Raw genomic sequence first — 140,595 nt, 5'->3', positions numbered from 1 at the left:
GGGGTCGAGAAGAGTTGGACACGACTGAGCGACTGAACTGAACTGAACTGAATGGTGAGCTAAAAAGAATCCAATTCTTCCCCTCTTATTTGGGGGAAAATAATAAGATTTAACAAAACACTGATTTTCTTAAGGAGGAGTAAAAGCAAACACACACCCACATGCACACACATACACTTGCAAACACACAGAGTCTTTGAAAAGATTCTGTATCATGAAGGGAAAGAACAAGTCCTTCAAAGGGCAGAGAAAAACCATTCCTTTGAAGATGATTTATCGCAGATACACAAATAACTTTCAGACCACATCTGCTTTGTATGCACTTCATGTAATCAAAACACAAACTCTAAGAAAGGACAGCTGAAATACAAATGGGAAGAATGAAATGCGATGGCTGCTGGCTGAGAGGCAGGTGGGAGTCATAGGCAAACCATACAGGAGAGAGAGAAAGAATGAAAAGAAAAGGCTGTAAAGAGACTACAAAGGCAGCAGCCGATTTAAAATTATATTATGATGGTAATGGACAGAACCGAAACTACAGAAGACTGAATCTGTAAATGCGGAGACAGACCTAAGTCCTCTGAGAAGGCTGAGGAAAAGCCCAAAGGAATAAAAACAAAGGGGGAGACCACAGTAGACATAGAGGTCCAAAGAAGAAACCGAGCAAATGAAATAAAAGCAAGAATCAAAAAAGAAGATGATACTCCTGATGGGAAGCCTGAGCTTAAACATTTAAAAGATTCCTTTTGATATAAGTCAAATAATTAAAAAAAAAAAAAACTTAGAAATACCATGCAGGATCTTGTCCATTTTAAGGGTAAAGAAATAATTCTATGGGGCTTCCCTGGTGGCTCAGCAGTAAAGAATCTGCCTGTCAATGCAGGTGACGCGGTTCGACAGGACGCAGATTCGATCCCTGGGTCAAGAAGATCCCCCAGGGAAGGAAATGGCAACCAACTCCAGGATTCTTGCCTGGAGAACATCATGGAGCCTGGCAGGCTACAGTCCATGGGATCACAAAGAGTTGGACACAACTTAGCAGCTGAACAACAGCAACAAAGCAATCTTGTAAGCACCCATACAGAGGGGAATGCGGGAGAAACATCTGTAACACTCGGGAAACACGTTTAACTGGAAGAGGAACTCCATTCCATGGAATGTTGAGAAGTACATATGCTACCAACCAGGGTTCTTGGCCTTCCCCAGTCAACAGAAACTGACTAGAGGCCAGACAAGAAATTCAGACAAAGCTTTTTGGGGGCCCTGGCTGCAACAAATGAGATCAAGAACAAACAAGTAAAAAAAAAAAAAAAGAACAAACAAGTGTCCCTTGTTCGCTTGCTCCATAAAGCAGGGTGCGGATTTGTTCCTTATACAGAATGAGGGTGGGGTCAGGCCAGAGGCGTGGCTTAGGTGTTTCACCCACTCCTTTGATGATGGCGAGTGCAGTGGGCATGCGCAATACCCTATTTTTCCTCCTGACACACCGTTTTTGCTCCAGGTTCTTCAAAGATGGCAGTTGGGTTTTTGGTCTCTTTGTATCTTTCGTCCAGAATTTGTCCCAACTGCATATGCATGCAGTTATTTTTAGTTCCGTACAGTTTCTTCATATTGTGTTGCTTGAGGATGTGTGTCCAGCTGCAAGCACTGAAGCACTGCAGCAGACGGTCCCGTGCCCCAGCTATGCTGCAGAAAAAAGCTTCTGCCATAAAATTGACTTGGGAGATGCAGAGAGAAGTGCAGCAAGATCCTATACTGAGGCTTTCTCAGGGCTTCGAAAGCATTTGTGAAATCAGTAATGTTAGCGAGCACAGTTTTCCAAGTTTATTTAGCAATGAAACCCTTTTCCACTGACTGAGTGGAAAGACGGGTGCTCCATGGAACACACTTTGGAAACCATGCTTCTACAGAATTTTGCGAGATTGCAGCTGTGACCTAAAATTCCCATCATCTGCCAGGGGCCCTCATGCATGAAGACAACAGAAAGAAACTTTCCTGTACTCCAGAACTTAGGATATGTGCCATGTGTAATGTTTCATGGGGAAAAATATTCAGGGGTGCACTCTTAGCAGGCAAAGATGAATCAAAATAAGCAAGATCATAGTAAACAACAAAAATCAGTACTAGGAAGTTGTTGTATAGAGGTGGAAGTGAATATTAAAACCCTGTCAGGCTTATGATTATGTTAGTCTCCGTCAGAGTCTGGTCACGAGACAGAAACCGCAGCAGAAACCACATCCTTGCCTGTCTGGTCCCAAGCCTCAGGGGGCTGACCCCACAAACTGCCCGGGCAGTAGCAGTGTCTCCAACCTCAGCACTTGCCTGGACCTGTTCTCCCAGGTGTCAGCTCTAGGTTCCTCCCTCGTCCCTGCAGCCCTGGGACTGGTCTCCGGGTGCCTCACTGTCCCTCGTTTGTCCCCTTCGCCTTATCCACACGTCCACAGGGACTCCTTTCATTAAAGTCTCTCTATTTAGGGATTCTCCGGTGGTCCAGGAGCTCAGCGTCTGCATTCCCGATGCAGGGGGCCCAGGTCTGACCCCCGGCTGGGGAACTAGATCTTACAAGCTGCAACTAACGCATGCGGCAACGAGGGTCGAAGATCCTGAGTGTCACCACTAAGACCTGGGGCAGACAAATGAATAAATATTTTAAAAGTAAAAAAAAATAATAATAATAAAGACTCTCTGTTTAAACCATTTGGCAGTGGGGAGAATGTTTCTTGCCAGGACCCTGACTCACACACTTCCCAACTCTTTATAAAGCTGGAATAACCCTAACACTAAAACCTGACCAATGGCACAAAGAAAAACACAACGAACGAATGAGCCATTCACGAGTCTCTTTCATATAGATGTAAAGTCCTAATAAAAATTTAATCAGATTAAAGTCCAAACCCAGTCCAACAACATATTAAAACAATGTGTCCAGTGTTTTTACCTTAAGCATCTTTGCCACAGAAATCTTTGCCAAAAGCGTTTTCTGCTGCAAACATTTTTGCCCTGTAACTAAAGGGCTGTGAGGCAATTTTGTGAGAAAGATCAAATAACTGGTTTGACAGTTTGGGGTTTGACAGCTTGGTTTCCGCTGGCTGAAGTGTGTTAGTGTTTCTTCCAGTTAGCAATGTTATTGATGGCTTTATGGAGCTGACAGCAGACAATGATTTCCCCAAGAGTTGGTTTCTTATTTTGAAACACACTACCCTGGAGGAGAAAGAGGCCTTCCAGGCACAGTTGAGCCCACTCTTCCCACACACATCTGGAGTGACAATCAATGGACACGTGGCGTTACACCAAGAATTAATGACAGTGCAGAGGCCTTCACAGCTCACCACAGAGCTCATCCCAGGATTGGGGACCAGATGCCTCATCCAGCGAAGGAAGAAATTCTAGCCTGAAAGAAAAAGAGTGATGCCAGCTGAGAAGACAAGTCACCAAGTAAACGCATAAAATACTATGAATGGAAGACCTGGAAGACAGCTGCAGATAGGTCCAATCCACAAGATAAAATCAGTTCTTTGTGTAGCATGTCTATGAATCTACACATATTTTAAATGTCTTCAAATATTTTGTATTTTAAAATAAAGTCTTTCAGATTTCATTCTTCATGTTTCTGTCCTTCTTAATGTTCCTCTTAAACTTTTATGGCAAAACTGTCCTATGGCCAGCTAGTTATGTGATGTAAATGTTTGTGTCAAAGATGTCTTGGCAAAGATACTTACAGTGAAAGTATCTAGAGCTATGAAAAGAATACACCATGAGCAAACACTCCTGGAATGCACGGATAACGCTATATCAAAACTGCAGGAAACTTATTAACTATGGCGATAGGTCAAAGGAGGAAAAAAAATCATTTTACACACTGAATAGATACTTGGTAAATTTCAATATCCATTCCTGGTTTTCTTTCAAAAAACTCTAGTGAACTAGAGATGGAAGTATATTTGTTTCACATGGTAAAAAATACTAGCTCTCAAACCCACAGCCAACACCAAATCAGTGAAATACAAAAAGCATTCTCATCAAATATGTGAACAAGATAAAGATTTCTACTGTCTCGTTATTCAACACTAAGTATTATAAAAATTCTAGCTACTGCAATTTGAAAAAATAAGATTAAATTATAATTATTTGCAAATAGTACTCAGAAAAACTAGGAAAAGGAATACAAAATTATCAGAATAGAAGAGTTTAGTAAAGTAGCCAGTTATAAAATAACTACAGAAAAGTTAATATTTTTTCTACTTCCTGATACTTACCAGAAAACATTAAGCAAAAATTAAATAAATAAAGATGTTGCATTAGTTATCCATTGCTGCATGACAACTTACCCCCAAAGCACAGTGGTTTAAAACAACAGAATTTATTATCTCAAGTTTCTGTGGGCCAGGAATCTGTGGGTGGCTGAGCTGAGTTCTCTGCCTCTGAGTGCCTCACAAAGCTATAATCAAGTAGTTAGCCAAGGCTGCGGTCTCATCTGAAGGTTCAAGTAGGTATGCTCACTCACATGGCTGTTGGGCTGAGGGTCTCAGGCCCTTGCCACATGGGCTTCCCATAAGGCAGCTCGAAACGTAGCAGCTGGTTTTGTTAGAGAAGGCAAGTGAGAGAGCCTGAGAGGGAAAGAGAGCTCCAGCAAGACAGAAGTCACAATTCTCCACAATCTAATCTCAGAAGTAACATCCCATCACTTTTCCAGATTCTAGTCACTAGAAGCAAGTCATTAGGTCCAATCCACACATAAAGGGTGGGGATTATACAAGGAAGTGACTACCAGGGATCATTGAGAACCATTTCAGAAGCTGCCAACTACAGATGTCATTGCCACGTTTCATTAAAGATGCACCAGACACATATATTCATCTATAAAACTTAACTGTAGAACAACAATTTAAAAAGACCTTAATAATAGAAAGATGCACCATCTTCCTGAATGGAAACACTCAGTGTTGCAAAGAAGTTATTTACCACTACATTAATCTATAAATTTAATCCAATTCCAATTTCCAGAGGGACATTTTGTTTTATATTTAACTTGGAAAAAAAAATCTAGAGTTCACCTAAATGACAAGCACTAAGAATAATTTTTGGCAGTCCAGTGGTAAAATACCCATGCTTCCATTACAGGGGCTATGGGTTCAATCCCTGGTCAGGAAACTAAGATACTGCACTCTACAAGCCATGGCCAATAAATAAATAAATGAGATTTGTATTCTCAGTTAATAACCATTATTTAAAAGTTACAACTATTAAAATAAGGTAATCTCAATGTAAAAATGATCTGATAAGTCAATGGTACAGAATAAAAAGCACAATCAAACAGAAAACTATTCAGTATATGATAAAATGGCCTTTCAGATCACTAGGAATTCATTTATGGATTAATTTATCATTCATATTAAAATGATAGTGGCTTAATTTGTTTTAAAGTTGTTTCCTTACCTCTCACCAGATACAAAAATAAAATAGAGTTAAATATAAAGGTGAAATTAAAGTATAAAATCTTGAAATTTAATTGAAAATGTATGCATTCTTGGTGAAAGCAAAGGTCATATAACAATAAAGTCTGGGATCATAACAGAAAAATCGAATAATTTGACAGCTTAAAACTGAACCACTTCAATATATCAGGAAAGTATAAAAACTACAGATGCAAATGACAAACTTCAAAAATTACCTGCACCCTATATGACAAAAAAAGTAATATATGAAAAGATGCTAAATATACTACATCTTATAAATCAATACTAAGCAGATGAATGTTACAACAGAAAATAGTCAAAGAATATAGAAATTCACCATTCATTCATTTGTTCAACTAATATTTATTGGGTGACTCAAAGGTCACAGAGTCAGCCCAAAGATGCACCCCTCCTCAGGACTAGCCACTCCCACTAGAGCGTGAGCTCTTTGGGGATCCCCCAGCCAATACAAGCTGGGGATCCCCCAGCTTCCATTCAGCAGGCACCCAGGGAACACGCTGACTGAATGAGTGGACACATAAGGGAATAATTCAGAGAAACAGGTGAGGTGGAGTAAGGGAGATATAAAAGAATAGAAACAATGAGTAGAGACTGTAAGCCACTGAAATGGAGGGAGACAGAGAAAGTGAATGAATGAATGAAAACAGGGATATTCTGAAAAAAGGAAAAAAAAATACAGGTAAAGAAACCCAGAAAGACCCAAATGGAAGTTAAAGATATAGAGGCAGGAAAACAAAAGCAGAGAGAGAGACAGAGAGAGAAAAAGCTTTCCCTTAGCCTTGTTTAGTGGTCATGTTCGACTCTTTGGGACTCCACAGACTGTAGCAGCAGGCTCCTCTGTCCATGGGATTTCCCCCCGCAAGAACACTGGAGTGGGTTGCCATTTCCTACTCCTGGAGGATCTTCCCTTAGCCTTGCCAGGCTGCTATTAGAACCCCTGGGTTCCTGCCTCAGGAACCTCCCTGTTTCCTCCCACTTCTCCAGGGTTTGCCAGGCTGCAGCCCAAGGGACTGGCCTCCTGCTTGGTCTTGCCAGTTCTCGCCTTTGGGCAGGGAACTTTGTGACCTCCTCCTCCCCACAGCATGCTGGCTGAGAGCCACCCCAACTCGAACCTTAACACCAGGGGCTGTCCTATCCAACAGGCTCCAACCAACAACTTCAGCAAAATCCTTCCACCCAAGGACGGCCTCAGGGAGGAGACCCCTCTCCATCCCTGTGATCATGATATTCCCTGACCCTGCCAGCTCTGGACCCTGGGATGGAGTGGGGGCCGGGGTGGGGGGCAACGTGGGCAGGGAATGTTGCCATTTAGCCAGACCCAGAGCCCTGCCCACCCCTCAGGACGGGGAGAAAGTCTGGAAGTGGAGAAGCTGGCTGGGCTGGGGGCCGAGGGGATCCGGGGATCGCGGAGGCTTCCTGCCTCACAGAGCTTTGCCTGGATGACCAGACCCATGTATCTGCGCTGGTATTTCCAATTCCCTGGGGAGCATGCAGGCAGGAGCCCCAGAGAGCTAGGAGGAAAAGCAGAGTGGGAGGTGGCCAGAGCCACTGAATTCCCCTGGGTCCTAGAGAAGGGTGGGTTCCTTCCCTCCCCACCCCCCCACCTCCCCATTTGTCCTTCCAAAAGGCTCTGACCTCACCTCCCCCATTTCTGGGCTTCTCCAGAGTTCCAGCGATGAAGAGAGGCACTTCCAAACCAAAGGGCCCCGGCCCCTCCTGCGGGCCCCTCCACGGCTACCTTGGCTCTGGGGACCTCCGAAGCCCCCCTGCCTCCCCAACCATTGCACCAGATGTGGCTGCAGGGGAAAGGTGGGTGCAGGGCCCAGCTAGCAGTGGTCACTTGGTGGTCCTCTTGCTGCAGAGTCAGCACATTCTATGCCAGCTTGCCAGGCCTCCTCACTCAGCACTTCCTCGGCCCAATTTCTAGAAGCAGCAGCAGGGGCCTGCGCAGTTCACTGCCAGCTGGGCTGGGGCTTCCACCCCCAGGTCCGCACAAACCCCATCAAGAGCCTTTGCCAGGGGCCTAGGCTCAGCAGCCAGGGATCTCAGTGGGTGGATAAGGACCAGTCCCATTCCAGGTGGGGGACAGAAGGCAGGGACACCCGGAGTTTGCCTCATCCTTTCCCCACAACCATAGAAACATTCTGACCCACAGTGGGCCTCCTGGTCCTTTCCTCTGCAAAGCAGTAAGGCATCCCACGGCTCATATCCTTTCTCGGCTTCCCAAACCCTCTGTGGTTGGGTCTGAGGCCTCCTCACTCCCTCCAGATTTTCCAGAGCCTGGAGTTCCAGCACAGGATCAAAAGACACTGGCTGTGTCCCATGGGAAGCCCAGGGGAGGAGCAGCCCCGTCCAGAACATTAGATTCTTAACAAAGTCACACACTACCAGCAAGCTCTTGCAGCCCTATACCCCAGCCCTCCAAGAACACTTGTGCCTGGTTCCTATTGCCAGGGACTGGCAACAAGCCTCAACCACAGGGCTAGGTCTTAAAACTGTGGGTGTGAACCCAGCCCCTAGGAACAGGGCCTGGTGAGGAGCTGCCTGCCACCCGCCCCTCACCTCCAGATGGCTCAGGCCCAGCCTGGTGACTCGAAGCCCTCATTTGACCCCAGCTCTGCATCCTTTGCTGCCTGTCGGGGGTCTCTCTCAGACCCCGGCTCTGCTGCTTCCAAAGGATGTCAGGATACCTCCAGCTACTCAGGCAAGGCCTTGTCCTGTGTGTGCAGAGGGGGAACCAGCTAGGCTCCTCTGGGCTCAGAGATCCAAGAGGGTCTTATCAGCCACTTTGGGAGACACAGATTGGAAGAGAGAAGGAGGGCAAGGAAGGGAGTGGAGAGGAGGAGAGGACCGGCCCCAGGAGTGTGCCCTGGGCTGGGTATAAGAAAAGGATGCAGAAGACAGATGAAAAAGATGAAAGGGACAGAGAAAATGGGGAAGGGGGGAACACCCTGGGGGTGAAGCCCTCCCTTCTCTCATCAGTCCAGAGGGAAAAAAAAAAATAGTGGCCACATGCCTGGCACTGTGCTGGGTAGGTACTCTTCATAATCCTTTTATTTCATCCTCCCAAATATACCACGAGAAAGGTATTATTACTCCCAAGTTATAGCTGAAGACTTTGAAGCTCTGAGAGCTTAACGGGCTTCCCTGGGGAGTGTCTGGGGGCCAGGCCAGGACCCCAGGTCTCCAGTCTCAGCAGAGATGGCTGGCAGGGCTACAATCCTGGCCCCAGGAGCTTGTGCAGAGGCCCAAGCTATGTTCAGAGCAGAGTTTATTCAAACAGAGCCTAACAGGAAACTTGGCTCCTCTGACTCACTCTGATTCGACCTTATTAAGAAAAAAGAAAGAGGAGCAGGAGCCAGCACTGGGTAGGGTTTCACGCCAAAAGCTGGCTCCCAGGCAGAGGCCGGCTGAGCACAATGGCCTGTGCCCCGAACTCCCCACAGCTCCAAAGTCCCGAGGCAGCCCTGTCCCCCTGCCTGGCTCAAGAAGAAGGGTCTGGCCTTCTCCGCTCTGCCAATGGGGCTCCCGTACCATACAGCCATCCTCTCTCCTCCCTCTGTTCCTCTCTTCCCTTCCCCTCCCTGCCCGAGGGTACCCTGGGGCCTGTTTCCACTGCTCCTCCTCCTCCTCTCCTGGCGCTGCTGCCCATCTGGCTGTCGGGAGGGCCCTACAGGACCCCAGGGATTCCAAGCAGCTGAGGCCAGCACTGCAGGGGGGCAGGCTGGAGGGAGGGAAGGCTTAACCCTCCCAGTCCCGGCCCTCAGCATCTGGCTCGTGGTCCTGCACCAAATGGGTTGCCCTTTGCAGGAGTCCTGTTTTAGAGACTGAGATCAAACCCCACATGAGGGAGCAGAGGGGCTTGTGTTGAGCAGTCGCTGGCTGGACTAGGAGGGCAGATGGATGCCCTGAGTCACCAGAACCAAGCCTCATCTTGAACCACAGCGTGATGGGGGAACACATGCAGGCTGGATGAGGAAGCAGGGGCCCAGGGTCTCTGAGGAATGTCCACTCTGGCTGTCTCCTACCAAAGTGGTCTCCGTGCGTTTCCAAAGTAGGACGGGAATCTGGAGAGACCAAGTTAAGGGCAGGTTCTTCCTCCTGGATGTATAGGCCCAAGAAGGGGATTTCTGCCCTCCAGTTCCCACGACCAAGGTTGGAGAAGGCAGCCTGGGGGAGGCATTCAGAGACATTTCTTAGACTCCAAAGTGTTCAAACTTCTAAGGCCCCTCCTATTTCTGCCGAGAGAACAGAGAACCTGCCAAAGCCCTCTTGGAGACCATCTGGTCTAAACCTCCACTGATCGGATGTGGTGACTGAATCAGAACAGGGGAAAGACTTGCCCAAGTTCATCCAGCAACTTAACCACAGCAACTGGAGTAGGCCCATTCTCTCAAATCCTCTTTTCTGTTGCTCTATGCAAACAGCTCATGGTGCCTCCCAATGACTCCTAGCCCACATCAAAGACAGCCCCTGAATTTCACTTTATCCAGGTGCTCACTCAGGCTTAGGCCATGTGGACTTCAGAGATGCATGACAGAAGCCACACATGACGGGCAGGAAATTGATCTCTCCCATGTTTTCACAAGTTCTGTTCAGCAGGAAGGCAAACTTCCATTCTACAGACCAGGAGAGTAAGGCCCAGGGCTGTGCCAAGAGGGAAAAGGCAGAAGCTGCATCTTCTTTGTGCTCAGACCCAATGAAGGAAGATGCACCTGATGACCTGAATTAGAGTGGCTCAGCCTCTCCCCACAGGAGGGTGGGATTCAGCATATCCCCCTAGAAGGCCCACCAACAAAGAGGAAGTCTCAGTACTGCTTTGGAGACTAGCAGCCCAGGTGTCCTGGGCAGAGGCTGGAGTGGACAAGAGTCAGGGGCTCATTAAAGCCTAGATAAGAAACCAGGATGCTGGGACCAAAGCAAAAAGAAACGGCCAGAGTGGTGCTGACACCTCTGCCCTGTTATGCCTGCCAGGACCCCACTCACCAGACCTGAGTCCCCAGAGGCCTCCTTCCTACTCCCTATTTCATTCCCTTGCTCAGAGGCAGGTCTGCGGCTTGGCTGGGAGCTCCAGGGACTGAGGGAGCGAGCGCAGCAGCTGTGGGACAGACCACATAGCTAAAACCCGGCGGGCCATAGGGCCCCGCGGAGGAGGCCCCAGCAGGCGGACCAGGCTGCCCGAAAAGCCTCCCGAAGCTCCCAGCCTGTTGCTTATTCATTCAGAGTGGGAAAGCGCCAGCCCAGCGCGGCCAGCCACAGCCGGGCTGGCCATGTAAGGCCCCCAGGCGGCCCTGCCTGCCCGGTGCCCTACAGAGAGCCTCGTGCAGCCCTGGGCACCGCCCCTGCCCTGCCCTGACCCCCTTGGCCTCGAAATGCTGTCATCGGAGGAGCCGTCCCGCTCGGGACAAGGCCAGGATGGACAAAGCTAGAGCTGGGGCGGGAAAGGAGCCGTCCTGTCCTCGAGGCCGTGGGAAGAGAAGCACGCACGGGGGGCCACTCCTGAGAGCCTCTCGGTCCACCAGGCCTCAGCAGAGGGGCCACCATGGCTCTGGCCCTAACTGGCTGGCAGCTGGTGTGGGGCGCCTGCGTCTGCGTCCTGGTGCACGGGCAGCAGGCGCCGCCAGGGCAGGGCTCGGACCCGGGCCGTTGGCGGCAGCTGATCCAGTGGGAGAACAACGGGCAGGTGTACAGCCTGCTCAACTCGGGCGCGGAGTACGTGCCGCCGGGGCCTCAGGGCTCCGAGGCTAATTCCCGGGTGCTGCTGGCGGGCGCGCCCCAGGCCCCTCCGCGGCGCAGCCAGGGGGGCCTCCGGCGTCGGCAGGCCCCGTCCCTGCCCCTGCCCGGGCGCGTCGGCTCGGACACCGTGCGCGGCCAGGCGCGGCACCCCTTCGGCTTCGGCCAGGTGCCCGACAACTGGCGCGAGGTGGCCGTCGGGGACAGCACGGGCATGGCCCGGGCCCGCACCTCCGTCTCCCAGCAACGGCACGGGGGCTCCGCCTCCTCGGTCTCGGCCTCTGCCTCTGCCTTCGCCAGCACCTACCGCCAGCCGTCCTCCTTCCCGCAGCAGCAGTTCCCCTACCCGCAGGCGCCCTTCGTCAGCCAGTACGAGACGTACGACCCCTCGACGCGGACCTACGACCAGGGCTACGTGTACTACCGCAGCGCGAGCGGCGGCCTGGGCGCGGCGGCCGTGGCCTCGGCTGGGGTCGTCTACCCCTTCCAGCCGCGGGCGCGCTACGAGGAGTACGGAGGTGGCGGCGGCGAGGAGCAGCCCGAGTACCCGCCGCAGGGCTTCTATCCGGCCGCCCCGGAGAGGCCATACGCGCCGCAGCCCGCCGACGGCCTGGACCGGCGCTACTCGCACAGCCTGTACCACGAGGGCACCGCGGGCCTCGAGCCGGCCTACCCCGACCCGGGCCCCGACGCTGCGCAGCCCAACGGCGGCGGGGGCGGCGGCACGTACGGCGGCGGCGGGGGCGACCCCCGCCTCGGCTGGTACCCACCCTATGGCAACATGCCGCCCGAGGCCTACAGCCCGCCGCGGGTCGTGGAGCCGCAGCCCCCCTTCCGCGTGCTGGAGCCTCCCTACCTGCCGGTGCGCAGCTCCGACGCGCCCCCGCCGGGCTCCGAGCGCAACGGCGCGCAGCAGGGCCGCCTGAGCGTGGGCAGCGTGTACCGGCCCAACCAGAACGGTCGAGGTGAGTCCGTCCAGGCGCCCGGGGCTTCGTCCATCCTTTACAGAATGCCTCCCCCGCCTGCTAAGTCAAGACCCCCACCCTGGCCCCCATCGGCAGCCCAAGTGCTTCCCAGGCCTTCGCCACCGTCCACACATCCCCATGGCGCCAGGATTTGGCCAGGCAGGCCAAGGCTCTGACCTGGGGGGTAGGGGACGGAGGGGCTGGATAGGCTTTGGAAAGAGACGCTTGGGTCATCTGAGGACACATAAAGGAGCCCCTCTCCCCGCCTCTCCCTTGTTCCCACTGGGGCACGTCCTCCCCTCTTGGAGGTGCCCCTCTGCCAGCCTCACAGGGTGAAACACGGAGCATCCGGGTTAGAAAGGCCTCGGGAACACCTCCGGAGGTGTGACAAGTTCCCGGTCACTGGGCATAGGTGGGCTTGGCGTGAACGAACAAGAGGTTAGAAGAGACGGTCTGGCCTGACAGGAGAGCAGATTGGACCTCCCGGGGTTCCTTCGCGGGACACTGCCAGGCCCGGACTAGAGAGGCACTGGCCTGGGCACCAGAAAACTTAGTAATCTACTTAAGTAATATTTCAGTGCATTTTTAGATCAAAAGTCATGCCAAAAAAAGATGAACAAAATATCAAATTTTGAAATAGAATCAGTAATGGTGCCATGCCAAACTGTATTCAAGCCAGGGAAAAACTGAAAATTAGCAATAGCAATCTGTCTTTATATGAAATTTTGATATTTTCTTCATCAGATTTCTTTTTTTTGCAGTACTGCTGATTTTTTTAAAATATTGCCTCAAATATTACTTCCCTTAGTTACTGAGATCTTAGATGCCCTCTTAAGTTTTGCACCCCAGGCTGGGATGCAAAAGTCCCTGGAGGCAGTTGTGGACAGGGATGGGGGGGAGGTTGAAGATATGACCTAGTCTCGGGAAAGCTGTCTGCACACTGGAAGAGGCGGCCTTCCTTCTTCAGATGAGCAGCTCCACACATGCTCTTCTAAGGCAGGCTACCTTGGCTAGGGCCCATGAGTGGTCTGGCCAGGGCTGAACGGCCATTGACCTAACCTCTGCCCTCCTAGAACTCCCTTTCCTGCTTCTGTCTCTGCAAGTCTGCAGTCAGCTCTGGTCAAGGTTTTCCATTCAAACTCCAATGTGTGTGCATTCCACGTCAGCCTTGCCTCTTTCAGGTTGCAATTAATATTCCTGATTCTTTACTTCTGCTTCTCTGCTCCACACCAGGGTGGCTGTGCCAGGCCCACCAGGTGAGGGCTAAGCCCTGAGGGGCTTAGGGACACAGATACTGCATCTCCAGCCTTTGTTCCTCTGCCTCTGTCCACATGGGGATGCATCCTTGTCTCCAGCCATACTGACCTTGGGTGAGAGGCTGCTGCTGGGTTGCAGGGGTGGGGACTCTTGTCTCTCTGTGGGCTGCTGGAGCCCAAGGCTAGGGGAGGGACGTGTCCCCAATGGTAGTACTCGCTCCCTCACATTCAGGGGCTTCCCGGGTGGTAGTAGTGGTAAAGAACCTGCCTGCCAATGCAGTAGACGTAAGAGATGCGGGTTCAGTCCTTGGGTCGGGAAGGTCCCCTGGAGGAGGGCATGGCAACCCACTCCAGTATTCTTGCCTGGAGAATCCCATGGACACAGAGCCTGGTGGGCTACAGTCCATAGCGTTGCAGAGTCAGACACGACTAAATCGACTTAGCTTCAGCTCTCCCTCACATTCAAAGCATAGCCTTCAACTTGGGATGCTGAATCCCACTTTGAGAACCTTCAGGTGCTCCAGACAGGAGCTAGAGGGAGGGCCCTTCTATGATGTGATGAAGGATTTCTCGGCCTCACCTGCATCTGATTCTCAGCAGGACTCGCAGCAGGCCTGCAGTGGTGTGTGGTACCACCCTGCATCAGCCCCTGCTAGAGCTCCGTGGAGGAGAGCACGTTTTATCTATAGGCTAAACTGTTGTGGTGAATTTTCTTCGAATGCAAGACCGCGGAGTGGGGCTCAGCCAGAAGCGCTCCACCTCTGGGCGGAGGAGAAAACCCAGGCCTCAAATAGCAGTACTGGCAGAGCCAGGCCTTGGACTCATCGTCTGTGCCCCGAGCCAGTGGCTTTTTCTAAGGCCCTTCTGTGGCTTGTTAGATCTTAAGGTTCAGAGGGAGACTGACCAGGGCAAGGCTGTGTCTGGAGTGGAGGTGCTTGGTGCTCAGGAGGGCCTCTGGCCATTGCCCCTGATCCCCAGTGTTCATTTGAGATTAAAGACAATTCTGCCCTGAAGGAGATGCCAAGCTGAATCCAGGCCCTGCCCTGAGGGAGGCATAGAGGAGGGGGCATCTCAGGGCTGTGATCAGGCAGGCATTGGGCGGGTGGGGAGAGGGTGGTGGTGTAGGGGAGCCAGAGGAGGGGCCTCCCCAGTCAGGGACTAGGAACCAGGGAGGACTTCTAGGAGGAGTAGGTACCCAAGTATTGCTGCAAGTTGTCAGCACCCTCCAGGTGCCCCTTCCCTAATCCTGGAGGGGATGGTGTGTGGGTGGGGGATACAGGCAAAATCCGGGCTCACAGAGAGGCCAGAGAGGGAGCAGTACCTTCTCCCCCATCATTTGTTCCCCTTCCCACCCTGCTAGGCTGGGACCATGGAAAATCCCGGCTCGGGGAAGGCCAAGCTTTGTGCTTGAGATCAGACCCCCAGGCCTGGTGTGGGAGTCCAGGGCGGATTCTCCGAGGCTGACCTCATTCCTCCTGGCCGCACACCCAGGGGTCTGAGGCTGGGCGCTGGCAGCCCGCGCGTGTACGGGCGTGGACATGTCCTCACAATACCAAACACATGTGCGCACCGCCCACGGCCTCCACGTTTGGGCGGTTTCCAAGCGCCTGTCCGGAGCCTGGTTTCTTCCTTGGGTGCCTGTACCCGCTTCCCTCCCACCCTGGAGGGGGGACCCAAGGGTTCCTGCAATACCATTGTCTCTGAAACATGTAGCTGGACGGAAGGCAAGGAAACAGGGGCCCAGGTCACATACCTGGCCTGACTGTCCCAGCAAATCCAGGCAGAGGCCTGGGGATGGGCTGCCTGCTTCCCAGGCCCTGCTGAGACCCCTGAGCTGTGCCCCTCCCTCTCCCACGGCCAGGCTGTCTCCTCCTAGCCTCCTTGTCCCTGTTCCTGCCTCCCCACAGCCTCAGCTCCTCTGATCTGCTGATATTTGTGCGGACTAAGATGACTCCAGGCCCTGGAAAACCATGCCTCTTCTCCCAGGGCTCCCCCTTACACCCCTGGCCTGTTTCACTGGTTCTGGCCACCCTGTGAAAATAAGGTGGAGCAGCTGCCCTGGGAGGATGGCCAGTTGGAGGGCATCCTCCCAGGGCACCTCTGATGGCTGTGCCAGCCCTGCCTGGCACGGTTCCTCCAGCTCTATCCTCACACAGCCAGTTGGAGCTGTGACTGCCCCCTCCCTGGTTTCTTCCAGTCCGTCCTACATGTGAGGTAGATACACCCTTGCATTGCTGACCACATTACTCTCCTGCTCAATGAGGTTCTGGGGCTCCCAAGGCCTTCAGGACAGAATCACAAATGCCTTAGCCTATCGCTCCAGAACCTGAGGCACCTCCTCCCGTCCCCTCCTTCTCCATCTCTCAGGCCTCCACAGCCCCCAGGGATGGTCTGGGCCTAGATATTTCTAGGGTCCGCTCCTCTCCATCCAGCCTCCTGCGCCCAACAGTCCAGATGGGACCCCTTAGTCCCTGAGAGCAGCCTAGGCTCCCTGCTGCCTGCCCTTCTCCCCACCAGGACCTGCCTGCCTGACTCAGGTCACGCACCCACCTCCACAAGGCTTGAAGGAGATGCAAGGGCAGACAGAGCAGGCCTCCACCCAGCAAGCATCCGGAGTCAGAGCCCCCCGGCAGGAATGATGATCACAACTCCAACCATTTGCAGAGGAGCACCTGCTGAGCTTAGTGGCCTCGATGTGCAATTTCATTCACCCCACAGCCTCCTAGAGAGGTGGGGATTACAGGCCAGTGGTGCAGATGAGAAAATTGAGACCCGGGAAGGTCTCACAGCTGGATGCGGCAGAGCCAAGACTTCACACTGAGCCTGTCATGTCTTCATGACTCTGAGAGGACCCCACCCTCAAGCCACCTGTGAGCCAGGCCCCAGTTCTCCCAGCCACGTCCAGGGGGAATAATTCTGCTAGCATATGTTGGACACTTTATATTTATACATCACCTCTCTTTATTCCCATAGCAACCCCACCAGCCAGATGCTGATAATCCATCCCATTTCATAGATAAGGTGGTGGGTTCACTTGCTGATTATCATATGACCTGTTAGTAGTGAAACCAGAATTTGGGTCTGTATGACTCCCCATCCTGGGTTCTTAACCCCCACGCATTATTTTTTTCCTAAATCTTCATGTATGGAGGCTTACCTCTCACATCCATTTGGTCATTTAGCAGATACTTGACTCCTACTGTGTTCTGGGCAGTGAGCACTGGTTGTGACAAAGTGAGATGAAACAGAATGTGCACAGATTTAGAAGCAAAGAACACCTTCCCAGTGTGGTGTTAGCATGAAGCCCTATCATTTCCACTCCAGACTCCAGAATATTTAACAAGCACATGGACAGCACCTGACACTGTTCTTGGAAATTTACAGTTAGAGTCGTTTAATCCTCCTAACAGGCTTCCCAGGTGGCACTAGTAGTAAAGAATCCACCTGCCAATGCAGGAGACGTAAGAGACGTGGGTTCGATCCCTGGGTCAGGAAGATCCCCTGGCGTAGGAAATGGCAACTCACTCCAGTGTTCTCACCTGGAGAATTCCATGGACAGAGGAGGCTGGCGGGCTACAGTCCACGGGGTTGCAAAGAGTAGGACACGACTAAGCACACATACCATCCTCATAACAACCTTTGTTGTTACTATTACTCCCATTTTGCAGATGAGGAAACTGAGGCCCTCGGAGGTTAAGCAACTTGCCCATGACTGCTTCAACTGGTGACTGGTGGAGGCAGAATCGCAGCTCAGCACTCCTTCTTCCTTCCCTGAAGTTGTCCCAAGTTGCTCCTTTAGAAAGAAATGGAGTCTCAGGCCTAGGAAGTTGGAGTAAAGGGTCAGACAGCTATGGAGACAGAGGGGCCTGGGTCCTCTCGCTGCTCCCCTGTTTGGCAATCGGAGGTCACTGGTGTCAGAACAAACAAGTTGTGTCGGGGACAGCCTCCTTGCAGGCAGACTTCCTGTCTCCTCTCATATCTGCCAGTTGAGGGCCACAACCTCTCCCCCTGCTCTCAAACTGGACTGTCCCTGCAGGAAGAGACAGCTCCTGTTTTAAATAATTATAATTGCAACTGATATTACTGAACCCTTAATGTGTATCAAGGACTTCCCTGGTGGCTAGGACAATAAAGAATCCTCCTGCAATGCAAGAGACCCAGGTTCGATCCCTGGGTGGGGAAGATCCCCTGGAAGAGGGCATGGCAACCCACTCCAGTATTCTTGCCTGGAGAATCCCATGCACAGAGGAGCCTGGCGGGCTACAGTCCATGGGGTCACAAAAAAGTCAGACACGAATGAAGCGACTGAGCACCCACAGTATGCCCCAGACACTATGCCAAGCATTTTATTTTTGTTTCTTCCTTTAGTCCTCCCGGCAAGCTTGTGAGGTATTATCACCCCCATTTTACAAAGGAGGCAGCTGAGGCTAGAGAAGTTCGGTAACTCATCCAGGGTCCCAGAATTCATCAGCAGCCAAGCTCAGATCCAGGCTGACTCCCCTCACCAAACCTCATCCTCCCCTTCTGCTCCTGCCCCTCAAGGAAGGGTATGTCTCCACCTTCATTGTTTCTCTCAGATCTAAACCCCATTAAGACACACAAAGTTGGATTTTTTTGCCTTGAGTTCACAGGCCCCACAGAGCTTGTTGGGGTGGTGGCCCAGCAGGGCGCTTCAGGCCCTATAAGTGCCAGTCTGCTGCCACACTTGGCTGGGGCAGGGGGGTTGGTGTTCTGGCCTTTGGCCCCCTCTCCTCCTCTCTTCCACTCTAGGTGCTCCCATCTCAATGCCCTCTCACCTCCGAAGGGGCATTTCACCTCCAAAGGGGCACTTCTCCCCAGTAGTCCCAGCCCAAGTCCACGCGACTCCTGTCCAAGCCAAGAACACATGGAAAACTCCCCAGGGCAGTGGCTGGAAAGGCAGGAGAGGAAGGGCGGGGGAGGAGCCGGTGGCCGGCCCCAGCAGCCCACACCTGCTTCCAATTCTGTGCCCGGCATTCCTGCGGAGCAGCAGCCCGCTCGGGAGGGAGGGAGGCCGGAAGGAGAGGCTGCTCCCATCCCTCCCCTTCCCCAACCTAACAGCCTCCTCCCCACAGGCGGCTGGAGCCAGAGGGCCTTGCTGTCTGGGTTCTGGAGTGCAGGGCCAGGCTGCACCTGGGTCCCTCTCCCCCTTACTGATGGGCACCCAGAAACCGGGCATCTCAGCATCACCTGAAAATGGAGCAAGGGCATCAGGACACCAGAGCAGGAAGGTGCCCAGAGGGGGAAGTCGAGGCCTGAGGAGCGTCAGCCACCCGAGTCTCAGGAGACAAGCCGCCCTTCCTCCCTGTCGTGGGCTGATGGGAACCATGGTTTTCCAGCCCCAAAGCTAATCCTTTCTGAAAAGAAAGGGCTTTTGGAGTCAGTCCTAGCCTCTACGTGATAACGAAGGCTGTGCTCCCGTAGGTAGTGCCAGCAGACCCTTTGTGGGATACCAGTGTTTGTCCTCAGGCTCGCTGAGGGCATGCAGGTGCCAGGCCCCGAGCTGGGGTACAGGGAACTCAGGGGCACCCTGAACCCATCCCTGTTCTCGCCGGGGCCTTAACCCCGGCAGGCAGGATGCCATGGTCCAGGTCCACTTCCTTCTCTTGCCAACTCGCCAGCTCTCAGAACACTCCGTGCACAGACCTGGGCCACAGCGGGGTGGCAGCAGACAGGTGGTGGAAGAGGGAAGAGGGAGGGGCACCGGGCGGTGGCAGAGGAGGGCTAACAAGGTAGGCCTTGGGACCTCAAGACTGTACCCCGATGAAGGGGGGGTGTGCGTGTGCCTGCACAGCAAGGAATTCCAGGGCAAGGGCACTATGGGATCAGAGATCAGTGGCAGAAAAGGTCAGTTGTGCTAGGAGCTGCCTCCTGCTCCTTGGGGTTAAGAAATCTGGAAGGCCAGGTTAAGGCCAGACCACAGAAGGCTGGCTGAGGAGAGCAGATACCATCTCGAGGAAATGCAGCCATTCCACAAATATTCATGGAGTGCCTTTCTCTGTGCTGGTCTAGCGCTGGGTATTCATGAGTTTAAGAAAAGAGACAAAGTCCCTGTCCTTGTAGATCTTGTATCTTCATGGGTGAACATGATAAGTAAATAATAGAAGGTGGTAAGTACTGTGGAGAAAGCAGAGAGAAATCAGGGAGCTCTGAAGTGTTGGGAGAGCTTGCAAAGGCGTCAGGGTGGGCTTCATGAAGGTGACTTTTGAGCAAAGAGTCAAGTAAGTGAGCCAAGCAGCTATCTGCCAGTAGAGCATTCCAGACAGAAGAGCCAGCCAGTGCAAAGGCCCTGAGGCAGGAATTCCCTGAGCTTTCAGGTGTGTTCCAGCGTGGTGGGAACAGCACAGCATGGGTGTGGGGGCCTTATAGGAGACAGGTAAGAGAGGTAACGGGGTCCAGACCATGGAGGTCCTGTAGGCTACTGTGAGGACTTTGACTCTCCACTCATGGGGGAGCCACTGCTGCTGCTGCTGCTAAGTCGCTTCAGTCGTGTCCGACTCTGTGCGACCCCATAGACCGAAGCCCACTAGGCTTCTCTGTCCCTGGGATTCTCCAGGCAAGAACACTGGAGTGGGTTGCCATTTCCCTCTTCAATGCATGAAAGTGAAAAGTGAAAGTGAAGTCGCTTAGTCGTGCCCGACTCTTAGCGACCCCATGGACCCTACCAGGCTTCTCCGTCCGTGGGATTTTCCAGGCAAGAGTACTGGAGTGGGGTGCCATTGCCTTCTCCGGGGGGAGCCACTACAGTGACATTTAAGCCGGGTCTCTTTCTGCTATGCTGGGAGTGGACTGTGTGGAGGCAGACAGCAGGAGTTTGAGAGGAGGCTGGTACAGAGATCGAAGCTGAGGTATCAGCAGCCGAGCCAGGGGGATAACAACGAGGTGGGGGGCAGTCAGTTTCAGCATATATTTTGGAGATAGAGCCAATGAGCTTTTCCTGATGAATTGGATGTGGGGTGTAAGAGAAAGAGAGGGGTCGGGCATGATAGAAAAGGGCTATGTCCTGTGCAGCTGAAAGGGTGAAGTCACCATAAGCTGAGATGGGCAGTTTTGTAAGAAAGATAAAAAGTTCAGGTCACTGAGAAGGGTCTGAGGGGCAGCAAGGGAACCTAGGAGACCACGGGATCTGTAGAGCCTTCTAGAGGTGGGGGCAGGGCACTAGGCAGGGCCTGCAAGAGGGGAACCGTGGGTGGGAGGGTGGGCATGCTCACACTGGGAAGAGTGTGAGTGATGGAGGGGTGTGAGGAGGCAGCAGGAGGCAGAGGTAGCTCACCTCCCTGGCGGCCTCCTCCAGCTCTGCCCCGGCTATTTCTGGGTGGTTTGCTCAATTGAACAAACACTTACCCTCCTCTGGGTCTGCAGCTGTCACCCAGAGTAGCGAGGCCATCGCTGCCCTTGGACTGCCTCTCCCCGTCTGGTGGGGGCAGCAGTCTGTAGGTGATGGGGAGCCACCAAAGGTTCTGGGCTAGGCTCAGTGACCATCCTAGCTCCTTTGCCTGGACTGTATTGCCCTTCACGGTGGGCCACAGTGGATCCTGCAGAACCTTGCCTGCCTTCTGGTCACCCAGGTGTGGCACCGACAGTTTAATGTCCTGATTATTAGACGATCATTTCCTAGGACCCAGAGCTGCCAGCTCCCGCCCCCGAGGCCCTCCCGGCCCATCCTTATTCCAGGCCATGCTCTCTGAGCTTCCTGCTCTCCCCACCGAGGGGCTGCTCTGGAGTCAGGCCACTCGGGCCAAAACATCCCTCTCTCTACATATTTCACAACCCACTGACCGGTTCCTGCCGGACATTGTTTATCCTCCAGCTCCAGGCTCGAGAGATTAGGGCTCTTTGGCATTCCATTTGCCTTCAGCTGCTTCGTGTGAGCAGGAGGCTGGGGAGAAGGATTTCAAAGGAGACGAGGTTTATGGAACTCACAGGAAAGAGGAAGCCAAGAGGAAAACAGGTGAGGTGTAGGCACGCGGAGGGAATGTAACCTCAGACCCTCCGCTCTGGGCGGCCGCCAGGAACCGCTGAGCAGGAGGGAACAGATTCCTTCTAAAGCAGGAAGGATTTAGGTCAGACGGTGGGAGAATTTCCTGGCAGCTAGAGTATTGTCTGCAGAGGTTGTGAGAGGTCCTGGGCTCTTGCCCAAAGCTGGGGAATGGCCTGAATAGCTCCTGAAAAATATTTTAATCTCCAAGTGTTTATGGAGCCATCAAACCTGCTCTCACGGGACGGTTACTCTAATCTCCCCGTCATCCACATGGGGAAACTGAGCCTAAAGAAGGGCCGGGACCTGGAACATGAGGCGCAGGGCGAGATGGCAGATATCGCCTGCTGGACTCTCTCCCACCAGAAGGCCCCAGCTGTGTCCTGCCAGGGAGCAGGAAGACAGTCCTCAGCCTTCCACAGGCTGGTGTGGGGGCCAGCCGGCAGCTCCAGGCCCAGCCCAGGTGAGGCGGGAGGACATCAGACCCCCAAGAGGCAGTGTGCAGGGGCCCTGGGTCCCACTGAGAGGAAGCCCCAGAGGCAGAGCAGGAATGCTGAGTGGTGGCGCTTGGCCCCCACTCTGTGTCCTCCCAGCCCTGGAGGGTTTAATGGGGCCCCCGAGGCTGAGGGACTTCCTCCAGACCAGAGGCTGCCTGCAGAGTGGCCTTGGGACTGGTTCACTCACACCCAGCCCCTCCCCAGCCGAGCAGCCTAGCTTCAGTCATCCCCAGGGCCCTTGCCCTCTGACTCAGTGTCCTCCCAACCCTAGTCCAAAGTGTGCAGCCTGACCCCGTGTGGCCAGCACACTGTCTCTGGGGAAGAGTGTTCACCGGGGGTCAGCCCCAGGCTCCCAGCCCTCAGTCCGTGTTAATGGAAGCAGTGAGGCATAGACAGGGGCCAGACCCACCCAGGGCCTCACAAAAGGCCTGTGACAGAAGGGTAAGAAGCCAGGCTCCTGCCTACCCCCTGGGCAAGGACGGCAGGCCGCTGAAGGTGACCAGGCCTCCCTGGGTAGCCTGAGCATGCCCATCGCCCAGCCTTTGAGGGGGCAACCCCATCCCCAGGAGACTGGCTAGATCGGGCATGGAGGGTATAAACTGTGGAATCGTACTCACAATGACAAGCAATGAACGACATATCTTAAAAGTTAATATTGACCGGAAGTCAAGAAATGGAATGAGACCCATAAGACAATATCATTCATATACCTCACGGATACATAGCCACTTCCAATTTTATACAGAGACACAGACGTTCAAAGACATGTCTAAGGGTCAGGGTAAGGATGAAAAGTTAAAAAAACGTAATTATGAGAATGGCCTTGCACAAACCAGTGATAATGGTTGCTCTGAAATGATAATTCATTTCTCTGCATTTATAAAAGTTCTCTGCGTTTATAAAAACAAGTGTCTCCAGAAAAACTTCCCACTACACTACTTTATAATGTCTCCAGTGTGAGGTCCACAAGCTGGCTGACTACATACATTCTGCATAAGACATCCCAGCCCCGGCCCCCCCACAAAATTACATCCCATGACTGATGGTTCTCCCTGCCTTCTGATGACCTGATGACCAGGATCTTCCTTTTAAAATGCACATTTCTTGGGATGGTAGGGAAGAGAGGTGAGCACAGGTCTTGTTGGAACTGAACTTTAACCAACATTGGCCACTCTGTCTGGAGGGCCTGGATGTGCCTCCACAAGCCAGAGGTAACAAACCGGCACCCCTACCCCTACATCCACAAGTGCCCACTCAAGCTTTCCCTCAGCCCCCTTCCAACACCACACAGCCCACCCACACACCCAGGCCCCTGTGGAGAGGCTGAAGCCCAAGCCTGCAGGCCTGGCTGCTGATGGAATGCCTCCTGGGAGAGCAGCAGAGAAGGAGGCATTGTTCTCCCTGGGAAAACATACCAGCTGAGGGAGGGGGCCTGCTGTTCCCAGAGACCTCAGTGGGGGATTTTAAGGGGGGTTGAGGGGACCCAGCCTAGACTCTGTCATTTCCAGTAGCTTACCCCATGGCAGTGAAGGTGGGGAGTCACAGGACCCCCGCGCTGGTCAGAGATGCAGAACAAAGAACATAAAATAATGATCAGGGTGATTCCATTTAAGTTCTAGAAAAGGCGTAACCAATCTAAAGTGATTAAAAAGCAGATCAGTGGTTACCTGGGGAGGAGGGAGGGAGGATTTACCGAGAAGGGCCAGGGAGGAGCTTTGAGGAATGATGGGAACAGACCACAGCAGGACTGTGGTGGCTCTAACACCCTGTGTCCATTTGTCAAAGCTTATCAAACTGTATGCCTAAAATCTGTGCATTTGACTGTGTAAATTGTAACTTTAAAAAAATCGTCTTTATACAAAGAAGAAATAACACGTAAGGTCCTAGAAGGAGAGGTTGGGACCTGGAAGCTCTTCCTGGGGCTTCCTTGACTTGCTGTGTGACTGTGGGCAAATTCATTGCCGTCTCTGAGCCTGCTTCCCTCCAGCACCACTGTGTGCCGTGGTTTCCTAAGGGAGACAGGCTGAGGAGCACGCTTGTGGATGAGTGGAACAGTAAAGTGTGAAGCCACAGATCAGTAAAGAAGCTTGCCTGACAGAGACTGAGAGCGTAACAGTCAGCCCTGAAGCATGCTGAGGGGGTGAGTGGGGCGTGAGCCCTGCCCTCAGGGAGTACAGACTGGAGGGGAGCAGACACAGGTGACTATGATGAAATCTAGTAGTGAGGCAGAAGTGTGAGCAGCTTGGAATGTCACTGCCAATCAGAGAAGCCTTCCTGGAGCAGGAGGCACCTGCCTGAACCTGAGGTTCCTCAACAGTAAGAGGAAAAGGGTCATCTTTGGCTCAGCCTAGGACCAGGAGCAAGCTTCAGTGTGTGGCCAGGATCAGAATCCAGTATGTGATCAGAGTCAAGGCGCAGTCAGAGGCCGGGAGCACACCCGCCCCGAGTACCCGCAGCCTCTTAGCTGGCTCTTTCAGCTTCTCTGGACTGAGAGGAAGGGTCGGGCCAGAAAGCTTTGTAGAGTCATCTGTACAGTGTTTATTGAAACCGAGCCTGGAGTGGGGGTGGCAGGCTGCCTCGTGCCAAATGTGGGTCTCATGCAGCTTCAGGCCCAGCTGACCCACCACCACATGTTGCTGAGGGAAAGGCTCTTTGATAATGGGAAGGGAGCCATTCCTGGCCATTCACCCCCTTCTCCCCCACCCACAAGCTTCTATGGACCAGAGAGTGAGAAACAGCTTGATTCGGAGGTGGCCCTTGCTTTCAGGGCCTGACGCTCCCTGGGGAAATGACTGCAAGCATTCCTAGGGGCTTGAGTAACGGGGCCGAGGCTGGCCAAGACAGCCCCCATCAGCCAGGAGCCACCTCATCCTCACCCACCCTTGTGCTCCGTGCTTCCTCTTCATTCCTAGCAGGTGAGATCACACTGGCTGCTCCCGCCTGAGGCCTGGGCCCCAGGCAGGCAGGGGTGAGGTCTGGGAGCCCCAGAGATGAATTTGTGAGGGGTGACAGGCAGGCAGAAACCTCTGGGAAAAGCTCAGAAGCCAGTGTCCCCCTCTTCTGACTCGTCTTCTGGACCTGCAAGCTGACAAGAGGATTTTGGCAGCAAGAAGAAGGGGCTAGAAGCCTGTCCGTATGACTCAAGCCCCCTCACTGTGCCTGCCCCCCAAAAAACAGAGGGCTTGAAAGAAGCTAAGAAGAGCTTACAGCTTCATTTTATCATTTATCTGCCAGAAGCCCGGCAGCATGAGAGAGGAGGGGACATGGAGACCCAAGCCCATTCCCCTTTAAGCTGGTGGCTGAGCTGGGATGGAACCCAGGGCTCTGGAGGCCCCCCAGCCACCTCCAACCCTACCCCTTCCACATACCCAACATCAAGATCTTTCCTTCTTTATTCCGGGTGGCTAGGGTCTGGACACCTGAGTTCAGCTTCTGCTTAGTCCTAATAACTTACTGGGATGAAGTTATGTACGGGATGGGGAGCAGAGTGGACAGACCCTTGGCTGCAGCCTGACCGGAGGAACAAGTGATCCAGGGACTGGACCAGGCTCCAGACTTCCCCTGGGCACTGGGCCCCAGGCCCTCCTCAGACTGGAGGCCAGAGGCTGCAGACGGGAAGGTGTGGTCCACTCTGGGGGCCAATGACAGGATGAAAGGAATCCTGAGCGAGGCGGGCTGGGCGCCCAAGCCGAGAATCCTGCCCTGTCAGCAGCCTGCTCCGGGGACGTGTTTTCTTGTGAGCCCCTCCCTTCCTGGCCACCCTCACTTTCGCCAACCGCCACTCACCTGGCTCTGCCCAGGAGCCTCTGGTACCCGCTGAGGGCTGGAAGCCTAGGGTTCGCTCTTGGCAGTTCACGAAGAATGCCAGCTGCAGGGGAGAGACGAGCAGAGAGTGTCTGGGGGCTGGTGCCCTGGGAAATAAGGATACCAATGGGAGTGTCTGAGTCAGGAAATTGCTTGGTTCATTCGATCCTGCCCACAGGCCCTTGTTCATGCTATGCCCCCTGCCGAGAGCACTCTTTTGTCTTCTCCAGTTCTCCAAATCCACCCCCCAAGTCTCCCAGGAGGCTCAGTGATCCCCACAGCATGGAGTTCCAGAGGTTAGCCCCTACTCCCTGACGTCCCTGACCCCACACCCGAGCCTAGAGAGAATGATTCATGTCACACACCTCGCTTACACACATACTGGGAGGCTTCCAAGAGGAAGTGACAGCCAGTGTAGAGAACTGAGAACGACCAAGGACATTTGGGGTTGGGGAGGTCTCTGAGCTGTAAATTTAACTCTGGTCCTCCTCAATGCCAAGCTATTGCTCCCTCCTCTCTCTCCTTCCCACTCCTCACTCCAGGTCTCCCTGACTTGGTCCCAGACCCCAACTACGTGCAAGCGTCCACTTACGTCCAGAGAGCCCACCTGTACTCCCTGCGCTGTGCTGCGGAGGAGAAGTGCCTGGCCAGGTAAGGAGATGACGTGTGGACAGTCACTGGGAGTCACCCAGAACCTGCCTGCAGGCTGCACCACCCTGGCCTTCTCATTGGTGAGCCTTGTCTGCCCCCAGGGTTTCAGGTGGGGAAGGGAATGGGGAGATCCAGCTTTTATGTATACATCACCCTGCAAGGAACTTAATGACATTTCATCTTCACACCCGCTAGTGATAAAGAACCTGCCTGCCAATGCAAGAGACATAAGAGATAAGGGTTCTATCCCTGGGTGGGGAAGATCCCCTGGAGAAGGAAATGGCAACTCACTCCAGTATTCTTGCCTGGAGAATCCCTTGGACAGAGGAGCCTGATGGGCTACAGTCCATGGGGTTGCAGAGTCAGACACGACTGAGCAATTTAGCACGCCACTTCACATCAGTAACTGAGGAGCAGTGAGAAGAACTGAAACCCTCAGATCTGAACTGCGTCATGAGAAGGTTCCAGGAAAGTCTTCTAGCTGCCGTCAGGACAGAGGGCAGGATTGTGGAGCCATCTCCACAGAGGACAGGTGGAGGCTGGCCAGAAGGGGCCAAGGGCACAGGCAGCAGTGAGGCCTCCATCGCGTGTTGCCCCCAAGAGCGGGGAAGGCCATCAGCACTGGAGCCCAGGAGGCCAGCACAGGGACTCTCCATTACACCTGGGTAATTCTGCCTCTCGCAGAGCTTGCTTCTCAGTTTGACGGCGAATGTTCTGGTCAAATATGTATGCGTTGAGGACATCTCCCCGCGCCAAAACAACTAGTTAAAGATTACATTGACTTACTTCTTTTGTTTACATCTCTCTATGTTGAAAGCACCTTAATTATTTGCTTTCTTAAAGCAGTTGAACTCTTGTTTCACTTTCGAGTATCTGGGAAGTGCTTGGGGATCTCACTGATCAGCATTTTCTCACTGATGGAAAATGTGAGAAATTTTCATTCTCTGCCTCTCATTCACTGCCATTCAGAGTAGCTGACCGCAGACCGTTATCTGTCTGTAGCAGGATGAGGGTGCTTGCAGTGAATGTCACTCAATTCACCACTTCCTTCATCGAGAAAGTCTTGCTTCAAAAAAAGAAGTATCAGCTGAACTAGTGTGATCAGTGATGTAGCTGATTTACATGTTGGTGGAAGTTCCTTATCTCCTTACAGACTGGCCACAGACAGTGTGAGAGCTGGCAGAGGTCCAGGGACCACATGTGAGTCCCCTCAGCGGGCCTGCCCACTCAGGTCTTGTACCTGGGAACAGAGCATCATAGTACTGCTCTTACTACAGTGGCTTCAGAGAATAGGAATTCAGTCTCCATGGCTGTCCGTTGAGGCTGAGTTTTGAAGAGTCTTGAGTCAAAAACCAAACTGTTACTCCATCTTCATGGAACATCCCGTGTGCTCACACCTGGGCCCCCAGGGGGGCTGGGGAGGAGGCGACCAGGGCTCTGTCCAAGGGCTCTTTTGATCTAGCTGGAGAACCTTGGTAGCCGCTCACCCAGATCCAAGCGACAGGGAGTGGAGGAGAGCTGGAAGGGGTGGTTGGCAGGCTGGAGCTGCGCGAGGCCAGAGGAGGGGGCGGTTGGCAGGGGCTGAGGCATCCGCGGAGGCTGGCTGTGGGATTCAGACCTAGAAAATGCAGCAGGACCAGCGCCCTGGAGCGGCAGGGCCTGCAGAGATGGCCGAAATCGCGGCCGCAGACCAGTGCCAGCCCACAGACGGCAGGCGGGCCTCAGACGAGGGAAGGGACTTGCGCCAAGCCTCACTGCGGGCTTGTGGCCAAGCTAGGCCTAGAACCCAGACCCTAATGGGTTCCCACGGTGTGCCGAGCCCAACAGAAGGGCAGGATTTAGCTGAACAGAGGGAAGGAGGATGTTCTGTTCCAGCGCAGACAGAGACAAATTCCAAGCCTCCCTCAGACAAGGCCAAGGGACTTACGTCCTGGCAGACAGAAGCCTGCAGCGCCTGGTGTCCAGACATCTTCTCACAGAGAGCTAATCCCCATGACTGGCCATCTCCTGCCTCTGGCCTCAGGGCCCAACCCTTAATGATTGCTAGGGAAGTGCCCCTGAGGCTGGCCAAGACAGCTGTCCGCAGTCAGCTGAAGGGGGGACGCCTGCAGTCAGCCCTTTTTCCTACCTACGGGGGGTGTGGACATGTCCCCTCACTGCCGCCCCCCCCAGCTTTCTCTCTTTTCCCTTCCCTCCTCACAAGGCCCATCTCAGTTGGCAACCGGGGGACAGCAAGTGAATTGTGAGCAGGCAGTTTGCAACCAGTGCTCCCTCAAACAGGTCAAGTAGCTGGCCCTGAAGCCACACAATCAGGGAGAGGTGGCCTACTCACACAGGCCCAGCTCGGGGTGTGTGTGGTATCAGGGTGTGTTGGAGGCAGTGCTGTTAGATCTCCCAGGCAGTTAATATCCCCGTAAGTGGGGCAATCCCAGCAGACTTCTTGGAGGAGGGGACCTGAGTTGGGGCTAAGAGGCTGGTTGGGTTCTGGGTCAAGTGAACAGAACAGACAAAAGTACAGTGAACGAGTTAAGTCTGTTTGGGAAACAGTATTTGAAGCTAGAACCCAGGGTGTAGGGGGAAGGGAGAAGTCAGAATCTTTTGGACAAGGCTGTTTTTAAAAAAGCCCTCCAAAGATTTTGATGTGCCCCCACGCTCAGTTGTGTCTTACTCTTTGCACCCCATAGACTGTAGCCCACCAGGCTCCTCTGTCCATGGGATTCTCCAGGCAAGAATACTGGAGTGGGTAGCCATTCCCTTCTCCAGGGCATCTTCCCAACCCAGGGATCAAACCCAGGTCTCCGGCATTACAGGCAGATTCTTTACCATCTGAGCCACCACACTCAGGGACTGTCCCCAACTGAGAGTCATAAGCAGGCATCAGGGATCCTCAGAGGGTCATTATCAGGCCCTGCTTTAGAGCATCCCCACCAGCAGCTTCCAGCCACATGGCAGAGGGGAGAGGGCGGCCAGCAGAGAGGAGCGGAGGCCTGAGCCTTGGCTGCAACGCAGGGGTCAGCTGTGAGAACCTTCAGGGACAAGACGGCCCGCGCGGGGTGTCTCTGGCTGGTACCTAAGCCCCGTCTCCCACCTGTCCCCACAGCACAGCCTACGCCCCTGAGGCCACCGACTACGACGTGCGCGTGCTGCTGCGTTTCCCCCAGCGTGTGAAGAACCAGGGCACAGCGGACTTCCTCCCGAACCGGCCACGGCATACCTGGGAGTGGCACAGCTGCCACCAGTGAGCAGCCGCCCTGCTTCTGGGCCCGGACCCTGAGCCCCACGAGCACTCTGGCAGGGGCGGTGCTGGGGGGGATGGGGGGCCCATGAGGTGTTTTCTGCCAAGAATCCATCACTGGGACAAGGACTTTTCAGCGGAGCCTTAGCAAAAGCTGGGCTGGAAGATGGGACATAGAAGGATCGTCCTGGATAGGAGATGGAAGCGTCTAGAATGCAGGGCATCGCCCAAGGGAGGAACCCAGGGAGGAGTGAGGGGTCCTGAGGAGGTGCCCTCCTGGGGTGCCTGGCTCGGTGGGGACACCAGAGATGCTGCCTGTGGGACACAGGGGCCCAGGCTGGTCAGGAGGCAGGGTCACCCAGGCCGTCTCGGGAGGGAGCGGGCTGGGCAGGGCCGACTAGGCCCTCTCTCCCGCTCCTCTCCCGCCCCAGGCACTACCACAGCATGGATGAGTTCAGCCACTACGACCTGCTGGACGCAGCCACGGGCAAGAAGGTGGCCGAGGGCCACAAGGCCAGCTTCTGCCTGGAGGACAGCACCTGCGACTTCGGCAACCTCAAGCGCTACGCCTGCACCTCGCACACCCAGGTCAGGTCAGGTCGGGCTGCAGAGGCGGGGCCGGGCTCCGGGGGCGGGGCAGAGCTGCCTGGAGACGGCAGGCTGGGTCACCCTGAAGACAGGCTGGTGCCGAGGCTCCTGGCCACTCGGCTCCTCCAGAGTGCGGGTCTTCTCGCCAGTCCTGAGGCCACCACAGGGCTCCTCGGGGCCTACCCTGCACCTCCATTTCCAGGGGTGTCCACTCATGGAAGGAAAAGGAACATTCCAAGGAGTCCGGATGGCTTAATGTTCCATTTGCCTAGCTGGGCCCCCAAATCCATCTTTATCGAGAGTGTCCATCTATCCTGCCTATCTCTCTCTGTCCATTCATCCATGCATCTCTCCCAGGCATTCCCCCACCTTCATTTCACCCCTCCTTCTGGCTATTACATCTCTCATTGCTCCGGTCCATCTGCCCAGTGAGCCTAGTACAAGGCAGAGCCATGCTGAGCAGCTACTCAGGGCAGGGAGGGCAGGGTCAGGACAAAGCACAGAGGAAGGAGGCCCCAGGCTGCTGAAGTGGGCATGGGGTGGCTCTCTGAGGAGTGCACAGCACCCCAACCTCTGCTCCTGTCCCCTCTCCTAGGGCCTGAGCCCAGGCTGCTATGACACATACAACGCAGACATCGATTGCCAGTGGATTGACATCACCGACGTACAGCCCGGGAACTACATCCTCAAGGTAGGGCCCCCTGGAGGCACTCCTCCAGCCTGATGTCCTCACCCCTGACATAAGCTGCACATTCTGGTGTACACCCTCTGGGTGTTAGATCTCACAGGCAGTCACGAGCACTCTAAATGGGGCAATCACGGTAGACTTCCTGCAGGAGGGGACCTGAGTTGGGTCTAGGAGGCTGGGTGGATTCTGGGTCAAGTGAACAGAATGAAAGAGTTAAGTCTGTGTGGGAAGCAGTATTTGAAGCTGGAACCCAGGGTGTAGGGGAAAGGGGAGGCCAGTATCTCCAGACTAAGGCTCCTCCTTCACACTCCTGTTGCTCTGCAACCAATGATGTCCCCTGAGGTCTGCACTTCGCATCTGAAGGTCTTAGTCTCAAGCAGACACAGCCTCTTCCCATAAAAAATGCCCAGGAAACTTCAGCCCAGGTGTGGTAATGCCGGAGGAGGGGGTGACTCTCCTCCCTAAGTGACAGAGGACTTGGAGAGCCTTCTGGGAGAGGACACTGCCTTTCCCTGAGACACAGACAGGACCCCCTGCAAAGCCAAGGGCTTTATCCCCTCTGGCCTGAACCCCTCCTCCACGTCCGATCATCCCAATGCCCCTTGGTTGGGGGCACAAGTAGAAAAGCACGTCAGGGACACAGAACCCAGCATGGTGCCTCCATGCAGGCTGGGCAGGTCATCACAGCCTCACCTGGGGAAGCCAAATCTTAGCCTCTTTCTTGCAGGTGCAAAGCCAGGGTGGGGCTCACGCTACTGGGCTCCTTGGGCTCTTCTCCACTCTGGAGTAAAATAAGAGCAGAGAAGGTGGGCCTGGAAAGCAGCTTTAACCTGCACAGAGATGGGCTGCTAGGCGGCTGCCTTCAGAACCCAGCAACCCAGAAGCTGTTGGTTGCAGCCCTGTCCCGAGCACCTCTCACTGGGCTTGGTGAGGCCTCTGCTCAGCCTCACCCAGGGGCCAGCATTGTTCAGGGTATCTTTTTTCTTCCCTCATTCATCCACTCAACAGACTCACACAAAAGCTCTTCTGAGTTCTAGGTTCCAACGATTCGTGACATGTAATGCCCAGTTCCTGCCTCTAAGAAATGTAACTTAAAGACAACATCACTGCATCTCTTCTTAAATGCTCTGCAGATAAGGCTGGGTGTGGCCTAACTCGATGAAGCCCTCCCCTGTCAGGCCAACATTTTAAAGACTTCCTCGTGTCCCAGCAGCTCCTCTTCAGCCAGGTTATGCTTGGCTCATCATCTCAGTTGAGTGTCAGGTGCCTTGGGCTCCAGGCCAGGAGATGCCACCTGGCATCAGGTAGGCCATCAGTGGATCATCTAGATGGGCACACGTGGTGAAAGGGTGCGGGCTTCGTAGTCAGGGAGACCAGGCCTGGGATCCCTGCCCAGCCCCTCACTCGCTGCTGGGTTCCCTGGGCGGTGGCTCTGGACGCCCTGTGCCGGGCCCCCTGTCCTGAGCTCTGACTGAGGAAGCCTCCTGTCTTCCAAGAAGGGTGATCTGATGGTGCTTTCTTTGACTGTGAGCTGTCTCTCCCTTCTCTGTCTGTGTCTCAGCCTCTTCTCCCGTCTCTGCATTGGTGCGTCTCTTGGTCTGGCGTGGTCTGTCTCCGTTGCCCTGTCTCCCTCTCTTCTGTCTCCTCTGTGTCTGCCTGTCTGCCTCTCCACCTTCCTTGGCGACCAGGTGAAGCACAGCCCCCTGATCAGACCCCTTTCCATCTGTTCCCTCCCTTCTTCAGGTGCATGTGAACCCAAAGTACATCGTTTTGGAGTCTGACTTCACCAACAATGTCGTGAGATGCAACATCCATTATACAGGTCGCTACGTTTCTACAACAAACTGCAAAATTGTCCAGTAAGTGTTCGGCCGCCCCACTCGAGGAGCAGGCAGGGCCACCTGAAACACGGAGGATACCTGCCCTGTGGGTCACCTTGATGGCCACACACGGCTGCAGCTGGACCAGCCCACAAGCTGGGCAGGAGGAGGCTCGTCTGTGCCCACCCCAAGCCCAGTGCTCAGGATGGGGGTGGCGCTCAGGCTGCAGGCGCTGATCTGGGGCGTGGCCCCCCATCTCTCAACTGGAGACTAGCAGGGGGCGTCGAGGAGGTGCAGGGCTCTGCAGGCCTTGCTCTGTGACTCCCTCACTCTGACCTCAGGCAGCTCACCTCACCTCTCTGATCTTTTCTCTTCAGCACTTCCCACGCAGGCTTGTGAGGCGGATTGAAAGGCCTGACAGATGTCTCTGCGTATTCCAGAACCCTTACACTGGTGCTCAGTGAATGGCAGCTATGTGAGCCTTAGGGTCCCTGTAAGGTGGATTGAATGAAGCAGTCCCAGATTAGAAGGGATTCTGGCTAGAGTCACTTCCAATCGGTCATCAGCCCCTGGGCCCCCTGGTGGAGGGAGCTGATGAACTCTGCACCCGGGCCTTTGGCACATGACTCCTCAGCTGCCCGGGCTGGCTGTCCTCAGCCTCTCTCCTGATTCCTCACGTGAAGTACTTTGCAGAGGGACTGCCTGCTTACAAACTCAATAAGAAATTCAGTTGCCTTCTGTGTGAATTTTAAATGCTTGATCAGGTCAAAGCAATTCCCTTCCATTTAAAAACTAAAGAAAAAAAGAGTAGTCTTCTAGAGCTGTAGTCCATCACCTAGGGGACAGCTGGCAGGGATTCTGAGGCCCAGAGAAGCACTTTTCCCCAAACATGCCTGCTTATTAATGGTTCACAGATATGAGAGGCTTAGCCTGTCACCAGCGTCAGGGCTTAGCGTGTGACCAGGATTGGGGCTCAGTGTGTGACCAGGATTAAGGCTCAGCATGTGACCAGGGTCAGGGCTTGGTATGTGGTGCTCCGTGTGTGTTTACAGATAGCCGCTTCACCCTTGGCTGCTACCACTAAGCTAACTGTTCACAGCCCCCCACCGCACTGTGAGAAAAGTAGCCTCTGGTTCAATTCAGAGATTCTGTTCCTCATTAGTGGAATTAGATCAGAATTATCCAGGTCACGGAGTGACCTGGGAACGACTGACTCCTGCTCCATCCCTAGCCCTTTGGCAGGCCTGGATTTCCAGCACCTTCTTGCTCCTCAGGGCTTGTCTCTTTCAGCCATTAAAATTCCAGGGATCACCTAAACAGTAGAGGTTTTCTGGGAAGCAGTTGAGGGAAGGAGTAGCAGGGGCGGGCGGGAGAGAGGCAGGAGCCATACAAGAGGAAAGAGGGCTGAGGGGGGAGCAAGGGAGGCAGGGAGCCCACACGCCCTCTTGTCGCTCCTGCTGCTGGGGAGGGAGCATCCAAACAGCCCCCTGTTTTCCGGAGGCACCCTGAGCTGGGCCCCTCAGCAGGGTGGACAGAGCAGCTGCCCACACCCTCTCCAGCTCCCCCGGGGCCCTGCGGGCACCGGGAATGCCGAGGCCCTTCCTTCCGAGCCCTTTACATAAGTGCTTGGAGAGGCTCAGGTCTCATTAGCGCGTCTCCGCAACCCTGACCGCAGGCAGGCGGCTGGGCCAGCGCACAGGAAGCTGGACGGAGCCTTCCCAGAAAGGCCACGGGACTGACGCCTGTGGGTTTCAATCATGTTTCTGAAGAGGAAAAAGGAGGCCTTTTTTTCTCCCCCCCAAAAGTACTGAGTTAGAAGAAGTAAGAAAGTATTTCCAGACAGTAGCTAATGGCCTAGAAAACAGTCTGGAGCTCAGGGCATGGGGCAGTGTGCTGCCATGACCATGCCCTGGGTGGGAGCCCATGAAACCCCTCTTCTTAGAGCTGGGGGTGCAAGGCCCCTTTCCCTGAGCCCCGATGACTGAGGGGAGTGGAGGGGAAGCGCTCAGCTGGGGAGGTGGTGGGGGCCTGGCTGACAGTCGAATGAGGTCTCCCTGCCCCTCAGCCTGCCACTGACCTGCTCTCTTTCTTTCCTTAGATCCTGATCCTGGGGAGGTGTATACAGCCGGCCCACCTCCCCACCTTCCAAAGCAGGCCCTGCTCCCCAGGCAGCCTCCCACCAGGACGAGCCCGGCCGGAGGGGCCCAGCCCCCACTCACAGGCAGGGGCAGCTGGACGCGCGGGAGCATCCTTCCCTGCCCGCCTCAGGGAGCGAACGGGGGCCGAAACCACAGGGACTCCGGATGCCAGGCCCCACTGTGTACTTAACTCTCCCCTACCACGTTATTTTGTTGGTTGTTGGTTTTTGTTTTTTATATTTTGGCCATACCACAGAGTAAGATTGCCCAGGCCTGGGCTGAATAAAACAAGGTTTTTCTACTCTGTGGTTTTCTGCATGTGGCCTGCCGGCCGGGATGACCAGAGCTAGGTTGGGCTCAGGGGACACGCTTGGGATCCATCCTTGGCAGCAGAATGTGGAAAGGGCAGCCACCACCTTGTCAGGACCACAGCTTGACCGAGAGGGCCTCGAGCCCCCGGTGGAAGCCCCATAGTGTCTCTCGGCACCAAGCCCTCTGCGTGGGGAGAGGCCCACGACACACTGGGGGAGGGGCCCCCGGCATCTCATCCTCCACCACCACCCACCCCCCCTTGCTCTCAAACAGTCACCCCCTCCACCAGCCACCTGCCCCCTTCTCGCATATTGAGCGCCTACTGAATGCCCAGCCTATGGTGGAACAGAGTGCACATTAGAGTCAGAGACAGTTCCTGCTCACAGGGGCTGGAGGGGGTGCACCCCCCAACATGAAAACATTCCCTACCTAGTGAGACAGCCTCTGGGGGCAGTGGTGGAGCCCAGGAAGGGAAGGGAGAAGAGCTTACTTGGCAGAGGCTGGTGGAGGCGGTGGCCCGTTCGCTCCTGTCCTGGCAGCAGTACCCTGAGCTTCTGGACCCCAGATCCGGGCCGGAAGGAGCAGAGGAAGGCACTTCCCCTGCTCGTCTCCTCCCACAAGCCCTTGGAACACCTTTGCACCCACACCTGCCAGCTCCCTTCCTTCCCAGGGCAGTGACAGTAATGACAAAGGGAAAGAAACTTGGCCCAAGAACCCGGGCTGGGAGTTTCAGGGCCAGTTCTCCTGCCCACCGGCTGTGTGACTTTGGGCAAGGCCTGCAACACCTCTGGGCCTCAGTTTCCCCGTCAGTAAAATGGGAATGCTCTCCTGCCTGGCCCACATGTGGCATGGAGAGCCCGTGAGCTACTCCTGCAGGTCAGCCGCAGGGTGTTAGGCCACGTCCAGGTCCTTGTGGTCTCTCCCACCTGCTGCACTCAGAGTCCTCCAAGGAGAAGGGGGTGCCCCCTTCTGGCTCTCACACTGGTCATGCCTCAGGACCCCCGGAGCAGGTAGGCGCTCCAACAGGGTGGAGAGGGCCGTCTTCCTGGAGCCATGCTGTGCTTCCAGAAGGCCCTGGCCCCAGCCCACTGGAGCCCTTGAGCCATTCACCAGCCCAGGCAGAGGACAAGTGGAACGTGGCTACAGCCCCTCTCGCCTTCCCTCACTAAGTCTTGCTAGGGTTCGACTCTTTCCCGACTCGGGGGGAGGGCTGTGGCCCTGCCGCTCTCCATCTGGAGCTGGATGGCAGGACTGAGAGGGGGTGCAGGCAGAAGCCTGCCTTCCAGGGGTCCCGTTCTGCCACAGCCTGTACCCCTGTGTGCCTCCAAGACTCTGTCCTGACTCCAGCCCCACCGCTCTCCTTCCTAGGTGCCCCCCAGGAGGGCAAGGAGAGTTCAGACAAGGTCACCAAATTCCAGACTGTCAGAAGGTCCCAAGAGGTAGAGTCAAGAGTCCCCAGTTGCCACGTCAGAAAGCTGAAGCCTAGAGGAGCCTGTCTGAGGCCACAGGCTTCAGCCGATGCTCAAGGGAGGCTCCTAGGGAGGCCCAGTGCTCCTGGGGAACGGGGACTGGGGGACTAGAGGGTGAGGATGAGCAAGACTGCGGCAGGAGGAGCAGAAGGGGAGGAGGCGCAAACCACCTTCAAGCCTGAACCAAAAAAAGGTTATTCCTTGGAAGCCGCCTTCCAAGAAAACAGTGTGGGGCTTGCTGGGTGGTAAGGGGCTGGGTGCCAAACAGGTTCCCTCTTGGTCCATGGCAATGCCTGTGTGCCAAGCCCCTCCTCTCTGCGTTGGGGGTCCCTTGGCATCTGCGCTGGCCGCACACCTGATGCCCGCCCCTGGGGCCAGCCTCCTGAGGAAGGTTCCTGCTTGCCTGCTGCTTCAGACTGAGTGAGGTTAACGACGCCTGCCCTTCCAGCTCGGGGCAGGGGCATCACTCCCCAGCTCCCACCAAGCATCTCCCCTTCATGGTCAAGATACCAAAGCCCCGTTGGCCACCCTCCAGACCTCTGAGCCCTGCTGGTCATGCCCAGGGATGGTCCCAACACAGCTACTCCTCACTGTGGCCAAGTTGGGTACACACCCAACTACAGCCTTTGTTGGGAAGCCCCACCTCCCCATAGACTCCTTGCTGCCCCCCAGACTGAGTCCTACAGGCAATGCCCGTGGGCAGGATGGGCACCAGTCAGCTAAGGAGAATGAAAGGCACTGCCCACATCCTAGAAACTTCACTGGGGAATCAAGGATTCAGGTCAAGAGAGCAGCCAGAACTCAGGACCCAAGGGCTCATCTGACACACATCACCCTGGAAATTGCAGCAGAACTTTCTAAGAATGAGAAAGTCCTAAAAAAGCTTCAGCAGAGAAACTCAAGGCATGGAAGACAGGGGAAGCAGGTATGGACTTTGGTTCCCATTTGCCCTAGCTAAGTGAAATCATTCTTTAAAAAAAAACAAATTAATGTAATCCACTTTGAGCCCCTGGTTACCAGGTGGGAAATTCAATGCTCTGAGCCATTTTACTCTCATCCTAGAAGCCTCAAAAGGCCCAGAACATCAGAGAGGGGCCTGTGGTCTTCAGTCCCCTCTAGTCATGGCATGCAGGCTTGATGAATGAACACTCGAGGGCAGGTATCTCTGCTTCCTGCAAAGCCTAGGCACAAGGACCCCACGCAGCATGTCCCTTGAGGTTCATACATCCTCAGGGCATCGCCAGTAGCAGGACATTGTCCTTGCTACTAACTCCTCCCTCCTTTCCTCTTCCCATTTGGGACAACCTTCCATCACCCCAGGACTTGCCTGGTAGCTCAGACAGTAAAGTGTCTGCCTACAATGCAGGAGACCCCGAGGTTCGATCCCTGGGTGGGGAAGATTTCCCTGGAGAAGGAAATGGCAACTGACTCCAGTAATCTTGCCTGGAAAATCCCATGGACCGAGGATCCTGGTAGGCTATAGTCCATGGGGTTGCGAATAGTCGGACACGACTGAGCGACTTCACTTTCTGTCTTTCCATCACCCCACGGTGTGCCTTGGCTCACAGAAGCCCCCACAGATCTGGACCTTGAGGTGGGGGAAGCACAAGGACCTTCGGGGGTGGAGAGAGAAAAGGGCCCGCAGGCGGAGACCACTAATGATGAGGGTGATGACGCTTAACTTCCTGAACTGTGAGCCACTGACAGCGGTGCCAGCCGAAGTGTGAGAGTACGAGTCGCTCTCGTACGAAGTACGAGAGTACGAGTGAGAGTACGAGAGTACGAGTGAGAGTACGAGAGTACGAGTGAGAGTACGAGAGTACGTGTCGAACTCTGCGGCCTCATGGACTGGAGCCCACAAGGCTCCTCTCTCCATGGAATTCTCCAGGCCAGAATACTGGAGTGGGTAGCCATTCCCTTCTCCAGCAGATCTTCCTGACCCAGGGATCAAATCCAGGTCTCCTGCATTGCAGGCAGATTCTTTACCATCTGAGCCACCAGGGAAGCCCTAGCCATGCGCCAGGCTCTCCCACAAATGCTATACAAAAGTTATGCTACTTAATCCTCACAATGACCCTATGAGGAAAGCACTGTTATTATTCCCATTTGGGAGATGGGGAAGCTGAGGCCTAGAGAATCATATGACTCACCCCAGTTCCCTCAGCTAGTAAATAGGACAGCCAAGATTCAATTGCAGGCAAATTTCTGGAGGCAGGGGTGTGGCTTCCATCAGATCCTCAAGGCATCTGAGACCAGACAGAAAACCATATGCCTGTGCTTTGAAGCAGAGCCAGGGCACCGTTCAAACCTTCATCGCCTTCCTCCACAGCTCTCTAGATTCATGACTCCTAGAAACAGCAGCTCAAAAAGTGGCTGGGCAAGAACAAGCATAATTCCTCTTAGAAGTAGTGGAATTCATGTCTAGATTGTTCTTTATGGGAAGGGGAAGGCATAGACAAAATAGACAACCCACCAACTGGTCTAGTCAAGAAAATAATACCAAATACGAGGTTAGAAAGGAAGTAATAACACAGCTATGAAGATGACTTTTGAAATTTAAGAGAATAGTACATGCATTTTTCATGCTTATTAATAAGTGTTTCACCATTAAAAACAATATTCTAGGAATATATTTGTAAATTGCCAAAATGGACTCAGTGAGTGAAAGACCTATAACTACAGAAGAAATTTTACAAATTTCTCTAAAAAAGATACAAGATGTAGAGAGTATTCTTATGAGTTCTTCCAAACTAGAAAAAACAGGTCATTTCTATTTCTCTAAACTTTTCCAGAGCGTATGGGGGAAATGATGGATGGGTTTTATGCATCCAAATGGATTTTATAAAGTTCATGTACTCCTGACACTCAAATCTGACAAAGACAAGTGTCCTCCCTACTGACCTTCATGATGATAACCACAGACAAGTTTTACTTCGGCAGTGTATACAAAACCCTGGATAAAAGGCCAGCAAATGAAATCCCGTTATAGTGTTGCCTAAAGAGGTTAGAGGCGCCCACAATTGTCCAACACCCAGTGTTTGGAATGCTTTCCTGGGCCCCAGACTTGTGGTGGGGCAAAACTGGGCCCGATATCTGGCTCCAGGCAGTTTGGACCCAACATTCCCTTTGTACAGTCCTAAGTGCTCCTCTCAGGAAGCAGAGAGAATAAAATGGAGCAGGTGTGCAAAGCTTGCAAAAATTTGGCTACAGTTTGAATAATTGCTGCTTGCTAGAACCTTGAAGTCAGCTGAAATACCACATTAAGTTGATAATTTGTCACTTCTTTTCCTTTTTGAGAAGTTCTCAAGTGTTTGTTTGTTTTTAAATAAGTTACTGTCTTCTTTTCTCCCTGCTGGGGTTGGCCACATCTGATTAAATAGTCAAGTCCTGGTTGGAATTCCTTCTTTTCTGTATCAACATGTATACCCCAAAAAAGCCTGGGGACAGTGCCTGTGGTGACCAGGGCAACAGAATCCTGGATTCAAGGTACTTGATCCAAGTGGCAGGATATCCACGGCAGACAAGAGAAGGGACACCTTGGCCTCTGTCTGGGGTTCCAGAAGGCTAGGAGCTTCTCAGCCAGCAAATAGGACTGTCACTGCCCTAGGAAGCCACTAGATGGCGCAGGACTCTATTTCCAGGATGTGATGTGCTAAGTTGCTTCAGTCATGTCCAACTCTGAGACCCCATGGACTGCAGCCTGCCAGGCTCCTCTGTTCATGGAATTCTCCAGGCAAGAATACTGGAGTGGGTAGCCATTCCCTTCTCCATGGGATCTTCCCGACCTAGGGATCAAATCTGGGTCTCCCACATTGCAGGCAGATTCTTTACCAGCTGAGCCATCAGGGAAGCCCCATTTCCAGGATATGTGACATCAAAGTCCATTTCTGACTCACAGCTATTACATCTTTCACTTTTAAAATATAATTCAGATATATTAAAGAATAATCAACCTACAGTAAAATTCACCCATTTTAGGCATACATTTTGATGAGTTTTGACAAGTATGTGTAGTTGTAGAAACCCCCCACCCCAATCAGGATGTAAAATATTTCCATGACCCTTAAGTTTTCTTATGCGTCTTTGCAGTCAATTTTCTACCTCCACCCACATCTCCCGGCAACTGTTACTCTGCTTTCTGTCCCTACAGTTTTGTCTTTCCCAGAATCTCATATGAATGGAGTGATTCAGTATGTGGCCTTTGGTATCTGTCTTCCTCCACTTGACATAATGCTTTTGAAACTCATCCATGTTGTATCAACAGCTTGTTCCTTTTTATTGCTGAGAAGTATTTCATTGTGTGGACCACAGTTTGTTTTTCCATTTATTTCAGAAATTATGTATTTGGGTTGTTTCTGGTTTGGGGCCATTACAAAAAACAAAAACAAAAAAACTGCTGTCAATATTCACATACAGGTCTTTGAGTGGGCATACTTTTTTTGGGGGGGGGGGGTGAATACCTAGGAATGAGGCTCTCAGTCATATAAGTGTATGTTTAACTGTACAAGAAACTGCCAAACTGTTTTCCAGAGTGGCTATTGCTCCACAAAGTAACTACTGCCAGCACTTCATACTGTGTGTGTGTGTCTGTTTTTAAACCATTCTAGGAAGTAAGTACTGTTATTTCATTGTGGTTTTAATTTTCATTTCCCAAATGACTAATAATGTTGAGCATCTGTTCACATACATATTTTCCATCGTATCTCATGTCTGATGAAGTTTCTGTTCAAATCCTTTGCCCATTTTTAATTGTCTGTCATTACAGAGTTGGAAGAATTATCTGTTCTGGATACAAATACTTTATCAGTTAAATGTTTTGCAAATATTTTTTCCCAATCTGTGGTTTGTATTTTTATTTTCTTACTAGTAATTTTGGAAGCACAGAAGTTTTTAATTTTGATGAAAGCAATATAATCAAGAGTTTTTTTCTTTTATGGATTGCACTATTTATTTTATCTAAGAAATCTCTACCTAAACAAAGTCATATTCTCCTCTATTTTCTAATATAAATACATAGTGCTATAACTTCCAAGTGCTGCTTTAAATTTTGATAAGTTGTGTTTTCACTTTCAATTAATTAAAATATTTCTAATTATTTTCATTTTATTCTTTGAATCAGTTATTTAAAAATGTATTCTTTAATTTCCATTTGGGGATTTTCCAGATATCTTTTGGTTATTGATTTATAGCTTAATTTTATTATGAAGAGAGAACATACTTGCATGAGTTTAATTATTTTTAATTTGTTGATTCTTGTTTTATGGCTTAGCATATGGTCTAACTTGGTACAGTTCCATATGCCTTTAAAAGAATATATATCCTGCTGTTGTTAGGTGGAGTCAACCCTATAAATGTCATTCAGATTAAACTGGTTAATAGTGTTATTCAAGTTATCCATATCCAAGTGGATTTTCTGTTTAGTCACTCGTTCTATCAAATATTAAGATTTGCCTATTTCTCCTTTCAAGTCTATCAGTTGTACTCGTATGTATCCTGATGGTCCATTCTACAGGTCATCACTTTGAGGCCCTTTTTATTCTTGATGAACTTGACCTCTTTTTCATTATGAATTGTCCCTCTATTCCTGGAAATATTCTGTTTCCTAATCTACTTTGTCTCATGTTAATAATGTTCAAACTACCACACAATTGCACTCATCTCACACACTAGCAAAGTAATGCTCAAAATTCTCCAAGCCAGGCTTCAACAGTATGTGAACCATAAACTTCCAGATGTTCAAGCTGGATTTGGACAAGGCAGAGGAACCAGAGATCAAATTGCCAACATCCACTGGATCATCGAAAAAGCGAGAGTTCCAGAAAAACATCTATTTCTGCTTTATTGACTATGCCAACACCTTTGACTGTGTGGATCACAGCAAACTGTGGAAAACTCTCCAAGAGATGGGAATACCAGACCACCTTACCTGCCTCTTGAGAAACCTATATGCAGGTCAAGAAGCAACAGTTAGACCTGGATGTGGAACAACAGACTGGTTCCAAATCAGGAAAGGAGTATGTCTGGCCTGTATATTGTCACCCTACTTATTTAACTTATATGCAGAGTACATCATGCAAAATGCCGGGCTGGATGAAGTACAAGCTGGAATCAAGATTGCGGGGAGAAATACCAGTAACCTCAGATATGCAGATGACACCACCCTTATGGCAGAAAGAGAATAAGAAGTAAGAGCCTCTTGATGAAAGTGAAAGAGGAGAGTGAAAAAGTTGGCTTAAAACTCAACATTCTGAAAACTAAGATCGTGGCATCTGGTCCCATCACTTCATGGCAAATAGATGGGGAAACAATGGAAACAGTGTCAGACTTTCCTTTTGGGGGCTCCGAAATTACTGCAGATGGTGAGTGCAGTCATGAAATTAAAAGATGCTTGCTCCTTGGAAGAAAAGCTATGACCAATCTAGACAGCATATTAAAAAGCAGAGACATTACTTCATCAACAAAGGTCTGTCTAGTCAAAGCTATGGTTTTTCCAGTAGTCATGTATGGATGTGAGAGTAGGACTACAGAGAAAGCTGAGTGCCAAAGAATTGATGCTTTTGTTGTGTAGGAGAAGACTCTTGAGAGTCCCTCAAATGGCAGGGAGATCCAACCAGTCAATCCTAAAGGAAATCAGTCCTCAATATTCATTGGAAGGACTGATGCTGAAGCTGAAACTCCAATACGTTGGCCACCTGATGCGAAGAACTGACTCGATGGAAAAGGCCCTAATGCTGAGAAAGATTGAAGGCAGGAGGAGAAGGAGACAACAGAGGGTGAGATGGTTGGATGGCATCACCGATGCGACGGACATGAGTTTGAGTAGGCTCCGGGAGTTGGTAATGGACAGGGAAGCCTGGCGTCCATGGGGTTGCAAAGAATCAGACACGACTGAGCGACTGAACTAAACTGAATATAGACACTTGAGCTTTGGATCAGAGCATGTCTTTTTTTTTTTTTTTTTTACTTTTACTTTTAACCTACCTAGGTCTTTATATTTAAAATGGAGTCCTTGTACTTCAGGTGTTCCACAGAATTTTCGTCCCACTGTTTGCTTTCAAAGGTCCCTGCCTGCCTCTTCCACGGAGTGGTTCCCTCTGCGTGCTCTTGCTCGCCCCCTAGTGGTACACTGCTGTTGCTGTTTCTCGGTCCTCCCGGGTCCAGCCTCACTCACTGAGCCTGTGTACCTGGGACCCACAGGGTGCCCCTTGGCAGTGTTCCTGACCCTCGCCTTCGTCTTGGGCAGGAGAATCTTTCCTGCACGCCCCACAGGGACGAGAGGGGGCGCTGACTTTTATCCTCCCAGAAGCAGTGGATCTTAGTTTCTGCCTCTCCTCCAGCAGTGTGCTGCGTCCCACCATCTCCCCCCCAACACCCCAGAGGCTTTTAAAATTATCTTTTATTGAAGGATAATTGCTTTACAGAATTTTGCTGTTTTCTGTCAAATCTCAACATGAATCAGCCATAGGTATTCATATATCTCCTCCCTTTTGAAGCTCCCTCCCATCTCCCTCCCCAAACCCAGAGGCTTTTAGAGAACTTCCTCTGGGAAGGTAAAGCCTGCCTTCCCGCAGCAGCCAGTCACTTGCACACGCGGGCCACCAGGGGGTTCTCTTCCCTCTCCCACTACTGCTCTGCTTCCAGTCGGGTTCTCTTCCCTCTCCCACTACTGCTCTGCTTCCAGTCTTCCTCCCGGGAAAGAGTTGAGCGTGGGGGTGGGGCAAACTCCCCCGCCCTCCAGCATGCTCTCCCCAAGGCAAAACCGTTTGCCTGTTTGGAATTCAGTTCTCTTGGTTGCCTATGATGATCTCAGTTCTCTCATGGGTTTAAAAAATTACAGTTTTGCAGATTCCTGGCTTCTTCTTGTCAGAATGGGAGTGACATTTTCTTGCAGCTTTCTTCATCCTAAGAAGAAGTGAAACCCCTCTTTCATTTTTACATGCAAATAATCCAAGGGGTTTCCGGACACTAAATGCCCTCTGACTCATTCCTAACCTTTTGTCAGGTACTTTTTGTGACTTGTGTCTCACAGGCTTTCTCATTTCCCCACAGCCGTGTTTGCTGTCACTTGAATGGCTGGCATTTACTGAGCCCCTACGATGTTTCAGTACCAAGTGCCTTGGCCCATTTCGAACCCTGATTCGTCTCCTTTACTCTCACACCCACGTCCAGTCTATCAGGAGATTCTTTGGCTCTATCTATAAAATATCAACTTCAGTTCAGTTCAGTTCAGTTGCCCAGTCGTGTCTGATTCTTTGCGACCCCATGGACTGCAGCACGCCAGGCCTCCCTGTCCATCACCAACTCCTGGAGTTTACCCAAACTCATGTCCATTGAGTCGGTGATGCCATCCAGCCATCTCATCCTCCGTCGTCCCCTTCTCTTCCTGCCCTCAATCTTTCCCAGCATCACGGTTTTTTCCATTGAGTCAGTTCTTCACATCAGGTGGCCCAAGTATTGGAGTTTCAGCTTCAACATCAGTCCTTCCAATGAATATTCAGGACTGATTTCCTTTAGGATTGACAGGTTGGATCTCCTTGCAGTCCAAGGGACTCTCAAGAGTCTTCTCCAACACAACAAAAGCATCATCAATTCTTTGGTGCTCAGCTTTCTTTATAGTCCAACTCTCACATCCATACATGACCACTGGAAAAACCATAGCTTTGACTAGACAGATCTACTTACTAGACAGAAGTAATGTCTCTGCTTTTTAATATGCTGTCTAGGTTGGTCATAGCTTTTCTTCCAGGGAGCAAGTGTCTTTTAATTTCATGACTGCACTCACCACCTGCAGCGATTTGGGAGCCCCCCAAAATAAGTCTGTCACTGTTTCCATTGTTTCCCCATCTATTTGCCATGAAGTGATAGGTGCCATGATCTTAGTTTTCAGAATGTTGAATATTAAGCCAAGTTTATCACTGTCCTCTTTCACTTTTATCAAGAGGCTCTTTAGTTCTTCTTTGCTTTCTGCCATAAGGGTGGTGTCATCTGCATATCTGAGGTTATTAATATTTCTCCTGGCAATCTTGATTCCAGCTTGTGCTTCATCCAGTAAGTGTCCAGGAGTCTCCGGTGGAGGCATGGGTGGGCAGTGGCCTGCTGCAGAGCTAGGGGCACTGAGTGTAGCAGTGCATGCAAGCGACCTTTTGAAGGAGGTCACCATTATCTTCATTACCTCCACCATAGTTTGGCCTCAGGTCAAATAACAGGAAAGGAACACAACCCAGCCCATCAACAGAAAACTGCTTAAAGTTTTACTGAACCCTGCCCATCAGAGCAAGACCCAATTTCCCCCTCAGTCAGTCAGTCTCTCCCATCAGGAAGCTTCCATAAGCCTCTTAACCCTTCTTCATCAGAGGGTAGACAGACTAAAAAATATCAACATACCAGTTAAAACTAAAAACAGACCTAACAAGGGCCCAGCCATTGCATTTATCCCAGAGAAACGAAGACTTACATTCACAGAAGAACTTGTATACAAAAGTTCATAGCAGCTTTACTTGTCATAGCCAAGCCTGCAAACTACTCAGATGTCCTTCAGAGGGGGAAGTGTGAAACCCACTGCGGTGCGTCCACACCACAATACAACACTCAGCAAGAAAGAGGGTGTTATACCACACCCTGTGGTATACTGTTGTACCACAGGACAACAGTCAGCAGGAAAGAGGGTCAACTGCGAACACATCAACACCTGGGGTGCATCTCTAGGGAGTTCAGCTGAGTGAAACAGCCAACCTCAAAAGGATACATACTGCAGGACTCCATTTATCTGGCAATCCTGAGGAACATAATCATGGAGATAAGACTACAGATTAGTGGCTGTCAGAGTGAGCAACAGGAAGGAGGGGTTTGACTATAAAGAGGTGATGCCAAGGACAGTACCATAGAGCATCTTGATTGCTGTGGTGGTTACTCATGTATAGCCTAGATGTGATTCAATTGTGTAGAGCTATACACACACACACACAAATAAGCACACATATAGCCAGTGAAATTTGAATAAATCTGATTGATTATCCCAATGTCAACTCCTTGGTTTTGATACAGTTTGGTGGTTATATGAGATGCTAGGGTGGCTCAGGGAGGCAGACATGGGACTTCTCTGTGCATTTCTTTGCAGCTGCCAATGAATCTATAATTTCAAAATAAAATAATAAAATACACGTAACTATAATCTAATTCCTTCTAATCGCCTGCTCTGCTATCAGCATGGTCCAAGCCACTATCATCTCTTGTCTGGATTATTACAATGGTCTCTTAATGGGTCTCCATACTTTTCCATACAGTTTATTCTCAACAGAGCAGCTTTTATACTGTTAGGCAGTTTTTGTCATTTGTGGAAATAAATGAAGACCAGCCAAATGGGGAAAAAAAAAGGTTATTTTTTCAGAGCTTGATATAGAGCAAGGGAGTCAGCCACCATCGCTTTGTCCTGGCAGAGACTCAAAGACAGGCAGAGGACTGGAAAGCTCTATAGTGAAAAATGGAAGGAAAGCTTCAGGTGTGTACTGATTAAGGCTACTGGCAGTCTCCAGCTTTCAAATTGTGCTGGAGCTGAAGAATTGATGCTTTCGAATTGCAGTGCTATGGAAGACTCTTGAGAGTCCCTTGGACTGTAAGGAGACCAAATAATTCAATCCCAAAAGAAATCAACCCTGAATATTCATAGGGAGGACTGGTGCTGACGCTGAAGCTCCAGTACTCTGGCCACCTGATGTGAAAAGCCAACTAACTGGAAAAGCCCCTGATGCTGGGAAAAAGATTGAAGGCAAAAGGAGAGCCACGGAGAATGAGATGGTTGGATGGCATCACCAACTCAATGGACATGAGTCTGAGCAAACTCCAGCAGATACTCAATGGACATGAATCTGAGCAAACTCCAGGAGACAGTGAAGGACAGGGGAGCCTGGTGTGCTGCAGTTCACAGCATCGCAAAGAGTGGGACGCAACTTAGCAACTACTCCGGCACCTAAGACATTGCTTGGTCTAATGTAAGGTGAGTGCCCAAAACAATTTTTTAGAATGAATATGGGATTATGTGTGTACGCAGGTATACTTAATGACATCTCTTGCTTATTGGGTGCTTGGAGTTTACTGGACATTGTGCTAAATGCTTTCATATATTGCTTTCATATATTTTTAATCTTCATAGCTCTCCAATAGGGTATTGGGTTGGCCAAAACGTTCATTTGGGTTTTTCCATGAGATCATATAGAAATACTTGAATGAACTTTTTCACCAAATCAATACTACCAGAGCCACTTACTGTTCAGGTAAGGTAATCCCAGGGGATATAGTGACCAGAGTCCCAGAACTTCTCAAGAACCTACATTAAATGTTTAAAACCTGAAAGTCTGGCTCTAAAATGCAAAAACTACAGAACAGCCCAAATTAATAAATGTTTTAATCAAATGTCTAAAAAATGTCATCAATTGTTAACTTTTATCATTAATTTGTGTCAACTTCTTTAATTATTAAATGTGTAGTATTCATAAGAATTTCATTCTATTTGTAAATAATTTGTAGATTTTTTTTTAACTCCACAAGTACTTCCAGAATGTAAATGAATGCCCACGGAGTGCGGAGAACCCCAAGGAGTGCTGAGAACATGCAGATAATTACACCGTGAGTGAATTACTCTTAGTCAAATAATTTCCAAGGCAAACTTACAAAAATCACTGTGTTATTTTATGGTAATATGTTATATTTGACAATTCTGTGCATTTCAATAATTGATTTGGGGGAGATACCTCATCCTAGAAAGGTCTTAAACTGCCCTTTGATATAATTGGCTCCATTTTGCAGATTTAGCTCCATGATCTGCAGTTTCCCTGTTCCTCTCTCTGGTCAATCTCCCCCAGTTCTCCTGGCCAAACCCTCCCATTATCTGGCCTCCCACATCCCTCCTGACCCCTCATCCCTGCTTCACCAACCCTGGGCCTGGGTGCACACAGGGGTGGGTATGTGAGTGTGTATGGGAGCAGTTGGGTAAGGTGGGCATCTCCCAGGCCTGCGCCCCAGGCTCTGGTTCTACTCTTCACTTTCTCTCCACAGCAGCAGCTCCTTTGCCCCCAAGATCCTTCCCAGCCTTTGAAAGCACTTCCAGGAGAAAACCAGCTATCCCCCAAACTGCCACAAGACGGTGCCACAAGCTCACGACTGGGCTTCTGCTAGCTCCTTCAAGGAGAAAAAACACAGAACAGGACAAAGTGTCCCAAGAGACAGCTGGGTGCCCCCACCGCAAGCATCTTCTGTTCCCCTCAGGTGTGACTCTGGCCCCTCCAGGGTGACCCTCAGGGCCCTGTTTTCGCCCCTGTGGCAGGTACCATGGTTTGGCTCCTACCTCCTTGCTGTCCGTCTCCCTGTTGCTTTGTCTCTCCTTGTTCATCTTCCAGCATCCCTCTCCATCTGTCTGTCTCTCCCTGTCTCCCTTGGTCTCTCCTTTCTTCCTAGCTTCACCTGTGCTCTGTCTGTCTTCATCTTTCTCAGCAAATCTAATGCTGCTTCATCTTACACAACAAGTCCATTAAAAAAAAAATTAATGTGTGTTTATTTATTTGGCTGTGCTGGGTCTTAGCTGAAGCACGCTAACTCTTAGTTGTGGCATGCGGGATCTAGTTTCCTAACTAGGGATTGAACTCTCGCCCCCTGCATAGGGGGCTTGGAGTCTTAGCCACTGGACCACCAGGGAAGTCCTGCAACAAGTCCATTTTAAAAACCAGTTGCTGGTGCCTGTTATACGGTGGACACTGCCAATCTCTGGAAAGTCAGTGGAAGCACACTGGAGTCCCAGTCCAGGGGAAGAAGCTCCAGGCTGAGGACTGTGGTGGGCAAGTCCCTTTGATCCTCAGTCTCCTCCCTCTCCTTTTCTCCCCTCTTCACTCCTTTCCTCTCTCTCTCTCCAGCCTTTCTCCTGGCTGAGTGGCAGAGGATCTGGGGCAGCAGATGGGGAATATGCCCCCCTCTGCCCACCCCCACACAGTCCACACCCATCCCCACAGAGTGGAGCCAGGCTAAGTGGAGCAACACAAAGCCAGAATCTTAAGACCCTCTTTATTCCATGCCAATCCCACTGCCCCACAGTCCCCACTGATGGAAGAGGAAGTCATGGGCTGGAGCCATGAGACACAGGTTCTGGGCCCAGTCCTGCCACAAATCCCTCTGGGAAGTCCTTATGGGGACCTGCTGGTGCTCGGTCATCCCATCTGTGGACCAGTCATCTCTTGCTGTCCTGGTTGGGGGAGCTGGACTCCACTTGGCCTAGGATGGGAATCAAGAACCACTCACCAGGAGGAACCAGAAAATTTCTCCTCCCAGCTTCCACCCCTGCAATACACAAACCTCCCCAAGTCCCCACCACCTCATCACTCTCAATTTCATGATTTTTGGCTTGGAGGCCCCACCAAAGGGCTAACTCAGTGAGGCCTGTGTGAATGACACAGTGACCATGATTTACCACTGGCACTTCTCTTCCTTGCAAACTGTTCAGTTAATAAACACCCCGGAGCTGCCGCCTACCCCAGCCCGCCCCCATGCGCACAGGAGTGCCAGAATCCAGGTCCCAGCCTTACTTCTTCCTTTCTTTCTCCAGGGCGAGGTGTCAATCTTTGTCCAGAGCTAATCCCATCAGGGCTCAGGATCCCATTCCCTTCTCTTCCTCTACAGTCTCCCTCTGCCTCTCTCTCTACTGGATCTTTCCCCATAATATCCTCTCTCTTTCACCTTAAAAATACCCACCTCCACGCTAGCCAATGCAATTATAAAAGGGAAAGCACTTTAAAGCACTGATATGAGGTGAGTTGTCAACATCTGACTGTATATTGAAGATGAAGTACTTTGAAGTACTATGAATAAAAATACAGTTAGTAAGGTAAGAATTAAGTTAGTAAGGTACAGAGCCCCTACAGAGCAGTAAATTGCACAGTGACTGGATAATATAATGAAGGGAAAGCCCCCGTTTATAGTAGTATCAGAAAAGATATAGTACCTGGGAATAAACTTTAAAAAAATGTTCAAGACCGTATGAACACTGCAAAACTTCTGAAGAACACTAAGAGGAAAAAAAAAACACATAAAAACATGCCAGTTCATGGACAGGAAGACTCAGTACCATAAACACTGTAATTATTTAAGTTATTTCACACATTTAATACGGTCTCCATAAAGATATAAACAATTTTTTGACCACTCCACTGGCAGGCAGGATCTTAGTTCCCCAATCATAAATGGAACCCAAGTTCCCTGTGTTGGGAGCGAAGAGTCTTAACCACTGGACCACCAACAAAAGTCCCCTAAACAATTACTGCTGCTGCTGCTAAGTCGCTTCAGTCATGTCCGACTCTGTGCAACCCCATAGACGGCAGCCCATCAGGCTCCACCGTCCCTGGGATTCTCCAGGCAAGGCTAGGGTAATTCTAAAGCTTATTTTAAAACAGCAACAAGAATAGGCAGGAAGAATTTCTTTCTTTTTTTTTTTTTTTTTTAATTTGGCTACGCTGGGTGGCGTCTAGGATCTTAGTTCTCAGACCAAGGAGTCAACCCACATCCTCGGCAGTGAAAGTGCTGAGTGGTTAAACACTGACTGCCAGGAAATTCCCAGGAAGACTGTCTTAAGAAGTATTAAAAAGAATTAATCTTATAGATATTCAACATTTTATGAAGCCTCAATAATTAAAACCACGTGGTCTTAGTGAACAGACAAATGGAACAGAACAGAAAACCCAGAGATAGATCCCAAGGCAAACAGAAATACACAGCACTGAAAAAAGTGTGGTTCTGTATATTTTATGCTCATTTAAATCCCAGGGGCTTTGTCAAACAATTACATGTAAAAAATAAAATAATGGAAGTACATGGAATTCCTTTATGATCTTAGAATGGAAGTTTTTCTTATGACTTAAAACCTAAAAGCCATAAAATAAAATATGTATTATTTCAAATACATCTGTCAAATTTCATGGGAAAATATCATAAGCAAAGTCAAACTACAAACAACAAATTGGGTTAAACATTTTTACAACTTATATCAAAAAGAACTAATCTCTCTAGTATAAAGAGTTCCAGATGTCAAAACAAAAATAGAAACAACCAACACTAAAAAAAATATACATGAAATAACATTTCACAGAAAAAGAAACACAAGAGCTCCTAAACATATTACAAAATTTCAACTTTACACAAAATAAGAGACATGAAAAATTTCAAGTTTTGAGGTAATTCAATGGGGAAAATATACCTTTTCAGCAAGAAGTGCTGGATACCCATATGGGGGGCGGGGGGGTGGGGGGGGTGGGGAGGGGCACCGGGGGAAACATCTCAGCCTTTTATCTCATACCATATACAAAAAGTAACTCAAAGTGGATCAGGCCTAAAAGTACTAAAAAAAAAAAAAGTACTTCTAAAAGTTTATAGATTCAGCTAGTACTTTAAGGCACTGTGGCTAAAAGTACTAGAAAACACAGGGGGAAATCTTCAAGACCTTCAGCAAAGATGAGCAAAGACTTTCAGGAAAGGATACAAAACCTCTCACCATGAAAAAATTATAGGCATTTCCCTGGTGGTCCAGTGGTTAAGAATCCACCGTGTTATGCAGGTTTGATCCCGCACACGCTTTATGGAGCAACTAAGACCACGAGCAGCAGTTACTGAAGCTAGCCCACTCTGGAGCCTACACCCCACAACCACTGAGCCTGAGTGCCACGACTAAGGAGTCTGTGCCCTGCAAGGACCCCTCATGACAATGAGGACCCCATCCCTGTGTCCCAACTAAGAGCTGACACAAATACATATATAAATACTTAAAAAAGTATAGACTAACTTCATCAAAATTAAAATCTATTGCTTTAAAAAATAAATCATTAAGAAGTTAGAAAGCCGAGCTACAGTCTGGGAGAAAATATTTCAAATACCTGCTGAAAGACATGTATCCAGGATTTACTAAGAACTCTTAGAACTAGTATGAATATTATACCAATAAGATAAAGCCAGATTTTAAAGTGGGAAAAAAATTTGACAGATACTTCACAAAAAAAGACATATACCCAATGAGCACCCTAAAAGGGCTCAAAGTCATCAGGCAGACCCACTGGAAATGACTGACAACACCAAGTGTTGGCACAACCATCCTGGAATTGGTTTGGCAGTTTCTAGAGCCAGAAGTTTTACTCCTTAGTATTTACGCAAATGAAAACATATATCCATACAAAGACTCATACACAGATAGATGTCCAGAGAAGCTTTGATAATCAAAACTGAAAACTACTCAAATGTCCATCAACAGGTGAATATGCAAACTGTACCTCTATCCATACAACAGAGTATCACTAACAACAGAAAAAGAGCAAACCATGGGTACACATAATAACCCAGACGATTCAAAAGCTCTACAGAGAGAAGCTAGACACAGAAGGATATACATGGCATGTTTCACTTGTATGAAATTCTAGAAATGTGAAATTTAATCAGTAGTTATTAGAAAGCAGATGGATCAGTGGTGACTGGGCCTGGGGGTGGGGGTGGGGGTGGGGAGACTGAGATTGAATGGGAAGGGATACAGGGAACCACGTGAGTTGATGGAAACGTTCTATATCTTGATTCTGGTGGGTAGTGGTTACATGGTGTTCCATTTGTCAAAGTGCATTTAAAATGGGTGCATTTTATGCACCAACCAAAAGACACAGACTGGCTAGGTGGATGAAAACATATGTATGTATACCCCCCAAACTGTATGTAATTATTTTACATTCTTAGATTAATCATGTTTCCATATGGCTTGCAATATAATTATCATTTATCTGGCTACTTAGTGTGAAAAATGGTAAACATCTTTTACCAACAAAAAATGAATTCATTTTATCCTATTACCTGTTAAAAAGGTAAATTCTGTGCTTTTTATCTGGTACTGAAAAGAAACCCTGTGCTTTTGCTGGAATGGAAAATCCAAACCTTAAAAAGCAATAAACAATTGAACAACTTTTTAAAAAGTTGAACTTTTTTATTTACTTTTTCACTGAGATGAGCTTTTTCATTTACTGGACTGTCAAAAAATTCCAGAGTTTAATAACACATTGTGTTGGCGTGGCTGCGAGGAAAAACAGACTCTCACTTACTGATGATGGGAATGTAAATTAGAATAATCCCTAAAGAAGGCATTTGGGCAATATTAAACTATAAATGCTTTGACCTAGCAATTTCCTTTCTAGGACTTTATCCCACAGATGAACTTCAACCACAATAGCATATGTGAAAGGTGCATGATTGTTTGAAATAGCAAAACACAAAAAAATAATCTGAATGTCTATCAATCCAAACCAGGTAAAATAAACTATGATACACCCATACAATTGAATCCTATGTAACTATTCATATAAAACTGAATGGGGAAAGTCTAGGTATGCAAATATGGAAAGATTCTCAAGCACAATGTTAAGTGAACAAATTAACATTGTATTTGCTATGCTGCCATTTCTGTAAAAAAAAAAAAAAAAATCCCAGAGAATAATATATGTGGATTTTCTTGTAAGTGTTATGTTTTTAAAACTCCAACTTCATTTTTTTTGGCTGTGTAGCACAGCATGTGGGATCTTAGTGCCCTGGCCAGGGGCTGAACCTGCACCCTCGGCAGTGGAAGCACAGAGTCTTAACCAGTGGGCCACCAGGGAAATCCCCAAAGCCTAGCTTCTGGAAGAAGAACTTGGAGACTAATACCAGAGGATATCTGTTTGAAACTACGTGGATGGAGTCAAGAGTATGAGGAACAATTTTCATAGCTTGCCTTTTTAAACTTTTCTCTTCAACATTAAATACTTATTTAAAAAATAATATCAGAATAATACATTATATATAGAAAAGCATCACGTAACTGTTTTAGTTATCATTCTTCTTCGGGTTACCTTGGGGAAACAAATACAGGAAGTGTCTAATGCAGTAGAGGGGCATAGCTGGCAGGCAGTATCAGTTACTACTACAAAATCCCTGCACACATCCCCGCCTCAGACTTTAGGTCCCAGTTCCCCAAATCGGAGGTGTCTGCTACCCTTCCTGTGGCCTCACAGGGACTCTCCCCTCTGCCAAGTGTCTCCCCCATTTCCTTTCTTCTCTCATCTCCATGTAAACTGTGAGTCTTGGGCATCAACTCCTCAGAAAGCTTTCTCTGATGGACACCCTTTCCTCCCCCGCCCCCTCACACCCTGGCCCCATTAGGTGCCCCTCGCTGCACCCCAACCCCCAGGGACTGCAGAGTCTGCTGGGTCCTCTGAAGCCCAGAGGCCTTGAGCCTGTGGGCTCCCTGTCCTGGAGCGCTGGCCTCGCCAAGGAATGAGTTCCCCTCGATGGGATGAGGGCATTAACAGCTGGCAGCAGATTCTGCTCTCCACCCACACAGACATCTATAAGTTTCAGTTTCCCCTGGTGATGCTGCTCCTCTGACACACACAAAGAAAATCTGAGTTTCGATTTCCCTTAAGCTCTCACGAGGAAGGCGCCTGGGGCTTCCCCTCTCATCCTGTGGGGTGCTGTGTGCAGCAGCAGCGGAAGAACAACGATGGATGGCTCAGGCACGAAGCTCGAGGTCCAGCAGGGAGGGCGGACACTCACACAAGAACAGTAACAGAAACAGTGGGGAACGGGCACGAAGACAGCCCCGAAGCAGTGGGGGAGCCCAGGCCCCCGGGGCTCATGGGCGGTGGGGATGGGAGGGAAGGCTTTTGAACGGGCGTCCCCAGCTGGGCGGCCTCCAGAGCGGTGGAGAGAGGGACAGGGAGGGGTCAGCAGCCTGGGCTCTGGCCCTTCAGGGAGGGGCCCTGGGGCTGAAACCTGAACCCAATGGCAGCTTGGTCTACTCCAGGAGGACCTACAAGAGGAGGGCCAAGGCGGGCACTGGCAGGAACCAAAGGGTAAACTGGATGGAGCCTGGTGCCAAGGCAGTTGGACAGGGCCCTGTCAGGGAAGGCTTGGTGCCAGAGGACAAGCCAGAGGCTGTTCCTCAAAGAGGAGGCTCGAATTTCTGTGGGTTTATTTTTCACAAGCCTCTCTAGGATGTGAGATTCATTCCTTAGAACTCAAGATGTCTAAGGCCCTCATTCTCTGGGGTCCCTGGGGTTTGAGCCGGACCAATGGGGAAACAGCGACCAGGCGTACAGCAGGAGGGGCAGGTGATGGCAGCTCCATCTCCCCTCGAGTGCGACAGGAGGCCCTGCCGTTCGCTGGATGAACAGTTTGCCCGACACCCACATCCTTCCTGCAAACCTCTCCCCAGACTATAAACAGGAACAGAGTGCCTGCTCCTGCCTGCTTTCAGGCCCTCGTCAGGAAGGGGAACTGTGGGTGATTCCAGAGCACTGTTGGGGCTCGGGTCACCCTTCAGGGCCTGGGTCCCAGGCTGGCAGCACGGACATCACCTCGGAGCCCTCTTCCCCACCCCCATGACCCCTATGTCTCTCCAGATACATTGTAAACAGCACATTTATTTGAGGTTTTCAAACCTCTGGTAAGAAGCACAGGAACAGCAGGGCTCTCTGTCATGCTGCCCTGGCCCCAGCCCATCGGGCATGCAAGACTGAGGCTGGGAGATGAGTCAAGACACCCTCAGGAGCAGGGCCAGGGAGACGCCGCCCTGCCCCCCTTCTCCCCCCACCCTCCCCCACCCCAGTCTGGGCCTGGACTGCAATCAGCAAGGCAGACCGAGCCCAATCTCAGATCCCTCCCAATGCAGGGACCTCTGCTTGGTCCCTTCTCTCTCCCTCCCCGAGCTGCTCTGATCCCCCTCTCTAACCCCCTCTTCTGGAACTTGGAGCCTGAGTCACATGCAGAGCTCCCTCAAACCAGGACCAAACCAGCTGCAGTTGGGTTGTTTCTGTCAGCCCCTCCTCTCCAGCCAGGTCGCCAGAGGAGCAGGGCAGGCCTGGCTCTCCTGTCACTGCCTGTGTACCCAGTTCAGGCAGGGCACTCGGCAGGGGACCAGGATAGCAAACACTTGCTGAGAGAACCGCTGTGGATGAGAAGGGCAGGGCTGCCTGACTCAGCCTCTCCTAGCTCCAGTGTCTCCCAGCCTCCACTCACTGTCTCCCACTGGGTCTGACACTCCTCAGGGCTTCAACAATCCAAGGTGCAGTGCCAGGGCCTCCGCCTCCAAGATGTCTCCCTGGCTTGGTGCCCGGCTCGGGGCCAGGCTACTGACAGGCAGCCAAACCTGCTACTTCAAGGCCTTGAGGACAGCCTCCAGCTTCATGGCCACGGCCAGGTCGCCCTTCACCTTCAACCGCCCACTCATGTAGGCCCCCAGGGGCCGCAGCTCCCTGCACAACAGGGACCGCAGGTCCTCCTCAGACAGCTCCACCACCACGTCGGGGATGACATCAGGCACTCCGTGTCCCACCCTCCCTTGCCCTGTGGGGAGAAAGAAAAGTGAGAATCAGTGGGGGGACAGCAATGCTACAGTGGGTAGAAGAGGTCAGCACGTCCCACTGGGAAGGGTGGGAAGAGTGGCTAAGAGCTCAGGTGCTAATACCCAGGGTTCAAGTCCTACTGACTGTGTGACCACTCAGAGCCTCAGTTTCCAAACTGGTGAGATGAGGATGCTAATAATCACTAAGTCACGGGTTTATGATGAGAAGTAGGTGACATGATGCGCAAAATGCACTCAGACAGAGCCTGGCACGAACAGGCCTGCAACGCGTGCAGGGCTCTTAGTCCAGGCAGCTGGGCCAGCTGGGCGGTCCTGCTCATGGGGATGGGACAGGGAGCCCAAGGCCTGGGCATCACTGCCTGCAGATGGCATCTGAGCTCCTGACAGCTGTGGGTTTGCCTAAACTGCTGGCAGGAGCAGGGCCTGGTCTGAAAAGGACCACAGGTGGTGGGGCTGCGAGCAGCCCCAGCGGGGAAGGAGAGGGCAGAGAGGGCAGCGGCACCTGCAGTGAGATCCAGGAAATAGATGCTCTGGGGGCCGCTGGGCAGGATGACGTTGAACTGGTAGCAGGCCCCGACCTGGCTGACCAGGGCCTCGGACAGGATGGGCTTCAGAGCCATCAGCAGCCCCTCGGCCACAGGCTGCTTGGGGCTGGGCCCGGCACCCCCGTGAGGGGCAGACGGCTCAACCTCGCTCACCATCTCCAAGGTATCTGCTGGTGGTGGAAACGGGATGGGGGAGGGAGGCAGAGAGAAGGAAGTCAGTGCGCTGCCAAGGTCAGGATGATGGTGGCCCCCGTGCCTTCACAGCGCTCTCTCTTATATCCCCTGCAGCCTGCGTTCAGTTTCCTCCTCTGCTAAGAGGCTGCCCTTGAGTTTCTAGCCATAACCCCAACCCCCTTCTCTAAATCACTCCAGCCTTGAGTCTTAAACTCTCTTCCGGATGCTGTTGCTTCCTCCCATGGAGGCTCCCAAAGGCCTCCGCATGCTCAAGACTCTTCTCATTACCTTAGTTCTGGTCAGCTCTAGAATCGGGGTGGCTGGAACAGCCGGGCAGGGTGTGCACTGCACAAGGCGCTTGGTTAAAGGAACAAGAGGCAAAGCTCAATCTGTGCTGGACACGAAGCTGAACGCCCGGCGGGGGGAACCACCCTTTCCCTGAGGCTCCTCACCTGGTCCAGGGCGCGGGGCACCTCCTGCCACTGAAGGCACACTGCCTCCCAGGAAGTGGAGGGACAGCTGCTGCAGGGTGCTGTCCAGGCTGGGCCCTGCTGGGCTGTCCTGGGGCGGCTGGAGCACGGCCTCCACTGCCAGCTCCACACGGTCCACCTCCAGCCCCCAGGCCCTGGTCACATCGTTGATCTCCAGCTGGAGGAAGTGTGGGGAAACATGGCACTCATTCCACAAAGGTCCCATCCAGAACACCTTCTTTAGGCAGGTTGGTAGTATGGCCACGGTGACTCATGAGGTACCAGGCCAGCCCTTGAGAAGTGCCCAGCCTGGACGGAGGCAGAGGGCAATTACAACGCAGCCATGGGAAGTTGTAGTGTGCACCAGGGGAGGGTGTGGGGCAGGGAGGAAGGGGTGATGCTAGGAGGAGGAGGAGGAGTTATCCAGGTGAAGGGGCATGAAGGAGGACCCTTCCAGACAACAGGAACAGCATGTGACGAAGACCAGAGAGGAGCACCTCGAACCTTTGGGGAACTGCGAGTAACCACAGCTCCACGCAACCGGACCCTCAAGTGCGGGCTGGGACACTGGAGACAGCCAAGGGGGCAGAGGTGGCTGCTCTCTCTCATTTGGACTTACTCGGAGGCACAAGGGGCCCCCGAGAGGAGTTTAGCAGCAAAGTGACAGAGCAGTCTTCCTAGCTGCAAAGATTCTCTTGGCTGCTATGTGGACGCTGGACTGGAGGGGTTGAGGATGGAGGGAGACCAGGTAGGGTGGTGTTTCAAACTGCAGGCAAAAGTTACACAGACGCAGTGTCAGGCAGAGGCGGCTTTGAGCCGAGACACATGGCGGAGGGGCACAGCTCTTAGACTCTAAGCTACAGAGGACACCAGAGAAAAGGCACCACTGGGCTTCTCGGCTGCCTGAGCGTGCAAAAAGAGGAAGGGTGGTGAGGAGCTGGGGGAGCCAGGTTTCTGATGAGGGTTCCTGCACAGATCATGAGTGTGGGCATTCACCCAGAAAGCACACACAGAGGAAGGCACAGATGTGGGGGTGGGAGGGAAGGAATGATGAGCATTCCTTTAGGGAAGGAATAAGGTATTTTTAAATACATTAAGCTTGAGGTGTCTATGGGACAGCCAACTACAACTGGGAAAGTAGGTCCAGGAAGCAGGACAGAATGGGACTGGATCAGAGTGTCGTGAATAATTAGTGTCCAGAAGTAGCAAACAGCCCCAGGGGGATCACAGAGGAAAAGAGACCACTGAGGGAAACCCGGAAACAGGAGGACAGGGAGTAACCAAGAGTGTGGAATAACGGAATTCAGAGGAAACAGGGGATCCAATCATAAGACAAGGACGCGCCCATCGAGTCCAAGGCCGCCTCCAGGTGACTTGAGGAAGGACTGAGAAGTGCTCCCGTGCTGGCAAGAGGGAGGTCACTGTGGGGTCGGCAGTGACGTCAGTCTTAGGAGCCTAGGGGAGCCTAGAGTAACAACAGGAAAGGAGGAAGGAAAGGGAAGAGAGGGGTGAAGAGCTAGAAGGGGTGTGGGACAAAGGGAGAGCATGCAGAAAGGCAAGAAGAGGATGAGCGGAGGGAGGGAGCCGAGTCCTGGGCCCCGAGCACTGGGCAGTGCAGAGGAACCAGATGCTTCCAGGAAGGCAGGAAAACAGCACAGAGGTAGATGAGCTTCAAGGGGTGACCACTGGAGGAAGCTGGAAGAGTTCTCACCCTAGAGCGTTTTCTCCGAGGATCAAGAGAAAGGCCTGCTGCAGAGGGCTGGGTAGGGGTGGGGCCGGCAGTAGGGGCCGGGAGGAGTAAAGCAGCAGGCACAAGTGGGTAAGCAGCTAAGAGGGCCCAGCAAGGGAGAGGTGGGAAGCGTGCAATCCTTCCAGGTGCAAAACAGGCAGATGGAAGAGTGAAAATGAGAGACGGATGTCTGAACCAGGCCTCACCGAAGGTGGTGGATTTCCTGAAATTTGATTTTATCCAGGTGCTGAATCCACTTTGCCAGGAGCTAAGTCAGTCTGGGTAATGGCCCTAAAGGACTCTAATGCCCTGGTATGGGACTCACACCCCCAAATGGCCTCTCTTGGCTTTGTTGTACCAAAGTAATGTGCAGCAAGGCCAAGAACAAAGGCCAAGAATAAAATCTGATTTGTGTAAGACCAAGCAGAGGACTGGAGGGCAGGGGCAGGTGATCTGGCTCTGGCCCAGCTCTGCCCTTGACCACGGCTCTTAGGGGCAAGTCAAATAACCTCTGAGCCTTGATTTCCTTCCTCCAAAACAAAAGAGTGATACTAGCCTTTGTGCAGCAAGATGCAAAGCTGAGATACACTGAGGCAGCCAAAATGCTATGCGTGTAAGAAGCATTGTTACTATCACAAATAGAATTTTCTTGGGAATTTCAGCCAGTTGATTTATTTCCTGAAGGGACTGGAACCTCCAGGAATGGCATTACCCACTCCCTTCCCTGCCCTCTAACCCTGGGGAAGGCAGAGCCTAGGGGAACGAGGAGAAACTTCACCCACGGTCCCCTGCCAGGACATGGGAGAAAGCCTGAGGTGAGCATGGGAGCAGGTGACTTGCCGTCACATGTGTATTTCAACCCCTCTTGTCACAGGAGGGATCTGAGGTGAATTCCAGTGTAACTGCTCACACTCAGACAAGAGGCAGCAAAAAGACCCAGAACAAAGAACACAAAACCACAAAAATGCACATGCTGCCTTGGGGAGCATGGAATTCCCCAGAAGGTGACTGGGCCAGGAAGGCCCCTGCTCCTGTCACCCACCTGCCTGCCCAGGAGGCCACTCAGAGCCCCTGAGGCCCAGCGTTGTCATGGCAATGCCTGCAGGGCAGTGAAGAGTGAAACCTCGGGTAGTCAGTGGCAAGACTCAAGGCCACTCCCCTGGCCCAGCCCCTTTACTTCTCAGGCCCGGTTTGCCCAAGATCGCTATGGTCTGTGCCCATCTTCCATTCCTCAGCTGACAGTCCCACCAAGACCACTGACTCTTCACAAGTTATTACACTCTTGGGACACAAGGTAAACCAAGGCCCAGAGTGATCTGGTGCTATGCTAAAGTGCCCCAGCAGGCAGAGCCCGGCCCGTGTGCCAGCCACGGAACTCTGCCTGGTGCAGAGCTGCCTACCAGGAGTTGGTCGCTGATCTTGAGCTTCTCCATCTGGATCTCTCGAAGGGGCCTCTTGAGCAGGGCCTTGGTCATGGCATTCTGGGCTGTCATGCGTGTGGCTGTGTTCAGGTCCTTCACCGTCATCACCGACAGTACTGGGTCCCAGATGCGGAACTGGACGTCGGCCCCCACGGACAGCACAGCCCCATCCTTAGAGGCCAACTGTTAGGAGAGGCCAGGAAAGAGGGGCAGGGGCTGCAGGGAGGCCAGGCCCACTGAGACCACCTAACCTGACCCACTTGCCTGGCCACTGGCTCCTCGAGAACAAAATGGTAACCCCAAGTGCAGGGGTTCGATATATACAGCAAGGATGTCCTCCCAGCCTCCCTCCTCCTTTTTCTGGTGTCTTCCCCACCCCTCAGCCCTGATGGCTACTCGCAGGCCAAGGTACTGACATCCACAACACACCCAGCACAAGCTCCCCACTCCCTCTATCCAGGGGAGCCGAGAAGCCCCTCACCTTGCAGGGAGGAACACTGAAGGCTCGTGTCCTCAGATCTACCCTCTGAAAAGAGTCGATGAAGGGCAGGAGCAGAACCATACCGGGTCCTTGAGGGGTGCGGATCCGGCCCAGTCGAAACACGATCATGCGCTCATAGGTGGGCACGATCTGCTCGTAATAGCAAGGGAAAGGGTCAAAAGCACTGAGCTGATGCTGACAATTATGTCTGCCCAGGTCTTTCCCCCACGTCTCTCCCCCAGGTTCAGGGTCAGGGATCCTTAGCTCTGTTTCCAGATGAAAAAAACCAAGCTCTGAGAGGTTAACTGACTTGCTTAAAAACCACAAAGCCCCCAAGTGAAACAGGCAAGATTTGAAAGCAGTTCTGAGTAACTCCAAAAGCCATGCTCTCAACTACGATACTGTACTGACTTGATTGTCTGTGAAACCTTTTACCTATGTGGTCTAAAGCTAAACATAACTCAAACCAGGAAACTGTCTGCCCTTGTCTTAGTCAAGGGATAGGCTGGGCTGCTCTAATAGTGACCCTGAGGGAAGGGCTTTGCCAGCTTCAGGTTCCTGGAGTCCTCAAGGAAGGAAATATACCCAAATTGAGAAATGAAGGCTGAGAGAGGCAGTGACTTGCCTAAGGCCACATGATATTTGTTTCAGTGGCAGCTTTAGGATTAGGATTTAGGGCCTTCTAAGGAAGGACTCCCTTGCAGACCACCCAAACCCTAAACTTTCCAGAGACAGTGACTGTTGTCTGGGGCTGCATGAGGGTCAGCTTCCACCTCCACTGCAGCTCTAAGGTGTGAGCATCTACTCTAGCTCATCCTTTCCCTTCTGCCCCATCCCTTGCTGAAAACAAGGCTGAAATTCCTTTTACTCATCACTTGCTGGGCCAGGTTGAGTGTTTTTCATTTCTAACTTAGCCTAACCCAAAAGGAAGAAGATATTTGTGTGTACCTTAACACCTGTGTTCAGAACCCTAAACTTGGGCATTTGGGAAGACTTGTTTCTGTCACTTACTGGCTCCCAGTAAAGTTGAGCCTCAGTTTCCTCATCTGAAAGCTGAGAATGAACAATTCTTGTCCAGCCCATTTCACAGTGTTAGTTGCTCAGTCATGTCCGACTCTTTGCGACCCCATGGACTGTAACCCACCAAGATCCTCTGTCTATGGAATTTTCTAGGCAAGAATACTGGAGTGGAGTGCCATTCCCTTCTCCAGGAGATCTTCCCAACCCAGGAAATGAACCCAGGACTCCTGCATTGCGGGCAGATTCTTCACCATCTGCGCCCATTTCACAGAGGTGTGATAATACTTAGAGGAAGCGGGCAGAGGATGGGAAATTCATGCACCAATGTTAAAGCTCTCAGTGTGGCCCAACCACTCTGGGGACTGACCCAGCCGGCCTTACCTTCAGGGCAAACCAACCAGAAATGGGGAAGGTGATCAGCAGCAGCAAGAACCCCAGGAAACTGATAAGGCCATGGCAGAAGCAGGAGGGCCAGCTCTGAGGTGCATCTGGGGACAAGAGAGCAGAGACAGTCAAGAAATGCCAACTGTGTCTGGCATGACAGCTGCCGGCTGAGTGAACTCAGTCAAGTGCACCTTTTTGCCCACCTTCCCTTTCAGTGGCTCCTTCCTTCTCAGAGCTAAGATGTTCTTTCCTAACTCACAGTGTTTCATTTCACTGGAGTGCCCTAAAGACCATCAAATACTTGCCTTGCCTAATACTAACTCCGTATCTGTGGGCAGGAGCTAGTTAAGGGCTGTTCCTTCCTCCCACATATCAGAATCAATTTGTTCCAAGTCCCAACCTCACAAAGCCCATTCTCTGCTAGGCAGCAGTCATTGGAACTGAGAAGTTAATCACAGGACAGCTCCGCTCTCCTCACTGGGCTGAGCAGGAGTCAATCCTTTTGTCTGATTTAAACCGCCTCCCACTTCTGGTAAACTCAGGAGGAACTCAGCATCTGTAAACAAATGCTAGGTTGAACTGAATGCTGCTGGCTTAACACCTCCTCCACTATTGGCTGGAAGTGTGCTTTCAGTTTGGAGGTAATGCGTTAACCAAAAGAGGTAAAGCGTCAATGGCTCTTAAACAGATGCCAGAGATGAGGGCTAAGATGTTCTTTCTTAGCTTACAATTTATTCTTCACCACACTTTAATGTTCTAATGACCGTCAAAATGCACGCTTCACTTGAAGCAGCTTCAGAAGAGAGGTGGGGGAGGGGGACTAGGAAGGAAAGACTTGGCTGAAGCACAGGTCCCTGCTCCTGGTGAATGAGAACCCCAGGATGGGGTTGAAAGCTGAGAAAATCCCAGGATCTTGGGGATCCTCTCCCAACCCTGAACTGGAAGCAGACAGAATCCTCTGCTCCACACTTCCAGGAACACCACACCCTTTGGGTTCTCTGAGCACCGGAATACTAAATCTCTTTTCCTGCTTCTTTCTGACCCATGTGGCCCCAGCAGGAAAAGAACTCTTGGATAGGGGCAGCTCTCATTACAGGGAGTCACAGAAGGGCCGAATCCTCTGGGGTTTGGTTGTCAGCCTGAGGCATGTGGGATCTGACCTCTGGGTCAAGGGAATTACTCAAGGCTTTGGAGAAAAACAGGGCCTGGGAAGACACGACAGGCATCTAAGGGCCTTCCTTTTTGGCCTGCGCATCTCCACCAGGAAACCGGCAGATACTCAAGTTTGAGAAATCTAGGTGTCCCCTGAGGTGAAGATTCTGCCACTTCTCGGCGACCAGGTGCTCTTGGCGTGCTGGTGACCTCCTATATCTTGACCTTAGTTTCTTTCTGGGCAAAATGGAAACCTGAAACCTTTGGGCTGATAAATGCCAATTAGAAATGAGGTGGGGCGAGGCTTCTTTGAAGATGAGAGAGCTCCAGTGCTGCCGCCCCGTAGCTCTAAGAAAGGCGGATGGGCGGTAGTGTCCCAGCGCCTGATCCAAGCCCTTCTCCACATCGTGGAAAACCCCTCTCGGTCCCTCCTCTTAGGCTGCGAGGACGCAAGACACGCTGACTCCCGAGAGGCAGAGAGTTCGGGGGTGCCTGCTGATCTCCCTCGGATCCGCTGCGCTGGGCGGCCACTCACCGGCCCCCGGCCCCACGCCGCCCGGCTCCGGGGACAAGCAGCCCTTCTGCGAGCCCAGGAAGCCGAAGCTTGATTGCTGGAAACGGTCAAAGTCCCCCAAAGGCAGCGCCCGATACCCAGACCTGCTAAGCATGGTTCCCAACAGAGGGCACGCCCCGCGCCCCAGGGAAGTGCGGGGCTTGACCAGCCAGCCGCTACACTGCCCCGCCCCCGCTGGCCGCCGCTTCCGGTTTCTGCCGGGGGAGGGGTGGAGGCGGCCCGAGTGCAAGAGGAGGCCGACTGAGCCCGGCTCGCACCGTTTGCATAGCGCCCCCTGCGCTGGGAGGACTGAACTGCGATCGCGGGGCTGGGAGGAAGGGTAGTCAAGTGTTCCTGGAGGCCCGCAGCGGTCCGCTCCTCCTACACCTTTTCCCACTAGGTCTTAGAAAAGGAGCAGGAAGAGAAGCTGAGCTTTGTAAGAGAGTTTTCAGGAGCTGAATCTTCTCCAGAAGCAAAGAAATGCTACCAGCCTTCTCAGCATAAACTAACAAACTCTGGACGGATTTGGGGAAGGTTGCCTTTAGGGTTTCTCCAAGGCATGATCAGCAAATTATCCCTGAAGCTCCATTACTTTGGTCACCTGATGCGAAGAGCCCACTCATTAGAAAAGATTCTGATGCTGGGAAAGATTGAAGGTAGTAGGAGAAGGGGACAACAGAGGATGAGATGGTTGGATGGCATCACCAACTCAATGGACATGAGTTGGAGCAAGCTCCAGGAGACTCTGGGAGATGGTGAAGGACAGGGAAGCCTAGCGTGCTGCAGTCCGTGGGGTTGCAAAGAGTCGGACATGACTGAGCGACTGAACAACAACAAAGCCCAGCAAGCAGGGCCTGGCACAGAGAGGATGTCAGTGCTTATCTGTTGAATGAAGGGGTAACCAGGTCATTGTGGGTCAACCTGGGGCAGAAGGGCCTGAGCTTCAGCACAAAAAGAAAGAAATTCTGTGTGCAGATCTCAGGGAACATGGCAGAGTAAAGAAGGGGATTGCATAGTGCTATCCCAGGGCAGCCCTCCAGAGCATCACAGACCCTCAGTCTTACAGATGCTGAAATAGCACACCCTACAATCCAGGTACCCAGAGGTAAATTGCTTCTCCCTGGCTTGAGAAAACCAAATGCAAAAGGTGAATTTACTCTGTATACCAACAAATATTAATTTCCTACAAGGCAGGCTGTGTTCCAAAGTGGGCAAAGAAATTAATAAAGCTTTTATTGTTCCACACATGCCAGTCCTGCCTCCAAAGGCCCCTCGGCCATTGTCCACTTCCAGGTCCCTTCTGCAAATGGCTGCTTACCATCTTTGGCTTTTCCTAGCTTCATAGCCTGGTTCTAAAGCCCTGGGGGCACTAACCAAGCAGCAAGGTGCATGCAGTAGGCTCTTGAGGTTTTTGCACTGTCCCTAGGAAGTTAGTTCTCCCCTATCCTCCCACCCCCACCCTGAACTATAAGTTCACCCCACCCCCAACTATTAAAGTTTTACAAGCGCAAGGTCCTGTCACCGCCCTTCTAATCTGTCCCAAGCTGGAACTGAACACAAAATGGGTCCGTGGAAGTCATCACAATGATTGGAATGCACTGAGGTTTGAAGACAGGAGCACTGGCCCAGTGATGCCACCTGGAGCTGTACCTTCTCCCCTCACCAGCTGAGAGCTGGGGCTTCTCCTTTGACCCATTGCTAACTTGCTGTTTCCTCACTTTTCTCATACCTGCCCACCAGCTCTCCCCATTCCCTACTGCCTCAGATCCACCAGCCCTTCCAGCTGTCACACTAGGCATCATCCTGATACCCTCATCTCCACTCAGAGTCCTCCCAGTGTCTGACTCAGGTCCCTCCTCTCATCCCACAGCCACTGTCCCAGACCACCTGGCTCTAGGTTGTCAGAGAGACTGTCCCAATATACACAATGGACATGGTTCCTTGTTTTCAAACCCTTCACCAACTCTCTGTTGTCCAAAGCCCTGGTCCATCTCCTTAGTATCATCTTGCCCAGCCCATCTTGGTCTGACATCATGCATGGGTCCCCTCTTGAATCTGAAAATAACCAAAACGGGTTGCTCTTTTCAAAACTAGTTTCGAAACACCTTCTGTTTCAAATCTCCATAGCTTTGCATATGCTGTTCTCTCGGCTTAAAGTGTCACCTACCCATCCCCAGCCTCTGAATCCCTGGCAAATTCCAACCATCACTTCAAATCCCAGCTGAGTGATCTCCTGTCCAGCCAGTCTCAACACTGTGAAAAACTCCCTTTGGGGGCCTGCTCCTCCATTAGATCTGGGGTGGTTGAGACAGTAAAGAATCTGCCTGCAGTGCAGGAGACCTGGGTTCCATCCCTGGGCAGGGAAGATCCCCTTTAGAAGGGAATGGCTACCCACGCCAGTATTCTTGCCTGGAGAATCCCATGGACAGAGGAGCCTAGAAGACGACAGTCCATGGGGTCCCAAAGAGTTGGACACAACTAGAAGACTAACGGCAGAAGACTAACACTTTCACTTTTTTTCCAAAGTAGGAGCCACGCGTGGCCCGGCTGTGTGGCTTTTGCTCCCAGCTGAGGGCTGGCACGAAGCTGTGCCAGTGTGAGCTGAATGAAAGATTCCAAGCCGAGGGCAGGGACGGCCTCCATCCTGCACAAACATCAGTTCTGCCACTGTCCTGCGTGTGACTGCTCTTTTCTCCCTCCTCACCGCTCTGGGCGTGTCTTCAGGACCCTGGGCCAGCCTCTCCGACCCTAGAACCGCCGGTAGCTAGTGTCTCACTTCCTCTGGGAGGCGGGCCCTGAGCTGGCACCTCCTCTTTAGGGCTGCCCCGGGAGCTCAGTGTTCTGGCGCCTGCCTCCGGTTCAGTTTCTCCGCTCTCGAAGAGCGAAACAGAATCGAAACTGCGCTGGATTCCATGCAGCAGGATCCGGAACCTGCTGGATCTCCGGGGCCCCAGCAGGACCCCGCACTGCCCCATTCCCCCAGCATGCCTCCCCCGGAGTCACTCTCCGAAGGCCACCAGTCCAGCCACAGCGACAGCCCCACAGAGGTACTACTGCGTTTGGGGAGATGGGGTTCGGGCTTTGTTAATTAGGTATGGTCGGTGGAATGGGGGGACTGGGGAACTTGACCAAGTACCTTGAAAAATGACGCAAAGAAGGGAGACCAGGTGCGAGGGTCCTGACCTTTTCGGCTGGGTTAGGGGTCGTGGAAAGTAGAAAAGGGGACGAGCATGAGTTTGAGGGGAGAGGTCTCTCTGGGTTGCGATTCTCCACGAGCTGCAGGGTGATCCTGAGAGTGAGTGGCACTGCGTAACAGACTCTTCCGTCCAAGCTGGTGACGTGCCTCTTATCCCCTACCTCAGATGAAGGACCACCTGTTAAGGAAAATGGAGGTAGTAGTCTTATCGAACCCTCCTGGCAACCCCGGACATGGCGCCAGGTGTGGAAAAGCCAGAACCCTTGTTCCCAGATCACAAAGTGGGAGAGAGGTGTTTTGGCTAAGGCTCAGGGTTCCTGTGGTTTCTCCTCTAGGAAGCTTCTTGGATCCTCTTCCTGGAGCACCGTGCTCCCTTAACCCCCATCCGGAGGGGTTTTTAGAGGTTTACTGGTCTTTTCCTGCACAAACTCCCCACCCCCAAAGGAAATGCTTAGATCACTTGCTCTGTTTTCTTCCAGGCCCTTTTTACTGTCCTTCATGAAAGCACAAATAATACCATATTGCATTAACTTTTATTAGTTGCGTTATAACACCTAGAAATAATATTTACAATACTAGTTAACATGTTTGAGTATTTCTCACGTGCCAGGTACTGTATTATGTTATGTATGTTTTATCTGTTTCTAGGTGTACAATTCAGTGGCATTAAATGCATTCCACAATGTTTGTAACCATCACCACAGTCTGTTTTCAGAATTTTTTCATTGAAACAAAATCTGTACCCTTTAAGCTCCGCATTCTCCTCTTCCCCCTGCTGCTGCTGCTAAGTCGCTTCAGTCGTGTCCGACTCTGTGTGACTCCATAGACGGCAGCCCACAAGGCTCCCCCATCCCTGGGATTCTCCAGACAAGAATACTAGAGTGGGTTGCCATTTCCTTCTCCAATGCATGAAAGAGAAAAGTGAAAGTGAAGTCGCTCAGTCGTGTCCTACTCCTAGCGGCCCCATGGACTGCAGCCTACCAGGCTCCTCCTTCCATGGGATTTTCCAGGCTAGAGTACTGGAGTGGGGTGCCGTTGCCTTCTCGCTCTTCCCCTTAGTTGCTGGTAACCTCTAATCTACTTTCTGTCTCTGAATTTGCCTAGTCTAGATATTTTATATAAGTGGAATGCTACAGTATTCGTCTCTGTGTTTGGCTGTTTTACTTAACATGATGTCTTCAAGGTATTTTCATGTTGTAGCATGTATCAGAATGTCCTTTTTAAGGCTAAATAACATTCCATTGTATGTATAAACTACATTTTGTTTATCCATTCATCTGTTGATGGACACTTGAGTTGTTTCCACCCTTCGGCTACTGTGAGTAATGCTGTGTACAGAATAATGGATGTACAAGCATCTGGATCCTTGTTTTCTGTTCTTTGGGGTGTATAGCTAGGTGTAGAATTGCTGGATCCTATGGTAGTTCTATGTTTAAGTTTCTGAGGAACCATCAAAGTGCAGTAAGCATTTTATGTGAGGTTATATGACACACATTTAATGAATCTCCTTTTTTAAAGTCCCTTGAAGGCAGGGGTTTGTCCTGGAATCAGGGGTCCCCAAGTTCCAGGCCACGGACTGGCACTTGTCCTGGCCTATTAGGAACTGGGCTCACAGTGGCAAGCAGCCAGCAAGAGAGCAAAACTTCATCTGTATTTACAGCCACTCTCATCACTTGCACTACCGAATTATCACAGTGGAAACGGAAATAAAGTGCACAATAAATGTAATGCATTTAAATCATCCCTACATCACCCCACCTGCAGAAAAACTGTCTTTCAAGAAACAGTAACCTGGTCCCCAAAGGGTTGGGAACTGCTGCTACACATCCGTGTATCTTGGGGCCTGGTACTGTGTCTTATGAGAAGCAAATGCTCAGTAAATCATGGGGTGAGCCTGGGAAGGCCTAAGTCAGTGGAGGATGGGCATACTGATAAGCCTGGGTTTTTGTGTCATCCAACGACAGCCTGGTATGAAACAGGAAGTGCCACTCTCAGCGTGCAGCCACAGGGTGGGTGTCCGGTTGGGTGGGGACTCCTGGGACTTCACGTCTCACCTCCCTCTCTGATTCCCCAGCAAGCCACGGAGGAAGAGTTCCAGTTCTTGCGCTGCCAGGGCTGCCGGGCAGAAGCTAAGTGCCCCAAGCTGCTGCCTTGTCTGCACACGCTGTGCTCAGGATGCCTGGAGGAGTCCAGCATGCAGTGCCCCGTCTGCCGGGCTCCCTGGCCCTCAGGTGCCGGCACCCAGGCCCTGGACAACGTCTTCTTCGAGAGCCTGCAGCGGCGGCTGTCGGTGTACCAGCAGATCGCACGCGAGCAGGCATTTTGCACCCGCTGCAAAGAGCCGGCCCACTACTGGTGCTTCGAGTGCGAGCAGCTCATCTGCACCAAGTGCTTCGAGGCGCACCAGTGGTTCCTCAAGCACGAGGCCCGGCCGCTGGCGGAGCTCCGCAGCCAGTCGGTGCGGGAGTTTCTGGACGGCACCCGCAAGTCCAACATCATCTTCTGCTCCAACCCCAACCACCGCAGCCCTATGCTGACCAGGTGAGCAGGCCGGCCGAGGGTGGGGTTGTGCATCTAAGAGCCAGGTAGAGGGTGCCGGGAGGAGAGATCCAGAGCCTCAGCTGGGGTGTGGGTCAAGGAGCTTCTGAGGTCTTGCAACTCACAATGTGGTCCACACACCAGCAGCATCAGTAGCGATGACCACAGTTTACACTCTCCCGTGCGAATGGATGGATAGTAATAGTTAATTTTCCCTCACGAGAAAATAATGCTGCAGAATCATCTTTTCACCCATATCCAGTCATTTCTTCAGGATAAATTTTTAAAAACACCGTGACTCGGTGAAGGGACATGAAAGTTTTACATTTCGATACATGTTACCAAACTGCCCTTTAAAAACTCTTAAAGAGGGGAATTTTCCATAAGCACTGCCACTCAGTCTCCCTGTAGCTAGATTGTAGAATGAGATGTGGGTAGTTAGTTCCTGGCTCAAAAGCACTCCCGAGCTTCCTGGGAGGATCTGTATGAAGAAAGTCAAGTCCCATTTTAATTATTTTTACCAAGCAGCACAGGAATTTAAATTCAGGTTTTTTTTAGACAGATAAAATACATTAATACAGTTCAAAAAATTGCTAACAAAATTTATAGAGAGAACAAAATCTCCATTCCATTTTGTCCCACATCTGCCTAATACCCATCCCTTCTCCCTTCCCAATCCAAGGTTAACCATTGTTACCAGCTTTAAAGAGCTTCCCTTGTGGCTCAGCTGGTAAAGAATCCGCCTGCAATGTGGGAAACCTGGGTCCCTGGATTGGGAAGATCCCCTGGAGAAGGGAAAGGCTACCCACTCTAATATTCTGGCTTAGAGAATTCCATGGACTGCATAGTCCATGGGGTCACAAAGAATCAGTCATGACTGAGCGACTTTCACTTTCACCAGCTTTAAAACTTTCCAGAGTTTATGAATATACACACAGATATAAGTATATAGTCTTATGGGACTTATTTTTCCCTTTTTTAGCAAAAAGATAGCATACCTGTGTGAACTTTTAACGCTCTCCTCTCACCCACCTACAATAGATGGCTGTATAAGATTCTTGGGGATCAGCTTACAAAGTGAAGGCATTCCTTGCCTATAAAGGGCACACTCAGACAGAGCTCCATTTCTGCTAAACTATAACTTGTTTGCTTCCTGCTAGGAGGTTTACCACCTGTACTACCAGATTCCACAAGGGCTGATATTATTGTTTGAGTTTGGATTTCTTTATTTATTATTGAGGTTGTCTAGTGGCTTTTCATGTGTTTATTAGTCATTAGCTTCTTCATTTGTGAATTGCTTACTGAGGTCCTTTGCTTGTTTATTTGTTTACTTTTAGGAATTACTCTTTAATTATAAGAGCTTGTTATAGTGCAGACATTTTTCCTGTGTTGACCTTTGTCATTCATTTAATATGAGGTGTTGTGTTCAAGTTTTTAGTTCTATATAGTCTAATCCATTAATCTCTTCCTTTATGGTATCTGGCTTTGGTCATCCTAGAAAAGATTTTGCCTATGCCAATATTGAAAATATTTACTTATACTCTATTTTAATAGTTTATTTTTATTGTTAAATCTTTAATTTAATCACAAATCTTTGTGTGTGATGTGAGATAGGAACACTCGCTTCGTATTTCTCTCCAGATAGAAAGCCACTTCTCTCAACAACTTTCATTGAATAATCCACTCCTTTTGTTTGATTTTTCCCATTTTTTAAAAATTGAAGCATAGTTGATGTACAATATTCTATAAGTTACAGGTGTACCGGATAGTGATTCACAATTTTAAAGGTTATACTTCACTTATAGTTATTATAAAACATTGGCTATATGCCCCATGTTGTACAATATATCCCTCTAGCTTATAAATAATCTGCTGTTGGCTTTGATCTGAAATGCCCTTTTAATCTTGTACTACGTGTCCGTGTAGTCATGAATATGTTTGTAAATCTCTGTTCTGCACCAACAGAGTGGAGAACCAACTCCTATGCTAATCCTTACTGCTCTAAGGAATTCAGTAGCTTTATATTTAGGAGAAGGCAATGGCAACCCACTCCAGTACTCTTGCCTGGAAAATCCCATGGACGGAGGAGCCTGGTAGGCTGCAGTCCATGGGGTCGCACGGAGTCGGACACGACTGAAGTGACTTAGCAGCTTTATATTTGGTAGGGTGAATTCCCACTCTTCAGAAATAATTTTGCTTTTACAATGTGTGCAGCTTCTTTTGCTCTTACACTTCAGGCAGCTTCAGAATTCACATATTCTTTGGGATTTTGATTGAGATGGAATTAAATCTTGGATGAATTGACCTCATCTCTGGTTACATCTTTTGGGTTTGAAAGAAAATTCCATGGACTGCATAGTTCATGGGGGTCACAAAGAGTCAGTCATGATTAAGTGACTTTCACTTTCACCAGCTTTAAAAGTTTCCAGAGTTTATGAATATATACACAGATATAAGTATATAATCTTATAGGACTTATTTTTTCCTTTTTTAGCAAAAAGATAGCATACCTGTGTGAACTTTTAACGCTTTCACAAATATCTTGAACTTTTAAATTATAGTTAAATTTACAATATGTAGTGAAGGTCCCTGGTGGCTCAGCAGTAAAGAATCTGCCTGCAGTGTAGGAGACTCAGGAGACATGGGTTAGATCCCTGGGTCAGGAAGATCTCCTGGAAATGGCAACCCACTCCATTATTCTTGTCTGGGAGATCCCATAGACGGAAAGAGTGTGGTAAGCTACAGTCTATGAGGTTTCAAAGAGTTGGTCACGACTGAACACGTACTGCCTATGAGACAATATGTAATAATATTATGAATGGAATCTTTTCCATTATAGTTTTTATCTGATTATCATTAACATTCACTAATATGTAAGCGTATATATCTATTGGAGAAGGAAATGGCAACCCACTCCAGTATTCTTGCCTGGAAAATCCCATGGACAGAGGAGCCTAGCCAGCTGCAGTCCATGGGGTCACCAAGAGTTGGACACAACTGAGCGGCTAACACACACACACACACACACACACACACACGCTATATCTAGCCATCCTATTGGGCTCTTTTATTCTTGTAAGTTTTTCCGTTGATTTTTTTTAGATTTTCTAGGTGAATAGTCATATCACCTAGAAATAATAAAAACTTTTTTCTTTCCAGTATTTATACATATTATTTATACATATTACCTTTTTGTAGCTTTGTTTCACTGAATTGGCCAGAACTGCCAGGGCAACTGTGAAGTGGTTAGAAAAGGCAACTTTGCTTTGTACCTATCTTTCATGAAAAAGTTTCTTATGTTTTCTTCTTTGGTATGTTGTTTATTGTTGATTTCCTTAGGTGACTTTTAAAAATCACATTAAGAAAGTTGCCTTGTGCTTCTAGTTTACTAAGAGTTTTGTTGCTGCTGTTGTCTTAACTCGGGGATGGGTGTTCTTTGGACTCTGAAGGTGTCCTTTCACTGTTTAGTATAATGAATGATATCACTAGGTTTCTTTATGTTGCACCATTATTTTAATTCCCAGGAGGAAAAACTCTATTTGGTCATGACATACTATTATATTAATTTCTACCTCGATTCCATTTAGTACTATTTTATCTAGACTATTATCTATATTTATAAATGTGATCAATTTTATGCATATGTATGATTTCCTTGTCAAGTTTTTATATCCATTTGATACTAATCTCTTTCAATGAGTTTGTAAGCTTTTTTGAACATGATATATATAAATTGCTTAGTATAGTGCCTGGCACGTATTAAATACTCAATAAATGTTAAAATACTATTCTTGTAATTTCTCTGTTGTAGAATAAAGGACATAAGCCATCCAAGCTTGTAGAAGTTTCTTGAAAAGCTATCTGAGACAAGTGCCTCTTTTGGAGAGTAGATTTTTTTCCCTTTTTGTGGAAGGTCACGAATCAGATTTTCTGGGATGTTTTCTGATTCATCTTGAGTTATCTTACAATTTAAATATCTCCTCTATACCTGTAATTGTGTCCCCTTTCTTATTTCTAATGTTGTATGAATGTTAAAGTGTTAGTCACATCCGACTCTTTGCAATCCTATGGACTGTAGCCCACCAGACTCCTCTGTCCAGGAGATTCTCTAGGCAAGAATACTGGAGTGGATTGCCATTCCCTTCTCCTGGGGATCTTCCTGACCCAGGGATCAAACCCAAGTCTCCTGCACTGCAGGCCGGAGCCACCAGGGAAGCCTCCTAATGTTGTATATTTGTGCTTATTTTAGTGATCTTTTCAAAGCACCAGCTTTTTTTTGGTCTTTTTATTGCTTGCTAATATTAATGTGTTCCTTTTTTCTAATTAATCATTGTATGTTTAGCCTCATTATTTTCTTTGTTGTACTCTTCTCCCATTATTCATCTAATTCGACGGAACATCTAATTCATTTACTTGCTGTCCTCATTGTTTACTGCATTCTTCTCTGAGTAAAACGTGGCCTGCCTTCCATACCTTTGACAAGTAGTGTAATCATAGTCAATCATTTCTCAAATATCTCTAATTTCAGTCTTTTCTCTTTTTAAACATTTTCTCTTTGATAGAAGAGTTTGGGGCAGAAGGTTGTCTAAAATTTTCAAGTGGCTTGTGCTGTTTGATTTAAACATTTGATGTTAATTTCTACAATATGGTCTACTAGTATTTAAGAGTTGTATCTATGACTGTGTTGAGGTTTTCTTTGGTGCCTACCATATTCCTTTCACTAGCATATTCCTCGGATTTTTTTTTTAACGTGTATTCTTTGTAGAGATGTATCTATATCTCCTCTTTCTACTCTTGTTTAAATTTTTAACAAACATATTAGAACATATGTGTGTATGTGTATCTCTCTCTCTCACCATCAAGAGTGCGTGTGTATGTGTTGTTCGTTGCTCAGTTGTGTCTGATTCTTTGCGACGTTATGGACTGTAGACCCCCAGACTCCTCTGTCATTGGAATTCTCCAGGCAAGAATACCAGGTTGACATTCCCTTCTCCAGGGGATCTTCCCAACCCAGGGGTCGAATCCAGGTCTCCTGCATTGCAGGCAGATTCTTTTCCTACTGAACCGTCAAGAGTAGATTCAGTTTAGTTCAGTTCAGTTGCTCAGTCATGTCCGACTCTTTGCGACCCCATGAACCTCAGCACGCCAGGCCTCCCTGTCCATCACCAACTCCCGGAGTCCACCCAAACCCATGTCCATCAAGTCGACCATGCTATCCAACCATCTCATCCTCTGTGGTCCCCTTCTCTTGCCTTCAATCTTTCCCAGCATCAGGGTCTTTTCCAATGAGTAAGCTCTTCCCATCAGGTGGCCAAAGTATTGGAGTTTGAGCTTCAACATCAGTCCTTCCAAAGAACACCCAGGACTGATCTTTCAGGATGGACTGGTTGGATCTCCTTGCAGTCCAAGGGACTCTCAAGAGTCTTCCCCAACACCACAGTTCAAAAGCATCAATTCTTCGGTGCTCAGCTTTCTTTATAGTCCAACTCTCACATCCATACATGACCACTGGAAAAACCATAGCCTTGACTAGACGAACCTTTGTTGGCAAAGTAATGTCTCTGCTTTTGAAAATGCTGTCTAGGTTGGTCATAACTTTCCTTCCAAGGAGTAAGCATCTTTTAATTTCATGGCCGCAATCACCATCTGCAGTGATTCTGAAGCCCCAAAAAATAAAGTCAGCCACTGTTTCCACTGTTTGCCCATCTATATGCCGTGAAGTGATGGGATCGGATGCCATGATCTTAGTGTTCTGAATATTGAGCTTTAAGCCAACTTTTTCACTCTCCTCTTTTACTTTCATCAAGAGGCTCTTTAGTTCTTCTTCACTTTCTGACATAAGGGTGGTGTCATCTGCATATCTGAGGCTATTGATATTTCTCCTGGCAGTCTTGATTCCAGCTTGTGCTTCCTCCAGCCCAGCCTTTCTCATGATGTACTCTGGAGAAGGCAATGGCACCCCACTCCAGTATTCTTGCCTGGAAAATCCCATGGATGGAAGAGCCTGGAGGGCTGCAGTCCACGGGGTCGCTGAGGGTCGGACACGACTGAGCGACTTCACTTTCACTTTTCACTTTCATGCATTGGAGAAGGAAATGGCAACCCACTCCAGTGTTCTTGCCTGGAGAATCCCAGGGATGGGGGAGCCTGGTGGGCTGCCGTCTATGGGGTCGCACAGAGTCGGACACGACTGAAGCGACTTAGCAGCAGCAGCAGCACTCTGCATATAAATTAAATAAGCAGGGTGACAATATACAGCCTTGACATACTCCTTTTACTATTTGGAACCAAACTGTCGTTCCATGTCCAGTTCTAACTGTTGCTTCCTGACCTGCATACAGGTTTCTCAAGAGGCAGGTCAGGTGGTCTGGTATTCCCATCTCTTGAAGAATTTTCCACAGTTTATTGTGATCCACACAGTCAAATTACAACTGTTCTTCCAGATAGGATAAAAGTTTTAGCATACTTTTTCTTCTCTCCTTCCATTCCCACATTCAGATGTAGTTGGATTAACATGAAATTTTATCTCTAGATTATTACCAAATTTTCTATGTCTTTTCTATTCTAAGCATCCTTTTTTGGCAGTTAATTATCACGTTATAACCCACTTGTTATTTATAATCTTAGATTCTAATTGGTGTTGGTGCCCACAATAATTTTTTTCTATAATATATCTTCCTCTTTCTTCAATTATTTAATGTTATTCATTTCCCAGTTGACTGGAATACTTCAAGTAAATTTTTTGGTTGATTTTTGGAGCTTACTTTCCAGAACCTTGAGTATCTTAACTTGAATGTTCTTTTGCTGTCACGTTTATGTATGTGTAATGTTTTTTGGTTGTGCCATGCAGCTTGTGGGATTTTAATTCCCTGACTAGGGATCAAACCCAGGCCTTAGGCAGTGAGACCATAGAGTCACATTTAAAGGAAAATTTAGCTCGTTGTAAAATTCTGAGGTCACAATCACAAATCTTTCATCTTGGAATATATAAACATTGCTTTGTAAATTTGTGGCCTTCTGTGTTGCAGGTGAGAAAGTCAATCATTGTCTATTTTTCCTCTCTGGGTAATCTGTTTTTGTTTGCTAAGGATTGCTAAAAAGATTTTTATTTTATTTTTCTTTGTTGCTGCATGCAGCCTTTCTCTAGTTGCAAAGAGAGGGGCTGCTCTCGGTGCGAGGGCGTCTCATTGCAGTGGTTTCTCCTTGTGCGGCACGGGCTCTAGGCATCCAGGCTTTAGTAGTTTTGCACATAGGCTTTGTTCCCCCGAGGCATGTGGAATCTTCCCAGACCAGGAATCTAACCTGTGTCCCCTGCGTTGGCAGGTGGATTCTTAACTACTTGACCACCAAGGAAGCCCCTGCTAATGACTTTTATGTAATTTTTCTTTATTCTTGAAAATGATTCTTCAAGCTATAGGTCTTTTGTTTTTTCAATCCTCTCTGACATTGTTGAACTGAAAATTCAAGTCTTCTTTCTTCAGCTCAAAGAAATTGTCTTCTACTTTTTTTAATGTATTGATCTCTATTCATTTGCTTATGTTTTTCTTTTTACAAGTATTTGTGTGTGGGGGGGGCTTTTTTTTTAATTAATTTTTTATTGGAGTATAGTTAATTTACAATGTGATATTAGTTTCTGCTGTATAACAGAATGACTCAATTATACATACACATATATCCACTCTGTTTTAAATTCTTTCCCCAAATAGGTCATTACAGAGTAGTGAGTAGAGTTCTCTGTTCTAACCTGGAGGTTCTTATTAGTTATCTATCTTATATGTAGTAGTGTATTTATGTCAATCCCAATCTCCCAATTTATCCCTCACCCATGTTCCCCCTGGTAACCGTAAGTTTGTTTTTTACATCTGTACCTCTATTTCTGTTTTGTAAATAAGTTCATTTGTATCATTTTTTTTAGAATCCACATATGAGTGATAACATATGCTATTTGTGTTTCTCTGTCTGACTTAACGTCACTCGGTATGGCACTCTGTATGCTCAGTCATGTCCAGTTGCGACCCCATGGCCTGTAGCCCACCAGGAATTCCATTAATTCCCTTACTTTGCCTTTTTTCTTCCAGATTCTTACAGGTACTTGAATTGATTTTCTAATCCACCAGCTTTTTTGTGTGTGTGTGTGACTTCTTTCTACTATTTACTACTTACGTTGAGTGGTTTTTTTTTGTTTAAGTTTTTCCCCTAGCAATCATGTTTTTTTTTTTTTTAATTGCCAAGTAAGGTCAGTGTTCTCAGGATGCTTTTTCTTGTCAGCCTGTTCTTATTTTCTCAATGTGTATTCTTAAATCTCCCTGACTAACAAGCTTAGAAGTGTTACAAGTTTTATGTTTCCTATATTACCCTTTTTTCAGTATGAGCCAGAAATCAGTTTGGTCCCCATTTTGGCTGCTAATTCTCTTTATAGATCCTGTGGTTCTGTGTTGTCTGCTCCCATGTAAATGTGAACATCTAGCTTGCACAGTTTTAGTAGCTGATGGGCAGCAGTTGTATGAAGCACAGTTTGCATCTCCCACACTGCAATAAGGACAGGACCTCTGCCAGAGCCCCAGGATGGTGGTAGCTTATGGAGTGCTTCACCTTTCATGTGGGGGTGGGCATGGATTTCTCCCCTGGTACAATGGGCAAGGAGGTCCTTCCAGAAAGAGGACAGGATTCTTTTCCCTTGAGCATGGTAAATGGCTTCAAAAAGCTGACCACGTTACTTAAAAATCATACATACACAGCCACAGTTCACATTGATTCACATTTTACCAGCGATTATTAGAAAAGCTCAACTTGTTTCTTCTGCAGAAAACCTCAGCGTCATATATAACCCACAACTTCCTTCAGCTTGCAAGTCAATAACAAACCTTTCCATCCTTTGAAGTTGAGCTCGCTTACGGTTCACACTAGGAGGCAGCATCAGAAATGGCTTCAAACTTTTAAATCCAGCCTGGGAGGATCCTCCCTGGGGCCCTCGGCATTTGGTCGCCATGCCTCTGGAGTCCATTGTTTCAGCCCACCTTCCTACTACATAGCAGGCCCTCTGCTAGGTGCTAGGGTATAAATATAAACAGATACGGCCCTCAACCTCTGAGGTCACAGTCTGGAGAAGGAACCAGATCTGCAGTTAACAATCAAGGCTGCAAAGGGCTTTGAGGAAGCCGGCTCACCTGGGTCAGTCTGTGCTCATAGTTGCCCTTAGGACAGCGTGGTAAGACACCGTCCCCTCCCTCATGTTTTCCCTTGCCAGAGGGCCAACGTCCCACGTGTGCTCAGTCAGTTATTTAGGGGCAGGAGGAAGAAGGAACACTGGGCAAGTGAGCTCAAGAAAGGCCGCCTGCCCAGCCTGGATTGGCTGCTGGTTGGGGACTGCAGCTTCCAAGGGGGTGTCATACTTAGGCTGATAGGTAAGGAAGCAGAAAGGGGAGGGAGCGTGTGCAAATGCAGAGGCTCCAGCATGTCTGCTGCCTTTTAGGAACTCCAGGTAAAAGCTCTGCAGGACGGCAGGGGCTAGAAGGGTGAGCTAGGCTCAAACATGGGGGAGAGGGCTTCCCTGGTGGCTCAGTGAATAAGAATCTGCCTGCCGATGCTGGAGACATGGGTTCGATCCCTCGTCTGGGAAGATCCCACGTACCTCAGAGCAGCCGAGCGTGTGCACTACAGCTTTTAAGCCTATGCTCCAGAGCTGGGGAATTCCATCTACTGAGCCCACGTGCCACAACTACTGAAGCCTGTGCACCCTGAGCCCGTGCTCCACAGCAGGAGAAGCCACCTCAATGAGAAGCCCTCGCGTCACAACTAGAGAGCAGCCCTGGCTCTCCATAACTAGAGAAAAGCTCATGCAGGAACAAAGACTCGGCACAGTCAAAAATAAATACAATTATTAAAAAAGAAAGAAAGGAAAAACACGGGGGCACTGGAAGAGTTATGACTCTTTGCTGTAGTTTCCAGGACAAAGAAGGTTCTCAGTTTGTCCCATTTCCCTGCAGTTGGCTCTTATACTAGGGAATATCCTGGAGAACACAGTGTGAGTGGATCTATGGGGGACTCTGTTGGAAACCCCCTAGAGGAGGTAAGGCAGAGAGTGGGAGAGTGCTTGGATCCTCTCTCTGCATTCTGCTGTTTGATTGAAGTGAGCAAGTTTAGGAGCAGGGAGACCAGGATTGGTTTGTTTTGTTTTGGCTACATGTTTATTTACATTTGGAGAATGAAAGTCCCTCAGTCGTGTCTGACTCTTTGCAACCCCATGGACTATAGTCCACCAGGCTCCTCTGTTCATGAGATTCTCCAGGCAAGAATACTGGACTGGGTTGCCGTTCCTCTTCCATAAAGAATTTGAGATTTACCAATTTATTGTTGGGTATATGACCCAACCTGAAACTGAAGCAAAGAATCTGGACCTGGGGGAAAAGGAGCCGCCTTAGGAGGCTGAGGCCATGGTGCAGGTGGGGCCTGCAGGAATGCAGAGATGGCAGCATGGGGAGAAGGCCAGGGTCTCACAGTGCCATGGACAGCCTGACCTGGAGGTCAAGGTGCCTGCCAGCCTTATCATCACGTGTGCTCAGGAGTGCCTTGCAACTGACGGTAATGTAGGTTTTGGACTGTCAGTGGAACTGAGACCCATGTTAGGGTGTCAGATCCCAAAGCTTGGCTGGATAGGGTAGGGGAATCAACCTAGGACCGTTAAAATTTGTAGGCAGGAAGAACTTTAGTTATAGTTGAGTGGGGAAAATGAAAGACCTATTAGCAGAGACATTGCCTACAAAGGTCTGTATAGTCGAAGCTATGGTTTTTCCAGTAGTCATGTACGGATGTGAAAGTTGGACCATAAAGAAGGCTGAGTGCCAAAGAATTGATGCTTTTGAACTGTGGTGTTGGAGAAGACTCTTGAGAGTCCCTTGGACAGCAAGGAGATCCAACCAGTCCATTCTAAAGGAAATCAGTCCTGAATATTCATTGGAAGGACTGATGCTGAAGCTCCAATACTTTGATCACCTGATACGAAAAGCTGACTCATTGGAAAAGGCCCTGATGCTGGGAAGGATTGAAGGCAGGAGCAGGGGATGACAGAGGCTGAGATGATTGGACGGCATCACCGACTCAATGGACATGAGTTTGAGTAAACTCCAGGAGACGGTGAAGGACAGGGAAGCCTGGTGTGCAGCAGTCCATGGAATCACAGAGAGTTGGACATGACAGAGTGACTGAACAAACAAAAAGTAATCAAGTTTGAGAAGTATGGTGAGATGATAAACTGGGAAAAGGGTTCCCAAGACCAGAAGTCGGGATTATTTGCAGCAGGTCCAGGGAGAGGCACCCTGGACAGCCCAGGGAAGGGTTCGGGGCAGAGGCAACATCATGCGGTGGCTGCAGAAAGCAGAGTGCGGGGGACAGGTATGAAGCCAGCCTTGAGTGGAGCTCTTTGACTCCTTGGTAACCGGAGCAGTGCTTTTCAAGTAGGAAATTGTGCCTTTTCCAGTATGGTCAGAGAATGGGATCTGCTGGTTGGATCTGCCCTCTTCTTTTTAAAATTGATTTTTGTTGGAGTATACTTGCTATACAGTGGTGTGTTAGTTTCTCCTGTACACAAAGTAAATCAGCTGTACATATACATGTTCAGTCAGTCAGTCATGTCCAGCACTTTGTGACTGCAGGGCTCCTCTGTGCATGGGATTTTTCAGGCAAAAATACTGAAGTGAGTTGCCTTTTCCTATGCATATACATATATCCCTCTTTTTTGGATTTCCTTCCCATTTAGGTTATCACATAGCTCTGAGTAGAGTTCCCTGTGCTGTACAACAGGTTATCATTAGTTATCTATTTTATACATAGTAGTGTATCAGAGAAGGCAGTGGCACCCCACTCCAGTACTCTTGCCTGGAAAATCCCATGGATGGAGGAGCCTGGTAGGCCGCAGTCCATGGGGGTCACTAAGAGTCGGACACAACTGAGCGACTTCACTTTCACTTTTCACTTTCATGCATTGGAGAAGGAAATGGCAACCCACTCCAGTGTTCTTGCTTGGAGAATCCCAGGGACGGGGGTGCCTGATGGGCTGCCGTCTATGGGGTCACACAGAGTTGGACACGACTGAAGCGACTTAGCAGCAGCAGCAGCAGCAGCAGTGTATATATTTGCCAATCGCAGTCTCCCAGTTCATTCCACCCTTTCTTCCCCCCTTGGTAACCATACTTCTCTTCTCTACATCTGTGTCTATTTCTGCTCTGCAAATAAGATTATCTATACTATTTTTCTAGATTCCACATATAAACGATGTTATATGATATTTGTTTATCTCTCTCTGACTTTCTTCTTTCTGTATGACAGTTTCTAGGTCCATCCACAGCTCTGCGAATGGCACAATTTCATTCCTTTTTCTGGCTGAGGAATATTCCATTGTGTATCTGTACCACATCTTCTTTATCCATTCCTCTGTCAGTAGACATTTAGGTTGCTTCCATGTCTTGGCTATTATAAATAGTGCTGCATTGAGCATTGGGATGCATGTAGCTTTTTGAATTATGGTTTTCCTGGGTATATGCCCAGGAGTGGGATTGCTGGGTCATAGGGTAGTCTGTTCCACACCCTCCTATAAGATTATTGAGAAAGAAGGAATTGTTGCACAAGGCCAGAACATGAATGGGAGCTCATTCCCAAGTAAGCGGTCTTATCTGAGCAAGGACCAGGCCAGGACACAGGATTTCCTGACTGCAGACTCTGTCTGCACAGAGCCTGTCCTGCTGCTCCCAGCCTCCACATGCAGGCAGTCTTCAACTAACAACCAGGCCCAGCTGCAAAAAAAGAATTCTGCAAGTTGCTTGTTTAGAGCTGAGATTGTATTTTCCCGTAGAATTAAATTATTCAAAGGAAGCTTGCTATTTAAGCAATGTTACGTTTAATTTTCCTTGACTTTGATGAAAAAACAGATATTGAAGTAAAACCAGACTTGTTGTTCAGTCGCTAAGTCGTGTCTGATTGCAGTGTGCCTGGCTCCTCTGTCCTCCACTGTCTCCCGAAGTTTGCTCAGATTCATGTCAGTGATATTATCTAACCATCTCATCCTCTGCTGCCCACTTCTCCTTTTGCCTTCAATCTTTCCCAGCCTCCAGAGTCTTTTCCAGTGAATTAGCTCTTTGCATCCAGAGGCCAAAGTTTTGGAGCTTCAACTTCAGCAACAGTCCTTCCAATGAGTATTTAGGGCTGATTTCCTTTAGGATGGACTGGTTTGATCTCCTTGCTGTCCAAGGGACTCTCCTGAGTCTTCTCCAACACCACAGTTCAAAAGCATCAGTTCTTCAGCATTCAGCCTTCTTTATGGTCCAGCTCTCACATCCATACATGACTACTGGAAAAGCCATAGTTTTGATTATTTGGACCTTTGTTGGTAAAGTAATGTCTCTGCTTTTTAATACACTGTCTAGGTTTGTCATAGCTTTTCTTCCAAGGAGCAAGCGTCTTAATTTCATGGCTGCAGTCACCATCTGCAGTGATTTTGGAGCCCAAGAAAATAAAGTTTCTCACTATTTCCCTTGTTTCCCCATCTATTTGCCATGAAGTGATGGGGCTGGATGCCAGGATCTTCATTTTTTCAACGTTGAATTTTAAGCCAGCTTTTTCACACTCCTCTTTCACCTTCATAAAGAGGCTCTTTAGTTCCTCTTTACTTTCTGCCATAAGGGTGATGTCATCTGTATGTCTGCGGTTATTGATATTTCTCCCAGCAACCTTGACTCCAGCTTGTGCTTCATTTAGCCCAGCATTTCACGTGATTACTCTGCATATAAGTTAAATAGGCAGGGTGGCGATATACAGCCTTACTGTATTCCTTTCCCGATTTTAAACCAGTCCATTGTTCCATGTCCAGTTCTAACTGTTGCTTCTTGACCTGCACACAGGTTTTGCTGGAGGCAGGTTAAGGTGGTCTGGTATTCCCATCTCTTTAAGGATTTTCCACAGTTTATTGTGATCCACACAGTCAAAGGCTTTAGCGTAGTCAGTGAAGCAAAAGTAGATGTTTTTCTGAAATTCTCTATTTTTTTCTATGATCCAGAAGATATTGGCAGTTCGATCTTTGGTTCCTTTGCCTTTTCTAAATCCAGCTTGAACGTCTGGAAGTTTTCAGTTCATGTACTATTGAAGCCTGGCTTGGAGAATTTAGCACATTACTTTGCTAACGTGTGAAATGAGTGCAGTTGTGTGATAGTTTGAACATTCTGTGACATTGCCCTTCTTTGGGATTGGAATGAAAACTTATTTTTTCCAGTCCTGTGGCCACTGCTGAGTTTTCCATATTTGCTGGCATATTGAGCGCAGCACTTTAACAGCATCATCTTTTAGGATTTGAAATAGCTCAACTAGAATTCCATCACCTCCACTAGCTTTGTTTGTAGTGATGCTTCCTAAGGCCTACTTGGCTTTGCACTCCAGAATGTCTGGCTCTAGGTGAGTGATTACACCATCGTGGTTATCTGGGTCATTAAAATCTTTTTAGTGTAGTTCTTCTGTGTATTCTTGCCACCTCTTCTTAATATCTTCTGCTTCTGTTAGGTCCATAGCATTTCTGTCCTGTATTGTGCCCATCTTTGCGTGAAATGTTCCCTCGGTATCTCTAATTTTCTTGAAAAGATCCCTAGTCTTTCCCATTCTATTGTTTTCATTGTTCATTTAGGAAGGCTTTCTTATCTCTCCTTGCTTTTCTTTGGAACTCTGCATTCAGATAGATATATCTTTCCTTTTGTCCTTTGCCTTTTATCTCTTCTTTTCTCAGCTATTTGAAAGACCTCCTCAGACAGTCATTTAGCCTTTTTTGCATTTCTTTTTCTTGGGGATGGTCTTGATCACTGCCTCCTGTACAATGCCACGAACTTCTGTCCATAGTTCTTCAGGCACTCTATCTTTTAGATCTAATCCCTTGAATCTATTTGTCACGTCCACTGTATAATCATAAGGGCTTTGATTTAGGTCGTGCCTTAGTGGCCTAATAGTTTTCCCTGCTTTCTTCAATTTAAGTCTGAATTTTGCAATATTGAGTTCATGACCTGAGCCACAGTCAGCTCCTAGTCTTGTTTTTCTGACTGTATAGAGCTTCTCCATCTTTGACTGCAAAGAATATAATCAGTCTGATTTCGGTGTTGACCATCTGATGATCTCCAGATGTCATTTCTTTAGAGCTTTATAGACTTTGCTGAATTATCGTTCAGCATCAAATGTTCACCAGGAGAGTCCTGAGGACATATTCATTTGCTTTTTCTGTCTTGATACCTAAAGATACTTTTCATTACTGAGATTTATTAATTTAACCAAGCTGTCTTAGTACTGGGCATTTTGTATCAAGTTATTCTAGAACCTGACTTGCTCCTTTAGTCTAGAAGTTCTATTTCAGTGAAAATTTCTTATGTTACCCCTCCTCCTCTTTCTTCCTCTTACTTACTTTCTTCTTGCTTTCTTACCTTTAGTATTACAGTTTTTAATTTATGATTTTATTGTTTTTCAGATTAATAATCTTAACAGTATTACTACAGTTTGGGGGAAATGTGTATGTTTAATGAGTATTGAATGAATAGCAAAGATCAGAACCATAGTAGGCCCTCAAAGCTACATAAAATCATTTTATTATCTTTTTTATAAAAGTAATTGTGTGGTACTTTTGTTGCTAAATTATGTCCGACTCTTTTCAACCCCATGGACTGTAATCTGCTAGGCTCCTCCGTCCATGGGATTTCCTAGGCAGGAATACTGGAGTTGGTTGTATATGTTTAATGAGTATTGAATGAATAACAAAGATCAGAACCATGGTAGACATCAAAACTACATAAAATCATTTTACACCCATTTTTCTAAAAGTACTTGAGAACGTCAAAGTTGTTTGTCACATAAGGAGTTACTACTTGTTTTCTACGTCCCCAGATTCTATTTACATTTAATGATTAACTTTATAGTCATTGAACTGCATAATAAATACCTGCTTTGGTATATTTTACAATTTGGATTTGTTCTGTCAAAGCTGGTAGAGTTGGAGAGGTGTTTTGAGATTGGTACAACTAAATAGAAGAGCTGCCTCTGTATCATATGTTCCTTAACGAACAGAGTATTAAGTTACATACATGCATGCATGCTCAGGTGTGTCTGAGTCTGCGACCCCACAGACTGTAGTCTGCCAGGTTCCTCTATCCATAGGCTTATCCTGGCTAGAATACTTGAGTGGGTTGCCATTTCCTACTACAGGGGATCTTCCAGACCCAGGGATTGAGCCTGAGTCTCCTGCAGCTCCTGCACTGGCAGGAGAATTCTTTACCCACTAGCGCCACCTGGGAAGCCCCCAGAAAGTGAAAGTGAAAGTCGCTCAGCCATATCCGACTCTTTGCGACCCCATGGACTCCATGGAATTCTCCAGGCCACAATACTGGAGTGGGTAGATTTTCCCTTCTCCAGGAGATCTTCCCAACCCAGGGATCAAGCCCAGGTCTCCTGCATTGCAGGCAAATTCTTTACCAGCTGAGCCACAAGTTATTGCTATCTGATCATCAAATATCATTTTTCTTATTCATGGCTTTAGTTAATTGATTGTTTCAGCCATCTCCATCTGTTTTGCCATTTTATTTATTGAAATTCAGTTCAGTTCGGTCGCTCAGTTGTGTCCGACTCTTTGCAACTCCGTGAACCACAGCACGCCAGGCCTCCCTGTCCATCACCAACTCCCGGAGTCCACCCAAACTCATGTGCATCAAGTAGGTGATGCCATCCAACCATCTCATCCTCTGTTGTCCCCTTTTCCTCCTACCCCCAATCCCTCCCAGCATCAGGGTCTTTTTCAATGAGTCAACTCTTTGCATGAGGTGGCCAAAGTATTGGAGTTTCAGCCTCAGCATCAGTCCTTCCAATGAACACCCAGGACTGGTCCTTTAGGATGGACTGGTTGGATCTCCTTGAAGTCCAAGGAACTCGAAAGAGTCTTCTCCAACACCACAGTTCAAAAGCATCAATTCTTTGGCGCTCAGCCTTCTTCACAGTCCAACTCTCACATCCATACATGACCACAGGAAAAACCATAGCCTTGACTAGATGGACCTTTGTTGGCAAAGTAATGTCTCTGCTTTTGAATATGCTATCTAGGTTGGTCATAACTTTCCTTCCAAGGAGTAAGCGTCTTTTAATTTCACGTCTGCAGTCACTATCTGCAATGATTCTGGAGCCCAAAAAATAAAGTCTGACACTGTTTCCACTGTTTCTCCATCTGTTTCCCATGAAGTGATGGACCAGATGCCATGATCTTCATTTTCTGAATGTTGAGCTTTAAGCCAAATTTTTCACTCTCCTCTTTCACCTTCATCAAGAGGCTTTTTAGTTCCCTTTTACTTTCTGCCATAAGGGTGGTGTCATCTGCATATCTGAGGTTATTGATATTTCTCCCAGCAATCTTGATTCCAGCTTGTGCTTCTTCCAGCCCAGTGCTTCTCATAATGTACTCTGCATATAAGTTAAATAAGCAAGGTGACAATATACAGCCTTGACATACTCCTTTTCCTATTTGGAACCAGTCTGTTGTTCCATGTCCAGTTCTAACTGTTGCTTCCTGACCTGCATATAGGTTTCTCAAGAGGCAGGTCAGGTGGTCTGGTATTCCCATCTCTTGAAGAATTTTCCACAGTTTATTGTGATCCACACAGTCAAAGGCTTTGGCATAGTCAATAAAGCAGAAATTAAAATAGCTTGATAATCACTATCTATGTGATAAACTTTGTCTTGTTGTCTTGCAAGATTTACTGACATGTAAATTTAAATCATGTTCATGTTGACTAGTATTCAATACTATATAATTGTAGCGTATTATTATACAACTCAATGAATTTGCACAAGTGATCTAACTTTGCTCAAAACTTGAATCTCCTTCATTAACATATAACTACACGTCACTTAAAATATTTCCTGCACTTGATAACTATTCTGGCAGTACTTCCAAGGGGCATCATTGCAATCACTTAAGCTAATGATGGTAATCACATATTACAAATACTGTGTGGAGGAAGGCTTGACTGGAGAGACCAAGGAGGCCTACTAAGGGACAGTCTTAAAGGCATCAAAGTCCTAATTGGGGCAAGAACAAAGGCAGTATTGTTGGGAATTGGTATGACAGATCTAGGAACTAGAATTCTGCCTTAATCATCTCTACACTCTAGCCCCATAGCTGCAACATAGTTGGTATTCAGTAATTATATTTAAGTAAAGGAAGATAGAATTTAGTAAGACTTAAGGATGAGTAATTGTTGAAGCAGTCTAGGAGGGGAGGAGTCTGGAATTCCCCTTGATCTTTGGCTCGAGTGGCCTTTGGATGGTAGTTCCCTTCACTGCCTTAAAGAGGGAAGGGAGGCAGGGACCCATGCAGCAGTGCTCCAGCTGAATGAGTGACATGGCCCAGCAGAACACTGACCACCTCATCTTGAAAGCAGAGACCTACACAGAAAAGAGTGGGGGAGGAAAAGTACAAATTTTCTCTTCCTTTTTTTGGTTGTGGGGCCAGTATAAGGAGACAGTGCGAAATAGACAAGCCTTCCTTCTCCCCTCTTTCCTAACTTCTCTTATCTTCCTAAGACCTCAGGTTTCCCCATCTCTGCCACCACCTCCTCAGCTAATGGCTAGTTAATGGATAATGCTTTCACTCTCTTTGAGCATCTCGGCATCTCCAACTATGCATCTCCTCTCCTGGCTTCAGAAATCTTATTTCCTCAACTGTGTCACCCTGGAGATAGCAGGAACCCAGTCCCATTAAGTGCATTCATACTGCTGTGCAAATGACTAACAGAGCCCTTTAATTCCCCTCTAGCTAATTATTTGAATTTCCAAAGGAGGCCGTTCCTTTCACTACTCCACAGAAGTGAAAGCTCCCAGTCACCTTGTTGAGATGGAGGTGTGACGTGGACGGTTTTTCTGTCACCGTTCACCAAGCCAGGCCCTGCCCTGGAATTTTGCTCTGGGGCCAGCTCTCCTCCACGGGTCCTGATTTCATAGGATTTTTGCTTCTTGCATTCTGAGGGTACAAGATTTAGGACAGCGTAAATGGCATGCTGCTGTGGTCCTCATGGGAGGTGAGCTTGGTTTAGGGTGGCATGTCCCTACTGGGAAGGGAGCAGTCCAGAGACCACACTCAGTGGTGATATTTCCTTACTGCCCGAGGTTGAGAGGCTCACCCACCAGCATCAGGGCTAGCCCCGCTCCCCACGCACACAACCCCGCTGTGTGCTTAATGCCCTGTCTTCTTTCACAACTCCAGAATGTCCAGTGTGTACTTGGCACTGTGCTGCTTGCTTTCCATACACCAGCCCCTCGTCTTTGTAACCATCTGTGAGACAGAACCTTCATCCCTATTGTATAGATAAGACTCAGAGAGAGAACGTAATTCACTCACAGTCTCATAGGCAGGAATCATGGGAGAGCTCCCGATGCCTCGTCCACTGTCAGATGGCCTCTGGCATGGACGTTTACACGCAGGCAGCTTAGGAATGGGAAGACTGAGAACCCAGGGAACTTATCGGAGCTTCTGTTAAAATATCAATATAATATCAATATCACTTAAGCTAATGATGGTAATCACATATTAGAAATACTATGTGGAGGAAGGGTTGACTGGAGAGACCAAGGAGGCCTACTAAGGGACAGTCTTAAAGGCATCAAAGTCCTAATTGGGGCAAGAACAAAGGCAGTATTGTTGGGAATTGGTATGACAGATCTAGGAACTAGAATTCTGCCTTAATCATCTCTACACTCTAGCCCCATAGCTGCAACATAGTTGGTATTCAGTAATTATATTTAAGTAAAGGAAGATAGAATTTAGTAAGACTTAAGGATGAGTAATTGTTGAAGCAGTCTAGGAGGGGAGGAGTCTGGAATTCCCCTTGATCTTTGGCTCCAGTGGCCTTTGGATAGTAGTTCCCTTCACTGCCATAAAGAAGGAAGGGAGGCAGGGACCCATGCAGCAGTGCTCCAGCTGAATGAGTGACATGGCCCAGCAGAACACTGACCAGCTCATCTTGAAAGCAGAGACCTATACAGAAAAGAGTGGGGGAGGAAAAGTACAAATTTTCTCTTCCTTTTTCTTGGTTGTGGGGCCAGTATAAGGAGACAGTGCAAAATAGACAAGCCTTCCTTCTCCCCTCTTTCCTAACTTCTCTTATCTTCCTAAGACCTCAGGTTTCCCCATCTCTGCCACCACCTCCTCAGCTAATGGCTAGTTAATGGATAATGCTTTCACTCTCTTTGAGCATCTCGGCATCTCCAACTATGCATCTCCTCTCCTGGCTTCAGAAATCTTATTTCCTCAACTGTGTCACCCTGGAGATAGCAGGAACCCAGTCCCATTAAGTGCATTCATACTGCTGTGCAAATGACTAACAGAGCCCTTTAATTCCCCTCTAGCTAATTATTTGAATTTCCAAAGGAGGCCGTTCTTTTCACTACTCCACAGAAGTGAAAGCTCCCAGTCACCTTGTTGAGATGGAGGTGTGACGTGGACGGTTTTTCTGTCACCGTTCACCAAGCCAGGCCCTGCCCTGGAATTTTGCTCTGGGGCCAGCTCTCCTCCACGGGTCCTGATTTCATAGGATTTTTGCTTCTTGCATTCTGAGGGTACAAGATTTAGGACAGCGTAAGTGGCATGCCACTGTGGTCCTCATGGGAGGTGAGCTTGGTTTAGGGTGGCATGTCCCTACTGGGAAGGGAGCAGTCCAGAGACCACACTCAGTGGTGATATTTCCTTACTGCCCGAGGTTGAGAGGCTCACCCACCAGCATCAGGGCTAGCCCCGCTCCCCACGCACACAACCCCGCTGTGTGCTTAATGCCCTGTCTTCTTTCACAACTCCAGAATGTCCAGTGTGTACTTGGCACTGTGCTGCTTGCTTTCCATACACCAGCCCCTCGTCTTTGTAACCATCTGTGAGACAGAACCTTCATCCCTATTGTATAGATAAGACTCAGAGAGAGAACGTAATTCACTCACAGTCTCATAGGCAGGAATCATGGGAGAGCTCCCGATGCCTCGTCCACTGTCAGATGGCCTCTGGCATGGACGTTTACACGCAGGCAGCTTAGGAATGGGAAGACTGAGAACCCAGGGAACTTATCGGAGCTTCTGTTAAAGTATCCATAGTGCAGTCAATTCACTGCACAGTCATAAAGGAATAAACCAAACAATGTGGCACAAAACAGAAGAGATAGAGCTTTGTTGTAATTCCCAGTTGGAATGTTCTCTGTTGGTTCCCCATTGCTTCCTATTTAAAGTCCAAACTCCTTTGTTTAGAATTGAGTATGGAAACGTTTGGAAAATCTCAGTGCATAAAAAGGGGGAGGGAGGAAGAGAAAGAGGTAACTACTATCAGTATAGAATTTTTCCTTTCCTTCCTACTGTCTCTATAATTATCTAAAACAGAATGAACATCCCTGAGTGTCACAAAGTGTAATTGCCTTAAAATAGGAGCTCGTGCATGTCTTTTCAAAAAATAGACCATTTTGAATTTTCAGGCAACTCCATCTGTTGACTGTATGATTTCTTCCATTTCTTCCTTGGTTATAAGGTCTTTACGATCATGAGAGTAAATAGCCAACTGTTATATCCCCATGGTGTTATTTTTCATATTTAACTCTGATTCATCAAAAATATATCTTGTTGTAGTGTATGAGGCAAAGCTCTAACTTGATTTATCCACCCCCTCTCATAACCAGTTTTCCTGATAAAAATGTTGAAAACCCCTTTAATGTCCATTAGTTTGGGATGCTCTTTTTCATTATGTAAAATGCTGTATTCTGACAGATGACAGGGTCTCTTTCAGGGCTTTCTGTTGTGCTGATCTTTCTCTTGGCTATTAGGGCAATACATTAATAGTGGTAGTTCTATAATGTTGTTGGTGGCACTGAAAATCCCCATCCTTACACGGATTTTTCAAAAAATTTCTAATCTATTTGATCTGTTTACTCCTTCATGTGAAATCTAGAATCAATTGGTTAAGTTTTAAAATCTCATTCTTGGGACTTCCCTCATTGTCCAGTGGTTAAGAATCTGCCTTCCAGTGCAGGGGATGCAGGTTCGATCGCTGTTCGGAAAACTAAGATTCCACATGCTGAGTGGCGACTAAACCCACGTGCCACAGCTAGAGAGCCCGTGCGCAGTACAGCCCATGCTCCGACACTGGAGAAGCCCCCGCTCTGCAACTAAAGAAAGCCCACACACCACAACGAAGACCCAGCGCAGCCAAAATAATAACAATTTAAAAATATTTTGTAATTGCTTTAAAATCTCATTCATAGCTTGCCAAAATTGCTTCAAACCTTTATATTAACTTCAGAAAAATTAATATAATAGTCTCGGTAGTTGGGACGTTGATATACTCTTTCATGTTTTTAGACTTTCTCTCTTAGTGGGTTTTTTGTCCTTTAGTCTATATAAGTTCTACATGTTTCTTGTTAGGATTATGTCTAGGTATTATTATTAATTTTTTTAGCATTTTAAAAATGGCCATTGTGAATGGGAACTGGAAAATATTTACCATATTCCCGGGGTCCAGCCCCAGTTGGATCCAGGGATTCCCTCAGGATGATGGCTTCGGCGATTTAAAGGGATAGCGTCAGTGGAGAGAATCAGAGGCCTAATTATAATTGGCTTACATGGGAAATCAATATACCCCCACGCTCCAATTACTTTGGCCTGAGGAAGGAGTAGAGACAAAAGGAAAGAAAAGGAGACAAGAAAGAACGACACGGAGAGACCAAGCTTCGGTGAGCAAGGCCCATAGCTTTATTTTTAGCAGGGACTTTTATACCTCAAGTTGTACATAGAAGATAATGGGGGATGCAAAGTCATGTAAGGTCAGCAGACCTTAATCATGATCGCAAATACAAAGGCTTTGGCTGATTTACATCATCTTCTGGTCAGGAGAACTGCTAACATTTTTATTCTGATAAGAATTAGTCAACCAGAAAAACTTACTTTCTCCAAAGGTGACTTTTCGTAGAGTTTAGTACCACTCCCCGAAAACACTAGACAGGGTTGCATTCCTATAGGGCAAGAGTGTCGTGGGGGTAATCAAGGGAAGAATTTATTAGCTTAGGGGTCCAAGGTTATTATTAACATTAAAGCTTCTACTTATATTTCTTATATATCAGCTATATTAATTACACTCCCAGGAACACAGTGGGCAAGAAATATGGAAACTTGGCAGCAGGCATTAACTCAACAAAGAAATCTTCTATCAGTTCTATTTTAACAATTTTCTAACTCCCCGAGAGGCTCTGCATTGTTAGAATAACTAAGTCTCCTTGTGTATACCCTGGAGACTTATAAACTAGAGCTCTAAGTTGCTTTTCTGACAGATAAGAGTGGTTGGGGATAGCCCCTTGTGACTGTCAGAGGAGTTGGTGAAAGTCATGAAGCAGTAAAACAGACAGGCTCAGGTTTTGGGGTAGATGTTCAGGCAGGCCCACAGGGGCACCCCTCGAGTTCTGGCTCGCCTTGCCCACCAGATCTCTCCCACATGACCTTGTCATGGGGTGGGGACTCCCGGGCTGGCTCCCGGCACCATATTTTCTTTCGTTTTCTTTGCTGGAATAGAATTCAGCTATTTTAATTCTGGCGTATTGATTTGGTGGTGTTTTAGTTCGTTCTTTTGAGTATTCCAGGAGTAAATGAGTGCCCTTTTGCTCTCCAGACCTACACCTCTTTGCATTAAGTCTGAATCCTTATCATGGAGCTCCTGTGGGCAGGTGCCCACCTCACCTCTGTCACCCCTAAAAATGCCAAGCACACAGGAGGTGAAGAACTAAGCCAAAGAAGTCATTCATGGTCTTGGGTGGCAGCCCCATGAGGGATCATTCTGATTCAGAGTCTGCACCTCAGTCTGAGCAGAAAGTTGGGCTTTGGGCCCCAGGGTGTCTGTTGTAAGGCCCCAAACAGAGAGAGACCTGAAGCTAATTGTCTCCTCCCATCCAGAGGGGAGTGGTGAGGGTATCACTCAGTGGTAGAGTATTTGACTGCAGAGGGGGAGTGATGGCTGGTTTCCCTTGGGAGACCGCATTTGGTGCAGAAGGGGCCAAAGAAGAGGACCCAGCAGAGACTGTGATCCACGCAGCAGGTCTTGCTCTCCCTCCAGAAAGGCCACTCTAGGGGTCCCCTTCCCAGCCTGGAGCACTCTTCTTTTTTTCTAAGTTTTTTTTTTTTAATGTGGGTATTTTTTAAAGTCTTCATTGAATTTGTTACAATATTGTTTCTGTTTTATGTTTTGGTTTTTTGGCCACGAGGCATGTGGGATCTTAGCTCCCAGACCAGGGATCAAACATATGCACCCCTGCATCGGAAGGTAAAGTCTTAACCACTGGACCACCAGGGAAATCCCTATGGAGCACCTTTTCTGAGAAAGGGACACTTACCACAGACTCACCCCCTCTCCCATGGACCCAAAGCTGAGAAAATGACAGCTGGTTCTAGTTCTCCCTTTATGTCTATAGCCTATCTAATCGTCCACATGGAGAAGGTGATGGCACCCCACTCCAGTACTCTTGCCTGGAAAATCCCATGGGCGGAGGAGCCCGGTAGGCTGCAGTCCATGGGGTCACGACGAGTCCGACACAACTGAGCGACTTCACTTTCACTTTTTACTTTCATGCATTGGAGAAGGAAATGGCAACCCACTCCAGTGTTCTTGCCTGGAGAATCCCAGGGACGGGGGCGCCTGATGGGCTGCCGTCTATGGGGTCACACAGAGTCGGACACGACTGAAGCAACTTAGCAGCAGCAGCAGCATTGCCCACATCTAATAGAATTCCGTTCTTTAATTAAAAACATAGGTAATACATTGACACAGTTCAACCAGGAGAGCAAACTCAGAGGTGTACAGTGAAATGTCTTACTCCACCTCTGCCCTGCCCCATCCCATAACTAATAATTTGTAACCTTCCAAGGTTTCTTTATTCAAATGCAATCAAATATGAATATATTCTTATTTTTCTCCATTCATATACAAAGGGTAGCATTCTATATATACACTTCCACATCTTGATTTATTTAAAATATACATCATCATAATTGAATACAGTATATGCTGGTTACTGTTCTAACCTTATATACATGTAACACATCTAATCCTTCTACTACTCCTATTATTATCCTTATTTGCCAGGGAGATTTTTGCCTCTAATGAGCCTCCTCTGTTTTTTCCGGCTGTGTAGTACTCTGTTGCACAGGTGCATCTTAATTTATGTAACTCTTTAAGCAGTGATGGGCACTTAGGTTGTCTCTATTCTTTGCTATTATGGACTGTGTTACATTGTACAGATGTTACCTTTTATGCCTGGAGATAGAGCTGTAGAAAAGAAATCTAGAAGGGGGTGTTGCTGGGTCAAAGGATAAATACATTTGTAATTGTGATGAATATTGCCAAATTTCCCTCTCTAGAGTTACTCATTGTTTTCATAATCCTTGGCATTTCTCATTAATAGTGTCATTAGAGAACACTAATATTTCAGTCAATCATAATTATAGTCTTTGTTCAAAACATTCATGACGGACTTATTTGATCTTCTCCAGCACTCCCATATGAGGTGGGAATTACCCGAGGTCTCTGGACCTCGATAAGAAAACCGAGGTCCAGAGAGGTTACGTGACCTGCCAAGGAACGGCACAGAGCTGAGGTCAGATCCGCATCTGCCCAGCGTTTTTCTCTGCTCCCCCTACCACTTACCTCAGTCACTGGCCCTGCCTCACAGGCTAGATGAGTCTCTGTTACTTAGATCCAGTGTGCTGAGGCTGGAGGCGTTGAAGGCACATGACCCAGTAGTGACCCCCATTCCCTTTTCCGCACATTTTTCTGTTTCCAGAGAAGTTTTGCTAGTGTGAAATGAGTCTCCTCTGTTTGATCAAGAGGCTCAAGCCCTGGGACTTACCACCTTGGGTGACTTGGGAAGGTTGAGAGCTGGTGAAGCTGAGGACTCATACCTGGTACCTGGTGCCAAGACTTTGGAACTGGGTTGGCCAGCAGGCTCTCTGTTGGCATTTCTGGGACAAGTTGATCTCAATAATTGAGACCAAAGTGGCCCCAGCTAAAATCCATTCTCCTGGCCTTAGATGGGCTTACTTGTTATTCTCATTGCTGGTGAGAGTAAATTACAGCAGTATTTCTAGGGAAGTAACTAATATTTTTCCTGGTAATATTTTTTTAATCTATGATTAATGAACTTCTGGCTACGCTGGGTCGTCGTTGCTGCATTGCAGGCTTTCTCTAGTTGCGGTGAACCGGGGTTTCTCATTGCACTGGCTTCTCTTGTTGGCAGGGCACAGGCTCCAGGACACACGGGCTTCAGTAATTGTGGTGCCCAGGCTTAGTCACCTCCCTGCATGTGGGATCTTCCTGAACCAGGGGTCAAACCCATGTTCTCTGCCTTGGCAGGCAGATTCTTAACCACCAGATCACAGGGAGGTCCTCCTGGTGCTATTTGAAGAGTAATGTTTAATACAATGTTTCAGAATGTGGACTCTGAGCCAGGCTACTTGGGTTTTAGTTAGTTTCCTATTGTTGCTGTAACAATTTACCACAAATTTAGGAGCTTGAAGATGCTAAAGCTGAAACTCCAATATTTTGGCCACCTCATGTGAAGAGTTGACCCATTGGAAAAGACCTTAATGCTGGGAGGGATTGGGGGCAGGAGGAGAAGGGGACGACACAGGATCAGACGGCTGGATGCCATCACCGACTCGATGGACATGAGTTTGGGTGAACTCCGGGAGTTGGTGATAGACAGGGAGGCCTGGCGTGCTGCGATTCATGGGGTCGCAAAGAGTCGGACACGACTGAGCAACTGAACTGAACTGAACCATTACAGATAGATGGTTATTTACCTCTGGAGGTCAGAAGTCTGCAGTAGGTCTCATTGAGCTACAATCGAGATGCCTGTAGGACAGTGTTCCTTATGGAGGCTCTTGAGGAGAGTCCATTTTCTTGCCTTTTCCAGCTTCTAGAGGCTGCCTGCATTCTTTTCTTTTTTAAAAAAATATTGTTTATTTATTTATTTGACTGCTCCCAGCCTTAGTTGCAGCACATGGAATGTTTAGTTTTGGCATGTGGGATCTAGTTCCCTGACCAGGGATCAAAAGCAGAGTCTTAGCCACTAGACCTCCAGGGAAGTCCCTGCCTGCATTCTGTATTTCATGATCCCCTGCCACCTTCAAAGCCACCAGGGCAGTATCACTGTGACCTCCGCTTCCTCTCCCTCACTCTGCTGCCTCTCTCCTCTTTCCCCTATAAGGTCTCCTGTGATTACATTTGGAGAAGGCAATGGCACCCCACTCCAGTACTTTTACCTGGAAAATCCCATGGATGAAGGAGCCTGGAAGGCTGCAGTCCATGGGGTCCCTGAGGGTCGGACACGACTGAGCGACTTCACTTTCACTTTTTACTTTCATGCACTGGAGAAGGAAATGGCAACCCACTCCAGTGTTCTTGCCTGGAGAATCCCAGGGACAGGGGAGCCTGGTGGGCTGCTGTCTATGGGGTCGCACAGAGTCGGTGGGCTGCTGTCTATGGGATCACACAGAGTCAAACACGATTGAATCGACTTAGCAGCAGCAGCAGCAGCAGTGATTACATTGGGTCCACCCAGATAATCCAAGATAATCTTCCCATCTCAAGATCCTTAATGTAATCACACCTATCAAGTCCTTTTTGCCATGTGAAATGAAGTGAAAGTCACTCAGTCAAGTCCAACTCTTTGCGACCCCATGCCCTATACAGTCCATGGGATTCTGCAGGTTAGAATACTGGAGTGGGTAGCCTTTCCCTTCTCCGGGTGATCTTCCCAGCCCAGGGATCAAACCCAGGTCTCCCTCATTGCAGGTGGATTCTTTACCAACTGAGCCACAAGGGAAGCCCAAGAATACTGGAGTGGTTAGCCTATCCCTTCTCCAGGGGATCTTCCCAACCCAGAAATTGAACTGGGGTCTCCTGTGTTGCAGGCGGATTCTTTACCAACTGAGCTATCAGGGAAGCCCTCCTTGCCATGTGACATGTCATATTCAGGTTCCAGGAATCAGTACTTGAATGTACACCATTATTCTGCCTACTACAGAATTCTGCCTACTTCTGGACTCTATCACTTTCTAATTGTGTGACCTTGAACAAGTTATTGTACCTCATGCTTAGTTTCTCCATCCTTAAAATGGGAACAATGATAATTCCCACTCCATAACATTGTTATAAGGATTAAGTGAGCTGATATTTGTGAAAGGTTTATAAGTGTCTTAATACATAGTAAATGCTATGGAAGTGTCTGCTGGCTAAAATATATTCAATAAAAATATACACTCTCTTAGCAATTCTATTATTTTGTAATATATTTCATAGAAACAAAAGGATCCATGCATTAGGCTACATAAAGCATTGTCCATATTGGGGGGAAATGCACAAACAGGAAATCACCAGAATGCCCGTTAACACGGAGTTCTGCAACACCCTGGGCTGCTGACCCATCCTGGTCAGAAACCTAAGGAGGCTTCGTCTGCTGCTTCACATTGCTCTCATTACTGCCTGAACCACCCCTCGCCACCCCTCCTCCAACCCCTCCCCCTCCCCTGCACACACCCCGCCCACGCACCCTGTGGAAAAACTGTCTTCCACTAAAGTGGTCCAGTGCATTATTAATACAATGACTGAGTCAGTGTGGTCCATCTGGAATGTAATGGAGCTATTAAAGAATACATTAGTCCATCCTGAAGGAGATCAGTCCTGGGTGTTCATTGGTGGGACTGATGTTGAAGCTGAAACTCCAATACTTTGGCCACCTGATGCGAAGAGCTGACTCATTGGAAAAGACCCTGATGCTGGGAAAGATTGAGGGCAGGAGGAGAAGGGGACGAAGGAGGATGAGATGGTTGGATGGCATCACCGACTCAATGGACATGGGTTTGGGTGGACTCCGGGAGTTGGTGATGGACAGGGAGGCCTGGGGTGCTGCGGTTTATGGGGTTGCAAAGAGTCGGACACAACTGAGCGACTGAACTGAACTGAAGATAATGCTTGTAGACCTAGATGGGGAGTGTCCTGAACAAAAGTTAAATTAGAGAAGGAAGTTACAAAATAATCGTTTAGCATGATCTGATTTAAAAAAAAAAAAAAAATCAGCCTGCCCAAAATTGTTGTAGGTATGAGTCAGTTATTTAACCTCTGAACATCTTGATTTCTTCTATCTGTGAAGTGAGGATAATAATAGTTCTCTTAAGAAACTCTACGGAGGATTAAGTGGGATGAAATGTATCAAGTCCTTAGAATTCTGCTAGCAGTCTATGGGGTTGCACAGAGTCGGAAGACTGAAGCGACTTAGCAGCAGCAGCAGCAGCAGCAGAAGAGTGTGAATATTTATGTGAAGTGGTTTGAAGAGCCAGAGGTGTGAAGGATGCTCTCCTGGTTGCCTCCGAGGTGGAGAAAAGAAATTCAGAAGTGCTGGGTGCTTCTGATGATGATGAACTCTGCTTAAAAAAAAAAAAAATTTTTTTATTTAATTGGAGGATAATTACTTTACAATATTGTGATGATTTTTGCCATACATCGACATGAATCAGCCATGGGTATACATGTGTCGCCCCATCCTGAAACCCCCTCCCATCTCCCTCCCCACCCTATCCCTTTGGGTTGTCCCAGAGCACTAACTTTGGGTACCCTGCTTCACGCATCAAACTTGTACTGGTCATCTGTTTTACATATGGGAATGTACACATTTCGATGCTATTCTCTCAAATCATCCCACCCTCGCCTTCTCCCATAGAGTCCAAAAGTCTGTTCTTTACCTCTGTGCCCCTTTTGCTGCCCTGCATGTAGGATCTTTGTTACTGTCTTTCTAAATTACGTATATGTGTTAATATACAGTATTTCACAGATGGAGGCTAGCTATTGCTACTTTAGTAACTTTTTTATGTTCCAATAAGTTTTATTAGTAGTTTGGATACTACCACCATAACCAGAAACACTGAACTGAGAAAAGCACAGATGTAGAAACATACCAGGATTCAAAGTTTTGTAACTGTTTTGAAGAGGCATTTAATAAAGAACATTTAAAGAGAAAAAGAAAGCAGGAATGCCCTAAATCAGCCCAACCTTCTGTGTCCACAGCATCTACTGCCGAGGCTGCTCCAAGCCCTTGTGCTGCTCCTGCGCGCTCCTGGATAGGGGCCACAGCGAGCTCAAGTGTGACATCAGCATGGAGATCCAGCAGCGGCAGGATGAGCTGGACACCATGACCCAGGACCTGCAGGAGCAGGACCGCACCTTTGGGGCAGCGCAGGCGCAGATGCGCTCTGCCATCAGCCAGCTGGGCCGCGTACGCGCCGACACTGAGGAGTTCATCCGTGAGCGAGTGCGCGAGGTGGTAGCGCACGTGCTTGAGCAGGAGCGTGAGCTGCTGCAAGGCGTGGGTGCGCGGTACCAGCGCGACTATGAAGAGATAGCGGGCCAGCTGGGCCGGCTGGATGCCGTACTGCAGCGGATCCGTATGGGCAGCGTGCTGGTGCAGAGGATGAAACTCTACGCCTCAGATCAGGAGGTGCTGGACATGCATGACTTCCTGCGCAAGGCACTCCACCAGCTGCGCCAGGAGGAGCCCCAGAGCCTGCGAGCCACCGTGCACACAGACAGCTTCGACGAATTCAGGGTGCGCCTGCAGGACCTCGTCTCTTGCATCACCCGGGGTACAGGTAAGCCACCATCACCTCATGGCTGGCCTGTTTACCCTGGGAGGGCTTGGGCCTGCTACTGCCCCTGGGGAAAGGCAGGTGGAAAAGATCAGCCCCATGTGACATAAGAGGAAACTGGGGGTTTTATTAAGTCTCTTGGGTTTGATCACATCGTAGGTTACAGAGAGCAGGATAAGTCTGGGGGAGCGGAAGCCTGCAGCCACCCAGAAGGGTCACCTCTGACTAATTTACAAGACCCTAAGTATTAGTTGTGATCTTGTGACTCTTAAGGAAGTTGAAAGTGAAAGTCACTCGGTTGTGTCCAACTCTGTGATCCCATGAACTGTAGCCCACCAGGTTCCTCTGTCCATGGAATTCTCCAGGCAAGAGGGACTGGAATAGGTTGCCAGTTCCTTCTCCAGGGAATCTTCCCGACCCCGGGATTGAACCCTGGTATCCTGCATTGCAAGCAAATTCCTTACCGCTTGAGCCACTGGGGGAAGCCCCTCAAGGGACTTAAGAAACTATAAAGCTGAGAACCGTACCCTGTATCATTTTAGCCCAGAGGGGCCGACCACTACCACTACCACCACCACCGCTCCTGCCCCCCACCCCCATCCCCTGGTTGGGTGCTTACCCAAAACCAGGCTCAGTGGAGGGGATCTTTTGCCCCTCGGATGGCCTGCCATCTGGACTAGCTGCCTACCTTTGTGGGCCCTGCCTTGCCTGGGCACTGGGGAAGTGGGGAGACAGGACCAGTTTCTGACCTGGAGTTGTCCAGTCCAAATGGGAGACAAGGTTGGGGCACATCATGTGGCTGGAGAATGAGAGTGCTTGGCTCTGTAGCCCAAATCCAGGAGTTACAGCAGCTTTCTAGACGCTGGAGGCAGCACAGAGGCTTCCAAGAGACACAGGGGCTGCACAGGAGGGCCTCCGAGGTGGGGAGGCTGAAATGGCTCTTTGACAAAATCTCCGGCTCTGGTGTGAGGATGCCCTTTCACTGAGAAAGGGGAGGGAAGCCTCAGAATCTGAAGGTTCTTGGGCAGATGGCAGTGATGGAGACCTGCCCACTCCTGTCCTCGGAGCTAGTGGATGTGGATTCATCAAAATGCAGTCCTAGCGTGGACATGCGCCTTCTCTGCCTAGGCGGTAACTATTACCGCATGTACAGGAAACAACCTCCATAGAGTTTAAACAGCTTGCCTCGGTGGTGGCAGAGAAAGGAGTTATTTTATCTTCCAGCATGAGAGATTTAGATTTAATAAAAATGGGCCACAGGTCAGAAGAGTGTCATGGAGCTCTCACTGTGCAGAGAAATCGGTGAGCAGTAACACTGTTAGGATTGTCCGTGCCTTGCCTTGGTGACAGCCCCAAGTTGGAGAGAGCTGTGCTTGGGGTCTGGAGCCAAAGGCAAGCACTCTCCCATGCCACCCCTCTCTTCCTTCTAGGTGAGTTCATGCCCACTGCAATCAGGGAGCTTTCTTTGCAACTACAGCCACTCCATGGAGCTGCCAGAGGCCCTGGAAAAGGGGTCTCCAGGAAAAGCAACAGGAATGTTTTCTTTGTCACTGTCCTAAGACAGGATGCGTCTCACCAGGGATGTCCCTGACCTGCCCATGACCTTCTCTGTGTTCTCCAGATGCAGCTTTATCCAGGAGAGCCAGCCCAGAAGCTGCCAGCACTCCCAGAGACACCTGTGGCACTGACCCGGTGAGATGGACTTGAGGTTTGAAGGGGAGGTGGTCCATCCTGCAGGCCGGGTGGGTTGGGAGTTCCCCTCTATTGGGAAGGAAACTGAGTCTTGCTGTCCCCGTGTCTGCAGGCGACAGAGGAGAGGGAGCAACTGAGAGAATGACAGCAGGGCCTGGACTGGAGCCTTCAGTGGGAGGGGGCAGAGGAAGGGCTGGCTGGCTCTGGGCTTCTAAGTGCCATCGTAGGTCTTGATGTCATAGTAAGTCTCCAGGAGGTGTTAGGCCCAGCGATGGACAGGAGATAAAGCAGTGGTCCCTGGCAGGCAGGCCCTTTATAGACATGGCAGATGACCCTCCCCTCTGTGCGCCCCACTCCAGATATGTGGCCCTTTCCCCACATAGGGTTCTGGAGAGGAATGGAGAATGAGGCCAGGAGTCAGGCAGTGATCACAGCAGCCTGGGCTCCATCGATGTGATTTCAGGGCCATCACAGTCTTGAGAGCCATAGTATTCAGGGTTGGAAAGCGCCTGCACTCCCTCTCATGTGGTCATTCCCTCTGCAGCACCGCTGATCTGTGACTGTCCAGCCACCATGCACATACCTTCAGGGACAGGAAGTTTGCTCATTCTTGAGGCTTGAGCCACTCCCATCTCTGCAGTGCTCTTAGAACATATCCCTGGGTGCAAATGCAGTGGCATCCTGTTAACCTGTCGTCTTGGCTACTTGCATGCATTTCTCCTCTCTCCCAGGATAAGCTTTTTCAGTTCCTCCCTGGATCGGGCACCTGGTCTGCTCCCCATCCTGGTCATCCAGGTGTGTGTGCCTGTCAAGGAGCTGGGCCCAGGATTGACTGGTCCTCCATGGAAAGCAGGTCTTCTGGTGAGGGCAGCCAGCCTTTCTAGCTTTTCCATGGCGTGGCCCGTAGGAGACAGAAATTGCTGTAGGTTGAGGCAATCAGAAGAGGCTTCCTGTAGGAGGCAGAACTTAGGATCTGAGAGCTTTAGAGTTAGAAGAAATCTTGGAGTCTGATCTGCTCTTGTATAGAGGATGAAGCTAAGACCCCAAGAGAGGGTGTGACTTAACCCAAGGCCACACAGCATGCTAATGCTAACGGCAGGACATCGAGCCAGTTCCCAACTGTCTTGGGTACTGCATTCCCATATACACACATATAGAATTTTAAAAGGACATTTAATTCTGGATATTTAGGACAAGTAATACAATCGCATGGTCAGAAATTGTAATAAAAACATAGAAAGTGATAATGTCTTCCTCCCACCTTGTCCCCCATCTGACCAGTGTTTACACCCATATTGTTGTTTAGTCACTGAATTGTGTCCGACTCTTGCAACCCCATAAACTGTAGCCTGCCAGGCTCCTCTGTCCATGAGATTTCCCAGGCAAGAATACTAGAGTGGATTGTCTACCTTCTCCAGGGAATCTTCCCAACCCAGGGATCAAGCCTGCATCTCCTGCATTGAGAAGCTGATTCTTTACCACTGAGCCACCAGTGAAGGCCTACCTATATACGTTTATTTATTTCTTATATATCCTTCCAGAATTTCTTTATGTAGTTACAAGCAAATATGACTATATATTTGCTTTTTTTTTTGGACAAAGGTAGCACAGTGCCGCATATATACTATGCCTAGGGCACAGTACTATTGGGAATTCTTATCTCATCAGTAGGCAGGGAGCTTCCTGATGCCTTTTTACATCTGCATAGTGGTCCATGCTAAAATAGGTGTAGCGTGATTTATTTAGCCAGTTCCTTGGCTTTTAGGTTATTTTGATATGATAGACAATGCTAGAATGAAAAAAGGTCTTCAAAGAAGTTATGAATGGTGGTGAAAAGTGCCCCAGGGCCACAGACTGCTCTGGCTTCCAGGTGCCAGTCGTTAGTTAATGAACAGCAAGACAGCTTATGTTGTCTTGTGTGAAGAAGGTCTGGGCATTTTTCTGGGTCTCATCTTGTGCCCTCTCACCGCCAGTTACTAAGCAGGTTGAACTTGGAGCATCAGAAGAATGCTCTGTGCAGACTCTCTTGCTTTCACTTTGGTAATAGGCTTGGGGTGGGGATGGATGGAGCTGGGGAATGGAAGTGGGTCATACACCATGAGTGCAAAGGACAGGTGCGGCTGCTTGAGGGGGGCAGGCATGGTCCAGCTGTGCCAGGAGAGAAGCACCGCTTCGACCCACATTCCTGCCTTAGGAATTTATTTTAATCCCCACCCCATGCCTAGGTGGAGAGAATGATAAATACCAACTGGTGTAATTAACTAGGAGCGCTTGGGTAGGACGGCACCTCGGACATTGTCCTTCCTCTCTCTCCCTTGGTTCTTTTTGTAATGATGTCACAATACTTTAATGGAAAAAATAAATTGTTTTAAAACTGTAAAATAACTATGAATCAGTCATGATGATTTTTTTTTTTCTTTAATGAGCTCTCATGTGTGTCTCTGCTTCATTAACATGGGTAGGGGGTGTCAGGAAGATGGGGCAGAGGCTGAGAGGACCCCAGCCCTGCCTTTGGGGAGTTCACAGCCCACGTGGAAAGAGGTTCTCTTACATGTCAGCAGTTTTCAGAGACACACACAGACAGGCAGACGAAGACCTTTCGAACTCTTTTCATTTTTAAAAAAAGTTTATTTATTTTCTGGCTGCACTGGGTCTTCATTGCTCACTCGAGCTTTTTCTAGTTGCAGCAAGTAGGGGCTCCTCTCTGGTTGCGGCGTACATGCTTCTCAATGTAGGGGCTTCTCGTTGCAGAGCACAGGCTCTTAGAACGCAAGCTTAGTGGTTGTGGCACACAAACTTAGCTGCCCCTCAGCCTATGGAATCTTTCTGGACCAGAGATTGAACCCAGGTCCCCTGCATTAGAAGGCAGATTCTTAACCACTGGACCACCAGTAAAGTCCCCATTCTTTTATTTTTAATGGTGATCAAATACATATAACATATATTTGCCTGGAAGTGGAATTGCTGAATCATATAGTAATTCTGTTTTTAATTTTTGAGGAATCACCATAAAATTTTCCATAGTGGCTGCACAGTCCACAGCGGTTCCAGTTTCTCCACATTCTCATTCACACTTTTTTTTTAAGTAGTGGCCATCTTAATGACTGTGGAGTGGTTTAAACTTTTTGACCAGCACCCACTGTAAAAGATATATTTTACATCTAATCTACTGGTGTATACACATGCACATACCTATAGCTAAAACAGAAGCTTTATGCAATAAATTACACTTATAAATGTGGAATGTATAAGATTTTTCTGTTCTGTAGTGTTCTATGTAATACAAAAAATGCTAGTCATGACTTTGCTGCATTTCAAAAGCACTGGATTCGGACTTCCCTGTTGGCGCAGAGGATAAGAATCTGCCTACCGGTGCAGGGGACGTGGGTTCAATCCCTGGTCCAGGAAGATTCCACATGCCGCAGAGCAACTCAGCCCACACGCCGCAACTACTGCGCCCATGCGCCTAGAGCCTGTGCTCTAAGAAAGAGAAGCCCTCACACCGCAACTGGAGAGTAACCCCCTCTTGCCACAACTAGAGAAAGCCCGCACAAAGCAACAAAGATCCAATGCAGCCAAAAATAAACAAATTTTTTAAAAATTAAAAATAACACTAGTTTCGAGCCCCTGGTCCAGGCCCTTATTAGGTATATGACCTTAGGAAATCACTTCGCCTCTCTGTGCCTTGGTTTCCTTCTCTGTGGATGGGCAATAATCATAGTACCACCTCCTTTTTTTTAAACTAATTTCATTGTAAAATTCTCTATTTTAAAGTGTACCATGCAGTGACATTCAGTGCACTCACAGTCTGGTGTAACTGTCCCAGACTATAGTTCCTGTACTTTCATTTCCCCAAAAGGAAAGCCTGTATACACGGAGCAGTCACTCCTCACTTTACCTCCCCCAACCCTCGGCAACCTGCAGTCTGCTGTCTCTGCAGTTGGCACTTCTGGATATTTCGGATAAATGGAATCATACAATATGCATTCTTCTGTGGCTAGCTGTCCACTTAGCATGATGTGTTTAACGTTCATCCACCTTGTGTGGTCAGAACTTCATTCCTTTCTATGGCTGAATAGCATTCTCCTGAATGGCTACCCTATGTTTTATCTCTATCAGCTGACGTTTGGGCTGCTTCCACCCTTGGGCTATTGTGAACAGGTGATGGGGCAGGGGGCAATGTCAGCTCAGTGGAAGGGTCCCCTCCCTATGATGAATTTGCAGCTAGAGAGGAGCTACTACCTACCATTATAGGGACCACCACCACCACTTTGTCCCTAGGGTTGTCTGTGCTGGTCTCTGCTTAGTCACTCAGTCATGTCTGACTCTGCAGTGCCGTGGACCGTAGCCTGCCAGGCTCCTCTGTCCATGAGGATTCTCCAGGCAAGAATACTGGAGTGGGTTGCTATGCCCTCTTCCAGGGGATCATCTCAACCCAGGGATTGAACCCAGGTCTCCCATATTACAGGTGGATTCTTTACTGTCTGAGCCACCAGGGAAGCCCTGGAGTTGTCTAGACTGGGTCTAAGTAGACGTCAAGCAAGCCTTGAGGTGTTGGGCAGTGTGATCCCTAAGGTCATCTTCTGGCACCATTAGGATGCACAGGCATTTACGTAGTCCCTGGGATGCCAGCACCTTAAGGTTGCCAGAAGGTGAAGTCATGGAGGCTGCAGGGAAGACTTCTGGTCCCCAGTGGGCTCTGGGTATTGGACCAGGAGCCAGCTCTTATGTCTAGGTGAGGCCTTGGAGACTGAGCTGACCCCACACCAGGGGACCTGGCTGGTCATACTGCCTGGTCATTTTTGTTTTTTATATTTATTCATTTGGCTGCACTGGGCCTTAGTTGAGGCAATGTGCTCTTTAGTTTCAGCATGTGAGATCTAGCTCCCCAACCAGGATCAGACCTGAGCCCCCTGCATTGGGAGTGCAGGGACTTACCCACCTGACCACCAGGGAAGTCCCCTGCCTGGTCATTTCTGACTACTTTTGTTTCCCAACTTTGCAGCCAGAGGAGGTGCCGAGGGACCAGATGCAAGCCTCGGGATTGGCCGTGGTACAGCCGGTGCCAGGGGCACACCCTGTGCCAGTGTACGCCTTCTCCATCCAAGACCCCTCCCTCAGAGAAGTAAGATATTCCCCAGCCCTCGCCTCCCCTTCCCAGGGCCCAGATCCCACTAGGTGGTAAGAGGTGGAATGGAAGTGAGAACCCAGACCTCAATAGGCACTTACTCTGTGCTCTCCCAGCTCTTGGTTGCCGTGTTAGGAAGCCTCCCTCCAAGCAGGAGCCCCTCCCATGGCAGTCAGAAGCCAGCAGAGATCGGTGGTCAGTGGTCACCAGCAGGGCCAGTGTGCCTGCTGACCTGGGAGGGCCTCTGTGTAGAGAGGTGTGATCTTCATGGCAGGTAGCAAAGGGGACAGCAGGAGCCAAGGGCATGGGGCGGGGAACAGATTCCTACCACTCAGGTCTGGGTCTCTGCCCACTGCCCCAGTCCCCTGGAGGCTCCTGACCCTGCCCTGTGACACCCCACTGCACAGGAGGGCAGCAACACGACCACACCGCAGAAGAGGAAGGCCTGCCAGACCGAGTGCCCCCGGAAGGCCGTCAAGATGGAGTCTGAGGAGGGGGAAGAGTCTAGGTTGGCTTGGAGCTCCCCTGAGCAGCCCAGGCCCAGCACCTCCAGAGCAGTCTCGCCACCCCACCTGGATGGGCCCCCCAGCCCCAAGAGCCCCATCATAAGAGATGAGCTCTCCCTGCCCGAGAGCAACCATCAAACCGGCGACCCTGCAGAGACAGGTAGGGAGTGGGGATGGGCAGGATGGGCTGAGGCCTGCATGCTGTCTTCCAGGGGCTGGGTGGGACCCCTCCTCTGCATCCTGACGCCCTTCCCAGGAAGCCCAAGGCAAGCAGCATACCCTGTGTGTCTTGCCCTCTGCTGCTGCTGCTGCTGCTAAGTCACTTCAGTCGTGTCCGACTCTGTGCGACCTCATAGATGGCAGCCCGCCAGGCTCCCCTGTCCCTGGGATTCTCCAGGCAAGAACACTGGAGTGGGTTGCCATTGCCTTCTCCAATGCATGAAAGTGAAAAGTGAAAGTGAAGTCACTCAGTCGTGTCTGACTTTTCGGGACCCCATGGACTGCAGCCCACCAGGCTCCTCCGCCCATGGGATTTTCCAGGCAAGAGTACTGGAGTGGGGTGCCATTGCCTTCTCCATCTTGCCCTCAGCTGCCACCAAATGGGGAAGGGCAAGCCCAGGGTTTGTCTGGGGGCGGGGCGGGGAGGGGTGGCACGAGAGTGGATGGTTTAGCCCATGCTTTGCTGGGATGCCCATGTAGGGAGCATGATGGCCTGGGGAACACATTTCCTTAGCTCCTTCCCCTGACACACCCTTTTTGAACCCAGTACCATGCCTCTGCACAGGATGGGTCTCCCCAAACAATGTTTGTTGGTGGGTGTCTAGCACATGCTCAGAGAAGACTTGGGTAAAGTCCATACCCATCGGTTCCCAAATTTTTTTACAAAGGCCATCCACCTAAAGTATCTCGCTTGTTCAAGGTATCTTTTATGGCCACTGCCAGACAGGGAGTCCTTTCATGTAAGTGGAGGTCAACACACAGAATCCTGGAATGTTCAAGACAGTTCTTCCTGGAGCTGTTTTACCCAGTGTCCAGCTTTGTTTTCATTCTAGGTCCTACACTGACCCCTGACCCTGGCCATACACTCAGCCCCAATGGAGAATCCTTGCTCACAAATGCTATTGGTAATCAGAAGGTTTTGTAAACCTAAAGTATCTTTTAACTGAAACATCTCGGCTCACAGAGCTGAGAATCGGAACAACCAGTGTGCTGCTTTAGGATGGCCAAAGGTTCCAAACCAGGTGGTATTTGTCACACCCCCTCCACGGGTAGTCAGTTCTGAATCATTCCAGGGCCAGCAGCTGAATTAAGTCTTCACAGACAAGGCATAGCAGGCAGTGATGGAAAGCCACCTTGAGTAACCCCTCCATACAGGCAGATCCTGGCTTCCCAGGTGGCCCAGTGGTAAAGAACCCGCCTGCCAACACAGGTAGATGTCAGAGAGGCGGGTTCGATCCCTGCATTGGGGGTCCCCTGAAAGAAGGCACGGCAACCCACTCCAGGATTCTTGCCTGGAGAATTCCACTGGCAGAGAGGCCTGGCGGGCTACAGTCCACAGGGTTGCAAAGAGTCGAACATAAATGAGCGACTAAAGAGGCAGATCCATGCTGGCACGCACGCTGAATGTTGACAGCCCCCTTTCAGGGCACATGTCACCCACCCAGCCCACTGGCCTGCAAGGATTCCCACAGGAGCGCACCCTGGGCTCCGTCCATGAGCAGCCCTGGCAGGACCTAACCCCATTTCCCCTGCTCCGTTTCAGAGGAGCGCGTCGTGGTGATCAGCAGCTCGGAAGACTCAGATGCTGAGAACCCGGTGAGTGGCTCAGAAGTCCGGCCCAGGACACTGCCTCCGCCCATTCCAGGTCCCCGGGGGCACAGCCCCAGCAGATGACTCTCAGACTCACCTCGCACCCAGGGGATTTATCAGCGAGGCAGGGAGTCCTGAGCTGTCTGGAGGTTAGTCTCCAATTGCCAGCTGTGGCCTGGATCGCCCCGGCCCTCCCATCGTACCAGGGTAGGAGCCGTCAGTAATCACATGTATTCTTTCTGAAGACCTGGACAGGGCTTCCCTTCAGAGCCCTGTGTCTTTTCTGGACTAGCCAATGCCTGTGTCTGCAGCTTCCTTATGAATTTTCTGCCCTCCTAAGTCTCAGTGAGGAGGGCGGACCCACACCAGCTCCCCGGTTAACGGCAGCAATGCAGGGCCACGTGGGGGTGTGAGGGCGCAGGGCAGCACCACGCAGGGCCCAGACTAGCACATTGTGACTCCATGTAAACAAGAACTTTCTTTAAAGCCATCCCACAGTGGGACAAGTGGCTGCATGGGTTGTGACCCTCCTGTCCCTGGAGGTTTGTTCATAGCGGTTCATAGAGGCCGGGCTGTCACCTGCCCAGGGGTGAAAAGGATCGGAATTAGAGTGGAAGGCTGGACTGGGTGGCCCCTGAGGCCCCTGCCAGCCCTCAGTCTGAGGTTCTGTGTTGGAAAGCGTGCGGAGCCCACTGAGACCGCTGTCCTGCCTCCTTCCTCGTCCGTCCACCCCCCGCTGAGAGCTCGCCGAGCGTCCCACTCCCTCCAGGCCTCTCGTCTGTCCCACGGCACATGCCGCCCCCCGGCTTGGCCTCCCCACCATCCTGCCGAGCAAGCTGCCATCCCCGACGCTGAGAGTCCCAGCCAGCCTGCCGGTCACCAGGAGCAAGCCGCCGTCCACCGTGGGATCAGCTTCCTGTCACGCGGGGCACAAAGAGCCCTGCGCCCTCGAAGCACCTTTCACCTGCCGCTCAAAACGTATGGTGCCCACACGTGCACTTGGCCTCCCTCCATGGGTCAAGCCACCACCCTGGCCACCACTGGGCCTCCCAGCCAACCTGCCAATCCCCAGGAGGATCCCACCCACCCCCAAAGAGCAGGCAGCCAACCCCGCCTGGTGCAACTGGCTGCACGACCCCTTGACCCCTTCCCTTCTGTGTCCCAGTGGCTCAACATCTTTCCCCTTCCTCATTCCCCTGGGATCTCCCAGCGTAACACCTTTTACAGGAGAATAATGGGGGGAGGCAGAGCATCCCAGATTCCTGGACCAGTGATCTCCCTTGGGGATTCTGGCAGGGCCCCCATGGAAAATCCCCCAGCCCAGGTCCCCCCGGAGGCCTCTCCAAGTGCTTTCCTACCACCCCACCCTCTGGAGAGGCCACCCACTGGCACAGACACCCCGCAGACAAGCCTCTGAGAGTCCCAAGTGCCTCCCTTCTCTGCAGCCCTGGAGACTGGCAGGTTGGCATCCCGAAAGTCTTGTCACAGAATGAAGCAGGGAATGAATGGCTCCGTGGACCTCTGAACAAAGAGGCTTAAGGCCTCCCCAGTCAGGATATTCTCATTCCTCACATCCTCAAGTCTCTGCCCAAGATGAAGCTTCTTGCACCCTTTGCAACTCCCACTGCCCCATTCTCCCACCCCAAGCCTTCCCACTGGGCCTCTGCCAGGATGTAAGCCCATGAGGGCAGGGACTGTGTGGCTCCCAGGCCCTGGCAGGTGCGGCTGCTCAATAAACACTTATTGAACGATTACCCTCGCAAACCCTTCTTCCATGACCATCAGATTCCCTGCTGGGCCTAGCTCCTCCTGGCTGGTGGTCTTTGTCTCCTCTGCACGGACACTTGGTTCACCTTTGGGGCTGCTGTGACCCTCTTTCCTCCATACCCTGTGTAAGCATCAGAGGTGGGAGGTGGGGTCCAGGCCTTCTGTGCCTCCTGGACTGTTTTGGTTCTGCTATCTGGCAGCGTCCTCCATGCCCCGGAGGCTCGGGCTCTCCGGATGAACCCACTTTCCCCAGCTCATCTTAGACATCCTTCTGCTCCCCACTGTATAGGAAGACTGCCTCCTAGGTCTCCTCTCCCCACCCGGGTCCCGCTTTCTTCCTGGATAACTTCAACATGCGCCACCCTGGCCTCTCCTCTCCTTGACCTTTCAGGGATCTTTGCCCCATTCCCCTGTAGCTGCCACCCCACCCCCCTTGCCTCCTGCCCCCAGACCACTCCATCACTGAGAACCTTCCCTCTCTAGACTGGCCCAGACTGACCATAGCTTCCTTTTCCTTGAGCTCTCCGTCAGTTACTTCCAGGACTTGGGCTGTTTGCCTCCCAGTTCCTTCTGCCATTACCTCCCGCCCACCAGCCAGCAAGATCCACCATTTCAGCCAGTCTTCCACCAGGATCTTGGTGCCCTGTCTCCCCACCACCCGCTTCTGGTAGCCTGCCCTCCAAAGACAGCCCTGGAAGGATGCACTCGTTTCCCCTGCTCTGCACTGCCACCTGGAGGCCAACTTCTGTTGGAGAAAAGTCGAGGGGAGGAAAGCTATAAATGATTTGTCTCCTGGGCTCCTTAGCCTCCTGCCTGGGCATGCCCCGCCCCCTGCCCTCCATGGCACCTCGCTGCACCCCTGCTTCCCTAGCTCTGGTCCGTCTTCCCCACCCTCGCTCTTGGCCGGTGGCTGAACCTTCTGCCCTAGGAGGACCACAGGACAGGTGGCGTAGCAGCAGCCCACATCTTGCTCTCTGATGACCGATTGACCCGACCCCATCACATCCCTCCCCATCCCTTCTGTTAGGACTAGAGGACCCCCCCTCTAGGACTCACTCCTCCTCTCCCTGGCCATGCCCTCCTGCCCCCTTGGGAACCTCCTTCCATCTCCCCATCCTCATTTGCATCTTCAAACACTTCCTGTGGGCTGTAACTAAGCACCCTGGAGAAGTCCCATCTTTGCATGCACCCCCCACACACAAACCATTTACCCTTCAACCTTCACCCCCTCAGTGCTCCTTCCTTGCCCCAGTCCCCTGCCTTTCCCCACCATGCCCGTGAGCCCTGCCACCATCTCCAGGGTAACCTCCGTGCCTCTGAGTCCAGTGGTCACCTTCAGTCCTAATGCCCCAACACTCTGCTTCCCTTGGGTTCAGGAGGTTTCCTCCTGCAGCTCTGCTAGTCCTCCTCACTCCCCCTTCAGGTCTCTTTGTTTTTTTAAATGTTGTTCTTCCAGCTTAGCTTCTGGGATCTCATCTCCTAGAATCTGTACACTGTCCCCATGATCTCAACCATGCGCACAGCCGCATAGCAGCCGCCCAGTGTCTCCACTCAGATGCCCCACAGAAACCTCAAACTTACCTTGCCTCTTGTCCTTTCTGTAAATTGCACACATCTGCCTAGTTGCAGAAGGTGGGACCCCAGAGCTGCCCAGGACTCCCCCTACCCTTTTCACTATTCCTCAGAGCCAATCACTTTGTGAATCTCACCATGTTCTAAATTCCTCAGAAAGCTGGTTACTTCTTTCTATCCCATAATCTTGATAACATTAAAACAAGGCTAACCCTGGATGGAAGTAGAAGCCTGGGAAAGAAAGAGCAAGAGAAGGATTCGAATGCTGTTAATCTGGCCAGACTTCGTGAGAGTCAGGTGGAAGTCCTGAAACCAGCAATATTTTGGTGGCGTGGGGGCGGGGGTGGGGTCAGACTAGCACTTAGCTGTCAGGCAAGAAGCCACTAGGTGCTATCTGAGGTTGATCAACTCAGGAAGGAGAAGTGCATTTCAGGTTACAAAGAATTAAATGATTAGAAACAGCTGCTCGTGTTTGGAGACCAGGTCTGGAGGCAAGGGAACCAGAGGCTCACTACTTTTGTGTGGGCGTTCTTCAGACATGTTTTTAAAATTAACCATTACGGGAGTCTGAAACTTATTGGGGAAAAAATTTTTTTACAAAGCAAACAAATTAGATCCTCCTAAGTAGGTGTGTCTCTCACCCACCTGCCATGCCCGCTTCCAGACCCCTGGTGCTCCCAGAGTTCCTTAGCAGAAGGGGGCAGGGTGATGTCTGCAGGATGCTCCCGGCTCCCATGTCCTCCCCTCCCTGTGGCCTTTATCCGTCCTGCCGCTGTGTGAGAGCTTCGGAATGCCTGCTTAGTCGCTTTAGTTGTATCCATCTCTTTGTGACCCCATGGACTGTAGTTCACCAGGCTTTTCTGTCCATGGGATTCTCCAGGCAAGAATACTGGAGTGGGTTGCTGTTTCTTTCTCCAAGGGCTCTTCCCCACCCAGGGGTTGAACTCACGTCTCTTACGTCGCCTGTGGAATAGTGGCCTGCTAAGATACTGTGTTTTCCAAGTGTACCAGGGCATGCAAGCCCCCAGCTTGGGCTGCAGCTGTGTCAGTGGCTGGAATCCAGACATGTCAGGGCTCTGGCACTGATCTGGTGTGGTGGGCAGGGCTGGGGAGAGGCTGCTCGAGCAGCTCGGGTGTTGTGTCAGAGACCTCGCCCCTGCTGGGAGAGGCAGTGGGGCTGTACTCTTGGGGTGGAGAGGGAGTCCCAGGTCTGATGCTGGAGACCTGGGGTGAGGACTGTGTTTAAAAATGAGGTGGGTCAGCCACACCTCTACTGCGGGCCCTGTGTCAACAGAGCCAAAGGAGAAAAAGGTAGATGTCTTCACCCACTCTTGGAACAGAAGATGCCCCAGTTCCTGGTAGCAACAGGACAAGGTGGAAGCAGGAGGTGGCCTTGCCGAGGGGGCAGCCCCCAGAAGAAGTGCATGGTGACCGGCAGTGGAAGGAAGGCCCGGGGGAGCAACTGACCCAGGGGAGGGACCATGATGCTGGTGAGTGTGCACATCAGAAAAAGACACAGGTGCTTGGCTGAGAAGATGGGAGCCGTGGCCCCTGGAGCCTGCAGAGGGGCCAGAGCAGGAGACAGAGGGCCGTAGGGACCACAGGCTGGCTAATGGGATCATCTGGGTTAACAGATAACATGTGCGGTATCTCTGGGGCCTTCAGGCTTTGCAAGAGCTAGGGTTTTCTGGCTGCAAAATACAGGCATGCGTGTGTCTGGCCAATCTGATCCCAATTGTAAGCTCAAGTGCTGAGAAAGTTCCTCAGGAGCCAAGGACCTCTCAGTTCAGTTCAGTTCAGTCACTCAGTCGTGTCCAACTCTTTGCGACCCCATGAATTGCAGCATGCCAGGCCTCACTGTCCATCACAAACTCCCGGAGTTCATTCAGACTCATGTCCATCGAGTCAGTGATGCCATCCAGCCATCTCATCCTCTGTCGTCCCCTTCTCCTCCTGCCCCCAATCCCTCCCAGCATCAGAGTCTTTTCCAATGAGTCAACTCTTCGCATGAGGTGGCCAAAGTACTGGAGTTTCAGCTTCAGCATCATTCCCTCCAAAGAAATCCCAGGGCAGTTCTCCTTCAGAATGGACTGGTTGGATCTCCTTGCAGTCCAAGGGACTCTCAAGAGTCTTCTCCAACACCACAGTTCAAAAGCATCAATTCTTCGGCGCTCAGCCTTCTTCGCAGTCCAACTCTCACATCCATACATGACCACAGGAAAAACCATAGCCTTGACTAGACTGACCTTTGTTGGCAAAGTAATGTCTCTGCTTTTGAATATGCTATCTAGGTTGGTCATAACTTTCCTTCCAAGGAGTAAGTGTCTTTTAATTTCATGGCTGCAGTCACCATCTGCAGTGATTCTGGAGCCCAAAAAAATAAAGTCTGACACTGTTTCCACTGTTTCCACATCTATTTCCCATGAAGTGATGGGACTGGATGCCATGATCTTCGTTTTCTGAATGTTGAGCTTTAAGCCAACTTTTTCACTCTCCTCTTTCACTTTCATCAAGAGGCTTTTTAGTTCCCCTTCACTTTCTGCCATAGGGTGGTGTCATCTGCATATCTGAGGTTATTGATATTTCTCCCGCCAACCTTGATTCCAGCTTGTGTTTCTTCCAGTCCAGCGTTTCTCATAATGTACTCTGCATATAAGTTAAATAAGCAGGGTGACAATATACAACCTTGACGTACTCCTTTTCCTATTTGGAACCAGTCTGTTGTTCCATGTCCAGTTCTAACTGTTGCTTCCTGACCTGCATACAGGTTTCTCAAGAGGCAGGTCAGGTGGTCTGGTATGCCCATCTCTTTCAGAATTTTCCACAGTTTATTGTGATCCACACAGTCAAAGGCTTTGGCATAGTCAATAAAACAGAAATAGATGTTTTTCTGGAACTCTCTTGCTTTTTCCATGATCCAGCGGATGTTGGCAATTTGATCTCTGGTTCCTCTGCCTTTTCTAAAACCAGCTTGAACATCAGGAAGTTCACGGTTCACGTATTGCTGAAGCCCGGCTTGAAGAATTTTGAGCATTACTTTACTAGCATGTGAGATGAGTGCAATTGTGCAGTAGTTTGAGCATTCTTTGGCATTGCCTTTCTTTGGGATTGGAATGAAAACTGACCTTTTCCAGTCCTGTGGCCACTGCTGAGTTTTCCAAATTTGCTGGCATATTGAATGCAGCACTTTCACAGCATCATCTTTCAGGATTTGAAATAGCTCAACTGGAATTCCATCACCTCCACTAGCTTTGTTCGTAGTGATGCTTTCTAAGGCCCACCTGACTTCACATTCCAGGATGTTTGGCTCTAGGTGAGTGATCACACCATTGTGATTATCTGGGTCGTGAAGATCTTTTTTGTATAGTTCTTCTGTGTATTCCTGCCACCTCTTCTTAATATCTTCTGCTTCTGTTAGGTCCATACCATTTCTGTCCTTTATCGAGCCCATCTTTGCATGAAATGTTCCCTTGGTATCTCTAATTTTCTTGAAGAGATCTCTAGGCTTTCCCATTCTGTTGTTTTCCTCTATTTCTTTGCATTGATCGCTGAGGAAGGCCTTCTTATCTCTTCTTGCTATTCTTTGGAACTCTGCATTCAGATGCTTATATCTTTCCTTTTCTCCTTTGCTTTTCGCTTCTCTTCTTTTCACAGCTATTTGTAAGGCCTCTAAATTAGCATTAATGTCAATACTAGATACTTCAGGTGAGAATGTTGAATAGCAAAGAGCTTGGCTTCTGTCTGCTTTGCTGATGCCCAAACGTGGAATGAACCCGTAATTAGGACAGTTGTTCCCCATCCTGGCTGTGCACTGCTATCACTTGGGGGTCTTACCAAGGACAGATTCCTGAGTCCCACCCCCAGGGAGTCTAACTATATTGGTCTGGGGCTCAGCCTGGACATAAAGATTTTTTTAAACTGCTTATGCACAATCAAGGTGGTTGTGTTGTTCAGTCACTAAGTCGTGTCTAACTTTGCGACCCCATGGACTGCAGCACACCAGGCTTCCCCGTCCTTCGCTGTCTCCCAGGGCTTGCTCAAACCATGTCCATTGAGTTGTTGATGCCATTCGACCATCTCCTCCTCTGTCGCCCCCTTCTCCTCTTGAGGGATTCGATTGCATATCTGTGTCAAAGAAATGCTGCTCATTTGTGTACGTATCAGCCTTGAACAGAGGTGACGTATACATGCTGGCATATGATCCAGGTTGGGAAGGGGAGATGCTGGGTCTTTCCAGATAAACCTCCTAGAGGTTTTTTGAAAGGTGATAAGCTAGCAGCTTCCTAGGAGCACCTCAGTATGGCCATTCCACCTGCTGTGCTAAGTTGAGATGTGGTTAATCTGCTAAGTTGACTGTGATGAAGATGAGTGAAATGGAGTTCGTGAACCTGATTGCACATGTATCCTGATTGTCTGTGTATCCTGAGAAATATCCCAGATCCCACATGGCTCAGTTTTGCAGTCAAAGAAACACAGTCCATTAACCAATTATCTAGTATATAGTCATCTTTCAAAGACTATTACAGAGAATACAACTCATAACTCACGGCAACACTCCTTAAATCCTTCATCCCTTCACACTCACCACCGTCATCTCCTACTCACGGGTCCCTCAAAGCCTTTTCTCACTTTCCACTTTCCAGTCTTCACATGAGGGCTCTGATCTCCTCCACCCTCTGGTTCTTTCTGCTGCCATTCCTTTCCCTTCCAAGCAAATCTCAAGCTTTTTCCAACAAAAGGCCCTCTCCTGGATTCTTGGGTTCAGGTCTCTGCTACTCTCCCCCTCTATGCTCCATGCTCCTACACCCCCTTAATCCTGATTGTGGAATGAGGTTGAGGAGTGGCAGTGGGGGGCGTGGAAGGACAGAAAGATATCCAGCATCAGAGCTGGATATCAGCTGGATAATCAGCTGTGCTGATTCTGTTAACCCTGGGTCTTTAGGAAAGTCTTTTTTAAATGTCAGTACTTCCCAGCTGTACTGCTGGGATTTAAGGCAGGGATGGGGAACTGCTTGCAGTGCTAGCTGGAGTTCAGTGGAAGGCATTCCTGTGAGACCAGCCCAGTGGAGTAGCCATACTTTATGGTCGTCCCCAAGGGCAAGAGAAATCTGGGTGGAAGAGGAGTCTGGGCTGGAAGATTCAGCCTTCCCTCCCTTGACAACTCAATGGAAAGGGGTGTTCTTTTATTAAGGTGGCCAGCAGGGTCTTCAGTAAGTTCAGGACAAAGGATATTTCCACGACTATAAAAGAGAGAATGACCCCAGGGCCACGAGAAGCTCTTAAAAAGTGAGGGTCTCGTGGCTATCATAAGTGACCCTGGAATAAAGATGGGGAAGTTAGCTCAAAGATGCTGCTCTCCAGGGAGATCAAGTCTTGGAAAGGACTATCTGAAGAGAAGGCGCTGGCTTTCCAGCCTGAAGAGACAGTCCCGGAAGACAGACGGAAGCACTCAGGGCCACTGTGAGGGCTTTGGCAGTTTGGAGCAAAGAGAAGAAGGAAGAGGGGAAGGCCAAGTCGGTGGGTGGCAGAGAAGACTGGGCCAAGGGGACGGCACTTCACCTGAAGCGCAGGGGAGGCCGCAGCAAGGGGAGTCCAGCTGTTTCCACCAGCCCGAGTGTGAGAGCACCCCTGCCTGTGATCGGAACAGGCACTGGAAGCTTGGAGACAGGAAACAACTAGATCTCCCACGGGGGAAGAAGGTAGTGTCTCCTGTCTGCTCTAGCAACTTCAAAGAAGACTCCCGGAGAAGGCTCCCTCCAGGGAGGCATGGGAGCCCTGACAGCATGACAGAGACTCAGCAGGACATGCCAAACCAGCCTTGGATGCGTGGCCAACTCGAGGATACTGATCCATAAGGCCTACATTTTGTCAAAGTAGGGCCTCAGATATAGAGTCCCAGAAAACTCACAGGCTGCTTTAAGCCAAACCAGCTCTATATGGACTCAGTGAGTGTCTGTTTTTATCAGCGCCTAGGAGGAAGTTGGAGAGGGCTATGAAATGCACATAAAGCAGAAATCAGCCACTCGCAGGAAAATCCCAGCACATTTTAGTTGTGGTTAGCAAAGACTTTGCACTTGGCTGAAGTTTCAGTAAAACAGAGGTTTGACCTGGAGAGTGGAAGGGCCGAAGACAGTAGGCTAGTTCTGCCCCAGGCCAGGGACGACAGCCAGACGTCAGAGTTCAGAGAGGCCTCAGGCGAGGCCAACTCCGTCAGCCACCAGGGCAGTCTGTCAGAGGGCAAGGTTGGGGCCCGCTCTGGACTCTGTCCCAGCAGTGCCCTCAGCAGGCCGTGTGACAGTGGCCACGTCCCTTCCTCCTGGTGTCTGGTTAATATCCATAGGTGACACAGGAAGTTCTGAGCGGGCCCCCAAGCTTTGCCAGGTGTGCAGATGATAAGCAATTACCTATATTATGAAAGGCTCTACCTCCCTCGTTCGCCCCAGCCCCGGGGGTCTAAACGCTTACAGCTAGAGCCCCTCCCACCCCCAGGGCCCTTCAACAGCGTTCACACCTTGGTGGAGAACAGAGCCTCAGGTGCCCAGCCTGGCGGAGCCCCAGCCTGCTTGCCTAAGCAGCTGTCTTCTGGACGCCAAATGGCAGAGGGCTCCCGGGTCTGAGCCGCCGCCTCTCCACTACTCTCACAGCCAGGCGCCTTGTGCCCCCTAGGGGTGGCGTCCCAGGGGCCGGGCGGCCCTCCCCTCTCCTTTGCGCAGGGTGCCGGGCCCTCAGCTCACCTGGGGGACAAGAAAAGCCAGGCGTCCTGCCCCTTCCAGAGAAACACCTGAGGTTCGAGATGGGACTCCTTCCCCCAGCGCCCCCCAGTTCATGATGTTTGTTCTGAGTCAGCTCAATGAGTTGAAGCGAGGAGCAGACACATTGGGCCCTGCCCACCTCAGCCCCGACACCTTCCCTGAGCCTCCCCCCGAGCCCTGCTCACCCATGTGCACACTCAGCCACACAGTATCACACTTGCACACACACCTGTGTCAACGCAGGCCCACAAACCCACACCCCCCATACACACACACACACACACACACACACACACACACACAATATTTGCATTCATTCCCACACTTTTTTCACACTCACTCACACTTGCCCCCATGATCCCATCCTACTCACGCACTAAGACACGTGCCCTGATTCACACGCATGACCCTCACACGTGTGCATGCACGTTCACATCTGTTCAGGCACTCGCTTGGAAGTGCCCCCTCTTTCCCAGTAACAGGCCCTCCCTGAGGCACACACAGACCCCCCGACATACTCACGCACTCTCATCGCCCCCCGCCCCACGCTCACACACACACCAGCACACACGCCTGTTGACAAGGAACCGGCTCACATGGCTGCTGCCCGCTCTCGGCCCCCATAGCCCCCTGACCTGTTGGTTTCTTCTGTGTTGCAGGACTCCCGAGAGCTGGCCGACAACAGCAGCGAGTCCAGTGACCTCCAGCTGGAGGGCCCCAGCTCCCTCGGAGTCCTGGACGACAGCCCCTCCAATTCCCTGGTGGAAGACAAGCCCCTTGTTTTCTTTGACCTCAAGATTGACAATGAAAGTGGGTTCTCCGGTGGCCACCCCCCAACCCTTTCTTGCTCAGTCCCTAAGTCCCCAGGATAAGTGCAGGCAGAGCCATCTGTGAGCCCGGGAGAGCCCTGAGCTGTGGCCAGAGCACCGCACTTCCCGGGGACTCTCGGGTGTTTGAACTTGGTTCTCTGAATAAGGACGTCTGCTTTGACCAGGGCCTGAGGCATGAGGCAAGCACCTCCATGAGTCCCTCCCTGACTGGTGCTTCCATTAGGGAGCCTTGGGAACACACTTCTAAATAGAAACGCAACGTTAAAGTCGCCGAGGTGACACCAGCAATCCAAACACAGCCTTAGGCTGAGTACAGAGCCCATTCTTTCCATGGTTGCTGCAAGGTCACAGAGAAATGTGACCCCTTCTCCTTCAATTCCGCGGTGCTTACCCTGGCCCTGCAGGAAGCTGGGTCCCATCCAGCTGCCTGGGCTCAGCATGAGGCCAGCCCAGGGAGACACAAGCAGCGAGTATTTCACAGGACAGGGAAGCCGTTTGCAGACCTCACTGGAAGATTCGGGGCCATGCTCTGAATGGAGTGGATTGGGCAGGTGTGCTGTCTGAGCCAGCACTCTGATGCTGAGGGCTTTAGCTACATGGCTGATGGGGTTGGCGGCCAGGGGAAAGGGAGTGAGGGGCTAGGCTGAAGCAGTGAGGGGTCCCTAGTGTAGGTGGGTGGAGGCTGGCAGAAGACAGGAGGGACCCGAAGTGAAAGGGTTTGGGGAACTCCGGAACGTGGCAGGGCAGGGGGGAGCAGGACTCCCAGCAGGGGAGGAAGGGGGCCTGGAGGGCAGCCCCCCTCCCCTTCTGACCCCCATCCCTATCAGAGCCAGGGTCAGAGCTGCGTTTGAGGCTGATGCTTGATTCCTGCCATCAGGCCCCAAGGTGGGGTCTCTGGATGGTGGGGTTGGTGCCCCTAGCCTTGCCCTTGAGGCCTCACGCTGCCGTTCTCTCCTGCCCAGCCCAGAAGATTAGCCAGCTGGCAGCCGTGAACCAGGAAAGCCAGTTCCGCGCGCTCATCCAGCCCGAGGTGCTCAACGTGTACTCCAAGGCTGTCTCCCTGGAGGTGGGACTGCAGCACTTCCTGCATTTCCTAGCGAGCATGCGCCAGCCCATCCTGGCCTGCTATAAGCTGTGGGGGCCCAGTCTCCCCAGCTTCTTCCAGGCTCTGGAGGAGATGAACATGCTGGGGAAGTTCCAGAAGTCCATCTCGGGCTTCCTAGCCACCCTGCCCCTCATCCGGGAGTGCGTGCCGGGGGCCAGCAGCTTCAAACTCAAGAGCCTGGCCAAGACCTACCTGGCGAGAAACATGAGCGAACGCAGCGCCCTGGCGGCCGTGCTGACCATGCGCGACCTGTGCCGCCTGCTCGAGGTGTCCCCCAGCCCCCAGCTGGCCCTGCACGTCCACCCCTTCAGCAGCCTGCAGTGCTTCTCATCCCTGCAGCCCCTGGTGCGGGCAGCCATCCTGCCCCGGGCCGAGGCCCGCTTGCTGGCCCTCCACAAGGTCACCTTCATAGAGCTGCTGACCGCACACCACCATGACCCGCAGGGCGGCCTGAGGAAGTACAACCGATTCCTGAGCCTCCAGAGCCCCACGTCGTCCCAGCCTGCGTTCGACCTGCATTCTCTAGGCACCTACTTCGAAGGCCTGCTGGGGGCGCCGGCCTCGGCAGGGGCAGGAGGCGTCGCTGCCCCTCCGGCTGGCCACAGCTTGGCAGAAAGGGCTACGCAGCAGACCTGAGGGGAGGGGCTGACTAGCTCAGACTCTCTGGGGACAGAGAGAGATGGGGTCCCTGAGCCAGCCCCTGCCCACCACAGCATTCCCAGGTCCTGGTCCCCAGTTATCTCCCTTGTCATTTGGTCCTTCTCCGGGACCAAATTCCACCTCTCTAAAAATTCCACAGAGAAGGTTCCAAGGCCAAGCAACCACCCGACGGAGGCCACCAGATCCCTGGGTGGCCCTGAGAGCACCATGAGTTAGCTCGAAGACCCCCTGGGCCTCCCACTCCAGGAGCCAGAACCAGGGGCAGGGCGGGGTCCCTGGTGAAGAAGGCCTGGTCGCTAGGCTCTCGAAGCAGCCCCCATATTGCCCCAGCCAACCTCAGAGGGGCCCTTACTGCTCCTTCCTGAGCCCTGGCATGGCCCCAGGGGACCTGCTGACAGCACCCACAGACACTGCCTACACCACCAGGGGCCCCACGGGTACCAAAGTGCCTTTCAAACCAAACCTTCCCTGAAGGGTTTGGGTTCTTCCAGCCTTTGCCTGCCTGGAGGCCAGCCCAGTTCATGTCCCCTCTGGGGCACTTTCACCCTCAAAGGGCCTCCTCTCAGCAGAGATGGGGCCTGCCACTCCCTGCCGCTCCCTGCTTCCAGACATGACCTTCCAAGCCTGCTTCCCTCCTGCTGGCCACACTGGGCCCTTCTCTCTCTCTGCCATGCCACCACCTGCCCCAAGCCCTCCCAAGGGGTGACCTCCAACCCAGCACTGCTCTCAGTGGAGTCCAGGGACCTGCAGCATGGGAATCTCTGGGGTGGGGCCCAGCAGACTGCTTTAGCAGGTTCTCCAGATGATTCTGAGGCCCGCCAAGTTTCAGCGCCTTTGCTCTGATAGACTGCCCTCCCAGGAGAAGCAGTGTGGAGCAGCAGAGGAAGTCCTGGCTCTGGTTGTGTGCGCCGAGTGGGACCCAGGAAAGGGCCCCTTCCTGAGCCCCCACGTCCCCACCTATAAAATGGGCTGGTTATCCTGCATGGTCCCAGAGCTCTCATCTAGCCCCGCCATTCTGGGGTTTTAGGAATGAGCAGCAGGCTTCTGGGGCAGTGGTGAAGGAGGTTTTCGTTCTTGAGCCCTTGGCCCCAACCCTAAGCTAACTAAGGCCCCCAAACTTGAGCGGAACACAGGCAGGTGGTCTCATCTGACTAGCGGAACCACTGCCCCTTCCCCTCAGCCCCTCTGCCATCCCTCTTCCTTGACGCCCTGATCCTGGGGATACCCCCATGGCCTCAGCTTTCACATGGGTGAAGGCTGTGTGCCCACATCCCCACCCCCACCCACTGGGGACCCTGAAGACCCACAGAGGGATCACATAGGAACTTGTTGCCATGTGAGAGTGCTGGCTCTAATAGTGAACTCTGATGCATTTAAAATCAGATTCCGACTTAAAAGTAGGCACTGGCTCTGAAGCTCGGTAAAACTAGCGGCTGGGTGAGGGGAGGAGGGGGCTGGAGCCTCAGTCTGCCTGTGATGACCATCTTGGCTGCAGCAGGGAAGGAATTGGGCCCCTCCTCACCGTATCTTCCCCCCAGCCCCACCCCAAGACTGAACCTGCTGATTTCCAGCTCCAAGCCAGCCCCACAAGGCTTTCTTCCTTCAGATGGAGTTGATCACATTTGTTATAGCAAAGGACTGTTCAGCCCTCTCGCCACTGTCAAAGCCTTTAATAAAGATGTGAATCTTCAAAGCCTGGTGTGCCAATCACAGACTGCCCAACCCACCCCAGAGTCCTGAGCAGTCTCTTGCCTGGTGAAGGGGAAGCTAGCTGGCATAGCTCTTCTTTGTGAGGGCGTCTTTCAGGACTCAACAGAGCTGAGAACCCCTCATTGCTCAGTGATGAGTGTCTCAAGGACATAAGCCCCTGTTCTAAGTGGAGATACCAGGGTGGACCTATCTGGGATCATCTCCAAGGGCGGGTAACCACATGGAGGGAAAGAAGCACCAGTTTCAAGAATCACCCCCTAGAGGTAGTCAGGGACCAGAGAGACCAGGGACTTTACATCTGCCTCCTGCTGGGTAACTTTGTACCCTGGCCATCTCAGGTGGAGTTCTCATTAGTGCCTGCGGGGGTTCCCTTGGCAAAGGCGCTGTAGGAATTAGTGCCCCCCGGCCTGGGTGAGGACCCAGGTAATGTGATTTGATCAGTACCCCCATCCTTAGCCTCACCTACCTGTCTCACTTAGCCATGTCCGACTTCTTGTGGCCCCATAGACTAACCCGCCAGGTTCCTCTGACCATAGAATTTTCCAGGCAAGAATACTGGAGTGGGTTGCCATTTCTTTTTCCAGGCAATCTTCCCGGCCTAGAGACCGAACCCGTGTCTCTTGCATTTCCTGCATTGGCAGGCAGGTTCTTTACCACTAGTGCTACCTGGGAAGTCCAAGTCTCTAATGGCAAATCCAGATACTTCCCCTGTGCTTTGAATCTCTGAATCGATCTCAGGTTTACCTATGTCAATGAACCACAAGCTTGCTGGGCTGGAAGCCAGGGCAGAGTTTCAGTCCTCACTCAGTAGCCCCTGACTCTGGTCTGCTGCATCAAGCTCACTGATGTTCAGGCTCCCAGTCTGTAACATGGTATAAGATGGGTCATTTTTTACTTCATAGGATCCTGTGTGAACCAGTAAGGAGACGTTTGTGAAAATAGCCTTTTAATGTATGAAGAATTGCACAAATGTAAGATCTTAGCAACAAACAAGATGACAGTGTTATTGCTTTATAAACAATAGAAAAATAAACAGATACTGGATCTTAGTAAACAAAGGACTTGGGCTTGCCTTCAGGGGGATGAAGAACAAGCTCTGGGATGGAGCCGAGAACTAAGGAGTGGGGTTGGGGTGGGGTGTGCTGGTCCTGGGTCCCAGGAAGGAGAGCCAGGGAGTCTACCCTGGAGTGGTCGAGCAGTGGGTGGCTTTGCGCCCCCTAAACACCCAGATGGGAGGTTTCAACCACACAGACCTGGAGCTGAAAACAGCCTTCCCGTGACAACCAGCTCGGCCCTGCCCAACCCTCCCCAACTCTAGGGCCCCCTTCTGAGGCCCAGGAGCTCACTGACACCCCCAGGAAGGTGATCTGCAAGTCCATTTTCATCTCAACCTCGCCCTGCCTTTTACCTGCACAATTTCACCGCCGGGTGCTGCTGTTCCCCTGAGCTGCACCCTCCTCTCATCCAGCCCTGGCCGGCCCTGCCCTTAACATCTACCCTAGACTCATTCCAATCCCTCAGTCCCGTCCCTGACAATCCTCCGTAATTCAGAGTTGACCCTTCACCCCGCACCTGCCCGAGGCCCAGCCCCCGCCCTGTACCCACCTCCTCCGACCTCAGGCGGGTCTCCACCTTGCACCCCAAGTGCCCCAGCCCCTGCACCTGCAGCAGGGGGTCCTTTCTCACTTCTCTTCACGCCTCACAACGAAGGAAAACTACACCGCTAGTGACATCAAACGTCCAGTCGGAGAGAGTCCCTCCTTGTGGCTCCAGCCCAGGCGGAAGGGGAGTCGAGCCGGAGAGGCTCCCAAACTGGCCAGCAGAGGGCGCTGCAGCCCCACTGAGACCCGTGCTGAGGCTGCTGCTCCTTGAGGATGGGGAGCGGCGTGGTGTGGGCTCAGGCTCGTGATGGCAGCATCTTTTCCAAAGCGCCACGCGTACCGCCGGTGGCGTGGCAGGTATCTTTAAGTAGATGGTGCATGGAGAAGCATTTTTAACGTGTTGACAACTTTGTATTTATTTTAACATCTATCAGAAAATATATAACCAGCCTATCAATGCCCTGATTTCTGGAATCTGGCTGCTCAGAATGATGCTAAAAGAGAATTCTTTAAAGGTCTGATTTAAGGACAACTATGAAGTGACTTGGAGAAGGCAATGGCACCCCACTCCAGTACTCTTGCCTGGAAGATCCCGTGGACGGAGGAGCCTGGTAGGCTGCAGTCCATGGGGTCGCTAAGAGTCGGACACAACTGAGCGTCTTCACTTTCACTTTTCACTTGCATGCATTGAAGAAGGAAATGGCAACCCACTCCAGTGTTCTTGCCTGGAGAATCCCAGGGACGGGGGAGCCTGATGGGCTGCCGTCTATGGGGTCGCAGAGAGTCGGACACGACTGAAGTGACTTCAGCCGCAGCAGCAGCATGAAGTAACTACAAGCTCAGAAGGATCACAGGAACAGCAAAACTTACGGCAGTGGAAGTGGAAGACTTAATCTGGGGAAATACTGGGTTTGCTGTTGCTCTGTTGCTAAGTCATATCCGTGTTCGGTGGCTAAGCGTAGCCATCCTCTTCTAGAAGCATCCAGCAGGGATTCCACCTGAGCTTACTGAACCCTGGGGAGGACACAATGACCATCCAGGTGAGAGTGCCTGGGACAATCAGGTGAATAAAGCTCCCAACTAACATGACTGAAAGGTCACTGGACACTCGTTTCTCACTCAGCAGAGCAGCCTTATCGTCTCCCCAGACACCCTGTGCGGTTTACATTATCGTCCTCATTCTATTCTGGACCTGGGATGGGGGCTGAGGAAGGAAGGTTGAGTACCTTGCTCCAGGTCATTGAACTTGAATGCGGCAGAGTTGGGATTTGCCCCACAGGGAGGCTGTGTCTACACTGGAGCCTTGTATAGCCCACACTGCCAGGTATCTTGCCATGCATTTGGGTGGGGTTTCCACCCTCTCCTTCCGGTGGCCTCCTGGGCTGTTTGATCTCACACGATGCAAAATGCAGGGCCCAGAAAACTCACACCAAAACCTTCTGGCCCCAGGGTCCCAGAATTTGAACTTATCCTAGTTCTATTTTTTTCTTTAAAGACCCTGCTTCTCCAATTTCTTTCTCCATTATTGCCTGACACCCCCCACCACCAAGGAGCCTTTTTAGACAATGTTTTTTCCTAGTTGAGACTCTCTCCCATGAAATTTTAATACTTGATTCCTTAGGGTTTTCTATATACAAAATTATGTCATCTGCAAATAGAGATCATTTTACTTCTTCCTTATACAGGTGTCCTATATATCTGTGTATGTTCTGTGGTCCTTTGGAAGGTCAGAAACCATTGGAATATCTAAAGTCTTAGTGCCCTCTCTACCCTGAACCAATTTTCATCCTCTCTGGGGCAATATGGCCCCTGTTGAGAGTGCATAATTTAGGGTAAGGCCCTATCTCTGATTATAATGCAAGTCAAGAAGTCATGATTGGTGTCAGCCCCTCCATGTGGCTTGGTTCACAGTGGGGTTGAGGTGAGTCTAGGCTACAGGGAGATGGGAGGGAATGTGGGCAGAGGTCTCTGAGGACACGTTTCCCTGGGGTGGCCTTAGTCCTGGACTCAGGCCCAGATCCAGGCTGAGCCTGGGGCTAGGAGGGATGGGGCAGCACCATTATTGATTATTATTTATTATTTATTTTTGTCTTGGAATCCAGGTGTCAGCTCCAAAGCTTTTGGACCTGAATAAAGCAGAGATAGATCTAGAATTTCAGCTGACTCCCCCTCTCAAAAAACAAAACCCAAAGTTTGAAAATCTCTACCCACTCCTACAGAATGCATTTGCTGCCAACAGAGGGGGAAAATTCCTTCATTCTTGGCTCAAGGAACTTCCTTAAACTCAGCCCAGAAGAATTCTTTAAAGACCAGCTGCCTGGACTATGCTGAAGTCAATTGATAAATATTATAAATATCCCAAAGTTGATAGCTAAGCAGATTACAAAAGCTAGCTAGCAAACCACAGAAAATTTCCACAAAGCTATCCAGCCAAACAATTGTGACCGGAAATATTCCAAAATCCAGTGTCGCATGTCTGATTGTCTAAAACTGCGTTCTTTGTGCAGACAAAATGCAGAGGGCCTGGGGGTAGGGTTTATCTGAGGGCTTTCTTTCTGGAGTTCTCCTGGAGTTCTCCAGCCATGAAGCTCTGGCCGACACCACAGCAGACTGATTGTAGAGTAAAGCAGACCAACCAAGGAGAAGGCAGGGGGTGGGTGGCCCTGGGCCCACGGTGACAGTGCCCTTGTCAAGTCTGCTTGGGGGCGTCGCGGGGGAGAAGATGAGTAGTAGTTAGGACGTGGGCTTTGGAGGGACCTGGTTCAAACCCTAGCTCTGCTGAATGACCTTGAACAAACAACTTAGCCTCTGAGGTCTCAGATGCAAATTGGAGGTGATAATACATACTTATAAAATTGTGAAGATCAGATGAAATACATACAGCATTAACTTTGTGAATTGAAAAGTGAAAGTGTTAGTCACTCAGTCATGTCCAACTCTTTGCAATCCCATGGACTGTAGCCCACCCGGCTCCTCTGTCCATGAGATTCTCCAGGCAAGAATACTGGAGTGGGTTGCCATTTCTTTCTCCAAGGGATGTTCAGATGCGGCAATGCTCAGTAAAAAATAACTATACATCCAGTGCCACAGAGAAGGCACTGGGTTGACTCCCAGAAAGCGATTGGTCTATAATACTCCTCTCCCGTGCCCTCCCCTCCCCCTCCCCCTTCCCCTACCTCTCTCCCCTTCCTCTCTTCTGGTTCCAGTTTATTAGGATTTGGGCAACTCTGTCCCCAGCTCCGTCGACTAGTACCTCTGTCCGCATCTCTTCAAGCCTCCTCCGCCATCTCCTCTACCCCGATGGGGTCACCCTGCAGGCTGCAGGCTGGATGGATTTACTACAGCTTCCCCCCCGCCCAGACACAGCTATCTGCAGGAAGGTCACTTTCTTGCAGTACCAACAAAGATGTGGGTTGGACAGAGGAGGTCCTGGGAGAAGCTAATAAATACATCAAGTTCCCAGCTGGGTCTGGAGATAAGGGCTCCGGAGACAGGCTGTGGCATCGCTGTATGGGTTCACGCTTCTCAGCCTGTCCACGCTGGTTTTCCTGGCAGCAGGAAACCCTATTTGGGGAACTTCAGAGATGACATTGCAGAGAACTGCGGGGTGGGGGCGTTGAGGGCAGGGACGGGGCTGTCCCTCCTGGGGATGAATTTGGTAGGGACAGGCCTGACAAAAAAGAATATGATGGATCCTAGCTACTGTTCCAGCTGGGGCCGGTGGGTGGGGAGGGATGGTTAGCCCCAAGGCTCAGGAAGGGAAACTGAATCCAAGAACGGAGAGAAGCTTTTCCAAAAGGCTTAGAGGAAATTGGTGGAAAAGCAGGTACAGCTCCCCATCCCTGATCTCCTGTTCTGGATCCCCTTACGCTGACCACCACCAAGGGGTGGCCATTAGAACTGGACTTGCCCAGCTACAGATTGGAGGCCCCTCTGCATCAGGCCAAGACCCACTGAGGAGAGCTCTCCTTTCTCTAAACCTCTGGCCCAGCTGGCTGCCGGGATGAAGGCTGTAATCAGGGCTGTTCCAATCCAGGGCACCTCAGTCTGGCTCAGACATGGGCACGGCTCAGCTGCTGATGACCACGGGGCCCAGAGGAGAATGACAGGGTACTAATACAAGAAACCTGAAGTCGGAGCACCTGTCCCACTCCAGAAACACCTGCCCTCTGCTGTCGGAGAGGCCACACCTACCAAGAGTCTCGAGGGCTTCCTAACCAGCAAGGTCAGTGATGGCCACTGAGCTCAGCCTGCCCTTGACCAGACTGCCCTGGGAGAGCATCTCAGAGAAGCTGCCTGCCGGGGGCATCTCGCAGCCCTGCCTGCTCTGTGACCTCCGTCTTGGCCTGTCTTCTCTCCTGTAAAGTGGAGAGGTAGGGGGAGAGGAGCTCCAGGGCCTGAGCTCTGATGCTCTGTAAATCCAGACAGCTCCTTATCTGTCCTTCATCTCAGGCAGGTGCAGGCTTCAGAGAGTCCTTCTGACTTTGGCCCAGGTGACCTGTTGGAGCCTGTCCAAGGGATACTTGCCTTCCAGAAGCTGGTTCATACACACAGGAGATTTGATCATGCTGGGAGGTACAGGGGCCCATAAGCTCTCTTAGGGCAGAGACAGTGTCTGCCTGGTTCACAGCTTGCCCAGGCCAAGCAGGGCACCCGGTAACAGGGTGGGGGGCTCTGCATAGTCGCTCAGTTGTGCCTGACTCTTTGTGACACCCCCCACCCCACACCACCCCATGGACTGTAGCCCACCAGGCATCTCTGTCCAAAGGGATTCTCCAGACAAGAATACTGAAGTGGGTTGAAGAATACTGGAGTGGGTTGCCATGCCCTTCTCCAGGGGATCTTCCCAACCCAGGGACTGAACCCAGGTCTCCAGCATTGCAGGCAGATTCTTTACCAGCTGAGCTACCAGGGATGGGGAGACTCAATTAATATTTGTGGAATGAATGATGCTTGCCATCCCTCTGCTTCTGTGTGCTTTTATTTGGTGAGGGGCGTGGTGTTGGGTCTCGCAGCAGGTGGAGGTGGGATCTTGGTTGTGGTGCAGGCTTCTTTCCAGAGCCCACAGGTTCAGTAGTTGTGGTGCATGGGCTTAGTTGCTCCTTGGCACATGGAATCTTAGTTTCCAGACCAGGAATTGAACCTGCGTCCCTTGCATTGGAAGGCAGATTCTTAACCACTGGACCACCAAGAGAGTCCCTGCTTCTGTGTGCTTTACTTCTGACAGCTCACACCTGCAACTTTCTTCCAAGGCCTGCCCTTCAGCTGCTGAAACTGATTGCCTACAGGCACAGAGAGGGAAATGCCTGGAAGCTTCCAACCCCAGGGGCAGCCCCTTAAGACTACCTGTGTCTGTGGAAGCCAAGCTCCCCTCCCTACATCAGGGCAAACTCTGAGGTGTGATTATGCCTAGAGCTTCCTGGGATCGGGCTAAGCCTGCCTGAAATCACACCCTGGCTTGGCTTCCTCCCCTTCCTCTCCTGCCTCCCTTCTCCCTTGCTGGTTTCTGCTGAGGCATTTCCTTAATGGATCACTGGGGTGCAAATCCCTGCCTCCGTTCTGCTCTCTGGGAAACCATATTCAGAAACAAATGAAAAGCCTGATTGCCACAGGAGACTAAAGATTCCCAGGAGGAAATTCAATTTAGTCCATGCCGCCACATGACCCCCATGGGCTTTGATGGGGACAGCGGATGCAGAGACCCCGGGTGACCCTCCAGGAGCTTTGAGTCTGAGGGATGGAAGTGGCGGAGGTTCCCTGGGCCTTGCTTGCCCTTGTGGGCTCTGGCAGAGACCACACTGGGTTGGGGGGCAGAGAGTCTCTGACAGCATATTTATTGTGATCTGCTCTCCAAGTCCTCTGATAATGCCAAGCAAGAGAGAGCTGAGGGCCCCGGAACAGAGATGAGTGGCCTCAGCTGTTGGAAGAGTTGGAATCCCTTCTGCATCCCTACCCCCAACCCCACCCCACCAGCCAGGGAGTCCCTGGCAACCTTGGCCTTTCTTTCTAAGCCTACCTGCCATGTTCTTGAAATATTCATTGATTGGATTTAATCTCTAATTACATCACGCCCTCTGCCCCCAGACTCCTACTATGTGAAGGACCTTCAGGAAGTGTTTTGTAGCAGGAATCCCCCTGCCCACAGAGTTGTGGACAGCACTCTGGGGAAGGGTGAGCTCTTGGGCGCAGGGATGCTGATGGCCTCAAGAGATGAGGTGGGCTGCAGTGTGATGGGAGGGGAACAAGAAACCTGTCTGGGGGCATGAGGAGGAGGGCAAGAGGTGGTCCCCAGACTTGATGAAGAGCCCCTCCTGCAGGAAGCCCTGGCAGATGCCCCCTAGAGGCCTCAATTCAACCTGCAAGCTTGCTTCTCAAGCTGCAGCACCCCAGACAGCTCTTCTAGCCCGTTCGTCTACCTTCCCAATGGTAGAGACTTAGAATGAGAGAGGGCGAGGAGTTGCTTGAGATCACACAGCAAATCTGTGAAGCTGACACCTTTGTGCCACCTCCGCGTTCTTCACAAGACCAGTAGACTTCTTCCTCCTGTTTTCCACCTCGACAGTAAAATGCCTCTCTCCCCTGCCTTGGGACCCAGTGACATGTTCAGGATGTGAAGTCATGTAGGAACAGTCTTTGAATTCAGAAACATCTCCTGTTCATAAATACCCAACTAACGACTGAAACTTCCACGGCTCCCAAAATAGCTTTGGATCCAGCGCTGGCATTTCCAAGAACAGATTTTTATCCTTTCAAGAATTCTATGAAAGCAGAGAATCCTCTAGTCTGTATGCCTGCTCAAGAGAGCTCCCTGATCCTGGTCACACGTTGAGCCTTGACCATGGTCACAATCTGTGGACATAATCTGGTCTTATTTCCAGATAAAAGGTATCTACTACGGTTCATTATAATTATGTCAACCTCAATTCATTTTAACACAATGTTAGATTACTCTGATCATGCAATTCCCCAACTTCTATTGAAAGGAGATTTCTTGCTTGTAGTGAATCTTGGGACTGACTCCTCAACATCTATTTCAGGACTAGATGATTACTCTAAGCCAATCAATCCTATCCCCTCTGCCAGTGACTGGCTCAAAGATGGAGAGTCCTAAGTCAATATGTGTCCAAAAGACCTAATGAGAGGCAATAGTTCCAGTCTCTCTCTTCTGGGGTGTGCTACTGATAAGCATGTTACCTGAGCTGCTGCCAAAGCCCTCCAATGACGCTGAGGGACATGACGCTCAAGTTGAAGCCCTGTTGAGAATGGGAGAAGAGACAGAAGAACCCAAGCCTGCCAATGTCATTGAGCTACTGAATCAGCCCGCCCTGAAGCCAGACCTGCTTCCTGCTTGTAAGATGATGCACTTAATAGTTTAACACACTTTAAGATGGGCATTCTGTTATCTGCAGATGGAAGCATCATAAATGATTCCCTGGCCTCCCTGCCCCTGCTTCCCCCTGCCATGGAGAGGCTGGCTGCCCAGGACTCCAGCTCTAGGGGTTCCAGTCATGCCTGGACTGGGTAGAATAGCTAAGCGTGTTGCCCAGGCAGGCGTGTTGTATCTTCCAGGTGGGACTTTCCCATCTTTGGTGAGACAAGCACAGACTCAGATAATTACATGAGATGCCACTGGAAAAGCTGTCGTTAATTTTGATGGCAATAAAGCGCCTTGCCAGCAAGTTAAGCTAATTTCATGAAAGCGCTGGGAGGAAGGTCATGGACTGGATTCCAGCTTATTAATAATGTCGAGCTTCATTTGAACCATTCAGGAAATTCCTCCCAGTTGCCTCCAGCAAACTGCCACAGGTTGCTACTTTCCTCTGAAATCAACAGTCTTCCCATATGCAAATGTGGATTTTTCTGTTTTTCCCTAGAAAATAATTAAAGTCACAGAGCCCAATAAATACTTAAACAGATTGTGGTTTTAATTAAAAACCTTTCTCCAAGCCTGCAGCTGCAGGTCTCTCTTCCCAAACAGGCACACTGGTGACAGCTGCAAATATGAGAACCTGGGTTTAAGCATCTGAGACTAGAAAGACTTTACAAATAATGATAATAGCAATTCTGATTTTTACCTGTGCCATGGTGTGTGGGAGGTACAGGAGGAATGAAGAGAGATTTTAGGGGGAGGGCCAAGGCCTTTCTTCCTACTGGAGAGGCAGTACACAAACATATAGGAGCATGCTCAGTGGAACATCTCATCATACCTGTACCCAGTGCTGTAAGATAATAATGATAGTTAATTCTAGCTATTGTTGGGAGGCAGGGAATAGCTCATTTCTGAGTACTACCTAAGTGCCAGTGTTTTGCATGCATTGACTCACTTAATCCTCACAGCAACCCAATAAAACAGTTATTCTTATTTATACCCTCCACTCCACTGCCCCCACTCCACACAGAGAGGTTAAGTAACTTGGCCAAGGTCACACAGTGCATACACGGTGAAGTCAGATGCTAGCACCTTCCCTCCTAACCACTATGTAGAGTGTGTATGAGGAGAAGGAGAGATGGAAGTTGGGATTGAAGTGTGTTAGTCTCTCAGTCGTGTCCAACTCTTTGTTGAACCCCAAGGACTGTAGCCCACCAGGCTTCTCTGTCCATGGAACTCTCCAGGCAAGAATACTGGAGTGGGTTGCCATGCATTCTCTAGGGGATCTTCCTGACCCAGGGATTAAACCCAGGTCTCCTGCATTGCCAGCAGATTCTTTATCATCTGAGCCAAGGTTGAGGACAGGCTGGGGGTGGTGGTGGTGGTGTGGTTTTATAAACAAGGACTACAGAAGCTGAAAGGTGGGAAGCTGTGGGTTTAAGAGATTTTGGCTGGAGGGCAGGTGGGAAGGGTCTCCTGAATAGGTTGCTATGCTGAAGATACTTGATGCCCTTCTGGGTTCTGGCTTTCTTACTCTCAGAGACCCTTGTTCTTTCATTAAATCACCTGCCTGTCACATTAAATACAAGGGCATGATTTCCAAGTCATTGTCTGCTAATTCCATCATCTCTGTGATTTCTATTTCTGTTGACTAATTTTTTTCTTAGTTATGGGTCCTATATCCACCTTCTTTACAAGTACAGTAAGTTTTGGTTGGACATGGCCCATTATGGATGTTTGGATTTTTGTTCTTTTCCTTTAAAAAGCATTGAGCTTTTCTTTAGGAAGGCAGTAAATAAATACAAGGGCGTGTACAACTCTGCGTGCAGTTGCAAAGGAATGGTCTGCACAATGTTATATGTCCTAAACATTTCATCAAACGTCTACTACTTCCAACTCTGCAGTTTTCTATTTCCTTCTTAGAGCCTGAAAGAGATTTTGTTTTTCAGATACAGGCATTTTATAGGTCTGGCAAAATCAGAAGACCTAAGGTCGGCCTTCTAGCCGTGTGTGTGTGTGTGTGTGTGTGTGTGTGTGTGTGTGTTAGTCGTTCAGTCGTGTCCGACTCATTGCGACCCACAGGCTGTAGCCTACCAGGCTCCTCCATCCTTGGGATTTTTCCAGGCAAGGGTACTGGAGTGGGTTGCCATTCTCTTCTCCGGTCCAAGCCTGGGTACTGGACTCAAAGAGAAAGCACTTAGCCCGCACAGGGAAGGTAGGGGAGGAGTACAGGGTGGCTTCCTCCCAGGAGAAAGAAACTTCTTCGTTGCTCACCGAGTATCCAGAAGGTGCCAACTGTGCCCTCGGCGTGGGAAACACAGCGGGGTGCAAAGCGAGGACTGTGCCTGTGTTGTGCGGGGGTGAAGAGGCTGCAGATTCCTGGGACGTCCGCTGAGTGGTGGGCATGGGGACGAAAGCTTTGTTGCTTGGGTTAGCATGTCCCACTTCGGAATGTCGCACCGCGGGATGAAGAACCGGGAGCCGCGCAGGCTTCGGTCCTGGCCCCGGTTCGAGCCTCAGAACCTCCCGGCCCAAGGTACCCCAGCCGCTGCCCTGCGCCTCTGAGCCCGACAGGCGGTTTCCAGCAGGGGGAGCGCGCGAACCAGCCCTGGGCCCTAGCTTTGAATAGAATCCGGGTAGCTTAGTGCCGGGATCCAGGGGGTCTCAACTCTCCCTACCCTCGGAACCGTGAGGGTCGGCAAGGTCGCAGTTAAAAGTCCACAAAAAGCTGCCCAGAGCTCGAGTTATCCTCTCTGGGTGAATCTAGGGTCGGCACCACAGCCTGGTCCAAAAACCTTAGCCTAGATTCTGCAGATTTCAAACCTGGGCCTCCACGCTGGCGTCTTGGAAACTTGTACCCCGTCTCTCCCCTATTTCCACGCACCTAATTAGGTGTCTGTTTCTTTAACCATAAAAGACGTAGGCGGAGGTGGGGGTGGTATCTTCGCTCCCGGTTCCCCAACCCTTCAGTAACTGTACCATCATCCACATTACAAACATTAGAGAGGCTGGCTCTTGCGCGCCTGGCGGCGCCGGTGGAAATACGCGCAGCCTTCTCCAAGAGGAGCTCGGAGCCTGATCCTGGAGTCGTAGCTCCCAACCGAGACCTCGGCGGACTCTGCCCGGGGCGACTCGGGCTCCAGCCCTGCCTTGGCGGGCACTGAACTCTTCAGGGTTCAAGGCGGGGGTAAGGGTTGTCTTTTTTCCCCAAGGCAGGCTCGGGGAACAAAAGCGCTTGCAGGAGAGTGGGTGGGAGCTGCGGGGGTCCGCGGGAATTGACGCCCTCTCCTGGGTGGCTACTGCGCCCTTAGCCCCTCTCCAGGCTCCTGGAGCCCTGTCTCCCTGCCAAATTCACCTGACTTCTGCATCCCCGGGAAAAGAGCAAGGAAGGGGGTCTTTCTTGGCTCTCGGGCCCCAGAGGTTCCCAGGTTGGGCGAGTCCCCGCGGTCGAGGGAAGTTCTTCTGCGGAGAGAGAGGTCATTTTTCCTTCCATTCCCCAGCCTCTGTCTTCCAGTCCCTCAACCCTTCCGAGCTACCCTAACCCTGCCTCCCCTTAGGCTTCCTAGCCCAAGGCAAAAAGAACCAAAACAGGGGGAGGGAGTGAAAACCGGTCCACAAGTCACCTGCCTCCAAGCCAGAGTCTAGGTCACTGCCTTTAAGCCAGACACCCCTCCCCCTGCCAAAGAAAGTCTCCAGGACCCCCCATCCAGGACTCTATTCTCCAACCTGGCTGCAGGGCCCCCATCTCCCCAGATCCCTCTTATTCGACCAAGGCTCCTGGAATTGCCCTTCAAGATTCCCAAGTCGCTCAGACTGTACATCCAGGAAACCCCCCTTGCTGAGCAGACAAAGAAGCTGTGCCAGGCCCGCGGCCGGCGCCATGGGGACCTACTGGTGCCGCCCCTACCTCGTGGTCAAGAGCCTCTTACCCCTCCTCCCTCCTCGAAGCCACCTTCTCCCTCTGGGTGCCCCCATCACCTTCCCCGGAGGTGTCTGTAGGGATTACAGACACAGGCAAGTGAAGTGAAGTTCAGGGTTCTGAATTCTGGGTTGATGAGATGCGCTGGTCCCATCAGGGCTGCCTGTAGCGACCGCAGGAATAGGCGAGAGGAAAGGATGCGGAGTATGCATGGAGCAGTCTGTTCATATTTAATTTACAAAGCCTCCTCGGAACCCCTCGTGGGGTGGTCTCTTTAGATGCAGCCCTCCTCACCCGTCGCTCTCCCCCACCTACTCAGCTCATTAAAATGCTCAAATTCAAGTAAGAAGATTGATCTCAGAGGCCCCAAACCGACCCACCTCCAGAGACCGCCTTGGCCGGAGTGAGGGCTGGGGGGCCAAGAGCCCCCAGAGTGCTCAGTGTCTACGGAAAAACCGAGGAACGGGGCTCTGCATGTTCACCGCCTGCACCCTCCTTTCCGATTCTGGTCAGCAACTCTGTCTCCAGGGCTGTCATAGACACTGTGGGGGAACAGAAGTCGAGTTCTATACAAATGCATGGACATCCCTGAGCCTCCACTTTCTTGTCGCTAGAAGAATTGTCGGAGTTTCGCCAGAGACTGGAAGAGCAAATATTCGAGTCTGCTGAGGCCGACTGTTGTGTGAGGGTGTGAGACAGTAGGGCGGTATCGGGGCTGCGGAGGCTGTCAGGGATAGTGGGGGGGGCGGTGGTGGCTGATGGTGTGTTTGCTGGTTAGACCGTGAAGACGTTGGTGGGGGCGGAGGAGGGAGAGAGATGCTCAAGCCTTACATCCCCAACCCACAGTGCTCAAAAGGAGCAGACGTTTTGTAACCATGCCTCTCCATCCCGCCGTCTGCTGCAGCCTCGGAGCCCCAAGCTAGCAAGACCAGAGGGCGAGGCGCTGGGGTGCGCCTGGGTGGGCTTCCTGGGAGCGCAGGATGGTACCCAAGCGCCCTGCCCTACTCTGCGATACGCACGGTCCCATACGCTGGGCGGTGGGCTTCAAGCACTGGGTTAGCCACAAAAGACAAGACGTACGCAGTCCAGCTGAGGAGGCTGGGCTGGGGCGGTGGTGGGCTGGGGAGGGGAGCGTCGCTTCTCCGCGCGCCCAGCAGGGCGGTGCGTTCTAGTCTCCGGGTTGGGCTGTTGGGGGTGGGGAGGGGGCGGGGAAGACCGGGGCTTGTAGCTGCCCGGATCCAGGCAAAAATAGCAGGGAGGGTGAGGCGCTCTGCTAACACTATCAATTATGCATCGTGTTGAACGTGGCTTCGGGGAGGAGGCGGCTAGCAGCGAGGGTGCGGGAAGGAAGGGTCCGCGCGAGCCGGGCGGCGCGCAGCTCAGCCAGTCCCGGGCGAGGTCTGTCGGCACCACCGCCTGCCTTTGCAGAAAGAGTTTTAAGGCAAAGACACGCCTCCCCCACTTCAGGCGTGCGCCTTTCCTTCCCCCAATTCCTCAAAGATGGTTTGTCTCACGTGTTGCGGGGCGTAAAAGAGGCTCGCATTCAATTAGCAGCAAAGCTAACGGGCCCTGGCGGGACCCGGGCGTGAGGGTGAGTGCGCATGAATGTGTGTGCGTGCAGGAGGAGGAGAATGGTGAGTGTCCCGGGTGTGAACACTCACCGGCGAGTGAAAATGTGCGTGAACGAAGCGAGAGCTCAACACATTGGCGCGATTATTACATGATGATGGGTGATTCTAATATTGAAGAGCAACTGTGTGGACGGTGTGAGGGTCTGTGTCTGTGCCAACATGTTTGAACAGGGGGAGGGGGCTGTATAATTAAGAATAGTGCTCATGTCTGCAGATGTGTAGATGAAGGGGAAACGTGGGTTTTGGGAGTGCGGTGAACTAGAAAGAGCCAAGTCGAGGGCGGTGGGCGTGGGGGCGCCTCTTTGTGACCAGGGGACGAATCTCTACGGCTTTAACAAATGTAGATGATGCGGGAGGTGGGAGAGGCTGCGCAAAGCCCCGCAGCCCGGGAGGACTCTTCAATCTGCAGCCGGTGAGAGGTGCGGGGAGACAGATGCGAAAGAGAAAACTGAAGTGGGACCTCAGGGCCAGGGGAATCCGCAACTTACCTGTCCCTTTCTCTGCCTCTCTACCATCTTCCCCCACAGTCGCAGCAACAGATGTGGGAAGCGCCCTTGGGCTGTCGTCCTGGCTCCGCGACATCCAGTCTGGAGAGGGGGTTGCAACCCGAGGGCAGCGCACGGAGAGTTGGAGAGCAGCCGGTAAGCCTCGGAGACCACTGCACAACCCTGACCCAGGAAGGTGTAGAGTCCGTCCAGGGTGCCAGACCCTGCTGGCTCTTGCAAGCAGGAGACGGGGAGCAGAGGGGAGGGGCTTTCCCTCGGGAACAAGAGGAAGTGGGGGATGCCGGTTCTAAAGACCGGAGTGTGGGAGGGGCTCTGGCAACCTGTCAGGAGCCCTAAGTGGAAGCCGGGATTCTGTTTGTAGGTGCGTTTGTTGTGACTGGGGATAAGAATCTTTTTTGGGGGGAGGCGGGGGCGTTGTCAGGCATCTGGGCTGCAGAAGAGAGGCCAAATTTTGAACCTTCTACTTGATTAGCTAGTGACAGCCGCCTTGACCCCACTGGCTAGGGACACCCCCTCACCCCATGGGAGGTCCCGAGGGGGAAGTAAGAATCTTTAGTGACATCCCTCCATTGCTCTTGGTCCCAGCTTGGAGAAGGAAGGTTGACTGAGCAGCCCTGATGGTTTTCCCCTCCCT

The 140,595-nt window shown here is 50.3% G+C and overlaps 4 protein-coding genes and 1 long non-coding RNA gene across 11 annotated transcripts in view; 3 read left to right on the top strand and 2 right to left on the bottom strand.

Annotated features, from left to right (window-relative positions):
* The first annotated feature begins 10,682 nt into the window (after window positions 1-10,682).
* On the top strand, window positions 10,683-35,149 carry LOXL1 (lysyl oxidase like 1). The gene is made up of 7 exons (XM_070775395.1): window positions 10,683-12,175; window positions 26,271-26,379; window positions 29,480-29,617; window positions 30,046-30,202; window positions 30,798-30,893; window positions 32,634-32,749; window positions 34,809-35,149. Exons 1-7 carry the CDS (start codon window positions 11,020-11,022, stop codon window positions 34,813-34,815), a joined length of 1,779 nt encoding a protein of 592 aa, XP_070631496.1. The 5' UTR covers window positions 10,683-11,019; the 3' UTR covers window positions 34,816-35,149.
* A 16,245-nt stretch (window positions 35,150-51,394) lies between these two features.
* Window positions 51,395-65,164, bottom strand: STOML1 (stomatin like 1). Of its 2 annotated transcripts, none has more exons than XM_019983912.2 (7): window positions 64,942-65,164; window positions 63,252-63,358; window positions 61,851-62,000; window positions 61,349-61,552; window positions 58,202-58,397; window positions 57,533-57,745; window positions 51,395-57,011 (listed from the first exon to the last, which is right to left on the bottom strand). In XM_019983912.2, exons 1-7 carry the CDS (start codon window positions 65,072-65,074, stop codon window positions 56,818-56,820), a joined length of 1,197 nt encoding a protein of 398 aa, XP_019839471.2. In that variant the 5' UTR covers window positions 65,075-65,164; the 3' UTR covers window positions 51,395-56,817. The 2 variants fall into 2 exon arrangements, with proteins under 2 accessions (XP_019839471.2, XP_019839472.2); XM_019983913.2 differs by having other exon boundaries at window positions 57,533-57,742.
* Window positions 65,165-67,767: 2,603 nt separating this feature from the next.
* Window positions 67,768-124,918, top strand: PML (PML nuclear body scaffold). 5 transcript variants are annotated; one of them, XM_019983721.2, is made up of 9 exons: window positions 67,768-68,006; window positions 70,230-70,696; window positions 100,827-101,407; window positions 103,026-103,096; window positions 108,102-108,221; window positions 108,632-108,890; window positions 110,493-110,545; window positions 121,290-121,440; window positions 122,423-124,918. In XM_019983721.2, exons 1-9 carry the CDS (start codon window positions 67,872-67,874, stop codon window positions 123,199-123,201), a joined length of 2,616 nt encoding a protein of 871 aa, XP_019839280.2. In that variant the 5' UTR covers window positions 67,768-67,871; the 3' UTR covers window positions 123,202-124,918. The 5 variants fall into 5 exon arrangements, with proteins under 5 accessions (XP_019839280.2, XP_019839284.2, XP_019839283.2 ...); XM_019983724.2 differs by having other exon boundaries at window positions 67,771-68,006; window positions 122,428-122,595; XM_019983720.2 differs by lacking the exons at window positions 121,290-121,440; window positions 122,423-124,918 and adding an exon at window positions 111,309-112,293 and having other exon boundaries at window positions 67,771-68,006.
* Window positions 124,919-134,454: 9,536 nt separating this feature from the next.
* Window positions 134,455-140,033, bottom strand: LOC139178218 (uncharacterized). Its single transcript, XR_011562641.1, has 7 exons — window positions 139,944-140,033; window positions 138,205-138,366; window positions 137,884-137,987; window positions 136,180-137,367; window positions 136,000-136,081; window positions 134,612-134,755; window positions 134,455-134,529 (listed from the first exon to the last, which is right to left on the bottom strand). It is a non-coding gene; the product is annotated as an uncharacterized lncRNA (long non-coding RNA).
* ISLR2 (immunoglobulin superfamily containing leucine rich repeat 2) overlaps window positions 139,990-140,595 on the top strand; it is a 5,076-nt gene continuing 4,470 nt past the window's right edge. Inside the window, exons 1-2 of one of the 2 annotated variants that reach the window (XM_019984022.2) lie at window positions 139,990-140,096; window positions 140,547-140,595. The exon at window positions 140,547-140,595 is cut by the window's right edge and continues 181 nt beyond it. The gene's annotated coding sequence lies outside the window, so the exon portion shown is untranslated. The remainder of the gene's footprint in view (window positions 140,097-140,546) is intronic. The other variant, XM_019984024.2, reaches the window with a different exon arrangement.

The sequence above is a fragment of the Bos indicus genome, chromosome 21, assembly GCF_029378745.1.
Source record: "Bos indicus isolate NIAB-ARS_2022 breed Sahiwal x Tharparkar chromosome 21, NIAB-ARS_B.indTharparkar_mat_pri_1.0, whole genome shotgun sequence".
In the NCBI taxonomy this organism is placed as follows: Eukaryota; Metazoa; Chordata; class Mammalia; order Artiodactyla; family Bovidae; genus Bos; species Bos indicus.
Note: the sequence above shows the minus strand (reverse complement) of the source record. Positions and strands in the feature narration are given on the sequence as shown.

What these genes read in the sequence shown, in the direction of transcription:
- LOXL1 (XM_070775395.1), top strand. Translation starts at nt 11,020, where the DNA reads ATGGCTCTGGCCCTAACTGGCTGGCAGCTGGTGTGGGGCGCCTGCGTC. An exon ending in GCCCAACCAGAACGGTCGAG is followed by an intron (nt 12,176 to 26,270) that starts GTGAGTCCGTCC and finishes TCCTCACTCCAG; the next exon opens with GTCTCCCTGACTTGGTCCCA. An exon ending in GAGGAGAAGTGCCTGGCCAG is followed by an intron (nt 26,380 to 29,479) that starts GTAAGGAGATGA and finishes CTGTCCCCACAG; the next exon opens with CACAGCCTACGCCCCTGAGG.
- STOML1 (XM_019983912.2), bottom strand. Translation starts at nt 65,074, where the DNA reads ATGCTTAGCAGGTCTGGGTATCGGGCGCTGCCTTTGGGGGACTTTGAC. An exon ending in CTGGTTGGTTTGCCCTGAAG is followed by an intron (nt 62,001 to 63,251) that starts GTAAGGCCGGCT and finishes TATTACGAGCAG; the next exon opens with ATCGTGCCCACCTATGAGCG. An exon ending in TGCCCCGCGCCCTGGACCAG is followed by an intron (nt 57,746 to 58,201) that starts GTGAGGAGCCTC and finishes TTCCACCACCAG; the next exon opens with CAGATACCTTGGAGATGGTG.
- PML (XM_019983721.2), top strand. Translation starts at nt 67,872, where the DNA reads ATGCAGCAGGATCCGGAACCTGCTGGATCTCCGGGGCCCCAGCAGGAC. An exon ending in CGCAGCCCTATGCTGACCAG is followed by an intron (nt 70,697 to 100,826) that starts GTGAGCAGGCCG and finishes CTGTGTCCACAG; the next exon opens with CATCTACTGCCGAGGCTGCT. An exon ending in ACACCTGTGGCACTGACCCG is followed by an intron (nt 103,097 to 108,101) that starts GTGAGATGGACT and finishes CCAACTTTGCAG; the next exon opens with CCAGAGGAGGTGCCGAGGGA.